The sequence below is a fragment of the Hevea brasiliensis genome, chromosome 18 (assembly GCF_030052815.1).
Source record: "Hevea brasiliensis isolate MT/VB/25A 57/8 chromosome 18, ASM3005281v1, whole genome shotgun sequence".
Classification (NCBI taxonomy): Eukaryota; Viridiplantae; Streptophyta; class Magnoliopsida; order Malpighiales; family Euphorbiaceae; genus Hevea; species Hevea brasiliensis.
In genome coordinates, this window is record NC_079510.1 from 20,378,400 (window position 1) to 20,522,578 (window position 144,179).

A 144,179-nucleotide genomic window follows, 5' to 3' on the forward strand; every position below is an offset into this window, starting at 1 on the left:
TTTAATGGACATTTAGGTCAAAAGACAACTCGGGATGTCAAATGACCACAATGCCCCTGTTCGAGTTGCATTCCCGATTTTTCGGTAAAACCGGGTTTTGTCCGTTTTTCGATTTCTCACTTTTCTTTGTACTAATTAATTAATTTTTCTTTTAATATTTCTAATGGTATTTTTATTTCAATAGGTGTCTATTTAAGTCCTAAAAATATTTTTCAGGGTTCTCCGCAGTCCACGGCTAGTCAACGGTCCACGCCATGACTTCCCAGTGCGGTCACCCATCGCTAGGGTTCTCGGCTCGCTTAACTTGGTTACATTTCTTTGCTATTATTTTTCCTTTGTTTTTCTTGTATTTTCTTTTCTTGTATTTCATTATTTTATGTCTCCTCACTCATATCAAAGTGTAGTTCTAGGCATCCTAGTTGTCCGGACAACACTGGTCACCGAAACAGTAGAACGCACTACCGAACATAGGGGTGTTACAGAGTCAAGGCCAGGAGACAGTTATCAGAGGTTTTTGCACAACAGTTATTTCTTTTGAATTTTTCAATTGAAATAAATTATGACTATTTGAATATTACTGTTTTCAATTATGGAAATGTGTTTGAATGGATACTTATTTCTTGAAAAGCATTGTAAATAGTTTGAAATTGTGAAAAATTGTTTGAATGATATTGATGGATACTTATTGCTTGAAAAGCATTGTAAATGGTCTGAAACTGTGAAAAAAATTGATTTAGTGTGATTTGTGAAAATTGAAGTTAATTATGAATTGTGTTGCCATTTTGTGAATGAAATTATGACTTTGGAAATTTATTGGATTCTCACGAATCATTTGAATAAAATATTTGGAATTGATTTTGTGTTCACACTTAGCATGACAGTATCATATCATTCCTTCTCCATTTATGGGGTTGTGATTGTTTATTTTCCTTCTCCATTTATGGAGTCGTGATCGTTTATTTTTTTCCCTCTCTGGTTTACCAGTTGAGGTCATCGGATGACTACTCATTATATAGCTAGCTCCCTTCCTCATTGATTTTGATTAGTGGGGTTGTGATTGCTTTGTCGTGGTGTACAACGCGGCATTGATCGGAAATTTTGTGTCATGGCTTAAGTTGTGAATGAATTGGCAACACTGTATTCTTAACTTATTTGACTAAATTGTGTTATTATACGATTTGATAATTTGTGAAATAGAGTTTAAATTCTTATTGACATTCACTATCGTTTGAATTTAACCATGTTTTGACTATTGAGATTTATTGTGATATTGTGAAATGGAGTTTAAATTCTTATTGACATTCACTATCATTTGAATTTAACTATGTTTTGATTACTGAGATTTAATATGATATTGTGTTAAATTCCTTATGACATTCAATGTCTTGAATTTAACTATGGTTTTACGTATCCATTATTTATAAGATTTATGAATTGTGATTTAAAGTTGTATTTGGTTAATGTTGTGCACCACTGAGACATTGTCTCAGCGATAGCTTTTCATTGCTGTCGCAGGTAGACAGATTGACAGGGCAGCAGACTAGGCTGCTAGTACATCCAGCGAGAGATCATCGGGTATATTGAGTATACCACATTTTGCATTTTGTACTGTAATGTATGTCCACTGTATGAATATATTGTTCTTGGTTTTGAGCAGTTGTAAATTAAAATTGTACATTGAAGTTGTAAAATAAATTATGAGTTATTTTGACTTGTAAAATTTGTACTGTATTTCTTTTATCTCAATCTTTGAAAAATTATTGTGGATACGAGTTAAAAAAAACTTATTGTGTTGAATTATGTTGGAGTTTGAGATTGAGAAAAATATTAAAGTGCTTTTTACAGGTTTTCTGCAGAACTGTTTTATCCAAAATACAGATGGCACTCTGCCAAAATTTTTACAGAAGTCACTAATAGTCCAAATGTGTTAGCTGTTTCACTTCAGTTCAAAAAGGTTTTTAACACCTGTTAATTGTTCTCACCACTGTAAAAAGAAGTATGAAAAGTTTTAAAATCCCTTGTAGTGTATTTAATGGGTTATCAGTAGACGAAGTTGGTAATTCATTAGGTATACTACGGGATCATGTTATGTCTTACAGAGGGGTAGGGTGTAACATACTTCTTCATGAGTAGACAACTCTTGTTCTTCTTCATGAAGGAAACCATATCTCACTAGTGGGTGAGATACCTTGGTTGTTCTACGAGGAACAGCTATAGATGTTTCATCAACGGGTATAGGTTGACTAGATGGATCTATATCCATCTGATCTGTTGGTTGGTCAGAATTCTCTAATTCCAACTCATTTGCCTTCCTTTGCCTCCTTCTTGGACAAACTGTTGTTGAAGAAATGTGGCATCTCTACTCACCACAACCTTTTGTGATGTAGGCAAATAAAAATAATATGCAAAACTATCTTTTGGATATCCAACAAATTGACCTTTTTCTGATCTGGTCTCCAATTTATTAGTGTTCAGCTTTTTGATATAAGCTGGACAACCCCAAATCTTAACATGCTTAAGACTTGGTTTTCTTCCATGCCATATCTCATAAGGTGTGGAAGAAACTGATTTTGATGGAATCCTATTCAGAATATACAAAGCTGATTCTAATGCAAATCCCCAAAAAGAGATTGGCATATCAGTATAGCTCATCATACTACGTACCATATCCAATAGGGTATGATTTCTCCTTTCAAATACACCATTCAACTGTGGTGTTCCTGGAGGAGTTAGCTGGGAAACAATGCCATGCTCTCTTAAGTATTCATCAAATTCAGTACTCAAATATTCACCTCTATGATCTGATCGAAGAGCTTTAATACTCTTTCCTGTTTGATTTTCTACTTCAGATTTAAATTCTTTGAACTTTTCAAAGGATTCATGTTTATATTTCATCAAATACAAATACCCAAATCTTGATTTATCATCAGTAAAGGTAATAAAGTAATGAAAACCGCCTCTAGCCATTTCTTTAAATGGACCACATACATCACTATGTGTTAACTCCAAAATATTTTCAGCTCTTAGTCCTTGTCCAACAAAGGGTGATCTAGTCATTTTGCCCTGAAGGCAAGATTCACAAGTTGGAGTAGGCTCAGAGCCCAATGAGGATAAAATCCCCATTTTCTCCAATTTTGTAATCCTATTTATCCCCATTTTCTCCAATTTTGTAATCCTATCTTCTACAACATGACATAACCTTAAGTGCCAAATATATTTTGAACTTGAGTTGGTTTTCACCATAGCATTGCATTCATTTAGATTGCTATACTCTAGCCAGTGGAAACACTTTCTTACTAGCAATGGAAACACTTTCCTGTTGGCAATGGAAACACTTTCCTGTTGGCAGTGGAAACACTTTCTTTTGCCTTTATCAGCTTTGGTCTTCCCTTTCTGTTTAGCTATTTTCTTGGAAGGACCAGGAATCTGAAGTTTCTTTTTCTTATTACCCTTCTTCTTGTTGGAACTTCCAGCAAAAGAAGATGCAATTAAAGCTACCTCTTTTCCTTTATTACCCGGCATATTCTTTTGAGCAATAGCCAGCATGTTGAGTAAACCAGCTAAGGTGCATTCCTGTTTAGTCATATGAAAATTTGTCACAAAATTCCCAAAAGACTTAGGAAGGGACTGAAGGACCAAATCCTTCTGTAGTTGGAAATCCATGTTGAAGTCAAGATGTTCCAACTGCTCAATCAGCCGAAACATCTTGTGGACTTGATCCCCAACATTCTGTCCCTCAGATATCCTCATGCAGAACAGCTGCCTAGATATCTCATACCTAGCATTCCTACTGTGCTCACCATACAACTCTTATAGGTGAAGGAGGATCTCACTTGCACTCTGCATGTTTTCATGCTGCTTCTGTAACTCATTACTCATGGAAGCAAGCATGTAACACTTAGCTCTCATATCATGCTCCTTCCACTTGTCCAAAGTTTCATGTTCCTCTTGAGTGGCCTCTGGAGGTAAGGGACCTGGAACATTTGAATCTAAAACAAATCCTATATGTTCAAGGTTCAGGACAAGTTTCAAATTTCTTAGCCAATCAGAGAGATTAGGTCCTGTCAACCTATTGCGATCAAGTATGCTTGCAAGGATATTGGATGGTGGTGGTTGTTCTGTGCTCATTTTTATCAGAAAATTAACTGCAGAAAATAACCAAATTAATTAGTAAATGTATCATGTAATTAACCAAAATGATTATGGTCTTTTAATCAAATTGGTCCTCCCACTAACTTACCGAATCCTACACTTCCAAAGTAGAAAACGGAAATCCTAGTTGGATGGATTTCTAGTGGGTGATTGAATTCTTATAATTCTATTGATCATCCTCAGGTACATCCGTTATTGGAATTACAATAAACTATAAGTGAGCAACTCCTTGCCCATCACATCTCATGTGAGGTTCAATCCTTTACCTAGCCCCTAATGCTCAAAATCTCAGGTACATCCATTATTGACTTATCTTGCATTAGTTAAGTTGACCCCATTGAGCCAGTAATTATGCAAATAATTTTAATGTCCTCAGGTACATCCAATATTGGCCACCAAACCATTTACATATTTACAACATCTCATGCTTAACAATTATTCTTAAGAAAATCTCTTAAATTAATTGCATCTTATGCAACTATTTAAAATTTCTTAAAATAATTGCCCCAAAGGAGGGCTTATGTTATAATTACTTTAATTATAGCATTTCTAACTTAATCATTTGTTTGGAAGATTTTATAGTCATCCTAATTACTATTATGGTCTCACTTTGCACATTATCCATTTAGCATGCATATATCATATAATGGCATACATTCCCATACATCTCATGCATTCATGGATAAGCAGTAAAAATATGGTATGATCATGGACTTTCTAAGGGATTCAATTCTGAGCCACCAAGAATTGAATCAGGGCATTCCTAGGTGCATTTCATTCATTCATTTTACAAGAGTTGCTGAAGGAGTACATAATCAACATTTGATCTTGAATTCCTCCCACTGGTCCCACCAATGCTCTTGACCTCCTTGAACTTCTTGCAATCCAATATTACATAGTAATCCTTGGCATACCAAGGCGAATTTACAAGAACTTAAATAAATGAAATTACAACCCAAAAATTATTACAAATTTAATAATACACGCCCAAAATAAATTAAAATAAATTAATTAATTTACAATCCCAAAGAAACATAAAAGAAATAAATTCAATCACATTGGTCTTTTATAGTCCATGATCATCCGTCATGCATATCACTATTTAACAATTAAATAAAACATACATACTTAAATTAAATTGAATATCTCATATTCAACTTAAAAATCCAAATTTGAATATGATTCAAATAAATTTAAAAATTCAGATTTGAATCTCATTCAAACAAATTTAAAAATTCAGATTTGAATCACATTCAAACAACCTTAAAAATTCAGATTTGAATCACATTTAAACATTTTTTAAAAAATCAGATTTGAATCACATTCAAACATTTTTTAAAAAATTAGATCTGAATATTATTCATTCAACTTTAAAAAATCCGATTTAAATATGATTCAAACAACTTTAAAAATTCAGATTTGAATCACATTCAAACAACTTTTAAAATTCAGATTTGAATCACATTCAAACAATTTTTAAAATTCTGATTTGAATCATAATTTAATTGTGTGATTAAAACTACTAATTAAATACTTTAATTAGTCAAAGAATAGGCTTTAGATCACACAACAATTGCAAAATTAAAAGCCAAACCTGAACCACCCATGGAAGCCAAACCATGCGCACCATTGTTGGTGTTTTTTTAAGTATGCCGCCACCTTGCTTTCCAACCAGCAATGAACTTTTGATCTCATGATCAAACACATAATTAAATCATATAATCAACAATCTAAATGGCAAATATAGTGGCTCTGATACCAATTGAAGGAACAAAAAGCGTGAAAAACACAAGTTTATACCATTGAATTCAAAAAGTTTCACCTAGGGTCACATGCATCATGCAAGATTTATTTTTATCTATTTGATTTCAATGATAAACAACATATTAAAACTTTTTTAATATGTTTTTGGATCTGTATTTTCCATTTAAGATTTTAAAATTAATTAGATTAATTTTAGAACCCTAGATTAAATCAAGAACGATTACACTAACCTCTTGATGCAATCGCAAATGTGTCGCGCTTTGAGATTTGTCTTCAGGACACCAGATGTTGTCCCTCTAGCTTGTCCACACCAAGAACACCTATGGCAGCCCTTGAACAGCTTCTAAAGCTTTTTCTATTAATTAGAAATTCAAGTTCTGCCTTTTAAGAGATTAAAGATGTAAACAAGACACCAAAAATAATTTCTAGTGTTCTTAATTCAAGAGATTGATGGCTAATCTCTTTGAATTGATGAGAGATGAAAAGGAAGAGAGGGAGAGCTTCAAAATGGCGTGACAAAGGAGTGTGGCTGCTGGTTGTATTTTATTTTCTCATAACAATACTTATATAGCTAGGTTAACACATTAAACCCTTGCCACATATCACCCTTTGATTAGCTCTAGGTTTAAGTGACCCAATCACATTGTGCCAAGTGTCAAACCTATATTTAATCTTAATATTAATCATCTTACTTGATTAAAAACATTGGGCAAGCTTATGTGTAATCCCATGTGTCACCATCTCATGGTGCCATGTGTCACACTGTGAAATGACCAAAATGCCCCTGTGTCTTAATTTTGAGTTCTTAACCCAAAATAATTATTTCTCTTCTTCTAATTAATTTATATCAAATATAAATAAATTAATTAATCTCTATTAATTAATTTCTCATTAATTAAATTCATATTTAAACACTTTAAATATAAATTTAACTTATACTACACATCCAATAATCTAGATTTGGTTTCAAGTCATGCTAGGGACTTTGCAATCTAATTGCAAACCAAACCTATTTAATTAATCAATTGAACTCTTTAATTAATTAATTAAATCATATTTAATTAGGTGATAACTTGTGTATGTGTGTGACTTACTAGGCTCATCACTAATTGGCAATGAGACATGATATCAACTCTTAATATCATCAGAACTCTTTCTTATCATAAATGATTTCTCTAAATCATTTTATGCGCCTCATAAACCATGGTTAACACCTAGCATAGCATGCCATGGCCACCCAATTAGTAATAAGGTTGCCTTAAATGAACCTATAATCATATGTTATCATGCACTAGAATCTCTCTGTTACAAAATCCCAACTCAAGCTTGAGTCATGGTTTATGTCAATCTCCATTTGCTATGAATATTATGTTCTCTTTTAATTCCAGTTCTTGATTAAAAAGATTTTCTCATCAGAAACTCTTTTCTGAATAAATCTATCTGTCCTGGCCAGGAACTTGAAACATCAAGAACAATTAAATGAACATAGGATTTTATCTCTATTTACTTAGAGGAACAAATTCCATCTTGATCAACACCTACCTCCGTATATAACTAGTAGGAGCCAACACATGCCCATATACCCATACATAGTATAAGTATGAAAGCAGTATCAAACTCAAACCACCTATATACAAGATAACTGTGCTATCTCAGGTCTAAAGATTATATGTACTAATATGATTTATGACAATACATTGACAAGAGTAAACTCCATGTGCTTGTCATAAGTGTCACTGGTTCGGCCTACTTATCATTTATAAGTGCCTATCATGTTTGCTATATGGCATGAGACTCACCATTCCATCTTATTTATATCTCATATAAATAACTTGGTAACAAACATGAATACAATCTTTCTGGATAAGTCATGTCCTTATTATGAAGTATCCTCGATTATGAACCTATTTATGATACTTTGTGCTAGAAATACTGTCACTCATATTCTTAACAACTTAAGAATAATATTTCTAACAAAATATCAATGGACCTTTTCTATTACACATAATTATATTATGTAAACGGAAAAGTGGAAATGCCTTTTATTAATAAAAATATGTACAAGATACATACTAAATGATATGCTCTAGGGCATACTATTAACAACTAATACTCCAGCTGCTTTTATGGGCCTGATGAACACTATCTTCAGGCCATATTTGGACCAGTTTGTTATGGTGTTCATTAATGATATTTTGGTGTACTCAAAGATTGTAGAGGAACACGACAAGCACTTGAGGATAGTATTGCAGACTTTAAGGGAGAAGCAGTTGTATGCCAAACTATCTAAATGTGAGTTTTGGCTAAAGGAGATTACATTTTTGGGGCATATTTTATCTGTAGAGGGCATCCAGGTGGATCCTAGCAAAGTAAAAGCCATTCTTAATTGGAAGCCACCTAGAAATGTCACGAAAGTTCAGAGTTTCCTTGGTTTAGCTAGGTATTACCGAAGATTTGTGAAGGGATTCTCCATGCTAGCATCTCCACTGACCAAGCTACTTAGGAAGGATGTAAAATTTTAGTGGACTGATCGGTGCCAGGAAAGTTTTGATGAGTTAAAGAGGCGTTTAACTGAAGCTCCAGTCTTAACCTTGCCCACTTTGGGTAAGGAGTATACCATATATAGTGATGCTTCTCATAACGGATTAAGCTATGTTTTGATGCAAGATAGAAACGTCATTGCCTATGCTTCACGCCAGCTTAAACCGCATGAGAGGAATTATCCCATGCATAAGTTGGAGCTGGCAGCCATTGTCTTTGCCTTGAAGATCTGGAGACATTACTTGTATAGAGAGAGATGTTATATATACACAGATCATAAAAGTTTGAAGTACTTGGGCACACAAAAGGAGTTAAATTTGAGGCAGAGGAGATGGTTAGAGCTTATAAAAGATTATGATTGTTTGATAGACTATCAGCCTGGAAAAGCTAATGTTATAGCTGATGCTTTAAGTCGCAAGACTATGGCTGGTTTGAGGGTTTCTCCATTGTCCATGGTGCATGAGTTAAGGGCATTGCATGCTAATTTGGAGATTAAAGAAGATGGGTAGATGGTAGCTACTTGGCAAGTGAAGCTAATGCTGGCAGAACAAATTAAAGTAGTTGCATAGAAGGATGACAAATATGTCAAGTTAATGGAAGAGGCTCGAGATGGCAAGAAACCAGAATTATCAGTAAATAATGAGGGCTTATTGTTATATAAGGGTAGAATGTGCATTCCTGATAATGTTGAACTGAGGCAGACCATTTTAAAGGAAGTACATGATTCATCTTTTGCAATGCACCTTGATGGAACTGAAATGTACAGAAGTGTGAAAGAGCACTATTGGTGGAGAGGAATGAAGAAAGACATTGCAGAATATGTTGCCAAATGCCTAACTTGTCAGCAAGTAAAGGCAAAACACCAAGTGCCTGCAGGGTTGCTATAGCCATTGCTAATTCCTGAGTGGAAATGGGAAAGAATCACTATGGATTTCGTGATAGGACTTCCACGTACACAAAAGAATCATGATGCAGTTTGAGTTATTGTTGATAGATTGACCAAGTCTACACACTTTTTGAAGGAACGGAAGCGTGAAAAACACAAGATTATACCATTGAATTCAAAAATTTTCACCTAGGGTCACATGCACCATGCAAGATTTATTTTTATCTATTTGATTTCAATGATAAACAACATATTAAAACTCTTTTAATATGTTTTTGGATCTGTATTTGCCATTTAAGATTTTAAAATTAATCAGATTAATTTTAGAACCCTAGATTAAATCAAGAACGATTACACTAACCTCTTGATGTGCCGCAATGTCTGCGCCTTTGAGATTCGTCTTCAGGACACCAGATGTTGTCCCTCTAGCTTGTCCACACCAAGAACACCTATGGCAGCCCTTGAACAGCTTCTAAAGCCTTTTCTATTAATTAGAAATTCAAGTTCTGTCTTTTAAGAGATTAGAGATGCAAACAGGACACTAGAAACAATTTCTAGTGTTCTTAATTCAAGAGATTGATGGCTAATCTCTTTGAATTGATGAGAGATGAAGAGAAATAGATCTAGAGGCTCAAAGTGGCGTCACATATGAGAGGAGAGACTGCTTGTTATGTTATCTTATCATAACCCCACAAAAATAGCAAGCTAAACACAGTAAACCCTAGCCACATGTCACCTTTTGATTAGCTCTAGGTTTAAGTGACCCAATCACATTGTGCCAAGTGTCAAACCTATATTTAATCTTGATTTTAATCATCTTACATGATTAAAAATATTTGGCAAGCTTATGTGCTATGCCATGTGTCACCATCTCATGGTGCCACGTGTCACACTGCAAAATGACCAAAATGCCCCTGTGTCTTAATTTTGAGTTCTTAACCCAAAATAATTATTTTCTTCTTCTAATTAATTTATATCAAATATAAATTAATTAATTAATCTCTATTAATTAATTTCTCATCAATTAAATTCATATTTAAACACTTTATATATAAATTTAATTTATACTACACATCCAATAATCTAGATTTGGTTTCAAGTCATGCTAGGGACTTTGCAATTTTATTGCAAACCAAATCTATTTAATTAATCAATTAAACTCTTTAATTAATTAATTAAATCATATTTAAATAGGTGATAACTTGTGTATGTGTGTGACTTACTAGGCTCATCACTAATTGGCAATGAGACATGATATCAACTCTTAATATCATCAGAACTCTTTCTTACCATAAATGATTTCTCTAAATCATTTTATGAACCTCATAGACCATGGTTAACACCTAGCATAGCATGCCATGGCCACCCAATTAGTAATAAGATTTACCTTAAATGAACCTATAATCATATGTTACCATGCACTAGAATCTCTCATTACAAAATCCCAACTCAAGCCGGAGTCATGGTTTATGTCAAACTCCATTTGCTATGAATATTATGTTCTCTTTTAATTCCAGTTCTTGATTAAAAGATTTTTCTCATCGAAACTCTTTTACGAATAAATATATCTGTCTGGCAGAACTTGAAACATCAAGAACAATTAAATGAACATAGGATTTTATCTCTATTTACTTAGAGAACAGATTCCATCTTGATCAACACCTACCTCCATATGTAACTAGCAGAGCCAACACATGCCCATATACCCATACATAGTACAAGTATGAAAGCAGATCAAACTCAAACTACCTATATACAAGATAACTGTGCTATCTCAGTCTAAAGATTATATGCAGATATGATTTATGACAAAACATTGACAAGAGTAAACTCCATGTGCTTGTCATAAGTGTCACTGGTTCGGCCTACTTATCATTTATAAGTGCCTATCATGTTTGTTATATGGCATGAGACTCACCATTCCATCTTATTTATATCTCATATAAATAACTTGGGAACAAACATGAATACAATCTTTCTGGATAAGTCATGTCCTTATTATGAAGTATCCTCGATTGTGAACCTATTTATGATACTTTGTGCTAGAAATATTGTCACTCATATTCTTAACAACTTAAGAATAATATTTCTAACAAAATATCAATGGACCTTTTCTATTACACATAAATATATTATGTAAACGGAAAAGTGGAAATGCCTTTTATTATTAAAAATATGTACAAGATACATACTAAATGATATGCTCTAGGGCATACTACTAACAATCTCCCACTAGCACTAGAGCCATTCATTACAATACCTTAGACCCATCTTCTCAAGATGTCAGTCTAACTGAGCTTGTGACAAAGGCTTAGTGAATGAATCAGCTGGATTTTCAGCTGATGCTATTTTCTGCATGGCTATATTGCCTTGCCCAACTATATCTTTGATAATGTGGTAGCGCCTTTCTATGTGTTTGGATTTCTGGTGAGACCTTGGTTCCTTAGCTTTGGATCGCTCCATTGTTGTCACGATGTAATGGAACCGCGACTCAATGGAAGGAACTCGTAAGTTCTGTCATGAACTTCTTTATCCAAATAGCTTCTTTTGCGACATCGATGCGGAATATACTCGACCTCGATGAGTGGAATCTGCAATCGTGCTCTGCTTGGAACTCTTCCAACCATCGCACCTCCATTACAAATGAACACATATCCAGAGGTAGACTTTCTATCATCGATATCGATTGGAAATCGAATCGGTATAACCATCCAATTGCAAGTCTCACCTCCATAAAACAAGAATAAATACTTAGTTTTTCTTAAGTAATAAAGAATATTCTTGTGACTATCCGAGGTTCCAAACTGGATTGGATTGATACCGCTAGTCAAACTAACGAGATATGCGATATCCGCCTAGTACACAACATTGCATACATTAAACTTCCAATAGCGAAGCATATGGAATCCTGGCCATTTTATCTCTTTCTTCTAGTGTCTTTAGAGACATCTCTTTAGAAAGGTGGATACCATGTCTTACTGGTAACAATCCTCTCTTTGAATCAAGCATGTTAAACTTCTTTACCACCTTTTCCAAGTTAGATTTTGGGATAAACCATTTATTCTTTTTGTTCTATCTCTATAGATGCGAATTCCAAGAATATAGGTTACCTCCCCTAAGTCTTTCATGGAGAATGTATTTGACAACCTTACATTGACAGTTGTCAATATACCTATATCATTGCCTATCAATAAAATGTCATCTACATATAAAACAAGAAAAGTAATAGCACTCTTACTAACCTTCTTATATACACATGGCTCATCCTCATTTTTGATAAAACCAAAGGATTTAATGGCTTCATCAAAACGGATGTTCCAACTCCTCAAGCTTGTTTCAACCCATAAATGGATTGCTTTAGCTTGCATACTTTGGAACCATCTTGGGATTCAAATCCCTAGGTTGTTCCATGAAAATGTTTTCTTCAATGTATCCATTGAGAAAAGTTGACATCCATCCGCCAAATCTCATAATCATAGTATGCACTATTGCTAATAAAATCCTAATTGATTTAAGCATGGCAACAAAGTAGAAAGTCTCCTCATAGTCTATTCCTTGCCTTTGGCGAAACCCTTTCGCCACTAGCCTTGCCTTATAGGTCTCTACCTTTCCATCGTAACCAATTTTCTTCTTGAAAACCCATTTGTTCCCTATAGGTACAATACCTTCTGTGGGTCAACAAGATCCCAAACTTGATTCTTATACATGGAATCAATCTGATTTCATAGCTTCAATCCATTTTGAAGAGTCTATATCCGATATAGCTTCTTCATAGGTAAGTGGATCATCTCCATGATCTACTTCTTCATGAGTAGACAACTCTTGTTCTTCTTCATGAAGAAAACCATATCTCACCTGGGTGAGATACCCCGGTTGTTCTACGAGGAACAGTGTAGATGTTTCATCAACGGGTATAGGTTGACTAGATGGATCTATATCCATCCGATCATTGGTTGGTCGAATTCTCCAATTCTAACTCTATTTGCCTTCTTTGCCTCCTTCTTGAACAAACCGTTGTTCAAGAAATGTGGCATCTCTACTTATCACAACCTTTGTGAAGTAGGCAATAAAAATAATATCCAAAACAATCATTTTGATATCCAACAAATCGACATCTTTCTTATATCGTCTCCAATTTATAATTGTTCAGCTTTTTAATATAAGATGGACAACCCCAAATCTTAACATGATGAAGACTAGGTTTTCTTCCATGCCATATCTCATAAGGTGTGGAAGAAACGATTTTGATGGAATCCTATTCAATATACAAAGCTGATTCTAATGCAAATCCCCAAAAGGAGATTGGCATATCAGTATAGCTCATCATACTACGTACCATATCCAATAGGGTACGATTTCTCCTTTCAGATACACCATTTAACTGTGGCGTTCCTGGAGGAGTCAGATGAGAAACAATGCCATGCTCTCTCAAGTATTCATCAAATTCAGTACTCAAATATTCACCTCCACGATCTGATCGAAGAGCTTTAATACTCTTTCCTGTTTGATTTTCTACTTCAGATTTAAATTCCTTAAACTTTTCAAAGGATTCATGTTTGTATTTCATCAAATACAAATACCCAAACCTTGATTTATCATCAGTAAAGGTAATAAAATAATGAAAACCCCCTCTAGCCATTTCTTTAAATGGACCGCATACATCACTATGTATTAGTTCCAAAATATTTTCAGCTCTTAGCCCTTGTCCAACAAAGGGTGATCTAGTCATTTTGCCTTGAAGGCAAGATTCACAAGTTGGAGTAGGCTTAGAGCCCAATGAGGATAGAATCCCCATTTTCTCCAATTTTGCAATCCTATCTTCTGCAACATGACATAACCTTAAGTGCCAAATATATTTTGAACTTGAGTTGGTTTTCACCATGGCATTGCATTCATTTAGATTGCTATACTCTGGCCAATGGAAACACTTTCCTATTGGCAATGGAAACACTTTCCTGTTGGCAGTGGAAACACTTTCCTTTGCCTTCATCAGCTTTAGTCTTCCTTTTCTGTTTAGCTATTTTCTTAGAAGGACCAGAAATCTGAGGTTTCTTTTTCTTATTGCCCTTCTTCTTGTTGGACTTTCCAGTAGAAAAAGATGCAACCAAAGCTACCTCTTTTCCTTTATTGCCTGGCATATTCTTTTGGGCAATAACCAGCATGTTGAGTAAACCAGCTAAGGTGCATTCCTGTTGAGTCATATGGAAATTTGTCACAAATTTTCCCAAAAGACCTGTGAAGGGATCAAGGATCAAATCCGTCTGTAGTTGGAAATCCATGTTGAAGTCAAGATGTTCCAACTGCTCAATCAGCCGAATAATCTTGTGGACATGATCCCCAACATTCTATCCCTCAAACATCCTCATACGGAATAGCTGTCTAGATATCTCATACCTAGCATTCCTGCTGTGCTCACCATACAACTCTTGTAGGTGAAGGAGGATCTCACTTGCACTCTGCAAGTTTTCATGTCGCTCAGAACTCATTACTCATGAAACCAAACATGTAACACTTAGCTCGTATCATGCTCCTTCCACTTGTCCAAAGTTTCATGTTCCTCTTAAGTGGCCTCTGGAGGTAAGGGACCAGAACATTTGAATCTAGAACATATCCTATATGTTCAAGGTTCAAGACAAGTTTCAAATTTCTTAGCCAATCGCATGATTAGGTCCTGTCAACCTATTGCGATCAAGTATGCTTGCAAGGATATTGGATGGTGGTGGTTGTTCGTGCTCATTATTATCGTAAAATTAATTGCGAAATAACCAGATTAATTAGTAAATGTATCATGTAATTAACCAAATATGATTATGGTCTTTTAATCAAATTGGTCCTCCCACTAACTTAGCGAATCCTACACTTCCAAAGTAGAAAACGGAAATCCTAGTTGGATGGATTTCTAGTGGGTGATTGAATTCTTATAATTCTATTGATCATCCTCGTGTACATCCATTATTGGAATTACAATAAACTATAAGTGAGCAACTCCTTGCCCATCACATCTCATGTGAGGTTCAATCCTTTACCTAGCCCCTAATGCTCAAAATCTCGTGTACATCCAATATTGACTTATCTTGCATTAGTTAAGTTGATCCCATTGAGCCAGTAATTATGCAAATAATTTTAATGTCCTCAGGTACATCCAATATTGGCCACCAAACCATTTACATATTTACAACATCTCATGCTTAACAATTATTCTTAAGAAAATCTCTTAAATTAATTGCATCTCATGCAACTATTTAAAATTTCTTAAAATAATTGCCCCAATGGAGGGCTTATGTTATAATTACTTTAATTATAGCATTTCCAACTTAATCATTTGTTTGGAAGATTTTATAGCCATCCTAATTACTATTAAGGTCTCACTTTGCACATTATCCATTTAGCATGCATATATCATATAATTGCATACATTCCCATACATCTCATGCATTCATGGATAAGCAGTAAATATGGTATGATCATGGACTTTCTAAGGGATTCAATTGAGCCACCAAGAATTGAATCGGCATTCCTAGTTGCATTTCATTCATTCATTTTACAAGAGTTTCTGAATGAGTACATAATCAACACTTGATATTGAATTCCTCCCACTTGTCCCACCAATGCTCTTGACCTCCTTGAACTTCTTGCAATCCAATATTACATAGTAATCCTTGGCATACCAAGGCGAATTTACAAGAACTTAAATAAATGAAATTACAACCCAAAAATTATTACAAACTTAATAATACATGCCCAAAATAAATTAAAATAAATTAATTAATTTACAAGCCCAAAGAAACATAAAAGAAATAAATCCAATCACATTGGTCTTTTATAGTCCATGATCATCCATCATGCATATCACTATTTAACAATTAAATAAAACATACATACTTAAATTAAATTGAATATCTCATATTCAACTTAAATTTACAGATTTGAATATGATTCAAATAAATTTAAAAATTCAGATTTGAATCTCATTCAAACAAATTTAAAAATTCAGATTTAAATCACATTCAAACAACTTCAAAAATTCAGATTTGAATCACATTCAAACATTTTTTAAAAAATCAGATTTGAATCACATTCAAATATTTTTAAAAATCAGATCTGAATTTTATTGAATCAATTTTAAAAATCAGATTTAAATATGATTCAAACAACTTTAAAAATTCAGATTTGAATCTCATTCAAACAACTTTTAAAATTCAGATTTGAATCACATTCAAACATTTTTTAAAATTCTGATTTGAATCATAATTTAATTGTGTGATTAAAACAACTAATTAAACACTTTAATTAGTCAAAGAATAGGCCTTAGATCATACAACAATTGCAGAATTAAAAGCCAAACCTTGAATCACCCATGGAACCATTGTTGCCGCCACCAATGGTGGCTTCTCCATGTGTGACGCCACATCTCATGATCCAACCAGCAATGAATCTCTTGATCTCATGATCAAACACACAATTAAATTATATAATCAACAATCTAAATGACAAATATAGTGGCTCGATACCAATTGAAGGAACAGGCGTGAAAAACACAAGATTATACCATTGAATTCAAAAATTTTCACCTAGGGTCACATGCACCATGCAAGATTTATTTTTATCTATTTGATTTCAATGATAAACAACATATTAAAACTCTTTTAATATGTTTTTGGATCTGTATTTGCCATTTAAGATTTTAAAATTAATCAGATTAATTTTAGAACCCTAGATTAAATCAAGAACGATTACACTAACCTCTTGATGTGCCGCAGTGTCTCGCGCTTTGAGATTCGTCTTCGTGACACCGGATGTTGTCCCTCTAGCTTGTCCACACCAAGAACACCTATGGCAGCCCTTGAACAGCTTCTAAAGCCTTTTCTATTAATTAGAAATTCAAGTTCTGCCTTTTAAGAGATTAGAGATGCAAACAGGACACTAGAAACAATTTCTAGTGTTCTTAATTCAAGAGATTGATGGCTAATCTCTTTGAATTGATGAGAGATGAAGAGAAATAGCTGGAGAGGCTCAAAGTGGCGTGACATATGAGAGGAGAGGCTGCTGGTTATGTTTTCTTTTCATAACCCCACTTAAATAGCTAGGTTAACACATTAAACCCTAGCCACATGTCACCTTTTGATTAGCTCTAGGTTTAAGTGACCCAATCACATTGTGCCAAGTGTCAAACCTATATTTAATCTTGATTTTAATCATCTTACATGATTAAAAATATTTGGCAAGCTTATGTGCTATGCCATGTGTCACCATCTCATGGTGCCACGTGTCACACTGCAAAATGACCAAAATGCCCCTGTGTCTTAATTTTGAGTTCTTAACCCAAAATAATTATTTTCTTCTTCTAATTAATTTATATCAAATATAAATTAATTAATTAATCTCTATTAATTAATTTCTCATCAATTAAATTCATATTTAAACACTTTATATATAAATTTAATTTATACTACACATCCAATAATCTAGATTTGGTTTCAAGTCATGCTAGGGACTTTGCAATTTTATTGCAAACCAAATCTATTTAATTAATCAATTAAACTCTTTAATTAATTAATTAAATCATATTTAAATAGGTGATAACTTGTGTATGTGTGTGACTTACTAGGCTCATCACTAATTGGCAATGAGACATGATATCAACTCTTAATATCATCGAACTCTTTCTTACCATAACTGATTTCTCTAAATCATTTTATGAACCTCATAGACCATGGTTAACACCTAGCATAGCATGCCATGGCCACCCAATTAGTAATAAGATTTACCTTAAATGAACCTATAATCATATGTTACCATGCACTAGAATCTCTCTGTTACAAAATCCCAACTCAAGGAGTCATGGTTTATGTCAAACTCCATTTGCTATGAATATTATGTTCTCTTTTAATTCCAGTTCTTGATTAAAAGATTTTTCTCATCGTAAACTCTTTTCTCGAATAAATATATCTGTCTGGCCAGAACTTGAAACATCAAGAACAATTAAATGAACATAGGATTTTATCTCTATTTACTTAGAGGAACAGATTCCATCTTGATCAACACCTACCTCCATATGTAACTAGCAGAGCCAACACATGCCCATATACCCATACATAGTACAAGTATGAAAGCAAGTTATCAAACTCAAACTACCTATATACAAGATAACTGTATATCTCGTGTCTAAAGATTATATGCATCGATATGATTTATGACAAAACATTGACAAGAGTAAACTCCATGTGCTTGTCATAAGTGTCACTGGTTCGGCCTACTTATCATTTATAAGTGCCTATCATGTTTGTTATATGGCATGAGACTCACCATTCCATCTTATTTATATCTCATATAAATAACTTGGGAACAAACATGAATACAATCTTTCTGGATAAGTCATGTCCTTATTATGAAGTATCCTCGATTGTGAACCTATTTATGATACTTTGTGCTAGAAATATTGTCACTCATATTCTTAACAACTTAAGAATAATATTTCTAACAAAATATCAATGGACCTTTTCTATTACACATAAATATATTATGTAAACGGAAAAGTGGAAATGCCTTTTATTATTAAAAATATGTACAAGATACATACTAAATGATATGCTCTAGGGCATACTACTAACACTTTTTGCCAATGAGGATGGATTACAGCTTGGAAAGATTGGTCAAACTATACATTGATGATGTGGTGAGGTTACATGGAGTGCCAGTGTCTATTATGTCAGACAGAGACCCAAGGTTCACTTCTAGATTCTGGGGTAGTCTCTAAAAAGCCCTAGGAACTAGATTGAACTTCAGTACAGCATTCCATGCACAGACAGGCAGCCAATCTGAAAGGATCATTGAGATTTTGGAGGATATGCTTCGGGCTTATATGATTGAATTTGAAAGGAGTTGGGACACACACTTGCCTTTAATTGAATTTGCCTATAACAACAGTTATCAGTCAAGCATCGGGATGCCTCCATACAAAGCACTTTATGGCAGAAAGTGTAGAACTCCCTTGTGTTGGGATGAAGTGGGTGAGAGGAAGTTGATTGGCCCAGAATTAGTGTAGTAAACGGAAGAAAAGGTTAAGCTCATTAGAGACAGACTCAAAGTTACAACGAATAGACAGAAGTCCTACATTGACCTAAAGAGAAGAGATATTCGGTACAGTGTGGGTGACAAGGTGTTCCTAAAAGTTTCCCCATGGAAGAGGATTATGAGGTTTGGTAGAAAGGGGAAACTAAGTCCTCGCTTCATTGGGCCGTATGAGGTTCTGGAAAGAGTGGGTCCATTGGCATATATGTAACACCCTCACTGTAGCAACTCCGTACATTCTACTGTTTCGGTGACCGGTGTCGGTCCGGACAGCTAGAACGTCCGGAAAAATATTTAAACTAAAGTCAGGAACCATAATTAACTCAAATATTAATGAGAAAAATTTAGTAAAAATTTTAGAAATAAAATACAACCAAGTCAAATGAGCCGGTGCCCAAGCGACGGGTAACCAGAGAGAAGTTGCAGTTCTCGCAACTAGGAGCCCTAGACCCGGAGAAAAATTCATAAAATTATTTTTGGGACTCCAGAGAAGGGTCATTGAGGTTTCTATGGCATTAGAATGCCAAGAAAATATTTAGAAAAATTTTTCAATCGGTACAGACAATTTTGACCCGTTAAGCCAAACGGAGGGCATTTTGGTCATTTCGCCTTCAGAGACGATTTTTGGCCGACTTGTCCAGTTGAGTAAATAATTATTATGATCTAAAATATGAATAAATATTACTAAAAATTAAATTAAAAATGAATAGAAAAGAAAGAAAAAGAAAATGACTTAAATCCTTAATTATGACATCACCATGATGTCATTTAAATGCTCTCCACTAATCACCATACAACAACACCACAAAAATTCTTTAAAAAGGAAAAAATGACAAATTAAGAAACAAAATTCTGGTTCTTCTTCTTCCCCAAGACGTGACCCCCCTCTTCCATAACCCTCCATGAAAATTTCCTTTAATTACTTCCATTTCCCATGAAATTCCACTACTAAACCCTAAGTCACCTTCACTAAAATTCATCCTTGCACCTTGCATAACCTTTTGGCAGCCAAGAAAAGGGAAGGAAGTGAAGTTTAAGCTTAGAAAATTTTGCCCTACAAGAGGTTAGTGCACATATATATCTAAAACTCTTAATTTCCATGTTAGAGACTTAAAAAGGAGTAAGAATTTGTAAGCCAAATGAATACAATTTATGTGTATGTTTACCATGAATTTCGGCAGCCCTAAGGAAGGGATAGGGTTGATTGTTTTGATAGACTTAAAGTGGACTAGAGATCATGTTTAAAGCATATATATATATATGTGGATAGTGAATTAGCTAGCTAATTAAGGCATATTGTGTGAATCATAATGGGAAATTAGGGTTTTGGGAGTGAAAATTGGACTTGGCCCATGAAATGATTAGTGAACATTCTAATGGTCAATTAGTGACCATTTGAGGTAAGTTAATCATAATTTGAAGTGAACTAGAGTGTTACAAACCAAATTGGTAGGCTGCCTAGTGACAGCAGCAGGGAGGCTGTGAGTCCAGTCCACTTGGACTGCCATATCTTTGGCTGTGTAGGTTCAATTGGTGTTTGGCCAATTGGACATGAAACTAGACTTATAATGGCACAATTTTGCTGAAGAAACCCTACCCAAAAGACTAAAGCAAGTGGACCAAAAGTTGGCCCCAATCCGGATACCCTGCAATCAGCTTCTGCAGAATGACCAAATGAACAGGCCATAACTCACTGTAGAATGGTCCATTTCACCTGAAATTTTTACAGCAACAAGATAAGACATAGACAAACAACTTTCATGAAGAAACCTACCCCAAAATATGACCAGAACCCATCCAACAAGGCAGTGGCAGTCACTGTTCATTGTACTGTAGATTTGGTAAATTCTGCAGTTTCCCAATCCGGAAAGCTGTGGTTTTTGGACCATATTTGGAGCTACAAAACTCCAAATGAAGTGATTCAAAAAAGGAAATTTAACTAGACAAAATAAGGAACAACTTTCATGTTTACCATTTCCCCAAATTCTCAATGTAACAGTCCCTAATGGAACAGTAAAGTTAGGGCACAAAAACTGAAAATTCTGCCCCCTTAGTGCTAAGCTTGGAAATGGTATTGGCAACCAATACCAACAAATTTTGAATGCAAAATGTGGTATCCTTGAGAACTTAGGTTCAATAAATTTATTATGTATGAAAAAGTCAACATTTTGGTTGACTAGTAAGGTGAATAGTAATCAAAATGATTAGCAAATTAAGATGAAGACCTAGAACCAATTCTAAGCTTAAATGTTTAGAATTGTATGATAAATGTGGACTATGCATCTTAATCAAAATTGTTAAAAGGGAATTAAGAGCATAAATTTGAAATCCATGAAATTTTCATGGATTACTTGAAACATGAAAAATAAGTCACCTGATTGATGTAAATAGATAGTTAAGGCTTATATGCCCATTACAAATGGAATTCACAAAATATTAGTAACTCAACTTGAAATATAAAATTTGTAATTACATAAGTAGATTTTTGAATGTATAAATGAGAAAGGAATGTATGAATTATAATTGAAATTTATCATGAAATAATGAAGTCATAAAACACAACATATTAATATTTAATGATATTATGTGCCCTTGTATTGCCTAGACATGTGTGTTAGATTGGATAGTTTGGCAAGCCAATAGGGTATTGTTTTAGCAGTACTGCGAAAGGCTTTATGCCTGTATTCATGGCTTTATACCTGCATTCATGGCTTTATGCCAACATTTATGGCTTTTATGCCTGATTATGTGTTATCATGGCTTTTTACCCATACTGACTGTATACGTGGTTGACGTTCTGCGTCCCATGGTATGACGGCCCGAGGCACCGCAGTGTCCAGTTCCAACGACCCGTTATCCAGTTTAGTCAGCCTGTCGTAGGTTACTTGGGCAGTGTAATTTATTGAAATAAATTAAGACTATTAGTAATTAAAAATATTAAAAATTAAATAAATGAGTTAATAAGACTTCAAAAGAATTAGTTACAATTATGAAATGATCTAAACCACATAAAAATTATTAAGTAAAATGATAAAAGAGTTGCAAAAGTAGGTATAACTTAACTAAATACTTTAAATGTACCTTCTATTGCCATATGAATATAAATTGAGTATTTTTATTAATTATGTATATTGTATATTATCACTGTGAATTTCGGAATTAAACGCTTCCAAAGCGAAACAAATGAGAACAAAAGATAATTAATATTAGACACATTGTATTAAATTAAATTGATTCTTAAATATTCAAATTATGCTTCGTTCTTTCTTTATTTGTATATTTTATTTTCTTGTTCTATTATTGCACCACTAAGCAGCAATGCTTAGCGCGATGGATTTGTTTCCTCGTGCAGGTACTTTGACTAAGATTTTTGGAGTCCAGATCTGCAGAAGTGTCTGAAGTATTCAAGGTTGTCACCTCCTCAGCAATGCATGTAGATAGGGCCCATATAGATCATATTTTATATTTTGTATAAAATGCTTAGAAATTGTATTGCAATGTATATTATGAATAAGTAATTAATAGCAATGTGATGTAAATTAATTAATTAGCTTTTTCATATGTAATTAATTTATATATCATGTAAATTATGAAATTTTGTAATTATTTTGTAAATTATGTAAATTAAGGAAATTTGAAAATTTTGCTTATGTAATTTGAGAATGTCTACATATGAATTGAGTGTGAATGGAAATGTATGGAAATGATTATGAAATTGAAATGTATGGATGAGATTTGAAATATGAGAAAATTATGAGAATGATTGATGAGATCATTATGATTAGCAAGGATAAGACTTTATTTTGAAAATATTATTGAATTTCAAACAGGTGAATAATGAAATACGCTAAACGATAATAAAATAGGGGAAACTCCGTTGGTTTCTCCATCGAAAAATAATTGATATTAAAAATATAACAAGATCAAATTATTAAAATAATAAAGTAAGACATGATAGGGTGCTTCGGCACCGAGTGTGACACACTTCGCTCGGCTACATTATAGTCGGGTGAGGGGTGTTACAATATAGACTTGCATTTCCTCTAGAGTTGGAAAAGATTCACAATGTCTTCCATGTCTCCATGTTGAGGAGGTACAGATCAGACCCCTCTCACATTTTGCCAGTAGAGGAGATCGAAGTGAATCCAGACCTGACATATGATGAAAAGCCCACAAAGATCTTGGCATATAAGGTAAAACAGCTGAGGAACAAGCAAATCCCTCATGTGAAAGTGCTGTGGAACCATCATTTAGGCCAGGAGGCTGCATGGGAGTGTGAGGAGGACATGAGAAGGCAGCACCCACAGCTATTCAGAGAATGAAACCAGGTAAATTTCGAGGACGAAATTTATTTTTAAGGAGGGGAGAATTATAACACCCCGAACCTCTGAGTTATGAATAGTACCATTTTTGATAAGTGACTAGTACTATTTAAAGACACCTTAAGGACCAAAAATAAATAGAAAATTAATTGAGATAGACACAATAAAAATTCAAGTGACCCAAAAATATAAAGATTCACCGGGTATATTGAAAAAGAGGGATTATGACACGATAAGGGGCATTTTGGTCGATTCATCTCAAAAGTTGACTTTTGACCGAAATATCAATTAAATTAAATGAAATTAATGAGTTGAATTATGGGGTAAAAATTGAAGAAAAATTCAAGTAAAAATATGTAAGGGAAAATTTAAGAAATGAAAACTTAAACTTTCATTTCTATTATGACAAAATTAAAATGAAGGACTTGTGGGCTTTTGATAATTAAAATTAATTATTTAATTAAAAAGAAAAATTAAGTGTAAATGTAAAAAAAAAGAGAATAAAAATTTAAGTTTAATTATCCTTATGACATAATTAAAATTTATAATTTTAATAAACTAATTTTGGGGTTAAATATATATATATATATATATATAAGAAGATAAATGTCTTCTTCATTTTTATTTTTTCATAAGGTGCCACCACCCACTCCTCTCTCTTCCTCTCTCTCTCTCTCTCTCTTTTTCTCTTCTTCTTCCACTTCTTCCCTTCATTGATTTCCCCTCCCAAGTTTTAATTCCCTTAAATTCCCTTCATAAATCCCATAACCCACTAAAAGAAAAGATCAAAGAGATTTTTGATTGAGGCATTGGAGTAAGTAGAGCAAAAGAAATTGGAAGAAAAATTGAAGTTGGAAAGAAATCACTTGAGGTGAGTTTCTTTTCATGTTAGATTAGTTGTATAAGCCTTCAATGAAGTTAACTTATTATGAAATTTCATGAGAAATTGAAAGGAAACATGCATGGAACCTAAACTAGGGTTTTGGCCAACTTAGGGAAAATTAGGGTTTTGATGTATTTTAGTTAAATTGATGATAAATCAAAGTTAAATTGAGGTAGTATGCATAATTGGGAGTAGTAAGATTTCATGAAATTGTATAAATTGAATTATGGAAGATTAGGAATCATGGGAAAATTGAGTTTTGGTGCTAGAGAGTGAAATTGGTGTGTGTAGTGTTAAATTATGATCATTTGAGGTTTATTTAGTTTGAATTGACATTGGGTTGATGAATGGAAGTAACGAAATGGTAGGATTAGGGAAAATTGCAAACTTTGGTATTTGAAAATTGTGGGTTTTGTGTTTGGAAGTGCCATTAATGTGTTAATGCTAAATTATAGTCATTTTGGGTGAATTAAATGTGAATTGAGGTTGGTTAGAGGGAACAATTGAAAAAATGAAAAATTGAACTTAGGGCAGAATTTTGCACACTTAATTCAGTGTGTTTGGAAGCTCATAACTTGAGCTACACAACTCCAATTGGTGTGAAACCAATTGGAAACGAAACTTAAGACATAGGGCTAGAATTTTCATGAAGATACCCTGCCCCGAAAATGACCTTAAGCTACCCGAAATGAGCCTTGAAATGGGAAATAAAATTGTGGAGCTTGCAGAATTTGACAATATGAACAGTAAACTTTGCATGGCCATAACTCTCTCTTAAAAACTCCGATTGAGGCGATTCTTGAACCGATGGAAACCTAAGACATAGTAGAACATTTTATATGAAGAACTCGATGCCAAATTATGGACTTAACCCAATCAAATTGCTGAGCAAAATTAAATCACCAAATCTATAGAAATCTGGAAATCTGTAGATTTACCATATGAATAGTAAAATTTGCATGGCCACAACTCTCTCTAGAAAACTCCAATTTAGGCGATTCTTAAACCAATGGAAACCTAAGACATAGTAGAACATTTCGTATGAAGAACATTAGACCAAATTATGGACTTAACTTGATCAAACTATTGAACGAAGTTAGATAGATAAATATGCTAGAACTGAATCTGCTGGATGAACAGTAACGTAAACAGTAACTGTGTTTTAGTCATAACTTGAGCTACACAGCTCCGAATTAGGTGATTCAAAAAGGAAAATAAAGTTAAGACCTAAATGAACAATTTTCATGAAGAACACCTCACCAAATTATGATCGAAACTAGGTAGAAATTGGGTTCAAAGATTGAGGCACTAAGCTGTCCCAAAACCAAAATATTCTAAAATTTTCAAAGCTAACTTGGGATGCATTAGACATGCATGTAATGAGTTCTTGGCAACAATTGAGATTGGTATTGAGGTATTCTATTTGTGTATTTTCAGTAGAAAAAGAAGTTGGAACAGACAAGGAGAAGTAGGTAACAAGGAAGGAGAATTATTGAAGGTTTATGCACAACTAACATTTTTTTCGTTTTTAAACTTGTAAATTACTTGGAATGTGTTAAATTGAATGAGTTTGCTTTGAACAAGTTTACTTTGACTGAAATATGGTTTTTCTCTTGCATTAAAGAAATTTGGGTGTTGCCACCTTTATATGGATATTATGATGAATTTAAATGTGTTTATTGGTTTATAAATGTGATTGTTGAGTGGGAAATTTTTGGAAACTTTTTTGAAACCACAGTTAGCATAATAGTCCCTTTCGAAACTCCCCAGTAGTAACGGCTACTTGGGGTTGATAATTGATATTGATTATGTCTCCCATTAATAACGGCTAGTGGGGTAAGGCTACATGAGTACTCATTAGCTAGCTAGCCCTTCCCTCATCAATAACGGTTAGTGAAGTTGAGATTTCTTTGTCGTGGTGTACAACACGGCACTGATCGTGAAATTTTGTGTCATGGCCTAAGCTGTGTGCTAATGCTTTGTGAATTGTGATTTATGAATTGTGATTTCTCATTCGAAATGTTATTCCAATAAATGGCCTTTATGGACTTAGAACTATTGTAAAGTTTCCATGCTTAAGAAAAATGTGATTTATTATACTTTGACAAATTGTGTTTTACCTTAAGTTTTAAAGTTATTAGTTGTGCACCACTGAGTGATATACTCAGCGATAGCTTCTTTATGCTGTCGTAGGTAAGGAAAAGGAGAAGGCTGCTGAGTGAGAGACTTGAAAGCAGCATTTTGGTATTGTTTGTGGGTATTTACGTTAGGTATGCTCTTGTGATTCCTTCGGATGTATTTTGTATCTATATGTATGGATGTACGGACATTGAGCAGTTTGTATTAAAAAGTACTACATTACTAAAGTATTTTGAGTTTGTAACTACTTGTATTTTATTTTCAGACTTATGGAAATGTAACCTTTGCAATATTTAGTTTATCATTATTTCCAATGAATGTTCATATTGAATTTTAACTATTCCCATGTAGTTTTTTGCAAAGGAAATGATAAGATAAAAAGTTATGATTTGTTTAAAATCCCTTGTAGCATAACTAATGTGTTATTGGTAGGTGTAGTTCGGTAATTCATTAGGTATGCTATGGGAACATGTCGTGCCTTACAAGGTATAAGGTGTGGCATTGACTTTGATTATCTTACATGATTAAAAGACAAATGACAAGCTTATGTGTAGTGCCATGTGTCACCATCTCATGGTGTCACATTTCACCCTGTGAAATGACCAAAATACCCTTGTGTCTTAATTTTGAGTTCTCAATCAAAAATAATTATTTCTCTTCTTCTAATCAATTTATATCAAATATAAATTAATTAATTAATCTCTATTTATTAATTTCTCATAATTAAATTCATATTTAAATACTTTAAATATAAATTTAACTTATACTATACATCCAATAGCCTAGATTTGGTTTCAAGCCATGCTAGGGACTTTGCAATCTAATTGCAAACCAAACCTATTTAATTAATCAATTAAACTCTTTAACTAATTAATTAAATCATATTTAACTTATAGATTACTTGTTTGTGTGTGTGTGTGACTCACTAGGCTCATCACCAATTGGCAATGAGAATAGATATTAACTCTTAATATCATCAGAACTCTTTCTTACTATAAATGATTTTTCTAAATCATTTTAGGTACCTGATAGACCATGGTTAACACCTAGCATAGCATGCCATAGCCACCCAACTAGTAATAAGGTTTACCTTAAATGAACCTATAATCATATGTTACCATGCACTAGAATCTCTCTGTTACAAAATCCCAATTCAAGCTAGAGTCATGGTTTATGTCAAACCACATTTGCTATGAATATTATGTTCTCTTTTAATTCCAGTTCTTGATTAAAATGATTTTCTCATCAAAAACTCTTTTCTGATTAAATCTACCTGTCCTGGCCAGGGACTTGAAACATAAAAAACAATTAAATGAACATAGGATTTTATCCCTATTTACTTAGGATAACAGATTCCATCTTGATCAACACCTACCTCCATATAAAACTAGTAAGAGCCAACACATGCCCATATACCCATACACAGTACAAGTATGAAAGTAGTATCAAACTCAAACCACCTATATATAAGATAACTGTGCTCTCTCAAGTCTAAAGATTATATACACTGATATGATTTATGATAATACATTGACAAGAGTAAACTCCATGTGCTTGTCATAAGTGTCACTGGTTCAGCCTACTTATCAAGTACAAGTGCCTATCATGTTTGTTATATGGCATGAGACTCACCATTACATCTTATTTACATCTCATATAAATAACTTGGGAATAAACATGATTATAATCTTTCTGGATAAGTCATGTCCTGTGTGAAGTATCCTCGATTGTGAACCAATTTATGATACTTTGTGCTAGAAATACTGTCACTCATATTCTTAACAACTTAAGAATAGAATTTTTAACAAAATATAAATGGACTTTTTCTATTACACATAAATATATTATGTAAATGGAAAAGTGAAAATGCCTTTTATTTATAAAAAATGTATAAGATACATACTAAATGATATGCTCTAGGGCATACTACTAACAATCTCCCACTAGCACTCGAGCCATTCATTACAATATCTTAGACCCATCTTCTCAACATATCGGTTTAGCTGAGTTTGTGACATAGGCTTAGTAAATGGATTAGCTAGATTTTCAGCTGATGTTATTTTCTGCATGGCTACATCGCCTATCACACCTTACCCCTCTGTAAGGCATAACATGATCCCGTAGAATACCTAATGAACTACTAAACTTCACCTACCGATAACTCATTAGGTACACTACAAGGGATTTTAAAACCATTTTCTTACATTTTGGAAGTGGTGAGCATTATGGTAGGAAATAGAAAAAAATTTAATTGAAGTTTCAAAACTAGTAAAAATTTTTGTCCATTTTTATTTTTTCAAAATTTCATAAAATTTCGGCAGAGTGCCGTCTGTATTTTGAGAAAACAGTTCTTCAAAAACCTGTAAAAAACACTTCCAATATTTGTTTTCACAACTTCCAACCACCAAAATAACTTAGTCCATCATAATGCAATTTAAGTCCACAATTCAATCAAAATTTGTCATTTCAAGATATCTCATCAATTCATTCACATTGTATTTAATATTTAATTTACAAATACATATCTTAATTTACATAAGGAAAATCCAAAATACTATATTACAATTTACTGTACAACTGCTCAACTTTACATAAATACATATGACATTGCAATATTTACATCAAAATAACTACAATGGTATAAATAAATACCCGTACCAAAAAGGTCAATGTAGTCCTCTATCTCAATAGCTGCTCACTCTACTGCTTTCTCCTTGCCCTTATCTGCGACAGCAAAATAAGCTATCACTGAGTATAAAAATACTCAGTGGTGCACAATAAAAATTGAAAATGCAGTACATAAAACATTCATTGATAAATCACAATTTAAATATTTCACAAATTATCAAAACTCATTATAGAACAATTTTGGTCAAATAATTTAATAAACACAGTGTTGCCAATTCATACACAACTTAAGCCCATGACACAAAATTTCTAATCAATGCCGCGTTGTACACCATGACAAAGCAATCTACAACCCCACTAATCGAAATCAATGAGGGAGGTGGCTAGCTAGCTAATGAGTACTCATCCGATGTACAACCTCAACTAGTAAGCTAGAGAGAGAGGAAAATAAATGATCTCAATCCCATAGATGGAGGAGGAATAATGTGATACTGTCATGCTAAGTGTGAATCCAAAATCAATTTAAAATAATTATTTTCAATAATTTATGAGAGATCCCAAACAATTTCTAAAGTCATTTTTGCAGTCACAAAGTGTCAACACAATTAATAAATAACACAGCGATTTCATAAAGCATAGCAATTCAAATTTTCAATTGGAAAACAATTACATAGATTTATTGTACACAAACCTGACGTGAGTCGCCTCTAAGCCTTGACTCAAACCCTTAGACTTTCTGGGTCTTTTTAGCTTAAACACACAATTAACAGTATTTCAGTATCTTGTCTCACAATAAATCCAATAATTAAATTCATATATGCTCAATTATCTCCCCAATATGCTTAAACTTACGTTCTTGGAAATTTTCATATCAGGGTTACTATTCATTATACTATTTAAGTCAAAATATTGACTTTCTTATGCTTAAAAGGTACGGAAAATCCAATTATACCCACATACTACATTTTGGGTATAAGGTATTGACTAGTTACTAGCACATCATAGTCCATTTGTACACACTGGATAGCAGTAGAACACATCACACTAGCACTGACATATGAATGTGTGGAGCCAGGATCAAACAACACATATGCATCTTGGTCAAGGATAGAGAAAATACCAGCTACTACATCTGATGTTTTAGCCTCCTCCCTCCGATGCATTGTATACACTTTGGCTGGTACGCTACTGGGTTTTGGCTATTTAACAGTGCTCTGACTTCCAGGAGTGCTACCCCTACCTCTGCTTTGACCTCGACCAGCTGGTTGTGACCCTCTGGGTGTAGAGACTTAGGTTGATCCCTCAAATGTGGCAAGAGGTCCAGATCGGCGCAAACTAATACAATCCTTAGCAAAATGTCCACTCCCTCCACAGTTGAAACATACACCGGTGGCCTTGAAACACACCCCACCATGTGTTCTACCACAAGTCTCACACTGTCAAACTAATAAAGCTCCTCGAGATGCCTGCTAGGTTTGCTGACCAAACCGAGGTGGTCTTTGGCCAGAGAATCTGCCTCTGCCAGATCTGCGAGAGCTGGATCCCCCAAACTATTTCCTCTTCCCAGAACCACTCTCAGTAGCCTGGCCCATAACCTTTTCAGTCTTTCTTTCTTTTAAGTGCCCTTCTTCACCGCCCCTTATGATTCTATCCTTTCCAGTTCCAGGGCTTGTGAAATCAGCTCAGAAAAATTTTGGTGTCTGAATCCCACAACTTGCATTCTTAAGCTAGGCCTCAACCCGGCCTCAAACCTCTTACATCTGTCTCTGGGGGTGGAGACTAAGTTTCCAGCATAGTGACTTAGCCTTGAAAAATCTCACTCATATTCTGCTATAGTCTTGTCCCCTTGCTTCAGGCTCAAGAATTCTTGCAATTTCATATCTACATAAGCATCGGGAACCCATTTCTGCTTGAATTCCCTCAGGAAGTCTGTCCATGTGAGCACAGGTGGCTCAACCAAGCTATGGGGGATGGTCTTCCACCATTCATATGCATCCCCTTACATAAGAGATACTGAATATTCAAATTTTAATTCTTCGGCACACTGTAGTTTTCTGAATACCCTTTTCATTCGTTCTAGCCACTGTTCTGCCTCCAGTGGATCCACAGTGCCTTTAAACTCGATAGCCCCAAATTTCATTAGTTTTTCATATTGTCGAGCTGGGGCCTATGTTTGTACTGTAGGTGCTTGCATCTGAACTTGGGTTGGCACATTTCCCGTCATTTTTTGAAAAAATGCAGCCATCTATTGTGCAAACTGAGCAGGAAACTGCGGTGCTGGAGTAGGAGCTGGAGTGGCTGATCCACTCACATTCTAAAGTGCTAGGGCTTCTCCTTGGACCTCAGCCTTGACAGATTGCTCCATGGAATGAACTCCCTCTTCCATTCTGTTTTCAAAAATTTCTTACTTCCTGAGATCAAATACAAGGAGGTTGACCTTCGTTAGAGCATATTCATGATGTAAATATGTCATATGTATCAATTAAAGACACTTGAGCAGTTGTTCTTATCAAAGAAATATTCACATACATAGTCAAAATTTATGTAAAACCATGCTCTGATACCACTAAAACATGTCACACCTTACCCCTCTGTAAGGCATAACATGATCCCGTAGAATACCTAATGAACTACCGAACTTCACCTACTGATAACTCATTAGGTACACTATAAGGGATTTTAAAACCATTTTCTTATATTTTGGAAGTGGTGAGCATTATGGTAGGAATTAGAAAAAAATTTAATTGATGTTTCAAAACTAGTAAAAATTTTTATCCATTTTTATTTTTCCATAATTTAGTAAAAATTTCGATAGAGTGCCTTCTGTATTTTGAGAAAACAGTTCTTCAAAAACCTGTAAAAAGCACTTCCAATATTTGTTTTCACAACTTCCAACCACCAAAATAACTTAGTTCATCATAATGCAATTCAAGTCCATAATTCAATCAAAATTTGTCATTTCAAGATATCTCATCAATTCATTCACATTGCATTTAATATTTAATTTACAAATACATATCTTAATTTACATAAGGAAAATCCAAAATACTATATTACAATTTACTGTACAACTGCTCAACTTTACATTAATACATATGACATTACAATATTTACATCAAAATAACTACAATGGTATAAATAAATACCCATATCAAAAAGGTCAATGTAGTCCTCTATCTTAATAGTAGCTCACTCTGCTGCTTTCTCCTTGCCCTTATCTACGATAGCAAAATAAGCTATCATTGAGTATAAAAATACTCAGTGGTGGACAATAAAAATTGAAATTGCAGTACATAAAACATTCATTAATAAATCACAATTTAAATATTTCACAAATTATCAAAACTCATTATAGCACAATTTTGGTCAAATAATTTAATAAACACAGTGTTGCCAATTCATACACAGCTTAAGCCTTGACACAAAATTTTCGATCAATGCCACGTTGTACACCACGACAAAGCAATCTACAACCCCACTAATCGAAATCAATGAGGGAGGTAGCTAGCTAGCTAATGAGTACTCATTCTATCTACAACCTCAACTGGTAAGCCAGAGAGGGAGGAAAATAAAAGATCTCAACCCCATAGATGGAGGAGGAATAATGTGATACTGTCATGCTAAGAGTGAATCCAAAATCAATTTAAAATAATTATTTTGAAAAATTTATGAGAGATCCCAAACAATTTCCAAAGTCATTTTTGCAGTCACAAAGTGGCAACACAATTCATAAATAACACAACGATTTCATAAAGCATAGCAATTCAAAATTTTAATTGGAAAACAATTACATAGATTTATTGTGCACAAACCTGACGTGAGTCTCCTCTAAGCCTTGACTCAGTCTCCTAGACTTTCCGAGTCTTTTTCAGCTGAAACACATAATTGACAGTGTTTCAATATGTAACACCGTCCCGATAACCACTCCGTACATCCTACTGTTCCGGTGACCGGTGTCGGCCCGGACAGCTAGAATGTCCGGAAAAATATTTAAACTAAAGTCAGGAACCATAATTAACTCAAATATTAATAAGAAAAATTTAGTAAAAATTTTAGGAATAAAATACAACCGAGTTAAACGAGCCGGTGCCCAAGCGATGGGTAACCAGAGGGAAGTTGCGGTTCTCGCAACGAGGAGCCCTAGACCCGGGAGAAAAATTATAAAATAATTTTTGGGACTCCAGAGAAGGGTTACTGAGGTTCCCATGGCATTAGAATGCCAAGAAAATACCTAGAAAATTTTTTCAATCGGTATAGACAATTTTGACCCGTTAAGCCAAACGGAGGGCATTTTGGTCATTTCACCTTCAGAGGCGATTTTTGGCCGACTTGTCCAGTTGAGTAAATAATTAATATAACATAAAATAGGAATAAACATTACTAGAAATCAAATTGAAAATGAGTAGTGGAGGAAAGGAAAGAAAATGAGGAAAAAGGTTAATTATGACATCATGGTGATGTCATTAAGAAAATGTGCACCAATTATAATTAAGCCATCCTTTGACTAACAAATAAAAAGACTAAATGAAGACTAAATCACTAAAAATTTCAGCAGCCCCTCCTCATTCCCTTACCAGCCGAAACCCTAGTGTACCCAAACCACCATTGACAACCTAATCAAAGCTCAATTCCCTCCTTTATTTCACTCTAAAACCCATAAGTCCCTTCATCAAAAATTAATCCCACACCTAGACAAAGCTTTTGGCAGCCAAGGAAAAGAAATAAAGTGAAGTTGGGGCTTTGGAAATTCTACCCATTCAAGGTTAGTGCTACACTTTCATTCTCCTTCTTTTAAATCTTAGTTAGAACATCATTTTGAGCTAAGAAATTTTAAGAAATTGAAGTAAATTATATGTGTCATGGTACCTTCAATTTTTAGCAGCCCTATGAAAGTATGAGGCTGATTGTTTTAATAAATTTAGAGTGGCTAGAAATAATGGTTAAGGTATTAATATACATGGACATTAAACTAAGTATGCTAATTAAGGTTATGAGTAAATTGATTTGGATATTAGGGTTTGGAAAGGTAAAAATGTGACTTGGTTTATTAAACTGTTAAAGAACAATCTAATGGTCAATAAGTGACCATTTGAGGTATGTTGAACACAATTTGGACTGAAAAATGGTATGGCAAAGTCAAGGTATAAACTGCCCTAGGACAGCAGTATAGGGACTGAAAATTCAGTCCCTTTGCACTGCCATAACTTGGGCTGTGTTAGTCCAATTGAAGTTTGGCCAATTGGACATGAAACTAGGCTTATAATGGCACATTTTTGCTGAAGAAACCATGCCCAAAAGACCAAAGCAAGAGGACCAAAACTTGGCCCCAATCCGGATACTCTGCAGCTGGTTCTGCAGAATTGACCAAATGAACAGTAACTGTTCATTTGGCCATAACGCACTGTATATTTGGTCAATTGACCTGAAATTTTTACAGCAACAAGTTAAGACATAGACAAACAACTTTCATGAAGGAACCTACCCCAAATTATGGCCAGAACCTAACCCAAATGGCTATGGCAGTCACTGTTCATGCTACTGTAGATATGGTATTTTCAGCAGAATGCAAATCCGGCCAGCCTGGGTTTTTGGGTCATATCTGGAGCTACAAAACTCCAAATGGAGTGATTCAAAACAGGAAATTCAACTAGACAAAATAAGGAACAACTTTTATGTTTTACATTTCTTCAAATTCCCACAGTAACAGTGTCCAATGGAACAGTGAAGTTGACTCACCAAAACTGAAAATTCTGCTTGTGTTGAGTTACACTTTGAAATGGTATTAACACTTAATGCCAACAAGTTTTAAACACCAAATGTGGTATGTTGGGAGTGCCAAAGTCAATGTACACATTTTTGTTCTAAAAGTCAACATTTTTGTTGACCAATGATGAATAGTGACACCAAAAATTTGAAATTCACAAATTGAAGAATTTAAAAGTTTCAAATGCCCTAGTATACCTAACAAGATTGGTTTGGATAGTTTGGCATGCCAATAGGGTTCAGTTAGCAGTACTGCACATGGCAATATGCCATTCCGTGATTTCATGGCTTTTAGCCATTCTGACTTTATATTGAGACTTGGCCTTGTGCCTGATATTATTTACGACTTGTTAGCCGCTCATTGCACACCGAGATGCATATGTGACCGATGGTGTGACGGCCCGAGGTACTAGGTACCCAAAGGCGGTTACCCGTTATCCAGTCCAGTCGTCTAGTGTAGGTTATTTGGGGCAACCAAATGAATAAAAGTGAACAACGTTAACGAAATAATGGATATACCAATACCAAACGAAGAAAGCATACACATTCTATACACATTCATTTTCTTGCTATTTTCTTCTATTATATTATTGCACCACTAAGCATTATTGCTTAGCGCGTTGCTTTTACCACGCGTAGGTACTGGAGATCCCGATCGTGAGCCCAGTAGACCGCAGACTGGGTGAGTTCATCCTGTAGATCTGCACAGTGTCCGTGTCACCTCACTACCTGCAGTGCATTGGTAGGGCACTAGATGTCATTTTGTCATTTTGATATTTTGTAGCAGATTTTTACTTTCTTATATGTATTTGAACTCATGTAATATATTTTGATGTTCATGTAAATAATGAAAGTTATGACTATGAATGCAAAAATTTGAGCATGTATTTATCGCTTGTATATGAGAAATGGATGTTTGAGAAATGAAAAGATTATTGAGAATTGAAATTGAGAAATATTGTTGAGATTTTGGATATTGGAGTTTGAGATGATGAAATACAAATATTGGAAGTGTTTTTAACAGGTTCCGAAGAACTGTTTTCTCCATTTTTAGCCAGATCACTGCGGATTTTCTTTAAAATCTTCGAAACCTCAAATGAATAATGCTTTTGATAAATGGTTAAAATAAATCATATTTCATAAATTAACTTCAAAAGCATGATATAAATGAATTGAGGAATATTAGAGTGTGCCAGTACACCGTGTGGCATTACTTACTCGGGTATACTGTACACGGGTAAGGGGTGTCACATTTAGTGGTATCAGAGCATGGTTTAGGCGTTTCTGGTCCTAGATTGAGTCCATACCATGCATTGCATTTGTAAGAGTCGAGGTGACACTAACGCAGATCTGTTTATCTTTCTTATTTTGAATAGGATATGGATCCTTCATCTCAGAGAGCCGTTGAGGAAGAAGTGGAGAGTCATGCTCCACCTGCAGAATGAGACCGGGGCATGAGAGAATCTGCTCCGCACTCAAGCAGAGCTCGCCACCTCCACAGGCCATGTTCCAACAAATGGCCAACTTCTTTAGACAAATGGCCGGGGTAATGCCAGCACCACCACCACCACCACCAGCTCCACAGCAGAAATCACACCTGGAAAGGCTAAGGAAGTTTGGAGCTGTGGACTTCTATGGCAAGAGAGAAGATGACTCTGTTGCAGCCGAGAATTGGTTGAACAGAACAGGCAGAGTACTAAAACAACTCCACTGCACTCCAGAGCAAAACCTGGAAGCTGCCATCTCTTTACTGCAAGATGATGCATATGAGTGGTGGGACACCGTGTCCAGTGAAGTACAGCCAAAAGTTGTAACTTGGGACTTCTTTCTCTCTGAATTCAAGAAGAAGTATGTGGGTACTGTATACCTGGAAGAGAGAAGGAGAGAGTTCATTAACCTAAGGCAGAGACAGCTGTCAGTGGCTGAGTATGAGAAGGAATTTGTAAGATTGAGCCGCTATGGAAGGGAGATAGTCCCAAATGAAGCTGAAAGATGCAAGAGATTTGAAGATGGACTGAATGACAACATCAAGATCCAGCTCACTGCCTTGGGAATCACAGAATTTACCAAGTTAGTGGAAGCGTCAATAAAGGTTGAAAAGGTTAGAATCAGTGAGCAGACCAGAAGGGATAGACAGCAGAAGAGGGGACCAGGTCAGTCTAGTTCAGCTCCTACATTCAGGAAGAAGTTCAAGGGTCCTCCTGCACAGAGTTCGGGTCAACCACGTGGTCGTGGTCGGTCTCGGGGCCTGTGCCATAGTTCACCCCTAGGAGAGGTCAGTCCACACCATCAGTGGGCAGCTCTCCAGGGATGGGGTTCAGGGGACCAGCCCCAGAATCTTCTGCGTGTCCACACTATCAGAAATGGCATAAGGGGGAGTGTTGGAGAGTGACTGGTGCTTGCTTGAGGTGTGGGTCGTGAGCATCGGTTGAGAAACCGCCCACGCAGAACTACTACACCGCTCCAACACAAGCGACAGACACGCTCTGCACCACCAAGGGGTAGAAGGTCCGTAAATCCGGCCGTGGGACCATCTCGCAGGCCCGCATCGAGCAGCGAAGAGGCGGATAATGCACCACCTGCCAGAAATTATGCCTTGAGAGCTCAGGAGGAGCAAGATGCCCCGGACGTCATCAGGGGTACGTTCTCCCTCTACACTACACCTGTGCATGCATTGGTGGATCCAGGATCCACTCATTCATACATCTGCATCAATCTACCCGTAGAAAGGGGGATACTGGTAGGGGAGAGTGACCAAGACATTCTGGTCACTAATCCATTGGGTCACAGTGTGGTAGTGAACAAGGTATACAAGGGTTGATCGGAACCTCAAATGAATAATGCTTTTGATAAATGGTTAAAATAAATCATATTTCATAAATTAACTTCAAAAGCATGATATAAATGAATTGAGGAATATTAGAGTGTGCCAGTACACCGTGTGGCATTACTTACTCGGGTATACTGTACACGAGTAAGGGGTGTCACATTTAGTGGTATCAGAGCACGGTTTAGGCGTTTCTGGTCCTAGATTGAGTCCATACCATGCATTGCATTTGTAAGAGTCGAGGTGACACTAATGCAGATCTGTTTATCTTTCTTATTTTGAATAGGATATGGATCCTTCATCTCAGAGAGCCGTTGAGGAGGAAGTGGAGAGTCATGCTCCACCTGCAGCAGTTGAGACTGGGGGCATGAGAGAATCTGCTCCGCCAGCTCAAGCAGAGCCTGCTCAGCCTCCACCGGCCATGTTCCAACAAATGGCCAACTTCTTTAGACAAATGGCCGGGGTAATGCCAGCACCACCACCACCACCACCAGCTCCACAGCAGAAATCACACCTGGAAAGGCTAAGGAAGTTTGGAGCTGTGGACTTCTATGGCAAGAGAGAAGATGACTCATTGCGGTAGAATTGGTTGAGCAGAATAGGCGAGTACTAAAATAACTCCACCGCACTCCAGAGCAAAACACGGAAGTCGCCATCTCTTTCTTGCAAGATGATGCATATGAGTGGTGGGACACCGTGTCAGATGAAGTACTGACCGGAAGTCAGTAACTTGGGACTTCTTTCTCTCTGAATTCAAGAAGAAGTATGTGGGTACTGTATACCTGGAAGAGAGAAGGAGAGAGTTCATTAACCTGAGGCAGAGACAGCTGTCAGTGGCTGAGTATGAGAAGGAATTTGTAAGATTGAGCCGCTATGGAAGGGAGATAGTCCCAAATGAAGCTGAAAGATGCAAGAGATTTGAAGAGGGACTAAATGACAACATCAAGATCCAGCTCACTGCCTTGGGAATCACAGAATTTACCAAGTTAGTGGAAGCGGCAATAAAGGTTGAAAAGGTTAGAATCAGTGAGCAGACCAGAAGGGATAGACAGCAGAAGAGGGGACCAGGTCAGTCTAGTTCAGCTCCTACATTCGGGAAGAAGTTCAAGGGTCCTCCTGCACAGAGTTCGGGTCAACCACAGGGTCAGGGTTAGTCTCAGGGGCCCAGGCCACAGTTCACCCCTAGGAGAGGTCAGTCCACACCATCAGTGGGCAGCTCTCCAGGGATGGGGTTCAGGGGACCAGCCCCAGCATCTTCTGCGTGTCCACACTGTCAGAAATGGCATAAGGGGGAGTGTTGGAGAGTGACTAGTGCTTGCTTGAGGTGTGGGTCAGCAGAGCATCAGTTGAGAAACTGTCCACGCAGAACTACTACACCGCTCCAACACAAGCGCATGCACCGCTCCGCACCACTAAGGGGTAGAAGGTCCGTAAACTGGCCGTGGGAGCATCTCGAGGCCTCGCATCCGAGCCACAGAGAGGCGATAATGCACCACCTGCCAGAAATTATGCCTTGAGAGCTCAGGAGGAGCAAGATGCCCCAGACGTCATCAGGGGTACATTCTCCCTCTACACTACACCTGTGCATGCATTGGTGGATCCAGGATCCACTCATTCATACATCTGCATCAATCTACCCGTAGAAAGGGGGATACTGGTAGGGGAGAGTGACCAAGACATTCTGGTCACTAATCCATTGGGTCACAGTGTGGTAGTGAACAAGGTATACAAGGGTTGCCCTTTAAGGATTCAGGGGTATGAATTCTTGGCAGACTTGATTGAGTTGCCTTTCCATGAGTTTGACGTGATTTTGGGAATGGACTGGTTGTCACGTCATCAGGCAATAGTTGATTGCAAATTGAAGAGAATTTCTTTGAAAACCCCTGAGGGTAATGAAATTACAGTTGTGGGTGAGAGGACAGAATTTCTGTCTAATGTCATCTCAGCCACAGTTGCAAGAAGAATGATGAGAAAAGGTTGTGAAGCCTACCTAGCACATGTGGTGGATACTAGGCAGGCTAAGCCAAACTTGAGTGACATACCCACAGTAAGAGACTTCCCAGAGGTATTTCCTGAAGAGTTGCCTGGTTTGCCACCAAAAAGGGAAGTCGAATTTGCTATTGAGACACTGCCGGGTACAGCACCCATTTCCATTGCTCCTTATAGGATGGCACCCACTGAATTGAGAGAGTTGAAAACTCAGTTGAAAGAGTTGTTAGATAAGGGGTTCATACGCCCCAGTGTGTCACCATGGGGAGCTCCAGTGCTGTTTGTGAAAAAGAAGGATGGGACTTTGAGGTTATGCATTGATTACCGGCAGTTGAATAAAGTGACTGTGAAGAATAAATATCCGTTGCCTAGAATTGATGATCTGTTTGATCAGTTGAAGGGAGCAGGAGTATTTTCTAAGATTGATCTCAGATCAGGGTATCATCAGTTGAGAGTGAAGGATGTAGATGTGCCCAAGACTGCATTCAGGACCCGGTATGGGCATTATGAGTTCCTGGTGATGCCCTTTGGCCTAACAAATGCACCAGCGGCATTCATGGACCTTATGAACCGTATCTTCCATCCATACCTGGATCGGTTCGTAGTGGTTGTTATTGATGATATTCTGGTGTACTCCAAGACCAGGGAAGAACATGATGAACATTTGAGGATTGTTCTGCAAACCCTGCGGGAAAAGAAGTCAGATGCTAAGTTGTCCAAGTGTGACTTTTGGTGAATGAGATTTCATTCATTGGTCACATATTGTCAGCTTATGTGATTATGTTGGATCCCAAGAAAATAGAAGCGGTGATGGAATGGAAGCCTCCCAGGAATACAACCGAGGTCAGAAGCTTCTTGGGGCTAGCTGGGTATTACAGAAGATTTGTGAAGGGATTTTCCCTAATAGCTGCTCCAATGACCAAGTTGTTACACAAGAATGTCAGATTTGACTGGAATGACAAGTGTAAGACCAGTTTTGAGTAATTGAAGGCTATGTTGACAGAGGCACCAGTGTTAACACAGCCAGTGTCCGGAAAGGACTTTGTGGTCTATAGTGATGCCTCACATAATGGGTTAGGGTGTGTATTGATGCAAGAGGGGAAAGTGATCGCCTATGCTTCCAGACAGCTAAGGCCACATGAACAGAACTACCCTACCCATGATCTAGAGCTTGCAACAATTATCTTCGCACTGAAGATATGGAGGCATTACTTGTATGGTGAAAAGTGCTACATTTACACAGACCACAAGAGCCTGAAATATTTGCCAACCCAGAAGGAGCTCAACCTTAGACAGAGGCGATGGATTGAGTTCCTAAAGGATTATGACTGTGTAATTGACTACCATCCTGGGAAGGCAAATGTAGTTGCTGATGCTTTGAGCAGAAAATCCATGACAGCTTTGAGATCATTGAATGCCCGTCTATCTTTGGTTCGAGATGGAGCTATTTTGGCTGAGTTGCAAGTGAGGCCAAACCTGCTACAGAAGATTTTAGATGGGCAGAAGGTAGATGAAAAGTTAATGGCTATTATGAGCAAGGTCTCAGAGGGAAAAGCAACTGACTATGAGGTGAAAGCAGATGGGTGTTTGTATTACAAAGGAAGACTGTGTGTACCAGATAATGGGGAATTGAAGGCCAATATTCTAAAAGAGGCACACACCAGTGTATATGCTATGCACCCAGGAAGTACAAAGATTTATCATGATCTGAAGCTTCAGTATTGGTGGCCTGGTATGAAGAAAGACATAGCTGACTATGTGACTAAATGCTTGACATGTCAGCAAGTCAAGGCAGAACATCAAGTTCCATCAGGTTTGCTACAGCCTATACGCATACCTGAATGGAAATGGGATCGGGTCACCATGGATTTTGTAAGTGGTCTACCTCTCACCCGGAAGAAACATGATGCAGCATGGGTGATAGTTGATAGATTGACGGTCAAGACACTTTCTCGCCGATTAGGACCGACTACTCACCGGAGAAGTTAGCGTAATTGTATATCGCTGAGATAGTTAGATCGCATGGAATTCCACTTTCCATCATATATGATCGAGACCCAAGGTTTTCATCGAGATTCTGTAAGAAGTTTCATGAATCCTTGTGTTCGCAACTCCATTTCAAAGATGACTTTCCATCCTCGACGGATGGGCAATCGAAAGAGTAATCCAGTCCTTGAGGATATCTTTGAGGAGTTGTGTCATTGAGTTTGAGGGAAGTTGGGATAGATACCTCCCACCGGCGAGTTTGCATACAACAATAGCTACCAAGCTAGCATTCAAATGGCCCCATATGAAGTAATCGTATGGGAGAAAATGTAGAACTCTAGTGTCTGGACTGAATTGGGCGAAGACAATCGGTAGGGCTGCACTGGTGAAACAGCCGAGGAGAAGGTAAAATCAATCAAAGCCGCCTTAAAGGTTGCCTCGCATGCATGTAAATCTTATGCCGACCTGAAGAGAAAAGAAATAGAATATGTGGTTGGCGACAAAGTGTTCCTCAAGGTGTCACCATGGAAGAAAGTGTTGAGGTTTGGAAGAAAAGGTAAGTTGAGCCCTAGGTTCATTGGCCCATATGAAGTCATTGAACGTGTGGGTCCAGTGGCCTATAGGCTAGCTTTACCACCAGAGCTGGACAAGATCCACAATGTGTTCCATGTATCCATGCTCAGAAGATACCGCTCAGATCCTTCACATGTCATCTCCAGAGAAGAAATTGAAATACAGCCGGATTTGACATACGAAGAAGAACCTCTACGGATCTTGGCTCGGGAAGTGAAAGAGTTGAGAAACAAGCAAATTCCATTGGTGAAAGTGCTATGGAGGCACCACAACACCGAGGAGGCAACTTGGGAAAGTGAAGAGACGATGAGGCAACAGTTCCCTCAACTGTTTGCATCAGGTAAATTTCGAGGACGAAATTTAAATTAGAGGGGAAGAGTTGTAACACCCTCCCGATAACCACTCCGTACATCCTACTGTTCCGGTGACCGGTGTCGGCCCGGACAGCTAGAATGTCCGGAAAAATATTTAAACTAAAGTCAGGAACCATAATTAACTCAAATATTAATAAGAAAAATTTAGTAAAAATTTTAGGAATAAAATACAACCGAGTTAAACGAGCCGGTGCCCAAGCGATGGGTAACCAGAGGGAAGTTGCGGTTCTCGCAACGAGGAGCCCTAGACCCGGGAGAAAAATTATAAAATAATTTTTGGGACTCCAAAGAAGGGTTACTGAGGTTCCCATGGCATTAGAATGCCAAGAAAATACCTAGAAATTTTTTTCAATCGGTACAGACAATTTTGACCCGTTAAGCCAAACGGAGGGCATTTTGGTCATTTTGCCTTCAGAGGTGATTTTTGGCCGACTTGTCCAGTTGAGTAAATAATTAATATAACATAAAATATGAATAAACATTACTAGAAGTCAAATTGAAAATGAGTAGTGGAGGAAAGGAAAGAAAATGAGGAAAAAGGTTAATTATGACATCATGGTGATGTCATTAAGAAAATGTGGACCAATTATAATTAAGCCATCCTTTGACTAACAAATAAAAAGACTAAATGAAGACTAAATCACTAAAAATTTCAGCAGCCCCTCCTCATTCCCTTACCAGCCGAAACCCTAGTGTACCCAAACCACCATTGACAACCTAATCAAAGCTCAATTCCCTCCTTTATTTCACTCTAAAACCCATAAGTCCCTTCATCAAAAATTAATCCCACACCTAGACAAAGCTTTTGGCAGCCAACGAAAAGAAAGAAAGTGAAGTTGGGGCTTTGGAAATTCTACACATTCAAGGTTAGTGCTACACTTTCATTCTCCTTCTTTTAAATCTTAGTTAGAACATCATTTTGAGCTAAGAAATTTTAAGAAATTGAAGTAAATTATATGTGTTATGGTACCTTCAATTTTCAGCAGCCCTATGAAAGTATGAGGTTGATTGTTTTAATAAATTTAGAGTAGCTAGAAATAATGGTTAAGGTATTAATATACATGGACATTAAACTAAGTATGCTAATTAAGGTTATGAGTAAATTGATTTGGATATTAGGGTTTGGAAAGGTGAAAATGTGACTTGGTTTATTAAACTGTTAAAGAACAATCTAATGGTCAATAAGTGACCATTTGAGATATGTTGAACACAATTTGGACTGAATAATGGTATGGCAAAGTCAAGGTATAAACTGCCCTAGGACAGTAGCATAAGGACTGAAAATTCAGTCCCTTTGAACTGCCATAACTTGGGCTGTGTTAGTCCAATTGAAGTTTGGCCAATTGGACATCAAACTAGGCTTATAATGGCACATTTTTGCTGAAGAAACCATGCCCAAAAGACCAAAGCAAGAGGACCAAAACTTGGCCCCAATCCGGATACCCTGCAGCTGGTTCTGCAGAATTGACCAAATGAACAGTAACTGTTCATTTGGCCATAACTCACTGTATATTTGGTCAATTGACCTGAAATTTTTACAGCAATAAGTTAAGACATAGAAAAACAACTTTCGTGAACGAACCTACCCCAAATTATGGCCAGAACCTAACCCAAATGGCTATGGCAGTCACTGTTCATGCTACTGTAGATATGGTATTTTCTGCAGAATGCAAATCCGGCCAACCTGGGTTTTTGGGTCATATCTGGAGCTACAAAACTCCAAATGGAGTGATTCAAAAAAGGAAATTCAACTAGACAAAATAAGGAACAACTTTTATGTTTTACATTTCTTCAAATTCCCACAGTAACAGTGTCCAATGGAACAGTAAATTTGACTCACCAAAACTGAAAATTCTGCTTGTGTTGAGTTACACTTTGAAATGGTATTAACACTTAATGCCAACAAGTTTTAAACACCAAATGTAGTATGTTGGGAGTGCCAAAGTCAATGTACACATTTTTATTCTAAAAGTCAACATTTTTATTGACCAATGATGAATAGTGACACCAAAAATTTGAAATTCACAAATTGAAGAATTTAAAAGTTTCAAATGCCCTAGTATACCTAACAAGATTGGTTTGGATAGTTTGGCATGCCAATAGGGTTCAGTTAGCGATCGCACATGGCAATATGCCATTCCGTGATTTCATGGCTTTTAGCCATTCGACTTTATATTGAGACTTGGCCTTGTGCTCGATATTATTTACGACTTGTTAGCCGCTCACACACCGGAGATGCATATGTGACCGATGGTGTGACGGCCCGAGGTACTAGGTATCCAGTGCCAGTTTACCCGTTATCCAGTCCAGTTGTCTAGTGTAGGTTACTTGGGGCAACCAAATGAATAAAAGTGAACAACGTTAACGAAATAATGGATATACCAATACCAAACAAAGAAAGCATACACATTCTATACACATTCATTTTCTTGCTATTTTCTTCTATTATATTATTGCACCACTAAGCATTATTGCTTAGCGCGTTGCTTTGCCACGCCAGGTACCGGAGATCCCGATCGTGAGCCCAGAGACCGCAGATCGGGTGAGTTCATCCTGTAGATCTCGCACGTTGTCCGTGTCACCTCACTACCGCAGCATTGGTAGGGCACTAGATGTCATTTTGTCATTTTGATATTTTGTAGCAGATTTTTACTTTCTCATATGTATTTGAACTCATGTAATATATTTTGATGTTCATGTAAATAATGAAAGTTATGACTATGAATGCAAAAATTTGAGCATGTATTTATCGCTTGTATATGAGAAATGGATGTTTGAGAAATGAAAAGATTATTGAGAATTGAAATTGAGAAATATTGTTGAGATTTTGGATATTGGAGTTTGAGATGATGAAATACAAATATTGGAAGTGTTTTTAACAGGTTCCGAAGAACTGTTTTCTCCATTTTTAGCCGATACTCCGCCGGATTTTCTTTAAAATCTTCGGAACCTCAAATGAATAATGCTTTTGATAAATGGTTAAAATAAATCATATTTCATAAATTAACTTCAGAAGCATGATATAAATGAATTGAGGAATATTAGAGTGTGCCAGTACACCGTGTGGCATTACTTACTCGAGTATACTGTACACGGGTAAGGGGTGTCACACAATATCTTATCTCACAATAAATCCAATAATTAAATTCATATATGCTCAATTATCGCCCCAATATGCTTAAACTTACATTCTTGGAAATTTTCATGTCGGGGTTACTATTCATGATACTATTCAAGTCAAAATATTGACTTTCTTATGCTTAAAAGATATGGGAAATCCAATTATACCCACATACCACATTTTGGTCACCAATTTTGTTAGTTTTAGTTGTTCCTTCAAATTTTAGGTCTCCTAAGTACAAATTTCAATTTTCCAGATTTGATGTCCTATTTTGTACTATTCCATTGGTCATGTTGCTGTGGAAATTTGGCTAAGTTTTCTTCATAGAAGTTGTTCCTTATTGTCTTAAATTTATTTCCCTTTTGGAATCACTTCATTTGGAGTTTTTTAGCCTAAGTTATAGCCATTTGAACATGGCTGGCCGGATAATGGCAGTTTTTGTAGGTTGACTGCAGGTAGCTTTTCAAACAGGTTATGGTCAAAATTTGGGTTTGTTTTCCTCATGAAAATTGTAGGGCTATGTCTTAGATTTCTACAGGTAACATTTCAGGTCATTTGGACCTTCCTAGACTAAGTGATGGTCATTTACGTAACTGCTATTCATTTGGTCATTTTTGTACAGGTCGGTTTGCCAATTTTGGATTTGGCCTAATTGTTCACTAAGTTATGGTCACTTTCTGGGCATGATTCCTAAATGAAAAATGTGCCATTTTGTGTCTAGTTTCATTCCTCATTGGCCTCACACCAATTGGGTTGGTAAATTTTCAGTTTTGGTCCCTGAAAGGGACCTAGGTCAAGCTACCTGCAGATTGACCCTCAACAATCCGAATTTAAACTTGTTTCCAACAATTCATACACACCACAAATGGTCACAATTGACCATTTCTCAACTCAAATAAGGTCAATAACACCATTTGGCCAATTCTCAAAATTTTCTTCAAATTTTCACAATCTCCAAACCCTAGTTACATGCATTTCAACTCTAATGCAAATTTAAAGTGTATATTCACGATTTATACACTTAATTCACTTCAATTAACCATTCAAAACCATCAAACTCATTCATATCAAACCTAACCCTAGCTGGATGAATTTCATGTTTGGTCCCTCAACAATTATTTTCTTTTGATTTTAAGTTAATATCTAAGTTGCTTGAGCTAAACACAAAAATAAGAAACCAAAATTTTCAAAGTAAATTGCTTACCTCCACTTTGCACTTCAATCTTCAATTCTTCTCCTTTTTTCCTCTTTCTTTCTTGCTCAATCACCTTCCCAAGTGAAGTTAACAAGCTTTAATGGAATAATTTGGGGGCAAAGTAGGGTTAAGTGAGGGAACAAAAGCTTAAGATCAAGCTTTAATGGAGGTTTTGCAATGGAGAGGGAGAGAGCTTGGCCAGCCAAAGAAGAAGAAATGAAATGATTTTTTTCTTTTCTTTGTTTTATGTTTAATTATCTTAAGTTTTACTTAGTCAAAATTTGCAATAAATTAAAATCATTTATGATGTCATGGTGGGGTCACTTGGATGATGTAAAAAACTCTTCTCTTTTTTTTTTTTTTTTTTTCATTTCTCCATTCTTCTTTAATTTAATTCTATATTTCAAAATTTTCTTTTCACCAATTTTATTGGACAGTTAGGTAAGGAGTCCGCTCTAGGGGTGAATTGACCAAATTGCCCCTCGCTGGTTCAATCCGGTTTGTAAGTTATTTGATATTTCTTCCGGATCCCTGATCTAATTATTTGACCTGCTTAACAATTCTTTTTCATGATTTTCTCTTTTCCACCATTTACGTAATAGTCCTAAGGACCGCAGGGTCACATTTTAAGGTTCGAAATTTGAGTTTAGACTGACCTTGCAGTCATTCGTGAAAAGGTCACCCATCGCTGTGACTCCCGGCTCATTTAACTTCTTGTATTCTATTTTTCTTATTTATACTTAACTATTTAGTTTGAATCATATTCAAATCTGGATATTTAAGTAGAATATGAGATATTCAATTTAATTTAAGTATGTATGTTTTATTTAATTGTTAAATAGTGATATGCATGATGGATGATCATGGATAATAAAAGACCAATGTGATTGGATTTATTTCTTTTATGTTTCTTTGGGTTGTAAATTAATTTATTTATTTTAATTTATTTTGGTGGCATATATTATAAAGGTTGTAATAGTTTGGTTGTAATTTCATTTATTTGGTTCTTATAAATTCGCCTTGGCATGCCAAGGATTATTATGTAATTGGATTGCAAGAATATCAAGGAGGTCAAGAGCATTATTGGGACCAGTGGGAGGAATTCAAGATCAAGTGTTAATTATGTACTCCTTCAGCAACTCTTGTAATATGAATAAATGAAATGCACCAAGGAATGCTCTGATTCAATTCTTGGTGGCTCAGAATTGAATCCCTTAGAAAGTCCATGATCATACCATATTTATTGTTTATCCATGAATGCATGAGACGTATGGGAATGTATGCAAGTATATGATATACGCATGCTAAATGGATAATATGCAAAGTGAGACCTTAATAGTAATTAGAACGACCACAAAATCTTCCAAAAAAATGATTAAGTTGGAAACAAATTTAAAAATTCAGATTTGAACCAAAATTTAATTATGTGATTAAAACTGCTAATTAAACACTCTAATTAGTCATGGGCATAATTATGGGCCTTGAAACCAAGACCACATTCAAGCCCAAAAGCCATGCGCATGGTTGGATGCACCAAACCATGCGCACTAATGGTGTTCATCTTCATGCCGCCACCTTTTCATTGCAACCAGCAATGAATCAATCATCTCATAATCAAATCACACAATTAAATCATATAATCAACAATCTAAATGGCAAATATAGTGGCTCTGATACCAATTGAAGGAGCGGAAGCATGAAAAACATAAGTTTAGATCATTGAATTCAAAATTTTTTCTTCTAGGGTCTCATGTATCATGCAAGATTCATTATTTATCTATTTGATTTCAATGTTAAACAGCATATTAAAACTATTTTAATATGTTTTTGGATCTACATTTGCCATTTAACATTTTAGAATTAACAGATTAATTCATTAGAACCCTAGATTAAATCAATAACAAGTGCACTAATCTTTTGATGCACTGTAGTTGTGTTTGGTACCTTTGGGATGCACTTAGGACACCAGATGTTGTCTCTCTAGCTTGTCCGCACCAAGATCACCAATGGCAGCCCCTTGAACAGCTTCTCAAGCCTTTCCAATCAATTAGAATTTTAGGTTTTGCCTTTAGAGAGATTACAGATGTATATAGTACACTAGAAACGATTTCTAGCAATTTTAATTCAAGAGAATATTGGCAATTCTCTTTGAATTGATGAGAGATGAAGAAGAGGAGAGGGGAGAGGCTCAAGGGTGGCGGCACAAAATGAGAGAATAGCATATTGCCTTTTGTTCTTTCATCCTTTCCCTTATATAGCTAGGTCATCACTTAAAACCCTTGCCACATGTCATCTTATGATTGCCTCTTAATTTAATTGACCCAATCACATTGTGCCAAGTGTCAAACTTAGATTTAATCTTGACTTTGATCATCTTACATGATTAAAAGACAAATGGCAAGCTTATGTGTAGTGCCATGTATCACCATCTCATGGTGCCACATGTCACCCTGCGAAATAACCAAAATACCCTTATGTCTTAATTTTGAGTTCTCAACCAAAAATAATTATTTTTCTTCTTCTAATTAATCTCCATTAATTAATTTCTCATAATTGAATTCATATTTAAACACTTTAAATATAAATTTAACTTATACCATACATCTAATAACCTAGATTTGGTTTCAAGCTATGCTAGGGACTTTGCAATCTAATTGCAAACCAAACCTATTTAATTAATCAATTAAACTCTTTAACTAATTAATTAAATCACATTTAACTTGGTGATTACTTGTGTATGTGTGTGACTCACTAGGCTCATCACTAATTGGCAATGAGATATGATACTAACTCTTAATATCATAAGAACTCTTTTTTACCATAAATGATTTCTCTAAATCATTTTAGGCACCTCATAGACCATGGTTAACACCTAGCATAGCATGCCATAGCCACCCAACTAGTAATAAGGTTTACCTTAAATGAACCTATAATCATATGTTACCATGCACTAGAATCTCTCTGTTACTAAATCCCAATTTGAGCTGGAGTCATGGTTTATGTCAAACCCCATTTGCTATGAATATTATGTTCTCTTTTAATTTCAGTTCTTAATTAAAAAGATTTTCTCATCAAAAACACTTTTTTGATTAAATCTATCTGTCCTGGCCAGGAACTTGAAACATCAAGAACAATTAAATGAACATAGGATTTTATCCCTATTTACTTAAGGTAATAGATTCCATCTTGATCAACACTTACCTCCATATGTAACTAGTAAGAGCCAACACATGCCCATATACCTATACACAGTACAAGTATGAAAGCAGTATCAAACTCAAACCACCTATATACAAGATAACTGTGCTATCTCAGGTCTAAAGATTATATGCACTGATATGATTTATGACAATACATTGACAAGAGTAAACTCCATGTACTTGCCATAAGTGTCACTGGTTCGACCTACTTATCATGTATAAGTGCCTATCATGTTTGTTATATGGCATGAGACTCACCATTCCATCTTATTTACATCTCATATAAATAACTTGGGAACAAACATGATTACAATCTTTCTGGATAAGTCATGTCCTGTGTGAAGTATCCTCGATTGTGAACCAATTTATGATACTTTGTGCTAGAAATACTGTCACTCATATTCTTAACAACTTAAGAATAGAATTTCTAACAAAATATCAATGGACCTTTTCTATTACACATAAATATATTATGTAAACGGAAAAGTGAAAATGCCTTTTATTAATAAAAAATGTATAAGATATATACTAAATGATATGCTCTAGGGCATACTACCAACAATCCATTTGCTGTTGGAAATCCATGTTAAAGTCAAGATGTTCCAGCTGCTCAATCCACCGAATCATCTTGTGGACATGATCCCCAACATTCTGTCCCTCAGACATCCTATTGCAGAATAGCTGTCTAGATATCTCATACCTAGCATTCCTGTTGTGCTCACCATACAACTCTTGTAAGTGAAGGAGGATGTCACTTGCACTCTGTATGTTCTCATGCTGTTTTTGTAACTCATTACTCATAGAAGCAAGCATGTAACACTTGGCTCTCATATCATGCTCCTTCCACTTGTTCAAAGTTTCATGTTCCTCTTGAGTGGCCTCTGGAGGTAAGGGACTAGGAACATTTGAGTCTAGAACATATTTTATATGTTCAAGGTTCAGGACAAGTTTCAAATTTCTTAGCTAATCAGAGAGAATAGGTCCTGTCAACCTATTGCGATCAAGTATGCTTGCAAGGATATTGGATGGTGGTTGTGTTATGCTCATTATTATCAAAAAATTAATTGCAGAAAATAACTAGATTAATTAGTAAATGTATCATGTATTTAACCAAAATGATTATGGTCTTTTAATCAAATTGGTCCTTCCACTAACTTAGCGAATCCTACACTTTCAAAGTAGAAAATGAAAATCCTAATTGGATGGATTTCTAGGGGGGATTGAATTCTTATAATCCTATTGATCATCCTCAGGCACATCTATTACAATAAACTATAAGTGAGCAACTCCTTGCCCATCACATCTCATGTGAGGTTCAATCCTTTTACCTAGCCCCTAATACTCAAAATCTCAGGCACATCCATTATTGACTTATCTTGCATTAGTTAAGTTGATCTCATTGAGCTAGAAAATATGCAAATAATTTTAATGTCCTCAGGCACATCCATTATTGGGCACCAAACCATTTACATATTTACAACATCTCATGCTTAATAATTATTCTTAAGAAGATCTCTTAAATTAATTGCATTATATGTAAGTATTTAAAATTTTTTAAAATAATTGCCTCAATGGAGGGCTTATGTAATAATTACTTTAATTATACCATTTCCTACTTAATCATTTGTTTGGAAGATTTTATGGTCAGCCTAATTACTATTATGGTCTAACTTTGCACATTATCCAATTAGCATGCACATTATCTAATAAGAAAAATAGAACACAAAAAGTAAAATGAGCCGGGAGTCACAGCGATGGGTGACCTTCTCGAGAAATGACTGCGAAGTCAGTCTAAACTCAAATTTCAAACCAGAAAATGTGACACCGCGATCCTTAGGACTATTACAAACACAGTGGAAAAGAGAAAATCACAGAAAAGAATTGTTAAGCAGGTCAAATAATTAGGTCAGGGATCCAGAAGAAATATGGAATTACTTGCAAATCGGATTGAACCGACGAGGGGTAATTTGGTCAATTCACCCCTAGAGCTGACTCCTTGTAACATCCTCACTATAGCAATTCCATATATTCTACTGTTCTGGTGACCGGTGTCGATCCGGATAGCTAGAACATCTGGAAAAAAATTTAGACTAAAGTGAGAAGCCATAAATAACTCAAATATTAATAAGAAAAATTTACGAAAAATTTTAGAAATAAAATGCAACCAAGTTAAATGAGCCGGTGCCCTAGCGATGGGTAACCCAGTGGAAAGTTACGGTCCTCACAGCTAGGAGCCCTAAACCCGAGAGAAAATTCATAAAATAATTTTTGGGACTCCAGAGAAGAGTCATTGAGGTTTCGATGGCATTCGAATGCCAAGAAAATGCTTAGAAAAATTTTTAAATCAGTATAGACAATTTTAGTTCGTTAAGCAAAACAAAGGGCATTTTGGTCATTTTGCCTTCAGAGATGATTTTTGGACAACTTGTCCAATTAAGTAAATAAATTATAGGAAATAAAATATAAATAAATATTGCTAAAAATTTAATAAAAAAATGAGTAGAAAGAAGAAAGGAAAAGAAGAAAAGAAAATGGAATTTAATTAGATTTATGACATGGGATGATGTCATTAAAACCTCTCCCACCAATCACAATTAAACAAATCCATTATAAGAGATAAAACCAAATCAAATAAAGGAAGAAAAAGTGGTCTTCTTCCTCATTCCCACTAGTTGGCCGAACCTCCAACCAAGAAGCTCTCCTCCATTTTTGGTTTTCAAGAGCTTGATTTCCATGCTTTCTTCACCCCAAGACCCTAATTGTCCTTCACAAAAATTCATCCCCACATCAAGAGGAAACTTTTGATTATCATAAAGTGAAAAAATTCTAAGGTTTATACAAGTCCAAGAAGTGCCACTTAAAGGTTAGTGCCTAATCTCATTAACTATTTTGTTTCACGCTTGACTTAAGAAGAGTTGAAATTACTTGAAATAAAAAGAAAATGACAACTTTGTGAGGGATTAAATTTTCAGCAGCCATAAGAATTGATGGGATTTTGATGAAATGAAGGTTATACTTGTGGTTACAAGTGTTGATTAACAAGCAAATGTGATTAGCATGGCAATTTACATGTGGTGTGCATAAATTGAAATTTTGATTTAGGGTTTGTGATCATGAATTAAGGCTTTGTGTAATTGTTGGAAATTGACCTAATTGTGCTTGTGTTTTGATCATTTGAAGTGCCATATATGTCAATTGAAGTAAGGGAGTTGGTAGATTGAATATTGGGAGTGCTTCTCTTATGCACGAAATTTGGACCTATGAGTCCAGGGTCTTATTTGACCTATAACTGAAGTTGTGTGATTCCAATTGGTATGAGACCAATTGGAGGTGAAGCTAGACTCAAAATACCCCATTTTTAATGAAGAAACCCTACCCAAATTCTGTCCATAAGTTGACCAATTTGCTGGTCCAATCCGGATATCCAAATATTGAACCCAGAAAAATGAGCAAATGAACAGATGTTCATTTGGCCATAACTCTCTTTAGACAGATCCAAATGACCTGAATTTTATACCATTGGAAAGCTTAGACATAGTACTACAACTTTCATTTTGAACACCAAGCCCAGAAATGCCTTTAACCTAATGAAATTGTTGACTCAAATTAGGACGCCAAATTGACCTGAACCATTATGTCCAGAATTTTCTAGACATAGACTACTCGACCAGTTTTGGCAAAATGGCCATAACTTGCTCTATAAAAATTTAAATGCTATGAAACCAATGGCAAAAGTTTTATAAGACATAGGTCTGCAATATTGGTCTTTTGACCAAAACCCAAAATCCAAAGGAACTAGGTCAAATGGTTAGAAGAAATTAACACATTAAAACTTGGAGTTTGACCAAATCACAATTGACCCCAGAATAGTGTTTATAGCATATCCCCCACTAGGAAACTCTAATTAGGTTGAGCCATACTGATCTGGAACCCTAAGAAACAGGGCTCCAACTTTGTTTTAGACCTTGTCCTCAAATTATGAACATAAGAACCCTAAAATGGAGGTCAAATTTACTGATCTGAACCTGGACCCTGAAGACACAGGATACTAGAGTCTAGGCCAATTAAATTGGTATAATTAATTCTACAAAACTTAGAAAATTTTAATTAAAATTTTTGAGTGACTATAAGACATAGGGTAATAAATTATATGAAGAATGCTAAGCCTAAATGTAACATCCCCACTGTACGTGTTTTGTACGTTCTGTTGCTCTGGTGACCTAATGTCAGTCCGGGCAAGTCAGGATGTCTGGAACTACACTTCGGTGATAGTGAACAGACATAAATTAAAGAAATAAATAAAAAGAAAATACAAGAAAAATTAAAGAAAAATAAAAGAGAGAAAATGAAACTAGGTTAAACGAGCCGGCACCATAGCGATGGGTAACCGCACCAGGAAGTTACGGTGAAGGCAATTGTCGACCCCAGGACTGCGGGGAACCCTCAAAATTAAATTTTGGGACATAATTAAAGGTTTATTAAAATATAATTGACACTACAAGTATCAAAGAAAAATTAATAAATTAATACAAAGAAAAATGAAAAATCGAGAAACAGATAAAAATTGGTGTTACCGAAAAATCGGGAATACAACCCGAAGAGGGGCATTTTGGTGATTTGACACCTAGAGTTGCCTTTTGACCTCAATTTCCATTAAAAATAAATAGTATTACACTTTGAAAATGTCATGAAAAATAAAAATGTGGTACATAATATAAATTGTAAAAGATTAGTAGCAAATGAGCAAATTAAGGAAATTAAGATTAATGAATTATTTAATTCAAGTTAGTGCTCCACTAGTGACATCTTAAGGGACCTATATTAAGCTTTGGTGGACAGAAACTACCATCTTCAACCTCAAAAATAAGAACCAGCCAAATGAAAAACACCATTGAAGCTCCCATAGCAGAATTTGTCCAAGCTCCATGCACTCCCATTCCAAGCCTCCTTTCCACTAGGTTTCTTCATTAAACCTTGCATACTCAACTTGGGAAAGCCATAGGCAACAAGAAAAAGAAGATTTGGTAAAGTTTAAAGGAAGCTCTCAAGAGGTAAGTGTCTAAATCCTCTCCCTTGCTTTAGTAAAATTTGTGTTTAGGTTAAGGTGAGTAAATTGGTGAAGAGAATGGAAGAAAATATTGAGTTATGAACTTATTCATTTTCGGTAGCCATGAAAGCTTGATGTATTTGAGTTTTTCTTACCTCTAATAGATGGGAATTAAGGTTGATTAACTCAAATCGAAGTTGTAGTAATTTAATGTCCAAGTATGTGTATGATAGTGCTTGAATTAAGGGTTTAAAAATGGGACTTTGATGCTTTAGTAAGTTGCCATGTTTGGCAGCCTTAAATCTCATGAATTTGTGTGTGTGTTTATGAAATTTATTGATGAAATATGTTGGTGTTGAATTGTGGGCAGCATGTGTAGTTGCCATGGAAGTGTATGTGTAATATAGGTGTTGAGGTATATTGAATTTCGGTGGGAGTAAATATTGAACTTTAATGGTGTATTGTGTGCATTGAGCACTTAAGTGTTCTACCCAAAATGCTTTGCTAGAATTGTGTTCAATATATGTAGAAGTGCCATGATTGAATATTTAAGTGTTGGGAGGAGGAGGATTATCAAATTGGAAGTGAAATTTCCATGTGCAGGTTGAATGTTATTGGCAGTACCTAAATTAGGTTATAAGTGTAAAATTGTGAATCCAATTGGTATGAGATCAATGAGAGGTGAAACTAGACACAAAATAGGCCAATTTTCATGTAGAAGTGTTGTCAAGATTCTGCCTAGAAACTGACCTTAAAAATGACTAAATCCGGAATTGGTAAGTGTAAGCCCTGATTTTTGACCATATGAACAGTAGCTTCTAAGATGACCATAGCTCACCTAAAACAGGTCCAAATGACCTGAAATTTTTACCATGGATAGCTTAGACATAGAGCTACAATTCTTATGAAGACGCCAAAGCCCAGAAATGGCCAGAACCAAGTCAAATTGCTTGCACAAGTTCGGGTACCAAAACTGCAAGAACTAAATGTGACCTAAAATTGATCAAACTTTGCACTAAAGGTGCAATCTGTCCAACTTTAGTAAATTGACCATATCTTGGTCTATACAACTCATAATGACCTAAAATTTATGTCAAAAGTTCAATAAGACATAGAGCTACAATTTTGCTTCTTTGACCAGAAGCTAAAAACCAAGAGAAATAGGACATTAAGCTAGACCAATCTAGCACACTAAAACTGAAAATTTGACATTTACATACGATGATGCTTGAAGTAATTTAGCAATGAATGCCAACTTGTAAAAATGGTAAATTGCACTATATTGGCAGCATATTGAATTACAAATTGTGACATGTTGATGCTAGAATCAACTTATCCATAGTACCTAAAAAGGTCAACATTGACTTGTGAATTACATGATAACTAGTAAACTCAAAAAAATGAAGAATTAAACAATTAATTTGTAATGTGCCCTAGTTTGCCTAGTTGACTAGTTCGGATAGGTTGACATGCCAATAGGATTCTGACAGCTGTTCTGTAAATGGCTTTACGCCATACTGTGTTTTTATGGCATATTATGCCGCACTGTAAGTTTAATAGCCTACGGCTATACATATTGTGTTATTATACTTGGCTTATCGTCAGATTGATTATATGGCTTTTTAGCCACACTGTTTGCACACCGGGAGACACTTTGTGACCGATGGTGTGACGGCCCGAGGTACTAGGTACCCAGTGCCAGTATATCCGTTTATCTAGTCTGGTCAGTGTATAGGCTACATGGGCAGTTAATTTAAGCACTGCTAAATTCAAATAGCTGAATCCAATCTACTAACATACAACACTACCAAAATTAGCAAAAATTGAAATGTTAGCAAATAAAAGTAGAAACAGCAACTGCAAAGAATGTCGATGTCATAAATTCATAAACAATTCATTAATTTTATTTTAGTGCATATTTCTTTATAATTGGCACCACTAAGCAGAATTGCTTAGCACGTTGCTTTTACTACACGTAGGCATTGGAGACACAACTGGGGAGCCCAGCAAACTACGGCCGGGTGAGATATCAGATCTGCACAGGAGTCCAGAGTTATCTGCACGACACTGCATACATGGTAGGACTTAGGATCTTGTGTAATGATTATCAGTTATATTTTGACATTTTGTTATGTAATTTTGTATATTCTAAAACTTTAAGGTTTGCAATAATTTGTACATATTAAACTCTTATGGAGAGTCTTTGGATAAATGTAAATTATGATGGATTGTATTTTAAAATTATGAAATTTTGATACTGAAATAGAATTTGGAAGGTTGATATTACCATATTGAACTGTTTTTAACAGGTTTAGAAGGACAGTTTATCCGAAATACAAACGACGCCTTATCGGATTTTTATTACCATTTTTGAAATACTGATTTTATTAAAGTATGAAAATAAACCTGCGTAATATGAATTTTACTTAAAGGACTTCTTAAAATCAAATTGAGTTTAGGAAATGAGATAATCATAGACTAGGTGCTCCGGCACGCCGTGTAGCACGCCTTGCTCAGCTATACTGTAGACGGGTAAGGGGTGTTACATTTAGTGGTATCAGAGCACGGTTTAGGCCTTTCTGGACCTAGATAGATTGCATATCATGCATTGCATTGTAAGTGTTATGATGACTCTAATGCAGATCTTTTGATTTGTTATTTTGATCAGAATATGGACTCCACATCACAGAGAGCGATCGATGAGGAGGTGGAGAGTCATGCTCCATCTATGACTGAACCAAGAGACAAGAGGGAACCTGCTCCATCAGTACTAGATGCACTAGCCACATTTCAGCAAATGGCTGAGTTCTTTAGACAGATGGCAGGAGTTATGCCACCACCACCACCTCCACATCAAAAATCTCATATGGAGAGACTCAGGAAGTTTGGAGCAGTAAATTTTCTGGGCAAAAGGGAAGATGATTATGTCATAGCTGAAAACTGGTTGGACAGAACTGGAAGAGTTTTGAAACAACTTCATTGTACTCCAGAGCAGAATTTGGAAGCTGCTGTATCACTACTGCAAAATGATGCATACCAATGGTGGGATACAGTGACTAGTGAGGTGCCACCAGAACAAATAACTTGGGATTTCTTTCTCATTGAGTTCAGAAAGAAGTATGTGGGTAGTGTATACCTAGAAGAGAAAAGAAGGGAATTTATTACTCTATGCCAGAGACAGCTGACAGTGGCTAAATATGAAAGAGAATTTATCAAACTGAGCCGTTATGGGCGGGAAGTAGTCCCTAATGAGGCAGAGAGATGCAAGAGATTTGAGGAAGGACTCAATGATAATATTAAAGTAATGATTACAGCCTTAGGGATTACAGAGTTTGCCATGTTAGTGGAAGCCACACTGAAGGTTGAAAAAGTTAGAATAAATGAGCAGAACAGAAGGGACGCATGAGAAAAGACGTCGAGTCGCACTCAGTACATCTTACGCCCTAGTAAGAAATTCAGAGGTTCGCCTACTCAAAGTTTCAGTAGAGCACTAAGTCAGGGTCAGTCACAGAGGCCCAAATCTCAGTTTGCAGCAAGGAGAGGCCAGTCCACACCTTCAGTGGCTAGCTCTCTAGGGACAAGATTTAAAGGACCAACCCCAACAGTATCTATTGCTTGCCCACATTGCCAAAAGTGGCATAAGGGTGAATATTGGAGGATGATAGGTGCTTGTTTATGGTGTGGGTCTACAGACCACCTAATCCGAGATTGTCCTCGCAGAGATGCTACATCTATTCCAGTATCAACTATTAGGCCTGCCCCTCCAGCTCCAAGGGGTAGAAAGCAGGGTAAAGTGGCGTGGTACTTCACGTAAACCCGACGTGTCAGTGGAGAGAGCAGAAGGTAGAAAACCAGCCAAAGCTTATGCTATAAGGGCACAGGAGGAACAGGATGCTCCAGATGTCATCAAGGGTACGTTCCTCCTCTATAATACTTTTGTGTATGCATTAGTGGATCCTGGATCTACTCATTCATATATTTGTATCAAGCTGCCCATAGAAAAGGGAACACCAGTAGAGGAAAGTGACCAAGACATCCTGGTCACAAATCCACTAGGCCACAGTGTGGTAGTAAATAAGGTATATAAGGGCTGTCCATTGAAGATTCAAGGGAAAGAGTTCTCGGCAGACTTAATCGAACTACCTTTCCATGAGTTTGATGTGATTTTGGGAATGGATTAGTTATCCCATCATCAGGCAATATTAGATTGTAAATTGAAGAGAATCTCTTTGAAAACTGTTGAGAATGAAGAAATAACAGTTGTGGGTGAAAGGACAGATTTCTTAACCAATGTCATCTCAGCTACAGTTGCAAGGAGATGGTTAAGAAAAGGGTAAAAAGCCTATCTGGCACACGTGGTTGACACTAGGCAGGGTAAACTTAGCTTGTCTGACATACCCATAGTAAGGGATTTCTCTGAGGTATTTCCTAAGGAATTGCCTAGTTTGCCACTAGAAAGGGAAGTTGAATTTGCTATTGAGATTATGCAGGGCACTCGATTTCAATTGCTCAGATACGATGGCTTTCTTTGAATTGAAAGAGTTAAAAATCCAGCTGCAAGAATTACTAGACAAGGGGTTCATACGTCCCAGTGTGTCACCGTGGGGAGCTCCGATACTGTTTGTAAAGAAGAAAGATGGGACACTGACGTTATGTGTTGACTACCGGTAGTTAAACAAAGTAACAGTGAAGAACAAGTATCCATTGCCTAGAATTGATGATCTGTTTGATCAGTTGAAGGGAGCCGGTGTGTTTTCTAAGATTGATCTCAGATCGGGGTATCATCAGCTAAGGGTTAAGGATGCAGATATGCCTAAGACTGCATTCAGAACCCGGTATGGGCATTATGAATTCCTGGTGATGCCATTTGGGTTAACAAACGCTCCAGCAGCATTCATGGACCTTATGAACCGTATCTTCCATCCATACTTAGATCTGTTTGTAGTGGTCTTCATTGATGACATCCTGGTGTATTCCAAGGATAAAGCAGAACGTGACGAGCATTTGAGAATTGTTCTGTAGACTCTAAAAGAGAAGAAACTGTACGCCAAATTGTCCAAGTATGAGTTCTAGTTGAATAAGATTGCATTCCTTAGACATGTAGTGTCAGCTGAAGGGATTAGAGTGGATCCCAAGAAGATTGAAGCACTGATGGAATGGAAGCCTCCTAGAAATACAACTGAGATCAGAAGTTTCTTAGGGTTAGCTGGATATTATAAAATATTTGTAAAGGGATTTTCCCTGATAACTGCTCCAATGACCAAATTACTACACAAGAATATGAAATTTGACTGGAATGACAAGTGTCAAGCTAGTTTTGAGAGGCTAAAGGCTATGTTGACAGAGGCACCAGTGTTAACACGGCCAGTATCGGGAAAAGACTTTATAGTCTATAGTGATGCCTCACATAATGGGTTAGGGTGTGTACTCATGCAAGAAGGGAAAGTGGTCGCATATGCTTCTAGGCAGTTAAGGCCACATGAAAAGAATTATCCTACTCATGATTTGGAGTTAGCAGCAATTATCTTTGCATTGAAGATATGGAGGCATTACTTGTATGGAGAAAAAATGCTATATATACACAGACCATAAGAGTTTGAAGTATCTGCCAACCCAGAAGGAACTTAATTTGAGACAGAGGCGATGGGTTGAATTCCTGAAAGATTATGATTGTGTGATTGACTACCACCCTGGGAAGGCAAACGTAGTCGCTGATGCCTTAAGCAGAAAATCTATTGTAGCATTAAGATCTCTGAATGCCCAACTTTCCTTAACTCATGACGGAGTTATTTTGGCTGAGTTGCAAGTGAAGCCGAATCTGTTACAACAGATACAGGATGGGCAGAAGACAGATGAGAAATTAATGGCTATTATGGGCAAAATCACTGAGGGGAAGGAAACTGAATATGAAGTGAAAGAAAATGGGTGCTTGTACTATCAAGAAAGAGTGTGTGTACCAAATGATAAAGAGTTGAAAACTAGTATTCTGAGAGAAGCATATAATAGTGTGTATGCTATGCACCCAGGAAGCACAAAAATGTACCATGCCTGAAACTTCGATACTGGTGGCCAGGTATGAAGAAGGACATAGCTGACTATGTAACTAGATGCTTGTCATGTCAGCAAGTCAAAGCAGAACATCAAGTTCCATCAGGTTTGTTACAACCTATAAACATACCTGAATGGAAATGGGACCGAGTCACTATAGACTTTGTCAGTGGTCTACCTCTCACTCAGAAGAAGTATGATGCAGTATGGGTGATTGTGGATAGGTTGACCAAATCAGCACATTTTCTGTCAGTCAGAACTAACTACTCACTAGAAAAGCTAGCAGAATTGTACATCAGTGAGATAGTTAGACTACATGGAATTCTGCTTTCTAGATTTTGGAAGAAATTACAAGAATCCTTGGGCACATAACTCCATTTTAGCACAGCTTTTCATCCTTAGATGGATGGACAGTTAGAAAGAATAATCCAGGTCCTCGAGGATATGTTGAGGAGTTGTGTTATTGAGTTTGAGGGAAGCTAGGACAAATACCTTCCACTGGCAGAATTTGCATACAACAATAGCTATCAAGCTAGCATACAAATGACACCCTATGAAGCACTATATGGGAGAAAGTGCAGAACACCTGTATGTTGGACTGAATTGGGTGAAGATAAGCTAGTGGGGCCAAACCTAGTAAAACTGACAGAGGAAAAGGTGAAACTGATAAAGGCCAATTTGAAAGTTGCCTCAGACAGACAGAAATCTTATACTGATTTGAAAAGAAAGGACATTGAGTATGAAGTTGGCGAGAAGGTATTTCTCAAAGTATCACCATGGAAGAAAGTGTTGAGATTCAGGAAAAAGGGAAAATTAAGCCCTAGATTTATTGGCCCATATGAAATTATTGAACGTGTGGGACCAGTAGCCTACAGATTAGCCTTACCACCTGAGCTGGACAAGATACATAATGTGTTCCATGTCTCGATACTCAAAAGATACAGATCAGATCCTTAACATGTCATCTCAGCAGAAGAAATTGTTGTACAACCTGACCTGACATATGAAGAAGAGCCAATTAAAATCCTGGCACGAGAGGTAAAAGAGCTCAGAAACAAGACAATTCCACTAGTGAAAATCCTATGGAGGAACCACAACACGGAAGAGGCAACATGGGAGAGCGAGGAGACAATGAGGCAATAGTTCCCTCAGCTCTTCACATCAGGTAAATTTCGAGGACGAAATTTTTATTTAGAGGGGTAGAGTTGTAACATCCCCACTGTACGTGTTCTGTACGTTCTGTTGCTTCGGTGACCTAATGTCAGTCCGGGCAAGTCAAGATGTCTGGAACTACACTTCGGTGATAGTGAACAGACATAAATTGATGAAATAAATAAAAAAAAACAAGAAAATTTAAAGAAAAATGAAAGAGAGAAAATGAAACTAGGTTAAATGAACCGGCACCATAGCGATGGGTAACCGCATAGGGAAGTTACGGCAAAGGCAATTGCCGACCCTAGGACTGCGGGGAACCCTCGGAATTAAATTTTGGGACATAGTTTAAGGTTTATTGATATATAATTGACACTAGAAATATCAAAGAAAAATTAATAAATTAATACAAAGAAAAATAAAAAATCGAGAAACAGACAAAAATCGGTATTACTGAAAAATCAGGAATACAACCCGAAGAAAGGCATTTTGGTCATTTGACACCTAGAGTTGCCTTTTCACCTCAATGTCCATTAAAAATAAATGGTATTACACTTTGAAAATATCATGAAAAATAAAAATGTGGTACATAATATAAATAGTAAAAGATTAGTGGCAAATGAGCAAATTAAGGAAATTAAGATTAATGAATTATTTATTTCAAGTTAGTGCTCCACTAGTGACATCTTAAGGGACCTATATTAAGCTTTGGTGGACAGAAACTACCATCTTCAACCTCAAAAATAAGAACCAGCAGAATGGAAAACACCATTAAAGCTCCCATAGTCGAATTTGTCTAAGTCCATGCACTCCCATTCCAAGCCTCCTTTCCACTTGGTTTCTTCACTAAACCTTGCATACTCAACTTGGGAAAGCCATAGGCAACAAGAAAAAGAAGATTTGGTGAAGTTTAAAGGAAGCTCTCAAGAGGTAAGTGTCCAAATCCTCTCCCTTGCTTTAGTAAACTTTGTGTTTAAGTTGAGGTGAGTAAATTGGTGAAGAGAATGGAAGAAAATATTGAGTTATGAACTTATTCATTTTCGGCAGCCATGAAAGCTTGATGTGTTTGAGTTTTTCTTACCTCTAATGGATGGGAATTAAGGTTGATTAACTCCAATGGAAGTTGTAGTAAGTTAATGTCCAAGAATGTGTATGATAGTGCTTGAATTAAGGGTTTAAAAATGGGACTTTGATGCTTTAGTAAACTGCTATGTTTGGTAGCCTTAAATCTCATGAATTTGTGTGTGTGTTTATGAAATTTATTGATGAAATATGATGGTTGAATTGTGGGTAGCATGTGTAGAAGCCATGGAAGTGTATGTGTAATATAGGTGTTGAGGTATATTGAATTTCGGTGGGAGTAAATGTTGAACTTTAATGGTGTATTGTGTGCATTGAGCACTTGAGTGTTCTACCCAAAATGCTTTGCTAGAATTATGTTCAATATATGTAGAAGTGCCATGATTGAATATTGAAGTGTTGGGAGGAGAAGGATTATCAAATTGGAAGTGAAATTTCCATGTGCAGGTTAAGTGTTATTGGCAGTACCTAAATTAGGTTATAAGAGCAAAATTGTGAACCCAATTGGTATGAGACCAATGGGAGGTGAAACTAGACACAAAATAGGCCAATTTTCCAATTGGTATAAGACCAATGGGAGGTGAAACTAGACACAAAATAGGCCAATTTTCATGTAGAAGTGTTGCTAAGATTTTGCCTAGAAACTGACCTTAAAAATGACCAAATCCAGAATTGGTAAGTGCAAGCCTTGATTTTTGACCATATGAACAGTAGTTTCTAAGATGACCATAGCTCACCCAAAACAGGTCCAAATGGCCTCAAATGTTTAGCATGGATAGCTTAGACATAGAGCTACAATTCTTATGAAGACATCAAAGCCCAAAAATGGCCAGAACTAAGTCAAATTGCTTGCACAAGTTCGGGTACCAAAACTGCCAGAACTAAATGTGACCTAAAATTGACCAAACTTTGCACTAAAGGTGCAATCTGTCCAACTTCAGTAAATTGACCATATCTTGGTCTATAATACTCAGAATGACCTAAAATTTGTGTCAAAAGTTCAATAAGACATAGAGCTATAATTTTGCTTGTTTGACTAGAAGCTAAAAACTAAGAGAAATAGGACATTAAGCTAGACCAATCTAGCATACTAAAACTGAAAATTTGACATTTACATACGATGATGCTTGAAGTAATTTTGCAATGAATGCCAACTTGTAAAAATGGTAAATTGCACTATATTGGTAGCATATTGAATTACAAATTGTGACATGTTGATGCTAGAATCAACTTATCCATAGTAATTAAAAAGGTCAATATTTACATTGACTTGTGAATTACATGATAACTAGTAAACTCAAAAAAATGAAGAATTAAACAATTAATTTGTAATGTGCCTTAGTTTGCCTAGTTGACTAATTTGGATAGGTTGGCATGCCAATAGGATTCTGACAGCTGTTCTCTAAATGGCTTTACGCCATACTGTGTTTTTATGGCATATTATGCAGCACTGTGACTTTAATAGCCTACGGCTATACATATTGTGTTATTATACTTGGCTTATCGTCGGATTGATTATATGGCTTTTTAGCCACACTGTTTGCACACTGGGAGACACTTTGTGACCGATGGTGTGATGGCCCGAGATAATAGGTACCCAGTGCCAGTATATCCGTTTATCCAGTCTAGTCAGTGTATAGGCTACATGGGCAGTTAATTTAAGCACTACTAAATTCGAATAGCTAAATCCAATCTACTAACATACAGCACTACCAAAATTAGCAAAAATTGAAAGGTTAGCAAATAAAAGTAGAAACAGCAACTGCAAAGAATGTCGATGTCATAAATTCATAAACAATTTATTTATTTTATTTTAGTATATATTTCTTTATATTTGGCACCACTAAGCAGAATTACTTAACGCGTTGCTTTTGCTACGCGTAGGTATTGAGACACAGCTAGGGAGCCCAACAGACCTACGACCGGGTGAGACATCAAATTTGCACAGGAGTCTAGAGTCATCTGCACTACACTACATACATGGTAGGACTTAGGATCTTGTGTAATGATTATCAGTTGTATTTTAACATTTTGTTATGTAATTTTGTATATTTTAAAACTTTAAGGTTTGTAATAATTTGTACATATTAAACTCTTATGGAGAGTGTTTGGATAAATGTAAATTATGATGGATTGTATTTTGAAACTATGAAATTTTCATACTGAAATAGAATTTGGAAGGTTGATATTATCATATTGAACTATTTTTAACAGGTTTAGAAGGACAGTTTGTCCGAAATACAGACGGCACCTTGCCGGATTTTTATTACCATATTTGAAACACTAATTTTATTAAAGTATGAAAATGGAACCAGCGTAATATGAATTTTACATAAAGGACTTCTTAAAATCAAATTGATTTCAGGAAATGAGATAATCACAGACTAGGTGCTCCGGCACGCCGTGTAGCACGCCTTGCTCGGCTATACTGTAGACGGGTGAGGAGTGTTACACTAAAAATGACTACAATATGTCCAATTGAATTGGAAAAAGGTAATGCCAAAATCTGCCTAATTAAAGAGACAGAATTAGGAAATAAACCAGTTATGGTTATTTGACCATAACTTGAGTTACAAAACTCCAAATGGAGTGATTCAAAAAGTGAAATGTAACTAGACACAATAAAGAACAACTTTGATTAAGAACACTTGGCCAAATTCTTACTGTAGAATGGCCTAATGGAATAGTGAACTCTAGCTTCCAAAAACTAAAATTTTGATTTATTCTCCATTGGTTAGAAGTATGGATTGGCAACTAATGCCAACACTTTTGGGAACCAAAATATGGTAAATTTATGTGATTAGGACTCATGTAACTATTATACATTGAAAAGTCAATAATTTGACCTAAATAGTAAAATGAATAGTAACCTTATATGTAAAACACGAAAATTCAATCAATAACTTTGTAATGTGCCCTAATACACCTAGTAAGATTGGTTTGGATAGGTTGGCATGCCTGTAACACCCCTATGTTCAGTAGTGCATTCTACTGTTCTGATGACCAGTGTCTGTTCGGACAGCTAGGATGCCTAGAACTACATTTAAATGTTAGTGGGGAGACATAAAATAATGAAATACAAGAAAGGAAAATAAAAAAAAAACAAAAGAAAAATAATAGCAATGAAATGTAACCAAGTTAAATGAGCCGAAAACCAAGCGATGGGTGACCGCACTAGGAAGTTGCGGCGTGGACTGTTGACTAGCCTTAGATTGCAGGAAACCCTGGAAAATATTTTAAGACTTAAATAAACATCTATTGAAGTATAAATTTCATTAGAAATATCAAAGAAAAATTAATTAATTAGTACAAAAAAAAGAGAAATTGAGAAAACGACAAAACTCGGTGTTACCGAAAAATCGAGAATGCAACCCGAATAGGGGCATTGTGGTCAATTGACATCCCAAGTTGCCTTTTGACCTAAATGTCCATTAAAAATAAATGATATTAAACTTTGAAAATATCATGAAAATTAAAATGATGGTACATAATGTAAATAGTAAAAGATATGAGGAAAATGTGGTAAATTGGAAACTTGGACTAATTTAATACTTTAATCCAAGTTAGTGCTCCACTAACTCATAAATTGGGACACCTTTATCAGCCATTTGGGACAGAAAATGCCATCATCTTCAACTTCCTCTCATCCAGCCGAATTGATCCACCATGAAAACTCCATTGCTGCACCATTTTCCAAGCTTCATGCACCTCCATTTATGTAACACCCCTAAGTTCGGTAGTGCGTTCTACTGTTCCGGTGACCAGTGTTGTCCGGACAGCTAGGATGCCTAGAACTACACTTCGTTATGAGTGAGGAGACATAAAATAATGAAATACAAGAAAAGAAAATACAAGAAAAACAAAGGAAAAATAATAGCAAAGAAATGTAACTAAGTTAAGCGAGCCGGGAACCCTAGCGATGGGTGACCGCACCGGGAGGTCACGGCATGGACCGTTGACTAGCCCTGGACTGCGGGGAACCCTGGAAAATATTTTTAGGACTTAAAGAGACAATAATTGAAGTATAAATATCATTAGAAATATCAAAAAAAAATTAAACAATTAGTACAAAGAAAAGTGAGAAATCGAAAAACGGACAAAACCCGGTGTTACCGAAAAATCGGGAATGCAACCCGAACAGGGGCATTATGGTCATTTGACATCCTGAATTATCTTTTGACCTAAATGTCCATTAAAAATAAATAATATTACTCATAGAAAATAAAATGAAAAATTAATTTGGTGGTACCTAAAGTAAATAGCCAAAAGTGGAGTGAAAATGGTGTAAATAACATATTTAACATATTATATGAATTAATTAGTGTAAGTGGACCACTAAAGGAATAAACTAAGAATAATGGGGCAGGTGTACATCTATTATCCAACCTGAAACTTCATCTTCTCCAAATGCTCTCAACCATGCCGAAATGGAGAAAAGGAAACCTCCATTGCCGTTTCACTTAAAGCTTTATCCTTTCCTTCATTTTACCTCCAATCACCTAGATTGCTTCATAAAAAATTGTCCCCACATCACAAGGAAGAGCTTGATACCAAAATCAAGAAGTTTAGTGAAGGTTTAACAAGTCCGAACCAAAGGTAAGTTTATATTTTTGAACATTGCTTTGTTAAACTTTGTATACTTGTTATGGGTGTTTGAATTGTGAAGAAAATTTTCAAGTTTGAGGAGTTATTGATATGTCCATTTTGGACAGCCATGGAGTTATATGTTTAATGAAATGTTTATACATATATTTGATGAGAAATTATATTGATTAGGGTGATTTAATGTCCAAGTAAATTAATTCCACATGTATATGGTAATTGTGCACTTGGAATGGAAATTGATGAATTGTAGGACACTTTGGCATTGTGGAACAATTCGGCAGCCTTGGAACTCTTTGATAAATGTATGAGTTCATGAAGATATTGGCAGAATTATGACATTGAGGATTGATAGATATGTATATAAATTAGTTGTGTAAAGTGTATGTAAAAACTAGAAGTGTTTATGTGTATTTATGGTTGTATTTGGACTTTATGAATTAGAGTTTTATTTGGTGTGTTAAGGATGTTTGTAATCTGCCCAAAGTGACTCTAAAGTGAAGTGGTATGTGGTTTTGGTAATGTACCAAATCAGAATTGGTAAGGGAAGTGAACTTAGAGTAAGGTAAATGTGTAATTGATGTATGTTTAAGCAAGGTAATTAAGGGCAGTATGCATTTTAGCCTATAACTTTAAATGTGTAACTTCAATTGGTATGAGACCAATTGGAGGTGAAACTAGGCACAAAATGTGCCAACTTTCATTAAGAAAGCATACCAAAATTCTGCTTGCAAGGTGACATGAAAAAATGACCAATTCGGATTAAGTGCAATAGGGCCTGAAAATTTACAAATTGGGCAGCAGTTAGTTTTTAGGCCATAACTCACTCAAAACAGGTCCAATTGACCTGAAATTTTAACCATGAATAGCTAAGACCCATACCTACAAGTCTTATGAAGACACCAAAGCGCAAAAATGACCATAAGCAAGTCAAACAGCTTGCACAAATTCGGGTCCAAAAACTGGCCGAACCAAAGTTGACCAAATTGACCTAAAATTGACCTAATTTGATGCCATTTTACCAGCAATAGTATAATGACTATAACTTGGTCTACTTAACTCAGAATGAGCTAAAATTTTGCCCCGCGTTCCATAAGACATAGATCTACAAGTTTGTAGTTTTGACCAAAACCTAAAAACCGAGGGAACTAGGTCGTCCGGCTAGGTTAAACTAGTATTCCGGAATCCAGCAAAATGCAAGAAAACGCAGTATACATAGAAATGAGTTTGGTAAAACGTACCAACCCTAAAATACTATTGAATATGACATATTAATAATGTTAAGACCTAATTTACCTAAAACGCATCGAGGGTCGATATATGGGTTGATTAAGCAAATAAAGGTATTCAGTGAATTAATTATCGAACATTATCGTTAGAGACAATTTAATTAAATACTGAAACACTTCAAATTGTGTTTCTCAGTTAGCAAGGACTCAGGAAAAGGGAAGGAAACACTGAGTCCAGACCAAGAGACAGTTATCAGAGGTTTGTGCACAACAACTATTTCTTTTGAATTTTTCAATTGAAATGAATTATGACTATTTGTACATTATTGTGTTAAATTGTGGAAATGTGTTTGAATGGATATTTATTGCTTGAAAAGCATTGTAAATGATTTGAAACTGTGAGAAATTGTTTGAATGATATTGATGGATACTTATTGATTGAAAAGCATTAGAAATGGTTTGAAACCACAGCTATCATGTATATTGATTGTATTTCTCACTAGCTTGTCTAGTGGGACGAATTGAATTCCATCTCTGGCTGAAGTGTTGAGGTGTGTGCCTGTTGGGGACGAATTGAATGAGTACTCATATTTTTGCTAGCTAGCTATGCTATTCCTCATTAGTCATCGACGTTTGGGACGAATTGAATACCTCATTAGCCATCGGCTTTTGGGACGAATTGAACTTTGGAACATGATTAAGCTGTGTGTGATTTATTGATTTGTATTGTGAGATTGTGAAATGAATTTAAACTCTTATTGAGATATACTGTCTTTTGAATTCAACCATGATCTGACTTACTGAAATTTATTGTGATATTGAGAAATGGAGTTTAAATTCTTATTAACAATTACTGTCTTGAAATTAACTATGGTTTTAAGTATCCACTATCTAAATGATTTATGAATTGTGATTTAAGTTGTATTTGGTTAATGTTGTGCACCACTGAGACATTGTCTCAGTGATAGCTTTTTATTGCTGTCACAGGTAGACAAACAGACAGGGCAGCAGACTAGGCTGCTAGTACCTCTAGCGAGAGATTACCGGATATAATGAGTATACCTGAAGGAACGAAAGCGTGAAAACACAAGTTTATACCATTGAAATTCAAAATTTTTCACCCAGGGTCACATGCATCATGCAAGATTTATTTTTATCTATTTGATTTCAATGATAAACAACATATTAAAACTCTTTTAATATGTTTTTGGATCTGTATTTGCCATTTAAGATTTTAAAATTAATCAGATTAATTTTAGAACCCTAGATTAAATCAAGAACGATTACACTAACCTCTTGATGCACTACAGCGTGTCTGCGCCTTTGAGATTCGTCTTCAGGACACCAGATGTTGTCCCTCTAGCTTGTCCACACCAAGAACACCTATGGCAGCCCTTGAATAGCTTCTAAAGCTTTTTCTATTAATTAGAAAATCAAGTTCTGCCTTTTAAGAGATTAAAGATGTAAACAGGACACTAGAAACAATTTCTAGTGTTCTTAATTCAAGAGATTGATGGCTAATCTCTTTGAATTGATAAGAGATGAAGAAGAAGAGATAAAAACCCTCAAAGTGGCGTGACAAAGGAGTGTGGCTGCTGGTTGTGTTTTATTTTCTCATAACAACACTTAAATAGCTAGGTTAACACATTAAACCCTTGCCACATGTCACCCTTTGATTAGCTCTAGGTTTAAGTGACCCAATCACATTGTGCCAAGTGTCAAACCTATATTTAATCTTGATTTTAATCATCTTACATGATTAAAAAACATTTGGCAAGCTTATGTGTAATCCCATGTGTCACCATCTCATGGTGCCACGTGTCACATTGCAAAATGACCAAAATGCCCCTGTGTCTTAATTTTGAGTTCTCAACCCAAAATAATTATTTTTCTTCTTCTAATTAATTTATATCAAATATAAATTAATTAATTAATCTCTATTAATTAATTTCTCATTAGTTAAATTCATATTTAAACACTTTAAATATAAATTTAATTTATACTACACATCCAATAATCTAGATTTGGTTTCAAGTCATGCTAGGGACTTTGCAATTTAATTGCAAACCAAACCTATTTAATTAATCAATTAAACTCTTTAATTAATTAATTAAATCATATTTAAATAGGTGATAACTTGTGTATGTGTGTGACTTACTAGGCTCATCACTAATTGGCAATGAGACATGATATCAACTCTTAATATAATCAGAACTCTTTCTTACCATAAATGATTTCTCTAAATCATTTTATGAACCTCATAGACCATGGTTAACACCTAGCATAGTATGCCATGGCCACCCAATTAGTAAGAAGATTTACCTTAAATGAACCTATAATCATATGTTACCATGCACTAGAATCTCTCTGTTACAAAATCCCAACTCAAGCTGGAGTCATGGTTTATGTCAAACTCCATTTGCTATGAATATTATGTTCTCTTTTAATTCCAGTTCTTGATTAAAAAGATTTTCTCATCAGAAACTCTTTTCTGAATAAATCTATCTGTCCTGGCCAGGAACTTGAAACATCAAGAACAACTAAATGAACATAGGATTTTAACTCTATTTACTTAGAGGAACAGATTCCATCTTGATCAACACCTACCTCCATATATAACTAATAGGAGCCAACAGTTGCCCATATACCCATACACAGTACAAGTATGAAAGCCGTATCAAACTCAAACTACCTATATACAAGATAACTGTGCTATCTCAGGTCTAAAGATTATATGCACTGATATGATTTATGACAAAACATTGACAAGAGTAAACTCCATGTGCTTGTCATAAGTGTCACTGGTTCGGCCTATTTATCATTTATAAGTGCCTATCATGTTTGTTATATGGCATGAGACTCACCATTCCATCTTATTTATATCTCATATAAATAACTTGGGAACAAACATGAATACAATCTTTCTGGATAAGTCATGTCCTTATTATGAAGTATCCTTGATTGTGAACCTATTTATGATACTTTGTGCTAGAAATATTGTCACTCATATTCTTAACAACTTAAGAATAATATTTCTAACAAAATATCAATGGACCTTTTCTATTACACATAAATATATTATATAAATAGAAAAGTGGAAATGCCTTTTATTAATAAAAATATGTACAAGATACATACTAAATGATATGCTCTAGGACATACTACTAACAATACCAACATTTTGCATTTTGTACTGTAATGTATAACCAATGTATGTACATATTGTTTTTTGTTTTGAGCAGTTGTAAATTCAAATTGTACCTTGAAGTTGTAAAATAATTATGAGTTATTTTGACTTGTAAAAATTGTATTATATTTCCTTTATCTCAGTCTTTGAAAAATCATTGTGGATTTGAGTTGAGAAAAATGTTGTGTTGAGAAAAATGTTGGAGTTGGGATTTGGAAATATATTGAAGTGCTTTTTACAGGTCTTCTGAAAAACTGTTTTATCCAAAATACAGATGGCACCTTGCCAAAATTTTTACAGAAATTCCAAATAATTCAAATATGTTAGTTCTATCACTTCAGTTCAAAAAGGCTTTTAACACCTGTAAATAGTGTTCACCACTGTAAAAGAAGTAAGAAAAGTTTTTAAAATCCCTTGTAGTGTATTTAATGGGTTATCAGTAGACGGAGTTGGTAATTCATTAGGTATACCACGGGATCATGTCATGCCTTACAGAGGGGTAGGGTGTGACAATTTAAGCCCTCCTTTCCATTAGTTTCCTTCATTAATCTTTGCCTACACACCTTGGGCAGCGGTTTGGGAGCAAGAAGGGAGAGATTTGAAGGAGTTTTAACAAGCTCCACTTGAGGTACATGTTCATTTCTTCATCCTTTCTCCACTAAAGCTTGTGTGGGTGTTGTGGTGAATGGATTTATGGAAGGAAAGTTGAAGTTTGATGTTTTAATGGTGGTACACCATTTCGGCAACCATGGGAACTCACCATGTGTTGCTTGTTTTCACTTGTAAATGGTTGTTTAAGATGTTGATGTAAGTGTTTATGTGTATAGAAATGATTTAGACAATGTATATTAAGAGTATGTGTAATGGTGCACTTGGTTTTGGAAGCTTGGAAGCTATTTGAAGGAGATGATATTCGGTAACTTTTAAAGTGTAATTGAAATGTGTTGTTTCAGGGTTTGGTTTATTGAATTATGTTGGTTATGGTGGCAGCATGTATATGTGTAAAATAGTTTGGAATTGGATATGTAAATGGGGTATGTTCATGTGGTTAAATTGTGTAAATGGACTTTGGAAAATTCTGAGTTATAATGTGTATATTGAGAATGGTTACAAGCTATCCAAAATGACCAAAATGTGATGTAATGTGTGCTAATTGTATGGTACAAACCAGAATTGGCATGAAAGGGTTAGCTTGGTAAGTATAGAATGTGTAATTGGTATGTGATGAAAATGTGTAGCAGGGCAGTGTATGTTTTAGCTTAGAACCTTAAGTGTTTGACTTCAATTGGCATGAGACTAATTGGAGGTGAAACTAGGCACAAAATGTGCCAACTTTCATGAAGGAAGCTTACCTAAATTCTGCCTAGAAGGTGACTTGAAAAATGACCAAATCTGGATTAGTGACTTGAAAGCCTGAAAATTGACCAAATGGGGCAGCAGTTAGTGTTTTGACCATAACTTACTAAAACAGGTCCAATTGACCTGAAATTTTTACCATGAATAGTTTAGACATAGATCTACAATTCTTATGAAGACACCAAAGCCCAAAAATAGCCAGAACCAAGCCAAATAGCTTGCACAAGTTTAGGTACCAAAACTGGCCGAACCAAAAGTGACCTAAAAATGACCTAAGCCTACCATTTTAGTGCATTCTGTCCAGCATTGGTAAATTGACCATATCTTCGTCTACATAACTCAGAATGACCTGAAATTTTGTCCCGCGTGCAATAAGATATAGACCTACAAGTTTGTAGTTTGAACCAAAACCCGAAAATAGAGGGAACTAGGTCGTCGGCTAGGTCAAAATAGTACACCGAAATCCGATAAATTGCAATAAAATGCAATACACTTGAAAATAAATTTGGTAACATATACCAACACTAGGCTATAAATGTGACATATTGGTAATATTAGAATTGACTCACTTATAGTGCATTAAAGGTCAATATTATAAGTTGACTAATGAAATGAATTGAAGGGAATAGTACTAAGAAAATTTAGATATTGGATTTTATGGTTGGAAACAAATTCATTGAGTACTGAAACACTTTAAATTGTGTGTTTCAGTTGATAAGGATATTGAGAAGCATAAAGAACATTGAGTTAAGGCTTAGGAGTGACTCAAATCAGGTTTGTGCACAACTAGTTTTTAACTGATTTTGTTCTGAATATTTTATATGATTAAATGACATATTTTTCTTATGTATTATGTTTAACAAGCATTGGATTTAATTCAATGATTATTGAAATTATTATAGTATGTATGAATTTAGCTTTGTGAAAAGGTATTTCCACAAGTATTAAGCATTGTTGTGAATTGAATAAATTATGTTTTTTGAAAATTGTGATAGAACATGTTTTGAATTGTGATAGGCAATTTGCATGGAAAAATGCAATTTTATGATTTGAATTGTGATGAGCATAAAAATTATTGGATATTGGAATTGACTTTGAATCAAATTGTATTGTGATTTATGCTCACTAAAAGGATTGTGATATCGTTTTATATCTCAATATAGATGCTTGACTTGGTTATTACCCGTCTCTCTCATTTGTTGCGGAGACAATGGAGTTAGCTTTGTTTTGATTACCATGGTGCGTGCACAGGCTTAGATTCTCCTCTGATTAGAGGTTAGATCTAAGTTTTTATTTGTTATGGCCCTTTAGGAAGTTTCATTATTGTGGTATGTACTGTGCACGATGATTCGACCTCCCCGACCATAGGGAGTTAGAATCCGATTCAACCTCCCCGACCATAGGGAGTTAGAATCACCCCGAAGATGACCCTTTCGGATTAGTCTTGTATAGTTAGTGAGATAAAGAATGGTTTTGAATAGTAAAGAATTGTGATTTCAATTATGATTTATGTATAATTGATTTTGTTAGAATTACCTTAAATGTTTGGTTGTGATTTGATAAATTGAATTTCATGATCAAAGTCATTTCATACAAATGATTATGTTATTGGCAATGAATAATTTGATTTTTGGAATTTGATGAGTATCCTGATTTCCAAATTATTTGCTGTAATTTTGCTAAGGTATATTGAACTATGTTTTAAGTTATAGTTGTACACCAGTGAGTTCACTACTCAGCGATAGCTTTGTATGCTATCGCAGGTGAAAAGTGCATAGAGCAATTGAGTAAGCTTCTTCGAAGACACATTCAGATCAGCTCCAGGTATATCATAAGTATACCCATGTACATAGGTTTTGATGTATGCATGTAATAATATGTATGTAAATTATTTAAGCAGTTGTATAAAAACTCTTGTAAATATTTTGGTATGTAATTAAATGTAAATTTGAGATTTTACTTACCTGTATAATTTTGTAATATTAATTTTTGAGTATTGTAATCATTGAAATGTTTCTTTTATGATGAGGTTGGTTTGAAAATGAAATGATTTGATTGTTGAGATTGAATTGTGAGATGAAATGAAGTTTATTGGAGTTGTATTTGAGAAAACATATTAGGAGTGTTTTCCTTTTTAAGTTTGAAGAACTATTTTCTCAAAATACAGCTGGCACTCTGCCGAAATTTTGAAAAATTTTTATAACACTAGATTTTAATTTATGATTTAAATTTCACAAAAATTGATTTAAAATCCCTTGTAGTATATTTAATGGGTTACCGGTAGGCGAAGTACGATAATTCATTAGGTGTACTACGGGTTCATGTTATATCTTACGAAGGAGTAGGGTGTGACATGTTTAGTGGTATCAAAGCAATGGTTTTAAAGTAAATTTCGAACTGTGAATTTGAAATCTTTTTATCGGTAACTACAACTGCTCAAATGTTTGATACATATAGTACATTTACATCATAAATATGAACTAATGGAGAGGAATCTCCTTGTGTTAGTTGTATAGGAATAGAAAATCCTGTGAAAAGATATGGAAAAGAAGAATGAGACAATAGAACAGTCTGTGATGGCAGAAGTACAAGTTGAGGCCCTAGCTCCACAAAGTGTCAAAGGCCCGTCTGTACCAGTTTTACCGGTACAAATTACTGCACAAATGGCTACTTTCTTTCAACAAATGGCTGATACTCTGTCAGCTCAAGCTCAAGCACAAACCCAACCCCCAAAAAGGCAGTGTGAAATAGAGAAGAGGGAGAAACCTATGGATCAGAGCTCGAACAGTAATTTGGGGAAGAAAAAAGAATTTGAGGAACCCCGAGCTCAGGGATATGACAGAGGCGGATCATCAGGGCAGAGAACACCAAGATCTAGTCGTCGAACAACCAGAAGTTCCTATTCTGCCCGTTTCTGCCATGTTTGTGGTAAGCTACATGGAGGTATTTGTCGTAAGGCCTCTAGTGCCTGCTACAATTGTGGAAAGCTTGGACACCTTCTTAGAAATTGTACTAGAGTACCTCGATATGCTCTCGAAAGTTCACAGACAGTTAGTAAAGGTCAACATAAAAATAGAGTTGATACTCTTCATAACCATAACACCGTGAATAAACCCGAATATAGTAGTGCATCAGTTAAAGCGTCCACTATGTGCCAAGGGCAAAGAACGGAAACTTTGGATGTCGCTACTGGTAAGTTCTTAATTTTTAAAAGAAACAATTAATTATTTTTGTTTGATCCCAGCACTACTTAGTTGTATGTTAGTGTTAGAACTATATGTTATGTTGTTATTCCTTTACATGGGAATAAATTTTAATGCAGTAGTGATTAGTCCTTTAAGATAAGGAATGTGATAATAAGTGCAATTAGTTCTGGAAGAGTTTATCAGCGAAAAGTATTTACTAACACACCATAAATTATAAAGTTAAACGGTAAGCCTACTTAATGTAAGGCAAGAGGACCTAAAAGTAAGTTACAGTAATAGAATTGCTCTAGATAAGGGCAAAGATGTTACTGTTAGTAATTGTCAAGGGATATTGTAATCAGAATCGGTTTAGGATATTAGTGGATTCGAGAAAGATAAGATGTTAGAAAACCTAGTCCATGAGGTTATAACGTAGTGACTATGTAATGTTCTCGATGTTTGTATTGTAAGCTGCAGATTACAGCACCGACATGGGATTATTAGGTAGAGCTACGTGCTTCCTCGTGGTATAATAAAATAAGAATATTTGTAAGTCATCTATAAATTGATACAGTTATGCCCGAATAGAGTACTATTACGAGAAATAAATGTGAAAATTTTAGTCAGAAATTTAAAACTTCAGAACTAGCCTGTCGAAAGACTACACTTGCAAGGTACCTGGAGTCAGTAACTCGATTACAATAATGTCAACCACCTGTACCACAATAATTGCTATAAGTTTAGAGATATCAGTACGACTTATCATCCTCAAACGGATGGACAGTCGAAACAAGTAATTCAGGTAAATTCTGAAACTCATCAAGTTTCTGTAAATAATGAAATGAAATGATAATAATAACTTGTAAAATGTAATAAGCCCTCGAAAATATACTGAGAACTTGTGTCCTTGAATCCGAGGGGAGATGGGACAGATACCTCCCACTAACAGAATTTGTATACAATAATAAGTGTCAAGCTAGCATACAAACGGCACCCTATGAAACACTGTAAGGGAACGGATAACCATGGATTTTGTGATGAGACTTCCGAGGACACAGAATAGTCATGATGCAGTATGGGTCATAGTTGATAGACTAACCAAGTCTGCTCACTTTTTTCCAGTCCGGATGGACTGTAGTTGGAGAGTTTGGCCAGATTGTACATAAATGAGATTGTAAAACTGCATGGAGTGCCAGTATCGATTGTATCAGATAGAGATCCTAGGTTCACTTCTAGATTTTGGGGTAGTCTTCAGAGAGCCCTAGGAACCAGATTGAACTTCAGCACGGCATTCCACCCACAGACAGATGGCCAGTTTGAAAGTGTAATTCAGATATTGGAGGATATGCTACGAGCTTGTGTGTTTGAGTTTGAAGGTTGTTGGGATATACACTTGCTGTTGATTGAGTTTGCTTATAATAACAGCTACCAATCAAGCATTGGGATGCCTCCATATGAAGCTTTATATGGCAGAAAGTGCAGAACTCTTGTAACACCCCAATGTTCGTTAGTGCATTCTACTGTTTCGGTGACCAGTGTCTGTCCAGATAACTAGGATGCCTAAAACTACATTTAAATGTTTGTGGGGAGACATAAAATAATGAAATATAAGAAAGGAAAATACAAGAAAAACAAAAGAAAAATAATAGCAATGAAATGTAACCAAGTTAAACGAGCCGAAAACCATAGCGATGGGTGACTGCACTGGGAAGTTGCGGCGTGGACCGTTGACTAGCCCTGGACTGCGGGGAACCCTGAAAAATATTTTTAAGACTTAAATAAACATCTATTGAAGTATAATGTCATTAGAAATATCAAAGAAAAATTAATTAATTAGTACAAAGAAAAACAAGAAATCGAAAAAATGACAAAACTCGGTGTTACCGAAAAATCGGGAATACAAACCGAATAGGGGCATTTTGGTCAATTGACACCCGAGTTGACTTTTGACCTAAATGTCCATTAAAAATAAGTAATATTAAACTTTAAAAATGTCAAAGAAAAATAAGAATTTGATACATAATGTAAATAGTGGAAGTTGATGGTAAATTTGCAAATTATAGAATTTGAAAATTAATAGATCATAAACTAAGCTTAGTGGAGCACTAACTACACATTATGGGACATAAATAAATCTACTTGAAGACAAAAATATGCCATTCAGCATCTTCTTCCTCATTTCATCTTAAAGTTGCCGACACCATTTCATTCCAAAGAAAAGAAAAAAACTCCATTGCCGTCCCATGTGTGGAGCTTCATCCACTCAAGATCAACCCATGGAATCATCAAGTCTTCTTCACTAAAGTTGATCTACACGTCATGGGCAGCATGTAGGAAGCAAGAAAAAGGAGTTTTGGTGAAGTTTGATCAAGCACAAAAAAAAAGGTTAGTGCTTAATCTTTCCATTTTCCTTCAATAATCCTTGTGTTGAGCTTTGAGTAAGTTGAATTGCTAAGAAAAATTGAGGAAATGATGAGTATTGGTGAACCTTAGTTTTGGCAGCCATGGAAATGCAGGGTTAATGACTTATTCTTATATGTATTTGATGGAAATTAAGGTTGATTAACTCAAATGGAAGTTATAGTTGGTTAATGTTCAAGTATGTGCATGTTAATGCTTGAATTAAGGGTTTGAAATGGGACCTTGATGCTTTGGCAAACTGCCATGTTTGGCAGCCTATAATATCATGGAATTGTATGTGAGTATATGTAATTTATTGATGAGATGTCAAAATGTTAAATTGTGGGCAGCATGTGTAGTTGATATTGAGGTATGAGTATATGGAAGTGTATGTGTAATATTGATATTGAAGTATGTTGAATTTTGGTGGAAGTGAAAGTTGAACTTGAATGGTGTATTGCGTGCATTGAACACTTGAGTGTTCTGCCCAATGTGCTTGCTGGAATTGTGTTTAGGATTTGTAGAAGTGCTATGAATGAATAATGAAGTCATGAGAAGGAGAAGGAATGTCAATTGGAAGTGTAATTATCTTGTGCAGGTTGTGTGTTGTTGGCAGTACCTAAATTAGGTTATAAGTGTAAAATTGTGAACCCAATTGGTATGAGGCTAATGGGGGGTGAAACTAGACACCAAATAGGCCAACTTTCATGTAGAAATATTGCCAAAATTCTGCCTAGAAACTGACCTTAAAAATGACCAAATCCGGATTAGTGACTTGAAAGCCTGAAAATTGACCATTTAGGCAGCAATTAGTGTTTTGACCATAACTTATCCAAAACAGGTCCAAATGACCTGAAATTTTTACCATGAATATTTTAGCCATAGATATACAATTCTTATGAAGACACTAAAGCTCAGAAATGGCCAAAACCAAGCCAAATAGCTTGCACAAGTTTAGGTACCAAAACTGGCCGAACCAAAAGTGACCTAAAAATGACCTAAGCCTACCATTTTAGTGCATTCTGTCTAGCATTGGTAAATTGACCATATCTTGGTCTACAAAACTCAGAATGATCTGAAATTTTGTCCCGCATGCAATAAGACATAGACCTACAAGTTTGTAGTTTGGACCAAAACCCAAAAACTAAGGGAACTAGGTCGTCCAGCTAGGTCAAAATAGTATACCGAAATTTGGTAAATTACAATAAAATGCAATACACTTGAAAATGAATTTGGTAACATATACTAACACTAAAGGGCTATAAAATGTGATATATTGGTAATATTGGAATTGACTCACTTAGAGTGCATTAAAGGTCAACATTATAAGTTGACTAATGAAATTAATTGAAGGGAATAGTACCAAGAAAATTTAGATATTGGATTTTATGGTTGGAAACAAATTCATTGAGTACTGAAACACTTTAAATTGTGTATTTCAGTTGATAAGGATATTGAGAAGCATAAAGAACATTGAGTTAAGGCCTATGAGCGACTCAAATCAGGTTTGTGCACAACTAGTTTTTAATTGATTTTGTTCTAAATTTTTCATATGATTAAATAACATATTTTTCTTATGTATTATGTTTAACAAGCATTGGATTTAATTCAATGATTATTGAAATTGTTATAGTATGTATGAATTTAGCTTTGTGAAATGGTATTTCCACAAGTATTAAGCATTGTTGTGAATTGAATAAATTATATTTTGGAAAATTATGATAGAACATGTTTTGAATTGTGATGGGCAATTTGCATGGAAAAATGCAAATTTATGATTTGAATTGTGATGAGCATAAAAATTATTGGATATTGGAATTGACTTTGAATCGAATTGTATTGTGATTTATGCTCACTAAAAGGATTGTGATATTGTTTTATATCTCACTATAGATGCTTGACTAGGTTATTACCCGTCTCTCTCATTTGTTGAGAAGACAATGGAGTTAGTTGTGTTTTGATTACCATGGTATGTGCACAGGCTTAGATTCTTCTCTTATTAAAGGTTAGATCTAAGTTTATATGTTATGGCCCTTTTGAAAGTTTCATTATTGTGGTGTGTACTGTGCACGATGATTCAACCTCTCTGACCATAGGGAGTTAGAATCTAATTCGACCTCCCCGACTATAGGGAGTTAGAATCACCCCGAAGATGGCCCTTTCGTATTAGTCTTGCATAGTTAGTGAGATAAAGAATGGTTTTTGAGATAAAGAATGGCTTTTGAGATAAAGAATGGCTTTCGAGATAAATAATGGCTTTTGAGATAAAGAATGGTTTTTGAATAGTAAAGAATTGTGATTTCAAGTATGATTTATGTATAATTGATTTTGTTGGAATTACCTTAAATGTTTGGTTGGGATTTGATAAATTGAATTTCGTGATCAAAGTCATTTCATACAAATGATTTATGTTATTGGGAATGAATAATTTGATTTTTGGAATTTGATGAGTATCCTGATTTTCAAATTATTTGCTGTAATTTTTCTAAGGTATATTGAATGTTTTAAGCTATAGTTGTGCACCACTGAGTTCACTACTCAGCGATAGCTTTGTGTGCTGTCGCAGGTGAAAAGAGCATAGAGCAATTGAGTAAGCTTCTTTGAAGAGACATTTAGATCAACTGTAGGTATACCCATGTACACAGGTTTTGATGTATGCATCTAATAATATGTATGTGAATTATTTGAGCAGTTGTATAAAAACTCTTGTAAAATATTTTGGTACACAATTAAATGTAAATTATTATAATGTAAATTTGAGATTTCATTTACCTGTACAGTTTCGTAATATTAATTTTTGAGTCTTGTAATCAATGAAATGTTTCTTTTATGATGAGGTTGGTTTGAAAATGAATTGATTTGATTATTGAGATTGAATTAGGAGATGAAATGAAGTTTATTGGAGTTGTATTTGAGAAAACATATTGGGAGTGTTTTCCTTTTCAGGTTTGAAGAACTATTTTCTCAAAATACAGCTGGCACTTTGCCGAAAATTTGAAAAATTTTTATAACACCAGATTTTAAGCGATGATTTAAATTTCATGAAAATTTTTTTAAAATCCCTTATAGTATATCTAATGTGTTATTAGTAGGCGAAGTACGGTAATTCATTAGGTGTACTACGAGATCAGGTTACATCTTACGGAGGAGTAGGGTGTGACATGTTTTGTGGTATCAGAGCAATGGTTTTAAAGTAAATTTCGAACTGTGAATTTGAAATCTTTTTGTCGGTAACTACAACTGCTCAAATGTTTAATACATATAGTACATTTACATCATAAATATGAACTAATGGAGAGGAATCTCCTTGTGTTGGTTGTACAGGAATAGAAAATCCTGTGAAAAGATATGGAAGAGAAGAATGAGACAATAAAACAGTCTGTGATGGCAGAAGTACAAGTTGATGCCCCAGCTCCACAAAGTGTCGACAGCCCGACTGTACTAGTTTTACCGGTGCAAATTACTGCACAAATAGCCACTTTCTTTCAACAAATGGTTGATACTCTGTCAGCTCAAGCTCAAGCACAAACCCAACCCCCACAAGGGCAGTGTGAAATACAGAAGAGGGAGAAACCTATGGGTCAGAGCTCGAACAGTAATTTGGGGAAGAGAAAAGAATTTGAGGAATCCCAAGCTCAGGGATATGACAGAGGTGGATCATCAGGGCAGAGAACACCAAGATTTAGTCGTCGAACAACCAGAAGTTCCTATTCTGCCTGCTTCTGCCATGTTTGTGGTAAGCTACATGGAGGTATTTGTCGTAAAGCCACTGGAGCCTGCTACAATTGTGGAAAGCTTGGACACTTTGTTAGAGATTGTACTAGAGGACCTCGATCTACTTTCCGGAGTTCACAGACAATCAATCAGAGTCAAGATAGAAATAGAGTTGGTACTCACCACCATAGCACAGTGAATCAACCCGAATATAGTAGCGCACCAGTCAGAGCGTCCACTATGCGCCAAGGAAAAAGAACAGAAACTTCAGATGTAACTGCTGGTAAGTTCTTAATTTTTGAAAGAAACAATTAGTTATTATTTTATCCCAGCACTACTTAGTTGTGTGCTAGTGTTAGATCTATATGTTCTGCTGCTATTCCTTTACATGGGAATGAATTTCGATGTATTAGTGACTAGTCCTTTAGGATAAAAACTATAATAACAAGTATGATTGACATTAATTTTGGAAGAATTATTAGCTAAAAGTATTTTCTAACACACCATAAATTATAAAGCTAATTGGCGAGCCTCCTTAATGTAAGGCAAGAGGACCTAAAAGTAAGTTATAGTAATAGAATTGCTCTAGATGAAGGCAAAGATGTTACTGTCAGTAATTGTCAAGGTATATTGTAATCAGAATAGATTTAGGATATTAGTGGATTCGAGAAAGATAAAATGTTAGAAAACCTAGTCCTTGAGGTTTTAATGTAGTGACTATGTAATGTTCTCGATGTTTGTATTGTAAGTTGTAGATTACAGTACCGATACGGGATTATTGTGTAGAGCTACGTGCTTCCTCGTGGTACAATAAAATAAGAATATTTGTAAGTAATCTATAAATTAATACAGTTACGCCCGAATACAGTACTATTACGAGAAATAAATGTGAAAATTTTAGTCAGAAATTTAAAACTTCAGAACTAACCTGTCGAAAGACTACACTTGTAAGGTACCTAGAGTCAGTAACTCGGTTACAATAATGTGAACTACCTGTACCATAGTAATTGCTATAAGTTTAGAGATATTAGTACGACTTATCATCCTCAGACGGATAGACAGTCGAAACAAGTAATTCAGGTAAATTCTGAAACTCATTAGTTTTTGTAAATAATGAAATGAAATGATAATAATAACCTGTAAAATGTAATAAGCCCTCGAAAATATACTGAGAACTTGTGTCCTTGAATCCGAGGGGAGATGGGACAGATACCTCCCACTAATAGAATTCGCATACAATAATAAGTGTCAAGCTAGCATACAAACGGCACCCTATGAAACACTGTAAGGGAACGGATAACTATGGATTTTGTGATGAGACTTCCGAGGACACAGAATAGTAATGATGCAGTATGGGTCATAATTGATAGACTAACCAAGTCTGCTCACTTTTTGCCAATCCGGATGGACTATAGTTAGAGAGATTGGCCAAATTGTACATAAATGAGATTGTAAAACTGCATGGAGTGCCTGTTAGTAGTATGCCCTAGAGCATATCATTTAGTATGTATCTTGTACATATTTTTATTAATAAAAGGCATTTCCACTTTTCCGTTTACATAATATATTCATGTGTAATAGAAGAGGTCCATTGATATTTTGTTAGAAATATTATTCTTAAGTTGTTAAGAATATGAGTGACAATATTTCTACCATGAAGTATCATAAATAGGTTCACAATCGAGGATACTTCATAATAAGGACATGACTTATCCAGAAAGATTGTATTCATGTTTGTTCCTAAGTTATTTATATGAGATATAAATAAGATGGAATGGTGAGTCTCATGCCATATAACAAACATGGTAGGCACTTATAAATGATAAGTAGGCCGAACCAGTGACACTTATGACAAGCACATGGAGTTTACTCTTGTCAATGTTTTGTCATAAATCATATCAGTGTTAGTAGTATGCCCTAGAGCATATCATTTAGTATGTATCTTGTACATATTTTTATTAATAAAAGGCATTTCCACTTTTCCGTTTACATAATATATTTATGTGTAATAGAAAAGGTGCATTGATATTTTGTTAGAAATATTATTCTTAAGTTGTTAAGAATATGAGTGACAATATTTCTAGCATGAAGTATCATAAATAGGTTCACAATCGAGGATACTTCATAATAAGGACATGACTTATCCAGAAAGATTGTATTCATGTTTGTTCCCAAGTTATTTATATGAGATATAAATAAGATGGAATGGTGAGTCTCATGCCATAAAACAAACATGATACGCACTTATAAATGATAAGTAGGCCGAACCAGTGACACTTATGACAAGCACATGGAGTTTATTCTTGTCAATATTTTGTCATAAATCATATCAGTGCATATAATCTTTAGACCTGAGATAGCACAGTTATCTTGTATATAGGTAGTTTGAGTTTGATACTGCTTTCATACTTGTATTGTGTATGGGTATATGGGCATGTGTTGGCTCCTACTAGTTATATATGGAGGTAGGTGTTGATCAAGATGGAATATGTTCCTCTAAGTAAATAGAGATAAAATCCTATGTTCATTTAATTGTTCTTGATGTTTCAAGTTCCTGGCCAGGACATATAGATTTATTCAGAAAAGTGTTTCTGATGAGAAAATCTTTTTAATCAAGAACTGGAATTAAAAGAGAACATAATATTCATAGCAAATGGAGTTTGACATAAACCATGACTCTAGCTTGAGTTGGGATTTTGTAACAGAGAGATTCTAGTGCATGGTAACATATGATTATGGGTTCACTTAAGGTAAACCTTATTACTAATTGGGTGGCTATGGCATGCTATGCTAGGTGTTAACCATGGTCTATGAGGTTCATAAAATGATTTAGAGAAATCATTTATGGTAAGAAAGAGTTCTGATGATATTAAGAGTTGATATCATGTCTCATTGCCAATTATTGATGAGCCTAGTAAGTCACTGAAGGAGCGGAAGCGTGAAAAACACAAGATTATACCATTGAATTCAAAAATTTTCACCTAGGGTCACATGCACCATGCAAGATTTATTTTTATCTATTTGATTTCAATGATAAACAACATATTAAAACTCTTTTAATATGTTTTTGGATCTGTATTTGCCATTTAAGATTTTAAAATTAATCAGATTAATTTTAGAACCCTAGATTAAATCAAGAACGATTACACTAACCTCTTGATGTGCTGCAGCGTGTCTGCGCCTTTGAGATTCGTCTTCAGGACACCAGATGTTGTCCCTCTAGCTTGTCCACACTAAGAACACCTATGGCAGCCCTTGAACAGCTTCTAAAGCCTTTTCTATTAATTAGAAATTCAAGTTCTGCCTTTTAAGAGATTAGAGATGTAAACAGGACACTATAAAAAATTTCTAGTGTTCTTAATTCAAGAGATTGATGGCTAATCTCTTTGAATTGATGAGAGATGAAGAGAAATAGCTGGAGAGGCTCAAAGTGGCTGACTATTGAGAGGAGAGGCTGCTGGTTATGTTTTCTTTTCATAACCACACTTAAATAGCTAGGTTAACACATTAAACCCTAGCCACATGTCACCTTTTGATTAGCTCTAGGTTTAAGTGACCCAATCACATTGTGCCAAGTGTCAAACCTATATTTAATCTTGATTTTAATCATCTTACATGATTAAAAAACATTTGGCAAGCTTATGTGTTATGCCATGTGTCACCATCTCATGGTGCCACGTGTCACACTGTGAAATGACCAAAATGCCCCTGTGTCTTAATTTTGAGTTCTTAACCCAAAATAATTATTTTCTTCTTCTAATTAATTTATATCAAATATAAATTAATTAATTAATCTCTATTAATTAATTTCTCATCAATTAAATTCATATTTAAACACTTTAAATATAAATTTAATTTATACTACACATCCAATAATCTAGATTTGGTTTCAAGTCATGCTAGGGACTTTGCAATTTAATTGCAAACCAAATCTATTTAATTAATCAATTAAACTCTTTAATTAATTAATTAAATCATATTTAAATAGGTGATAACTTGTGTATGTGTGTGACTTACTAGGCTCATCACTAATTGGCAATGAGACATGATATCAACTCTTAATATCATCAGAACTCTTTCTTACCATAAATGATTTCTCTAAATCATTTTATGAACCTTTTAACACCTAGCATAGCATGCCATGGCCACCCAATTAGTAATAAGATTTACCTTAAATGAACCTATAATCATATGTTACCATGCACTAGAATTTCTCTGTTACAAAATCCCAACTCAAGCTGGAGTCATGGTTTATGTCAAACTCCATTTGCTATGAATATTATGTTCTCTTTTAATTCTAGTTCTTGATTAAAAGATTTTTCTCATCGAAACTCTTTTACGAATAAATCTATCTGTCTGGCAGGAACTTGAAACATCAAGAACAATTAAATGAACATAGGATTTTATCTCTATTTACTTAGAGGAACAGATTCCTTCTTGATCAACACCTACCTCCATATATAACTAGCAGGAGCCAACACATGCCCATATACCCATACATAGTACAAGTATGAAAGCAGTATCAAACTCAAACTACCTATATACAAGATAACTGTGCTATCTCAGGTCTAAAGATTATATGCACTGATATGATTTATGACAAAACATTGACAAGAGTAAACTCCATGTGCTTGTCATAAGTGTCACTGGTTCGACCTACTTATCATTTATAAGTGCCTATCAAGTTTGTTATATGGCATGAGACTCACCATTCCATCTTATTTATATCTCATATAAATAACTTGGGAACAAACATGAATACAATCTTTCTGGATAAGTCATGTCCTTATTATGAAGTGTCACACCTTACCCCTCTGTAATGCATCACATGATCCCGTAGAATACCTAATGAACTACCGCACTTCACCTACCGATAACTCATTAAGTACCCTACAAGGGATTTTAAAACTATTTTCCTATTTTTGATAAGTGGTGAGCATTTCTAATAAGTGTTTAAAACATTTAGTTGAAATTAAAACTAATTAATATTTTTGGCCATTTTAGTTTTCCGCAAATTTTATAAAAATTTTGACAGAGTTTCCTCTGTATTTTGAGAAAACCGTTCTTCGAATACCTGTAAAAAGCACTTCTAAAAGTTTTTCTCAACCACTACTTCAGTTTCACAATCAAACTCAATCAATTTCTCAAGATTCACAAGTTCAATAATTCTCAAAATACTGTCAATCAATATCATTCATATTTCATTAAAAACAAAACAATTTGTACACAACCTTACAAATTTATATCAAAAGAAACACAAACTAAACTTTATTACAAACTTCATACAAATTTGTGTACAAGCTGCTCAAGACCCATTTTTACATGTCCATACATTTATGTGCAATATATACATCAAAAGAAGTATTTACAGTTAGGGTATAAATTATACCCGAAGGCTTCAAGCTGATGACTTCACACACCTCAAGACTCGATCTGCTGCTCCTCTAGTCTCTGATTCTGCAAAGAATAAAGCTATCACGAGTACTAGGACTCAGTGGTGCACAATATACTAAAATAATCTTTATGCAAAACTTAAAGCACATTCATTCAAAAATTTGGCTAAACATGAAAATTAAATACAATCATGCATTGTGAGATTTTACATGTAAACCAAGTTCATTTCAAAGTATCAAAACACATTTCATAAAACCCACAGTTAGATCACGCCATTCGAAACAAATAGAATCTCAATAGCCAGAGGCTAAAGAGAAATCACATGAATCTCAAAAGCCAGAGGCTAAAGAGAAATCATATCACAAGGCTAGCTAGCTCAAATATATGGATATCCATTCACATCCTCTTCTACTGGCACACCTCAACACTTCTCCAGAGAAGGAATCAAAATTCGAAACTAATTACCCCCACTAGTCGTGCTAGTGAGGTGTTCAAATATATGGTCATGACACTGTGGTTTCAAAACTTATCTTAACAATTTGCTAAACATTGTCATTTCAAATATACACAATAACTTTCACAATTTAAATCAAACATCATAAAAATGCTATAATCCAATATTTCACATTATTCAAAACATTATGCAAAAGATGATTATAAAAGTATATGTTGTGCACAAACCTCAAACGAGTCGCCTGTTGGCCTTGACTCGACTCCTCGGGTTCTGTCCCGGTATTCTTTTCCACTGAAACACGAAATTTTCCAATGTTTCAGTACTAAAACTTAAAATAAATCCAAAATAAACTTAACTTCACATTTACCTAGCTCTAACGTGTTAAATTCGACATTCTCGAAATTTTGTGTTTTGGGTTACTATTCACTGCACTATTCAAGTCAAATTATTGACTTTCTAAGGCTTAATGGGTATGGGAACTCCAACTTCACCCACATACCACATTTTGGTCACCAAACTTGTTGGTTTTGGTCATTTGTTTAAAGCTTAGGTCATTTTGGCAAAATTGCCAATTTTCGGTTTTTATTCTCCGAAGTTGCACTGTTTCATTGGTCGGTCTACTGTTGGAATTTGACAAAACTTACTTCATAGAAAATGTTCCTTATTGTCTTAAGTGTATTCTCATTTTTGGATCACCTCTATCGGAGTTTTGTAGCTCAAGTTATGGCCAAAATAATTTTACTGTTCACGTGTACTGTTCATACTGAGATTTTGGTGCTGGCAGATTTTTTGTCCAACTTTGGTTAATAATTTGATCAAGTTAAGTTCATAATTTGGTCTCACTTTCTTCATATGAAATGTTTTACTATATCTTAGGTTTCCATCGGTTCAAGAATCGCCTAAATCCGAGTTTTCTAGAGAGTGTTATAGCCATCCAAACATTGCTGCTCAATGAAAATTCTGCAGAATCTCAGTACAGTAATTTAATTTTGCTCAATGATTTTGAAAGGGTTAATGGCCTAATTTGAGTTGGTGTTCTTCATGAAAGTTTTAGGTCTATATCATATCTAATTGCTGGTAAAATTTCAGGTCAATTTGACCTACCTAGCTCGAGTTATGACCAAATGAACAGTTACTGTTCATTTGGTCAGTTTAGTGCAGTGGCAGCCTGCTATCAACTCACTTTGGTCAATTGTTTCACCAAGTTTTGGTCAGTTTTTGGCCATGGTTCCTTAATGAAAATTGTGCTCTTTTATGTCTATTTTCATCTCCAATTGGTGGCATATCAATTGGACTTGTAAAATTTGAGTTTTGGTCCTTCAAAGTGGGTTTGGTCATGCTGCCAGCAGCATGACCATTGACCTACGAATTTGATTTTTATTCCAACAATTCCCACACAACTTATTTGGTCATAATTGACCATTATTTCACTTCACAATAAGTCCAACATGCCATTTATGCATTTTTCCCAAAATTTGGTTCACAACCCTAGCATTTAAAACCCTAACTCATCAATTTCACTACTTTGTTGCAATTAATCACACTTAATGGTTTTAATACTAATCATTCAACCAAGAAAGGTTTCTAAACTCATTCAAATGTATCATATCCATGCAAATCATATTCCTCTCAAGCTGTCCAAAATTTTAGTTTAATTCTTCCCCCATATTTGTTTCATTTAAATCAAGTTCTAAGCTCACTTTCAACCATCACATGTGCATTTGAATGGATAAATGAAGAGTTTAGCATACTAACCTTAGGTGAACCTTAAATCTTCATTTTTGTTCTTCTTCTTCCTTCTTCTTCTTGCTTTCTTATGCTTCTTCTATACTCTTCAAGATGCAATAATGAAATTCATGTGGAGAATTTTAGGGAAAGCATGTTTAATTTAGGGTTTCAAAAGCTTGGTTAGACTTATCCATGGTGGAAGATGAAATAAGTGAGAGGGAAGAGTGAGTCACGTTTTCCTTTTGAAGATGATGAATTTAATTTTTTTCTTTTGTTTCTTTTATTTATTTTGCTATGGAAGACCATAAATATCAAATTTAATAAATATTTAATAAATTTGTTTATGACATCATTAATGATGTCATCAACTTTGACTTTTCAACCTCTTTCCTTTTCTTTTTTTTTTCTATTTATTTCTCTATTAGTTCTTTAATTTTATTCTCGATTCCAAATTTTCTTTTCTCGATTTTATTTGTGATTAGGTCGAGTCGACTCTCGGGTCAATTGACCAAATTGCCCCTCACGGTTCATCGGTTTGCAAATAATCCAATATTTCTTCGGCTCACGACCTAATTATTTGGTAGCTTAACAGTTCTTTTTCGTGATTTTCTCTTTTCCACTGTGTTCATAAGGGTCCTAAGGACCATGGCGTCACTTTTACGGTTCGAAATTTGAGTTTAGAATGACTTCGCAGTCATTCCCGAGGAGGTCACTCATCGTTGTGACTCTCGGCTCGTTTAACCTCTTATGTTCTGTTTTTCTTATTTATAGTTAACTAATTAAACATTACTAATTATTTGTGTTTATGGCTTCTCAAATTGTCTTAAGTGTGGCCCTAATCCCATTAATTGTCCGGACCGACACCGGTCACCGGAACAGTGAAATATACCAGGCTATACAACGGGGGTGTTACATGAAGTATCCTCGATTGTGAACCTATTTATGATACTTTGTGCTAGAAATATTGTCACTCATATTCTTAACAACTTAAGAATAATATTTCTAACAAAATATCAATGGACCTTTTCTATTACACATAAATATATTATGTAAACGGAAAAGTGGAAATGCCTTTTATTATTAAAAATATGTACAAGATACATACTAAATGATATGCTCTAGGGCATACTACTAACAGTCACACACATACACAAGTTATCACCTAATTAAATATGATTTAATTAATTAATTAAAGAGTTTAAATTGATTAATTAAATAGGTTTGGTTTGCAATTAGATTGCAAAGTCCCTAGCATGACTTGAAACCAAATCTAGATTATTGGATGTATAATATAAGTTAAATTTATATTTAAAGTGTTTAAATATGAATTTAATTAATGAGAAATTAATTAATAGAGATTAATTAATTAATTTATATTTGATATAAATTAATTAGAAGAATAAAATAATTATTTTGGGTTAAGAACTCAAAATTAAGACACAGGGGCATTTTGGTCATTTTGCAGTGTGACACGTGGCACCATGAGATGGTGACACATGGCATAACACATAAGCTTGCCAAATGTTTTTTAATCATGTAAGATGATTAAAATCAAGATTAAATATAGGTTTGACACTTGGCACAATGTGATTAGGTCACTTAAACCTAGAGCTAATCAAAGGGTGACATGTGGCAAGGGTTTAATGTGTTAACCTAGCTATATAAGTGTTGTTATGAGAAAAATAAAACACAACCAGCAGCCATACTCCTTTGTCACGCCACTTTGAGGGTTTTTATCTCTTCTTCTTCATCTCTTATCAATTCAAAGAGATTAGCCATCAATCTCTTGAATTAAGAACACTAGGAATTGTTTCTAGTGTCCTGTTTACATCTCTAATCTCTTAAAAGGCAGAACTTGAATTTCTAATTAATAGAAAAGGCTTTAGAAGCTGTTCAAGGGCTGCCATAGGTGTTCTTGGTGTGGACATGCTAGAGGGACAACATCTGGTGTCCTAAAGACGAATCTCAAAGGCGCAGACACGCTGCAGTGCATCAAGAGGTTAGTGTAATCGTTCTTGATTTAATTTAGGGTTCTAAAATTAATCTAATTAATTTTAAAATCTTAAATGGCAAATACAGATCCAAAAACATATTAAAAGAGTTTTAATATGTTGTTTATCATTGAAATCAAATAGATAAAAATAAATCTTGCATGATGCATGTGACCCTAGGTGAAAATTTTTTAATTCAATGGTATAAACTTGTGTTTTTCACGCTTCCGTTCCTTCAATTGGTATCAGAGCCACTATATTTGCCATTTAGATTGTTGATTATATGATTTAATTGTGTGTTTGATCATGAGATCAAAAGTTCATTGCTGGTTGCAAAGCAAGTTGGCGGCATACTTTGACTAATTAAAAACACCATCAATGGTGCGCATGGTTTGGCTTCCATGGGTGGTTTAAGGTTTGGCTATTAATTCTGCAATTGTTGTATGATCTAAGGCCTATTCTTTGACTAATTAAAGTGTTTAATTAGTAGTTTTTATCACACAATTAAATTATGATTCAAATCAGAATTTTAAAAATTGTTTGAATGTGATTCAAATCTGAATTTTAAAAGTTGTTTGAATGTGATTCAAATCTAAATTTTTAAAGTTGTTTGAATCATATTTAAATCTGATTTTTTAAAATTGATTGAATAAAATTCAGATCTGATTTTTTAAAAAATGTTTGAATGTGATTCAAATCTGAATTTTTGAAGTTGTTTGAATGTGATTCAAATCTGAATTTTTAAATTTGTTTGAATGAGATTCAAATTTGAATTTTTAAATTTATTTGAATCATATTCAAATCTGGATTTTAAGTTGAATATGAGATATTCAATTTAATTTAAGTATGTATGTTTTATTTAATTGTTAAATAGTGATATGCATGATGGATGATCATGGACTATAAAAGACCAATGTAATTGGATTTATTTCTTTTCTGTTTCTTTGGAATTGTAAATTAATTAATTTATTTTAATTTATTTTGGGCATGTATTATTAAGTTTGTAATAATTTTTGGGTTGTAATTTCATTTATTTAAGTTCTTGTAAATTCGCCTTGGTATGCCAAGGATTACTATGTAATATTGGATTGCAAGAAGTTTAAGGAGGTCAAGAGCATTGGTGGGACCAGTGGGAGGAATTCAAGATCAAGTGTTGATTATGTACTCCTTCAGCAACTCTTGTAAAATGAATGAATGAAATGCACCTAGGAATGCCCTGATTCAATTCTTGGTGGCTCATAATTGAATCCCTTAGAAAGTCCATGATCATACCATATTTACTGCTTATCCATGAATGCATGAGATGTATGGGAATGTATGCAATTATATGATATATGCATGCTAAATGGATAATGTGCAAAGTGAGACCTTAATAGTAAATAGAATGACCATAAAATCTTCCAAACAAATGATTAAGTTGGAAATGCTATAATTAAAGTAATTATAACATAGGCCCTCCATTGGGGCAATTATTTTAAGAAATTTTAAATAGTTGCATAAGATGCAATTTATTTAAGAGATTTTCTTAAGAATAATTGTTAAGCATTAGATGTTGTAAATATGTAAATAGTTTAGTGGCCAATATTGGATGTACCTGAGGACATTAAAATTATTTGCATAATTACTGGCTCAATGGGATCAACTTAACTAATGCAAGATAAGTCAATAATGGATGTACCTGAGATTTTGAGCATTAGGGGCTAGGTAAAGGATTGAACCTCACATGAGATGTGATGGGCAAGGAGTTGCTCACTTATAGTTTATTATAATTCCAATAATGGATGTACATGAGGATGATCAATAGAATTATAAGAATTCAATCACCCACTAGAAATCCATCCAACTAGGATTTCCGTTTTCTACTTTGGAAGTGTAGGATTCGCTAAGTTAGTGGGAGGACCAATTTGATTAAAAGACCATAATCATTTTGGTTAATTACATGATACATTTACTAATTAATCTGGTTATTTTCTGCAGTTAATTTTCTGATAAAAATGAGCACAAAACAACCACTACCATCCAATATCCTTGCAAGCATACTTGATCACAATAGGTTGACAAGACCTAATCATGCGATTGGCTAAGAAATTTGAAACTTGTCTGAACCTTGAACATATAGGATATGTTCTAGATTCAAATGTTCCTGGTCCCTTACCTCCAGAGGCCACACAAGAGGAACATGAAACTTTGGACAAGTGGAAGGAGCATGATATGAGAGCTAAGTGTTACATGCTTGCTTCCATGAGTAATGAGTTACAGAAGCAACATGAGAACATGCAGAGTGCGAGTGAGATCCTCCTTCACCTACAAGAGTTGTATGGTGAGCACAGCAAGAATGCTAGGTATGAGATATCTAGACAGCCTATTCCGTATGAGGATGTCCGAGGGACAGAATGTTGGGGATCATGTCCACAAGATGATTCGGTGATTGAGCGGTTGGAACATCTTAACTTCAACATGGATTTCCAACTACGCACGGATTTGATCCTTGATCCCTTCTTGAGTTTTTGGGAATTTTGTAACAAATTTTCATATGACTAAACAGGAATGCACCTTAGCTGGTTTACTCAACATGCTGGTTATTGCCCAAAAGAATATGCCGAGCAATAAAGGAAAAGAGGTAGCTTTGGTTGCATCTTCTTCTGCTGGAAAGTCCAACAAGAAGAAGGGCAATCAGAAAATGAAACCTCAGATTCTGGTCCTTCCAAGAAAATAGCTAAGCAGAAAGGAAGACTAAAGTGATGGTGGCAAAGGAAAGTGTTTCCACTTGCCAAAAGGATGGGCCTTTGGAAAAGGAACCGCCTGCACTATCTTGCTTCTCTGAAGGACAAGAAGGATACACCTTCGGAAGGTATGTCCATATCTTGTTATTTAGATTCGATGATACTCATAGTTCATCTACGACTTGGGTTTTAGATCTTTGGTGCCGTTCTCACATTTCTAATGATATGCAGGAACTAGCAAATAGTAGCAGCTTGCGTTCTCAAGATGTTAGAGTCCGGATTGGCAATGGCTCAACTGTTGAAGCTTTAGCCATAGGATCTAAATCTTTTTACATGTTTGGGCATGTTTTGTGTTTGGATAATATTTTATATGTACCTGATGCTTTTAAGAACATCATTTCTATATCTAGTTTGACTAGAAATGGCTATGAATTTCAGTTCACTGATGATGTTTGCAATATTTATTTTAGAAATAAATATATTGGTTCGGGTTATATGAATGATGGTCTTTATTATTTGGATAATAATGACAAACACAAATTGAATGCAAGTGATCTAAAAGAATGCAATGCCATGGTGAAAACCAACTCAAGTTCAAAATATATTTGGCACTTAAGGTTATGTAATGTTGCAGAAGATAGGATTGCAAAACTGGAGAAAATGGGGATTTTTATCCTCATTGGGCTCTGAGCCTACTCCAACTTGTGAATCTTGCCTTCAGGGCAAAATGACTAGATCACCCTTTGTTGGACAGGGGCTAAGAGCTGAAAATATTTTGGAGCTAATACATAGTGATGTATGTGGTCCATTTAAAGAAATGGCTAGAGGGGGTTTTCATTATTTTATTACCTTTAATGATGATAAATCAAGGTTTGGGTATTTGTATTCGATGAAATACAAACATGAATCTTTTGAAAAGTTCAAAGAATTTAAATCTGAACTAGAAAATCAAACAGGAAAGAATATTAAAGCTCTTCGATCAGATCGTGGAGATGAATATTTGAGTACTGAATTTGATGAATACTTGAGAGAGCATGGCATTGTTTCTCAGCTGACTCCTCCAGGAACGCCACAGCTGAATGGTGTATCTGAAAGGAGAAATCGTACCCTATTGGATATGGTACGTATTATGATGAGCTATACTGATATGCCAATCTCCTTTTGGGGATTTGCATTAGAATCAGCTTTGTATATTCTGAATAGGATTCCATCAAAATCAGTTTCTTCCACACCTTATGAGATATGGCATGGAAGAAAACCAAGTCTTAAGCATGTTAAGATTTGGGGTTGTCCAGCTTATATCAAGAAGCTGAATACTGATAAATTGGAGACCAGATCAGAAAAAGGTCGATTTGTTGGATATCCAAAAGATAGTTTTGGATATTATTTTTATTTGCCTACTTCACAAAAGGTTGTGATAAGTAGAGATGCCACATTTCTTGAACAACAATTTGTTCAAGAAGGAGGCAAAGGAAGGCAAATAGAGTTAGAATTGGAGAATTTCGACCAACCAACAGATTAGATGGATATAGATCCATCTAGTCAACCAATACCCGTTGATGAAACATCTACAGCTGTTCCTCGTAGAACAACCAGGGTATCTCACCCACCAGTGAGATATGGTTTTCTTCATGAAGAAGAACAAGAGTTGTCTACTCATGAAGAAGTAGATCATGGGGATGATCCACTTACCTATGAAGAAGCTATATCAGATATAGACTCTTCAAAATGGATTGAAGCTATGAAATCCGAGATTGATTCCATGTATAAGAATCAAGTTTGGGATCTTGTTGACCCACACAAGGTATTGTACCTATAGGGAACAAATGGGTTTTCAAGAAGAAAATTGGTTACGATGGAAAGGTAGAGACCTATAAGGCAAGGCTAGTAGCGAAGGGTTTCGCCAAAGGCAAGAAATCGACTATGAGGAGACTTTCTACTTTGTTGCCATGCTTAAATCAATTAGGATTTTATTAGCAATAGCTGCGTACTATGATTATGAGATTTGGCGGATGGATGTCAAAAGCGACTTTTCTCAATGGATACATTGAAGAAAACATTTTCATGGAACAACCTAGGGGATTTGAATCCCAAGATGGTTCCAAGGTATGCAAGCTAAAGCGATCCATTTATGTGTTGAAACAAGCTTCGAGGAGTTGGAACATCCGTTTTGATGAAGCCATTAAATCCTTTGGTTTTATCAAAAAATGAGGATGAGCCATGTGTATATAAGAAGGTTAGTGACAGTGCTATCACTTTCCTTGTCTTATATGTGGATGACATACTGTTGATGGGTAATGACATAGGTATGTTGACGACTATAAAGGTATGGTTGCCAAATACATTCTCCATGAAAGACTTAGGGGAGGCAACCTATATTCTTGGGATTCGCATCTATAGAGATAGAGCGAAAAGAATAATTGGTTTATCCCAAAGTCTATACTTGGAAAAGGTATTAAAGAGGTTTAACATGCTTGATTCCAAGAGAGGATTGTTACCAGTGAGACATGGTATCCATCTTTCTAAATAGATGTCTCCAAAGACACCTGAAGAAAGAGATAAGATGGCCAGGATTCCATATGCTTCGGCTATTGGAAGTTTAATGTATGCAATGTTGTGTACTAGGCCGGATATCGCATATCTTTGTTAGTTTGACTAGCGGTATCAATCCAATCGAGTTTGGAACATGGATAGTCACAAGAATATCCTTAAGTACTTGAGAAGAACTAAGGATTTATTCTTGATATATGGAGGTGGAGACTTGCAATTGGATGGTTATACTGATTCTGATTTCAAATCAGATATCGATGATAGAAAGTCTACCTCTGGATATGTGTTCATTTGTAATGGAGGTGCAGTCAGTTGGAAGAGTTCCAAACAGAGCACGACTGCAGATTCCACTACAGAAGCTGAGTATATTGCTTGCATCGAATCTTTGCAAAGAAGTCGCTTGGATAAAGAAGTTCGTGATGAGAACTTACAAGAGTTCCATCCATTGAGTCGCGGTTCCACTACCTTTGTGACAATAATGGAGCGATCATCTGAGCTAAGGAACCAAGGTCTCACCAGAAATCCAAACACATAGAAAGGCGCTACCACATTATCAGAGAAATAGTTGGGCGAGGCGATGTAGCCATGCAGAAAATAGCATCAGCTGAAAATCCAGCTGATTCATTCACTAAGCCTATGTCACAGACTCAGTTAGACCGACATCTTGAGAAGATAGGTCTAAGATATTGTAATGAATGGCTCTAGTGCTAGTGGGAGATTGTTAGTAGTATGCCCTAGAGCATATCATTTAGTATGTATCTTGTACATATTTTTATTAATAAAAGGCATTTCCACTTTTCCGTTTACATAATATATTTATGTGTAATAGAAAAGGTCCATGGATATTTTGTTAGAAATATTATTCTTAAGTTGTTAAGAATATGAGTGACAATATTTCTAGCACGAAGTATCATAAATAGGTTCACAATCGAGGATACTTCATAATAAGGACATGACTTATCCAGAAAGATTGTATTCATGTTTGTTCCCAAGTTATTTATATGAGATATAAATAAGATGGAATGGTGAGTCTCATGCCATATAACAAACATGATAGGCACTTATAAATGATAAGTAGGCTGAACCAGTGACACTTATGACAAGCACATGGAGTTTATTCTTGTCAATGTTTTGTTATAAATCATATCAGTGCATATAATCTTTAGACCTGAGATAGCACAGTTATCTTGTATATAGGTAGTTTGAGTTTGATACTGCTTTCATACTTGTACTGTGTATGGGTATATGGGCATGTGTTGGCTCCTACTAGTTATATATGGAGGTAGGTGTTGATCAAGATGGAATCTGTTCCTCTAAGTAAATAGAGATAAAATCCTATGTTCATTTAATTGTTCTTGATGTTTCAAGTTCTGGCAGACAGATAGATTTATTCAGAAAAGAGTTTCTGATGAGAAAATCTTTTTAATCAAGAACTGGAATTAAAAGAGAACATAATATTCATAGCAAATGGAGTTTGACATAAACCATGACTTTAGCTTGAGTTGGGATTTTGTAACAGAGAGATTCTAGTGCATGGTAACATATGATTATGGGTTTACTTAAGGTAAACCTTATTACTAATTGGGTGGCTATGGCATGCTATGCTAGGTGTTAACCATGGTCTATGAGGTTCATAAAATGATTTAGAGAAATCATTTATGGTAAGAAAGAGTTCTGATGATATTAAGAGTTGATATCATGTCTCATTGCCAATTATTGATAGCCTAGTAAGTCACACACATACACAAGTTATCACCTAATTAAATATGATTTAATTAATTAATTAAAGAGTTTAAATTGATTAATTAAATAGGTTTGGTTTGCAATTAGATTGCAAAGTCCCTAGCATGACTTGAAACCAAATCTAGATTATTGGATGTATAATATAAGTTAAATTTATATTTAAAGTGTTTAAATATGAATTTAATTAATGAGAAATTAATTAATAGAGATTAATTAATTAATTTATATTTGATATAAATTAATTAGAAGAATAAAATAATTATTTTGTGTTAAGAACTCAAAATTAAGACACAGGGGCATTTTGGTCATTTTGCAGTGTGACACGTGGCACCATGAGATGGTGACACATGGCATAACACATAAGCTTGCCAAATATTTTTTAATCATGTAAGATGATTAAAATCAAGATTAAATATAGGTTTGACACTTGGCATAATGTGATTGGGTCACTTAAACCTAGAGCTAATCAAAGGGTGACATGTGGCAAGGGTTTAATGTGTTAACCTAGCTATATAAGTGTTGTTATGAGAAAAATAAAACACAACCATCAGCCATACTCCTTTGTCACGCCACTTTGAGGGTTTTTATCTCTTCTTCTTCATCTCTTATCAATTCAAAGAGATTAGCCATCAATCTCTTGAATTAAGAACGCTATAAATTGTTTCTAGTGTCCTGTTTACATCTCTAATCTCTTAAAAGGCAGAACTTGAATTTCTAATTAATAGAAAAGGCTTTAGAAGCTGTTCAAGGGCTGCCATAGGTGTTCTTGGTGTGGACATGCTAGAGGGACAACATCCGTGTCACAAGACGAATCTCAAAGGCGCAGACACGCTGCAGTGCATCAAGAGGTTAGTGTAATCGTTCTTGATTTAATCTAGGGTTCTAAAATTAATCTGATTAATTTTAAAATCTTAAATGGCAAATACAGATCCAAAAACATATTAAAAGAGTTTTAATATGTTGTTTATCATTGAAATCAAATAGATAAAAATAAATCTTGCATGATGCATGTGACCCTAGGTGAAAATTTTTGAATTCAATGGTATAAACTTGTGTTTTTCACGCTTCCGTTCCTTCAATCATATCAGTGCATATAATCTTTAGACCTGAGATAGCACAATTATCTTGTATATAGGTGGTTTGAGTTTGATACTGCTTTCATACTTGTATTATGTATGGGTATATGGGCATGTGTTGGCTCCTACTAGTTATATATGGAGGTAGGTGTTGATCAAGATGGAATCTGTTCCTCTAAGTAAATAGAGATAAAATCCTATGTTCATTTAATTGTTCTTGATGTTTAAAGTTCTGGCCAGACAGATACATTTATTCGAGAAAGAGTTTCTGATGAGAAAATCTTTTTAATCAAGAACTAGAATTAAAAGAGAACATAATATTCATAGCAAATGGAGTTTGACATAAACCATGACTCCAGCTTGAGTTGGGATTTTGTAACAGAGAGATTTTAGTGCATGGTAACATATGATTATAGGTTCATTTAAGGTAAACCTTATTACTAATTGGGTGGCCATGGTATGCTATGCTAGGTGTTAACCATGGTCTATGAGGTTCATAAAATGATTTAGAGAAATCATTTATAGTAAGAAAGAGTTCTGATGATATTAAGGGTTGATATCATGTCTCATTGCCAATTAGTGATGAGCCTAGTAAGTCACACATATACACAAGTTATCACCTAATTAAATATGATTTAATTAATTAATTAAAGAGTTTAAATTGATTAATTAAATAGGTTTGGTTTGCAATTAGATTGCAAAGTCCCTAGCATGACTTGAAACCAAATATAGATTATTGGATGTATAATAGAAGTTAAATTTATATTTAAAGTGTTTAAATATGAATTTAATTAATGAGAAATTAATTAATAGAGATTAATTAATTAATTTATATTTGATATAAATTAATTAGAAGAAGAAAATAATTATTTTGGGTTAAGAACTCAAAATTAAGACACGGGCATTTTGGTCATTTTGCAGTGTGACACATGGCAACATGAGATGGTGACACATGGCATAACACATAAGCTTGCCAAATGTTTTTTTTTTAATCATGTAAGATGATTAAAATCAAGATTAAATATAGGTTTGACACTTGGCACAATATGATTGGGTCACTTAAACCTAGAGCTAATCAAAGGGTGACATGTGGCAAGGGTTTAATGTGTTAACCTAGGTATTTAAGTGTTGTTATGAGAAAATAAAATACAACCAGCAACCACACTCCTTTGTCATGCCATTTTGCAGCCCTCCCTCTATTCTTCTTCATCTCTCATCAATTCAAAGAGATTAGCTATCAATCTCTTGAATTAAGAACGCTAGAAATTGTTTCTAGTGTCCTGTTTACATCTCTAATCTCTTAAAAGGCAGAACTTGAATTTCTAATATATAGAAAAAGCTTTAGAAGCTGTTCAAGGGCTGCCATAGGTGTTCTTGGTGTGGACAAGCTAGAGGGACAACATCTGGTGTCCTGAAGACGAATCTCAAAGGTGCAGACACGCTGTAGTACATCAAGAGGTTAGTGTAATCGTTCTTGATTTAATCTAGGGTTCTAAAATTAATCTGATTAATTTTAAAATCTGAAATGGAAAATACAGATCCAAAAACATATTAAAAGAGTTTTAATATGTTGTTTATCATTGAAATCAAATAGATAAAAATAAATCTTGCATGATGCATGTGACCCTAGGTGAAAATTTTTTAATTTCAATGGTATAAACTTGTGTTTTCACGCTTCCGTTCCTTCAATTGGTATCAGAGCCACTATATTTGCCATTTAGATTATTTATTATATGATTTAATTGTGTGATTTGATCATGAGATGATTGATCCATTGCTGGTTGGATCAAGAGGTGTGGCGGCATGCTTAATGAACTCCAACATGGTGCGCATGGCTTTGGAAGATCATGGTGCGCATGGTTGTTATTAAATTCTGCAATTGTTGCATGATGAAAGGTTCATCATATGACTAATTAAAATTTTTAATTAGGATTTTTAATCACACAATTAAATTATGATTCAAATCAGAATTTTAAAAATCGTTTGAATGTGATTCAAATCTGAATTTTAAAAGTTGTTTGAATGTGATTCAAATCTGAATTTTTAAAGTTGTTTGAATCATATTTAAATCTGATGTTTTAAAATTGATTGCATAAAATTCAGATCTGATTTTTTAAAAAATGTTTGAATGTGATTCAAATCTGATTTTTTAAAAAATGTTTGAATGTGATTCAAATCTGAATTTTTGAAGTTGTTTGAATATGATTCAAATCTGAATTTTTAAATTTGTTTAATTGAGATTCAAATCTGAATTTTTAAATTTATTTGAATCAAATTCAAATCTGGATTTTTAAGTTGAATATGAGATATTCAATTTAATTTAAGTATGTATGTTTTATTTAATTGTTAAATAGTGATATGCATGATGGATGATCATGGACTATAAAAGACCAATATGATTGGATTTATTTCTTTTATGTTTCTTTAGGATTGTAAATTAATTAATTTATTTTAATTTATTTTGGGCATGTATTATTAAGTTTGTAATAATTTTTGAGTTATAATTTCATTTATTTAAGTTCTTGTAAATTTGCCTTGGTATGCCAAGGATTACTATATAATATTGGATTGCAAGAAGTTCAAGGAGGTCAAGAGCATTGGTGGGACCAGTGGGAGGAATTCAAGATCAAGTGTTGATTATGTACTCCTTCAGCAACTCTTGTAAAATGAATGAATGAAATGCACCTAGGAATGCCCTGATTCAATTCTTGGTGGCTCAGAATTGAATCCCTTAGAAAGTCCATGATCATACCATATTTACTGCTTATCCATGAATGCATGAGATGTATGGGAATGTATGCAATTATATGATATATACATGCTAAATGCATAATGTGCAAAGTGAGACCTTAATAGTAATTAGAATGACCATAAAATCTTCCAAAGAAATGATTAAGTTGGAAATGCTATAATTAAAGTAATTATAACATAGGCCCTCCATTGGGGCAATTATTTTAAGAAATTTTAAGTAGTTGCATGAGATGCAATTAATTTAAGAGATTTTCTTAAGAATAATTGTTAAGCATGAGATGTTGTAAATATGTAAATGGTTTGGTGGCCAATATTGGATGTACCTGAGGACATTAAAATTATTTACATAATTACTGGCTCAATGGGATCAACTTAACTAATGCAAGATAAGTCAATAATGGATGTACCTGAGATTTTGAGCATTAGGGGCTAGGTAAAGGATTGAACCTCACATGAGATGTGATGGGCAAGGAGTTGCTCACTTATAGTTTATTGTAATTCCAATAATGGATGTACCTGAGGATGATCAATAGAATTATAAGAATTCAATCACCTACTAGAAATCCATCCAACTAGGATTTCCGTTTCCTACTTTGGAAGTGTAGGATTCGCTAAGTTAGTGGGAGGACCAATTTGATTAAAAGACCATAATCATTTTGGTTAATTACATGATACATTTACTAATTAATCTGGTTATTTTCTGTAAATAATTTTCTGATAAAAATGAGCACAAAAAAACCACAACCATCCAATATCCTTGCAAGCATACTTGATCACAATAGGTTGTGAGGACCTAATCATCGATTGGCTAAGAAATTTGAAACTTGTCCTGAACCTTGAACATATAGGATATGTTCTAGATTCAAATGTTCCTGGTCCCTTACCTCCAAAGGCCACACAAGAGGAACATGATACTTTGGACAAGTGGAAGGAGCACGATATGAGAGCTAAGTGTTACATGCTTGCTTCCATGAGTAATGAGTTACAGAAGCAACATGAGAACATGCAGAGTGCGAGTGAGATCCTCCTTCACCTGCAAGAGTTGTATGGTGAGCACAGCTGGAATGCTAGGTATGAGATATCTAGACAGCTATTCTGTATGAGGATGTCTGAGGGACAGAATGTTGGGGATCATGTCCACAAGTTGATTCGGCTAATTGAGCAGTTAGAACATCTTGACTTCAACATGGATTTCCAACTACAGACGGATTTGATCCTTCTGTCCCTTCCTGAGTCTTTTGGGAAATTTGTGACAAATTTCCATATGACTAAACAGGAATGCACCTTAGCTGGTTTACTCAACATGCTGGTTATTGCCCAAAAGAATATGCCAGGCAATAAAGGAAAAGAGGTAGCTTTGGTTGCATCTTCTTGAAGGAACGGAAGCGTGAAAAACACAAGATTATACCATTGAATTCAAAAATTTTCACCTAGGGTCACAAGCACCATGCAAGATTTATTTTTATCTATTTGATTTCAATGATAAACAACATATTAAAACTCTTTTAATATGTTTTTGGATCTGTATTTGCCATTTAAGATTTTAAAATTAATCAGATTAATTTTAGAACCCTAGATTAAATCAAGAACGATTACACTAACATCTTGATGTCTTTGCGTATGCGCCTTTGAGATTCGTCTTGAGGACACGGATGTTGTCCCTCTAGCTTGTCCACACCAAGAACACCTATGGCAGCCCTTGAACAGCTTCTAAAGCCTTTTCTATTAATTAGAAATTCAAGTTACGCCTTTTAAGAGATTAGAGATGCAAGCAGGACACTAGAAATAATTTCTAGTGTTCTTAATTCAAGAGATTGATGGCTAATCTCTTTGAATTGATGAGAGATGAAGAGAAATAGCTGGAGACTCAAAGTGGCGTGACAATTGAGAGGAGAGGCTGCTGGTTGTGTTTTCTTTTCATAACCCCACTTAAATAGCTAGGTTAACACATTAAACCCTAGCCACATGTCACCTTTTGATTAGCTCTAGGTTTAAGTGACCCAATCACATTGTGCCAAGTGTCAAACCTATATTTAATCTTGATTTTAATCATCTTACATGATTAAAATTATTTGGCAAGCTTATGTGTTATGCCATGTGTCACCATCTCATGGTGCCACGTGTCACACTGCAAAATGACCAAAATGCCCCTGTGTCTTAATTTTGAGTTCTTAACCCAAAATAATTATTTTCTTCTTCTAATTAATTTATATCAAATATAAATTAATTAATTAATCTCTATTAATTAATTTCTCATCAATTAAATTCATATTTAAACACTTTAAATATAAATTTAATTTATACTACACATCCAATAATCTAGATTTGGTTTCAAGTCATGCTAGGGACTTTGCAATTTTATTGCAAACCAAATCTATTTAATTAATCAATTAAACTCTTTAATTAATTAATTAAATCATATTTAAATAGGTGATAACTTGTGTATGTGTGTGACTTACTAGGCTCATCACTAATTGGCAATGAGACATGATATCAACTCTTAATATCATCAGAACTCTTTCTTACCATAAATGATTTCTCTAAATCATTTTATGAACCTCATAGACCATGGTTAACACCTAGCATAGCATGCCATGGCCACCCAATTAGTAATAAGATTTACCTTAAATGAACCTATAATCATATGTTACCATGCACTAGAATCTCTCTGTTACAAAATCCCAACTCAAAGCTAGAGTCATGGTTTATGTCAAACTCCATTTGCTATGAATATTATGTTCTCTTTTAATTCCAGTTCTTGATTAAAAGATTTTCTCATCGAAACTCTTTTAAATAAATCTATCTGTCTGGCAGAGCTTGAAACATCAAGAACAATTAAATGAACATAGGATTTTAACTCTATTTACTTAGAGGAACAGATTCCATCTTGATCAACACCTACCTCCATATATAACTAGTAGGAGCCAACACATGCCCATATACCCATACATAGTACAAGTATGAAAGCATTATCAAACTCAAACTACCTATATACAAGATAATCTGTGCTATCTCGTGTCTAAAGATTATATGCATCGATATGATTTATGACAAAACATTGACAAGAGTAAACTCCATGTGCTTGTCATAAGCGTCACTGGTTCGGCCTACTTATCATTTATAAGTGCCTATCATGTTTGTTATATGGCATGAGACTCACCATTCCATCTTATTTATATCTCATATAAATAACTTGGGAACAAACATGAATACAATCTTTCTGGATAAGTCATGTCCTTATTATGAAGTATCCTCGATTGTGAACCTATTTATGATACTTCGTGCTAGAAATATTGTCACTCATATTCTTAACAACTTAAGAATAATATTTCTAACAAAATATCAATGGACCTTTTCTATTACACATAAATATATTATGTAAACGGAAAAGTGGAAATGCCTTTATTAATAAAAATATGTACAAGATACATACTAAATGATATGCTCTAGGGCATATTACTAACACTTCTTCTACTGGAAAGTCCAACAAGAAGAAGGGCAATAGGAAAAAGAAACCTCAAATTCCTGGTCCTTCCAAGAAAATAGCTAAACAGAAAAGGAAGACTAAAGCTGATGGAGGCAAAGGAAAGTGTTTCCACTGCCAAAAGGATGGGCACTGGAAAAGGAACTGCCCAGAGTATCTTGCTTCTCTGGAGGACAAGAAGGATACACCTTCGGAAGGTATGTCAATATCTTGTTATTTAGATTCTGATGATACTCATAGTTCATCTACAGCTTGGGTTTTAGATACTGGTGCCAGTTCTCACATTTCTAATGATATGCAGGAACTAGCAAGCGATGGCGACTTGTGTTCTCAAGATATTAGAGTCCGGATTAGTAATGGCTCAACTGTTGAAGCTTTAGCCATAGGATCTAAATCTTTTTACATGTTTGGACATGTTTTGTGTTTGGATAATGTTTTATATGTACCTGATGCTTTTAAGAACATCATTTCTATATCTAGTTTGACTAGAAATGGCTATGAATTTCAGTTCACTGATGATGTTTGCAATATTTATTTTGGAAATAAATATGTTGGTTCGGGTTATATGAATGATGGACTATATTATTTGGATAATAATGACAAACACAAATTGAATGCAAGTGATCTAAAAGAATGCAATGCCATGGTGAAAACCAACTCAAGTTCAAAATATATTTGGCACTTAAGGTTATGTCATGTTGCAAAAGATAGGATTGTAAAATTGGAGAAAATGGGGATTCTATCCTCATTGGGCTCTGAGCCTACTCCAACTTGTGAATCTTGCCTTCAGGGTAAAATGACTAGATCACCCTTTGTTGGACAAGGGCTAAGAGCTGAAAATATTTTGGAGCTAATACATAGTGATGTATGTGGTCCATTTAAAGAAATGGCTAGAGGGGGTTTTCATTATTTTATTACCTTTACTGATGATAAATCAAGGTTTGGGTATTTGTATTTGATGAAATACAAACATGAATCTTTTGAAAAGTTCAAAGAATTTAAATCTGAAGTAGAAAATCAAATAGGAAAGAATATTAAAGCTCTTCGATCAGATCGTGGAGGTGAATATTTGGGTACTGAATTTGATGAATACTTGAGAGAGCATGGCATTGTTTCTCAGCTGACTCCTCCAGGAATGCCACAGCTAAATGGTGTATCTGAAAGGAGAAATTGTACCCTATTGGATATGGTACGTAGTATGATGAGCTATACTGATATGCCAATCTTCTTTTGGGGATTTGCATTAGAATCAGCTTTGTATATTTTGAATAGGATTCCATCAAAATCAGTTTCTTCCACACCTTATGAGATATGGCATGGAAGAAAACCAAGTCTTAAGCATGTTAAGATTTGGGGTTGTCCAGCTTATAACAAAAAGCTAAACACTGATAGATTGGAGACCATATCAGAAAAAGGTTGATTTGTTGGATATCCAAAAGATAGTTTTGGATATTATTTTTATTTGCCCACTTCACAAAAGGTTGTGATAAGTAGAGATGCCATATTTCTTGAACAACAGTTTATTCAAGAAGGAGGCAAAGGAAGGCAAATAGAGTTAGAATTGGAGAATTCTGACCAACCAACAGATCAGATGGATATAGATCCATCTAGTCAACCAATACCCATTGATGAAACATCTACAGCTATTCCTCGTAGAACAACCAGGGTATCTCACCCACCAGTGAGATATGGTTTTCTTCATGAAGAAGAACAAGAGTTGTCTACTCAAGAAGAAGTAGATCATGGAGATGATCCACTTACCTATGAAGAAGCTATATCAGATATAGACTCTTCAAAATGGATTGAAGCTATGAAATCCGAGATTGATTCCATGTATAAGAATCAAGTTTGGGATCTTGTTGACCCACCTGAAGGTATTATACCTATAGGGAACAAATGGGTTTTCAAGAAGAAAATTGGTTCTGATGGAAAGGTAGAGACCTATAAGGCAAAGCTAGTAGCGAAAGGGTTTCGCCAAAGGCAAGGAATCGACTACGAGGAGACTTTCTCGCCTGTTGCCATGCCTAAATCAATTAGGATTTTATTAGCAATAGCTGCATACTATGATTATGAGATTTGGCAGATGGATGTCAAAACAGCTTTTCTCAATGGATACATTGAAGAAAACATTTTCATGGAACAACCTAGGGGATTTGAATCCCAAGATGGTTCCAAAGTATGCAAGCTAAAGCGATCCATTTATGGGTTGAAACAAGCTTCGAGGAGTTGGAACATCCGTTTTGATGAAGCCATTACATCCTTTGGTTTAATCAAAAATGAGGATGAGCCGTGTGTATATAAGAAGGTTAGTGACAGTGCTATCACTTTCCTTGTCTTATATGTGGATGACATACTGTTGATGGGTAATGACATAGGTATGTTGACGACTATAAAGGTATGGTTGTCAAATACATTCTCCATGAAAGACTTAGGGGAGGCAACCTATATTCTTGGGTTTCGCATCTATAAAGATAGAGCGAAAAGAATAATTGGTTTATCCCAAAGTCTATACTTGGAAAAGGTGTTAAAGAGCTTTAACATGCTTGATTCCAAGAGAGGATTGTTACCAGTGAGACATGGTATCCATCTTTCTAAAGAGATGTTTCCAAAGACACCTGAAGAAAGAGATAAGATGGCCAGGATTCCATATGCTTCGGCTATTGGAAGTTTAATGTATGCAATGTTGTGTACTAGGCCGGATATCGCATATGCTGTTAGTTTGACTAGCAGGTATCAATCCAATCCAGGTTTGGAATGCTGGATAGCTGTCAAGAATATTCTTAAGTACTTGAGAAGAAATAAGGATTTATTCTTGATTTATAGAGGTGGAGACTTGCAATTGGATGGTTATACTGATTCTGATTTCCAATCAGATATCGATGATAGAAAGTTTACCTCTGGATATGTGTTTATTTGTAATGGCGGTGCAGTCAGTTGGAAGAGTTCCAAGCGAGCACATTTGCAGATTCCACTACGTAGGTCGAGTATATTCTTTGCATCGATGATCGCAAAGGAAGTCGTTTGGATAAAGAAGTTCGTGAGAACTTACGGAGTTCCTTCCATTGAGTCGGTTCCACTACTGTGACAATAATGGAGAGCGATCATACAGCTAAGGAACCAAGGTCTCACCGTAAATCCAAACACATAGAAAGCGCTACCACATTATCGGAGAAATAGTTGGGCGGCGATGTAGCCATGCGAAAATAGCATCGGTGAAAATCCAGGTGATCCATTCACTAAGCCTATGTCACGCACTCGATTATCCGACATCCGAGAAGATAGGTCTAAGATATTGTAATGAATGGCTCTAGTGCTAGTGGGAGATTGTTAGTAGTATGCCCTAGAGCATATCATTTAGTATGTATCTTGTACATATTTTTATTAATAAAAGGCATTTCCACTTTTCCGTTTACATAATATATTTATTTGTAATAGAAAAGGTCCATTGATATTTTGTTAGAAATATTATTCTTAAGTTGTTAAGAATATGGGTGACAATATTTCTAGCACGAAGTATCATAAATAGGTTCACAATCGAGGATACTTCATAATAAGGATATGACTTATCCAGAAAGATTGTATTCATGTTTGTTCCCAAGTTATTTATATGAGATATAAATAAGATGGAATGGTGAGTCTCATGCCATATAACAAACATGATAGGCACTTATAAATGATAAGTAGGCCGAACCAGTGACACTTATGACAAGCACATGGAGTTTACTCTTGTCAATGTTTTGTCATAAATCATATCAGTGCATATAATCTTTAGACTTGAGATAGCATAGTTATCTTGTATATAGGTAGTTTGAGTTTGATACTGCTTTCATACTTGTACTGTGTATGGGTATATGGGCATGTGTTGGCTCCTACTAGTTATATATGGAGGTAGGTGTTGATCAAGATGGAATCTGTTCCTCTAAGTAAATAGAGATAAAATCCTATGTTCATTTAATTGTTCTTGATGTTTCAAGTTCCTGGCCAGGACAGATACATTTATTCAGAAAAGAGTTTCTAATGAGAAAATCTTTTTAATCAAGAACTGGAATTAAAAGAGAACATAATATTCATAGCAAATGGAGTTTGACATAAACCATAACTCCAGCTTGAGTTGGGATTTTGTAACAGAAAGATTCTAATGCATGGTAACATATGATTATAGGTTCATTTAAGGTAAACCTTATTACTAATTGGGTGGCCATGGCATACTATGCTAGGTGTTAACCATGGTCTATGAGGTTCATAAAATGATTCAGAGAAATCATTTATAGTAAGAAAGAGTTCTGATGATATTAAGAGTTGATATCATGTATGATTGCCAATTAGTGACGAGCCTAGTAAGTCACACACATACACAAGTTATCACCTAATTAAATATGATTTAATTAATTAATTAAAGAGTTTAATTAATTAATTAAATAGGTTTGGTTTGCAATTAGATTACAAAGTCCCTAGCATTACTTGAAACCAAATATAGATTATTGGATGTATAATATAAGTTAAATTTATATTTAAAGTGTTTAAATATGAATTTAATTAATGAGAAACTAATTAATAGAGATTAATTAATTAATTTATATTTGATATAAATTAATTAGAAGAAGAAAATAATTATTTTGGGTTAAGAACTCAAAATTAAGACACAGGGGCATTTTAGTCATTTTGCAGTGTGACACGTGGCACCATGAGATGGTGACACATGGCATAACACATAAGCTTGCCAAATGTTTTTTTTAATCATGTAAGATGATTAAAATCAAGATTAAATATAGGTTTGACACTTGGCACAATGTGATTGGGTCACTTAAACCTAGAGCTAATCAAAGGGTGACATGTGGCAAGGGTTTAATGTGTAAACCTAGCTATTTAAGTGTTGTTATGAGAAAATAAAATACAACCAGAGCCACACTCCTTTGTCACGCCATTTTGCAGCCCTTCCTCTATTCTTCTTCATCTATCATCAATTCAAAGAGATTAGCCATCAATCTCTTGAATTAAGAACGCTAGAAATTGTTTCTAGTGCCCTGTTTACATCTCTAATCTCTTAAAAGGCAGAACTTGAATTTCTAATTAATAGAAAAAGCTTTAGAAGCTGTTCAAGGGCTGCCATAGGTGTTCTTGGTGTGGACAAGCTAAAGGGACAACATCTGGTGTTCTGAAGACGAATCTCAAAGGCGCAGACATGCTGCAGTACATCAAGAGGTTAGTGTAATCGTTCTTGATTTAATCTAGGGTTCTAAAATTAATCTGATTAATTTTAAAATCTTAAATGGAAAATACAGATCCAAAAACATATTAAAAGAGTTTTAATATGTTGTTTATCATTGAAATCAAATAGATAAAAATAAATCTTGCATGATGCATGTGACCCTAGGTGAAAATTTTTGAATTTCAATGGTATAAACTTGTGTTTTCACGCTTCCGTTCCTTCAGTGCTAGTGTCGATTATATCAGACAGAGATCCTAGGTTCACTTCTAGATTCTGGGGCAGTCTTTAGAGAGCCCTAGGAACTAGATTGAACTTCAGCACGGCATTCCACCCACAGACAGATGGCCAGTCTGAGAGGGTAATTTAGATATTGGAGGATATGCTACGGGCTTGTGTGATTGAGTTTGAAGGTAGTTGGGATATACACTTGCCTTTGATTGAGTTTGCTTATAACAACAGTTACCAATCAAGCATTGGGATGCCTCCATATGAATCTTGATATGGTGGAAAGTGCAGAACTCCCCTATGTTGGGATGAAGTTGGTGAAAGGAAGTTGACTGGGCTAGAAATTGTTCAACAGACGAAGGAGAAAATCAGATTGATCAGAGATCGACTCAGGGCTGCATCAGACCGTCAGAAGTCCTATGTTGATCTGAAGAGAAGAGATATTGAATATGTAGTGGGTAATAAGGTATTCCTTGAAGCTTCTCCTTGGAAGAGGATTATGAGTTTGGCAAAAAGGGGAAACTGAGTCCTCGTTTTATCAGACCACACGAGGTTCTGGGGAGAGTGGGTCCTTTGGCATATCGGTTGGCATTACCTCCAGAGCTAGAAAGGATACACAATGTCTTCCATGTGTCCATGTTAAGGAGGTATAGATCTGACGCATCTCATGTTCTATCAGTTGAAGAGATTGAGGTAAATCCAGACCTTTCATATGAGGAAGAACCCATAGAAATTCTGGCATATGAGGTGAAGCAGTTGAGGAATAAACAGATACACCAGGTTAAAGTGCTGTGGAACTATCATTCAGGCCAGGAAGCTACTTGGGAACGTGAAGAGGACATGAGGAGACAGCTCCCACAGCTGTTCAGAGACTGATGCCAGGTAAAATTTCGAGATGAAATTTATTTAAGGGGGGGAGAATTGTAGCACCCCTATGTTCGGTAGTGCATTCTGCTGTTCCGGTGACCAGTGTTTGTCCGGACAGCTAGGATGCCTAGAACTACATTTAAATGTTAGTGGGGAGACATAAAATAATGAAATATAAGAAAGGAAAATACAAGAAAAACAAAGGAAAAATAATAGCAATGAAATGTAACCAAGTTAAACGAGCCGAAAACCATAGCGATGGGTGACCGCACTAGGAAGTTACGGCGTGGACCGTTGACTAGCCCTGGACCTCGGGGAACCCTGGAAAATATTTTTAAGAATTAAATAAACATCTATTGAAGTATAAATGTCATTAGAAATATCAAAGAAAAATTAATTAATTAGTACAAAGAAAAACGAGAAATCGAGAAAACGACAAAACTCGGTGTTACCGAAAAATCGGGAATACAAATCGAATAGGGGCATTTTGGTCAATTGACACCTGAGTTGACCTTTGGCCTAAATTTCCATTAAAAATAAGTAATATTAAACTTTAAAAACGTCAAAGAAAAATAAGAATTTGATACATAATGTAAATAGTGGAAGTTGATGGTAAATTTGCAAATTATGGAATTTGAAAATTAATAAATCATAAACTAAGCTTAGTGGAGCACTAACTACACATTATAGGACATAAATAAATCTACTTGAAGACAAAAATATTCCATTCAGCATCTTCTTCCTCATTTCATCTTAAAGTTGCCGAAACCATTTCATTCCAAAGAAAAGAAAAAAAACTCCATTGTCGTCCCATGTGTGGTGCTTCATCCACTCAAGATCAAGCCATGGAATCATCAAGTCTTCTTCACTAAATTTGATCTACAAATCATGGGCAGCATGTAGGAAGCAAGAAAAAGGAGTTTTAGTGAAGTTTGATCAAGCACAAAAAAAAGGTTAGTGCTTAATCTTTCCATTTTCCTTCAATAATCCTTGTGTTGAGCTTTGGGTAAGTTGAATTGCAAAGAAAAATTGAGGAAATGATGAGTATTGATGAACCTTAGTTTTGGTAGCCATGGAAATGCATGGTTAGTGACTTATTCTTATATGTATTTGATGGAAATTTAGGTTGATTAACTCAAATGGAAGTTGTAGTAAGTTAATGTTCAAGTATGTGCTTGTTAATGCTTGAATTAAGGGTTTGAAATGGGACCTTGATGCTTTGGCAAACTATCATGTTTGGCAGCCTATAATATCATGGAATTGTATGTGAGTATATGTAATTTATTGATGAGATGTCACAATGTTAAATTGTGGGAAGCATGTGTAGTTGATATTGAGGTATGAGTATATGGAAGTGTATGTATAATATTGATATTGATGTATGTTGAATTTTGGTGGAAGTGAATGTTGAACTTGAATGGTGTATTGTGTGCATTGAATACTTGAGTGTTCTGCCCAATATGCTTGCTGGAATTGTGTTTAGTATTTGAAGAAGTGCTGTGAATGAATAATGAAGTTATGAGGAGGAGAAGGAATGTCAAATTGGAAGTGTAATTGTCTTGTGCAGGTTGTGTGTTGTTGGCAATACCTAAATTAGGTTATAAGTACAAAATTATGAACCCAATTGGTATGAGGACAATGGGGGTTGAAACTAGACACCAAATAGGCCAACTTTCATGTAGAAATGTTGCTAAAATTCTGCCTAGAAACTGACCTTAAAAATGACCAAATCCGGATTAGTGACTTGAAAGCCTGAAAATTGACCATTTGGGCAGCAGTTAGTGTTTTGACCATAACTTACTCAAAACAGGTCCAAATGACCTGAAATTTTTACCATGAATATTATAGCCATAGATCTACAATTCTTATGAAGACACCAAAGCCGAGAAATGGCCAGAACCAAGCCAAATAGCTTGTACAAGTTCAGGTACCAAAACTGGCCGAACCAAAAGTGACCCAAAAATGACCTAAGCCTACCATTTTAGTGCATTCTGTCTAGCATTGGTAAATTGACCATATCTTGGTCTACACAACTCAAAATGACCTGAAATTTTGCCCCGCATGCAATAAGATATAGACCTACAAGTTTGTAGTTTGGACCAAAACCCGAAAACCGAGGGAACTAGGTCGTCCGGCTAGGTGAAAATAGTACACCGAAATCCGATAAATTGCAATAAAATGCAATACACTTGAAAATGAATTTGGTAACATATACCAACACTAAAGGGCTATAAAATGTGACATATTGGTAACATTGGAATTGACTCACTTAGAGTGCATTAAAGGTCAACATTATAAGTTGACTAATGAAATGAATTGAAGGGAATAATATCAAGAAAATTTAGATATTGGATTTTATGGTTGGAAACAAATTCATTGAGTACTGAAACACTTTAAATTGTGTGTTTCAGTTGATAAGGATATTGAGAAGCATAACGAACATTGAGTCAAGGCCTAGGAGCGACTCAAATCAAGTTTGTGCACAACTAGTTTTTAATTGATTTTGTTCTGAATATTTCATATGATTAAATGACATATTTTTCTTATGTATTATGTTTAACAAGCATTGGATTTAATTCAATGATTATTGAAATTGTTATAGTATGTATGAATTTAGCTTTGTGAAATGGTATTTCCACAAGTATTAAGCATTGTTGTGAATTGAATAAATTATGTTTTAGAAAATTATGATAGAACATGTTTTGAATTGTGATGGGCAATTTGCATGGAAAAATGCAAATTTATGATTTGAATTGTGATGAGCATAAAAATTATTGGATATTGGAATTGACTTTGAATCGAATTGTATTGTGATTTATGCTCACTAAAAGAATTGTGATATTATTTTATATCTCACTATAGATGCTTGACTAGGTTATTACCCGTCTCTCTCATTTGTTGAGAAGACAATGGAGTTAGTTGTGTTTTGATTACAATGGTACGTGCACAGGCTTAGATTCTCCTCTTATTAGAGGTTAGATATAAGTTTATATGTTATGGCCCTTTCGAAAGTTTCATAATTGTGATGTGTACTGTGCACGATGATTCTACCTCCCCAACCATAGGGAGTTAGAATCTGATTCGACCTCCTCGACCATAGGGAGTTAGAATCACCCCGAAGATGGCCCTTTCGTATTAGTCTTGTGACACCCCTTACCCATGTACAGTATACCTGAATAAGTAATGCCACACGGTGTATCGGCACACTCTAATATACCTTAATTAATTTATATCATGCTTTTGAATATAATTTGTGAAATATAATTTATTTAAGCCATTTACCGAAATTATTATTTATTTGAGGTTCCGAAAATTTTAAAGAAAATCCGGCAGAGTACCGGCTAAAAATGGAGAAAACAGTTCTTCGGAACCTGTGAAAAACACTTCCAATATTCATGTTCAATCATCTCAACTCCATTTATCAAAATCTCAACATTTTTCAACCATTCATTTCTCAATCATTCATCTCATTTGATAGTCATGTAACAGTCACAGATAAACATTCACTTTTCCATTTACAAACACAATTCTCATTATTTACATGAACATCAAATTACATTTCATAAGTTCTTTTACACATGAGAAAATAAAATCAATTACAAAATACCAAAATGACACCTAGTGTCCTACCAATGCACTGCAGAAGTTGAGGTGACACGGACACTGTGCAGAACTGCAGGATGGACTCACCTAGTCTGCGGTCTACTGGGCTCACGATCTGTATCTCCAGAACCTACGCGTGGCAAAAGCAACGCGCTAAGCAATAATGCTTAGTGGTGCAATAATAAAATAAAAGAAATAGCAAGAAAATAAATATGTAGTGAATGTATATATTTCATTTGTTTTGAATTTGTATATCATTAACTTTGTCCACTTTCATTCATTTGGTTGCCCAAGTAATCTACACTAGACGACTGGACTGGATAACGAGTAAACTGGCACTGGGTATCAAGTACCTCGGGCCGTCACACCATCGGTCACATATGCATCTCCGGCAGGCAAATGTAATGCCTAACAAGTCAGAATACATCGAGCACAAGGCCAAATCTCAATACAAGGTCAGAATGGCTAAAAGCCATGAAATCACAGAATGGCATATTGCCATGTGCAGTACTGCTAACTGAACCCTATTGGCATGCCAAACTATCCAAACCAATCTTGTTAGGTATACTAGGGCATTTGATAGTTTAAAATTCTTCAAATTGTGAGTTTCAAGTTTTGGTGTCACTATTCACCTCATTGGTCAACAAAAATGTTGACTTTTGGATAGAAATTAGGTACATTAGTTTTGGCATTCCCAACATACCACATTTTGCATTTAAAACTTGTTGGAATTGGTCACTATTACCATTTCTAACTTAAAACCAAGAGGGCAGATTTTTCAGTGTTTGTGACCCAACTTTACTGTTCCATTGGGCCCTGTTGCAGTGGGAATTTGAAGAAATGGCAAACATGAAAGTTGTTCCTTATTTTGTCTAGTTGAATTTCATTTTTTGAATCACTCCATTTGGAGTTTTGTAGCTCCAGTTATGGTCCAAAAACCACAGCTGGCCGGGTTTCCATTCTGCAGAAATTACCATATCTACAGTAACATCAATAGTGACTAGAATCACTTTGTTGTATGGGTTCTGGCCATAATTTGGGGTAGGTTTCTTCATAAAAGTTGTTTGTATATGTCTTAAATTGTTGCTGTAAAAATTTCAGGTCAATTGACCATATCTACAGTGAGTTATGGCTAAATGAACAGTTACTGTTCATTTGGTCATTTCTGCAGATGCTGTTGCAGGGTATCCGGATTGGGGCCAACTTTTGGTCCTCTTGATTTGGTCTTTTGGGCATGGTTTCTTCAGCAAAAATGTGCCATTATAAGCCTAGTTTCATGTCCAATTGGCCAAACACCAATTGGACCTACACAGCCAAAGTTATGGCTGTCTAAGTGGACTGAAATTTTAGTCACCCTGCTGCTGTCCCTAGGCAGCATACTCATTCACTTTGCCATGCATTAAATCACTTCAAATTATGATTAACTTGCCTTAAATGGTCACTAATTGACCACTAGAATGTCCATTAATCAATTCAAATGCTAAGTCTAATTTTCACCCTTAAAACCCTAGTTCCCATTATAGGTTTTCACAACACACCTTAATTACTAACCCATTCACTAACCACATGCATAGATGGTTTAAACATAACCTCTAATCCATCTCAAGTCCATCAGAACACTCCATTTCTATTCCTTCAATAGGGCAGCCAAAATTTATGGTGGCCATACACACAACTTTTATTCATTTAAACTACAATTTCTCACTAAATTCAAGTCCTTAATCATGAAAGTAAGGAGTTTTAGGTGTATAGATGCACTAACCTTTAAGTGGCAGATTTTTCCCAAGTTTAATCTTCACTTCCTTTCCTTTTCTTGGCTGCCAAAATGTTATGCAAGGTGCAAGGATAAATTTTTGTAAAGGAAGTAGGAAAATTTATGGTGAAATGAGGGGAAATTTGAAGCTTTGATTGAAATCAATGGAGGGAGATGGGGAGAGGGTTTCGGCTGGTTTGTTTCTAGGAGGAAGATGACTTTTTTTTTATTATTTTTGGCCTCTTTTATTTGCTTTATATGTATTTGTTATATGGTTATTGGTGGACAATTTTAAATGACATCTTAATGATGTCATTATTGGCATTATTTTGATTTTTCTTTTCTTTTCTTTTCTACTAACTTCAAATTAATTTTTCATCAACATTAATTCATATTTTGTGTCATAATAATTATTTACTTAACTGGACAAGTCGGCCAAAAATCGTCTCTGAAGGCGAAATGACCAAAATGCCCTCCGTTTGGCTTAACGGGTCAAAATTGTCTGTACCGATTGAAAAATTTTTCTAGGTATTTTCTTGGCATTCTAATGCCATAGGAACCTCAGTAACCCTTCTCTGGAGTCCCAAAAATTATTTTATAATTTTTCCCCCGGGTCTAGGGCTCCTAGTTGCGAGAACCGCAACTTCCCTCCGGTTACCCATCGCTTGGGCACCGGCTCATTTGACTTGGTTGTATTTTATTTCTAAAATTTTTACTAAATTTTTCTTACTAATATTTGAGTTAATTATGGTTCCTAACTTTAGTTTAAATATTTTTCCGGACGTTCTAGCTATCCGAACCGACACCGATCACCGGAACAGTAGAATGTACGGAGTTGCTATCGGGAGGGTGTTACAAGTCTTGTATAGTTAGTGAGATAAAGAATGGTTTTTGAGATAAAGAATGGCTTTTGAGATAAAGAATGGCTTTCGAGATAAAGAATGGCTTTTGAGATAAAGAATGGTTTTTAAATAGTAAAGAATTGTGATTTCAAGTATGATTTATGTATAATTGATTTTGTTGGAATTACCTTAAATGTTTGGTTGTGATTTGATAAATTGAATTTCGTGATCAAAGACATTTCATACAAATGATTTATGTTATTGGCAATGAATAATTTGATTTTTGGAATTTGATGAGTATCCTAATTTCCAAATTATTTGCTGTAATTTTTCTAAGGTATATTGAACTATGTTTTATGTTATAGTTGTGCACCACTGAGTTCACCACTCAGCGATAACTTTGTATGCTGTCGCAGGTGAAAAAAGCATAGAGCAATTGAGTAAGCTTCTTTGAAGAGACATTCAGATCAGCTCCAGGTATACCCATGTACACAGGTTTTGATGTATGCATGTAATAATATGTATGTAAATTATTTGAGCAGTTGTAAAAAAACTCTTGTAAAATATTTTGGTACGTAATTAAATGTAAATTATTATAATGTAAATTTTAGATTTCATTTACCTGTATAGTTTTGTAATATTAATTTTTGAGTCTTGTAATCAATGAAATGTTTCTTTTATGATGAGGTTGGTTTGAAAATGAATTGATTTGATTATTGAGGTTGAATTGGGAGATGAAATGAAGTTTATTGGAGTTGTATTTGAGAAAACATATTGGGAGTGTTTTCCTTTTCAGGTTTGAAGAACTGTTTTCTCAAAATACAGCTGGCACTTTGCCGAAATTTTGAAAAATTTTTATAACACCAGATTTTAAGCGATGATTTAAATTTCACAAAAATTATTTTAAAATCCCTTGTAGTATATCTAATGTGTTATCAATAGGCGAAGTATGATAATTCATTAGGTGTACTACAGGATTATGTTACATCTGACGGAGGAGTAGGTGTGACATGTTTTGTGGTATCAGAGCAATAGTTTTAAAGTAAATTTTGAACTATGAATTTGAAATCTTTTTATCAGTAACTACAACTGCTCAAATGTTTGATACATATAGTACATTTACATCATAAATATGAACTAATGGAGAGGAACCTCCTTGTGTTGGTTATACAGGAATAGAAAATCCTGTGAAAAGATATGGAAGAGAAGAATGAGATAATAAAACAGTCTGTGATGGCAGAAGTACAAGTTGACGCCCCAGCTCCACAAAGTGTCAAAGGCCCGACTGTACCAGTTTTACCGGTACAAATTACTGCACAAATGGCCCAGCAAATGGCCACTTTCTTTCAACAAATGGCTGATACTCTGTCAGCTCAAGCTCAAGCACAAACCCAACTCCCACAAGGGCAGTGTGAAATAGAGAAGAGGGAGAAGCCTATGGGTCAAAGCTCGAACAGTAATTTGGGGAAGAGAAAAAAATTTGAGGAACCCCGAGCTCAGGGATATGACAGAGGCGGATCATCAGGGCAGAGAACACCAAGATCTAGTCGTCGAACAACCAGAAGTTTCTATTCTACCCGTTTCTGTAATGTTTGTGGTAAGTTACATGGAGGTATTTGTCGTAAGGCCACTGGAGCCTGCTACAATTGTGGAAAGCTTAGAACTTTGTTAGAGATTATACTATAGCACCTCGATCTACTCTCTGGAGTTCACAGACAGTCAGTCAGAGTTAAGATAGAAATAGAGTTGGTATTCCTCACCACCATAACACAGTGAATCAACCCGAATATAGTAGCGCACCAGTCAGAGCGTCCACTCTATGCCAAGGAGAACGAACAGAAACTTCAGATGTAGCTGCTGGTAAGTTCTTAATTTTTGAAAGAAACAATTAGTTATTATTTGATCCCAACACTACTTAGTTGTATGCTAGTGTTAGATCTATATGTTCTATTGCTATACCTTTACATGGGAATGAATTTTGATGTATTAGTGACTAGTCCTTTAGGATAAAAACTATAATAACAAGTATGATTGACATTAATTTTGGAAGAATTGTTAGCTAAAAGTATTTTCTAACACACCATAAATTATAAAGCTAATTGGCGAGCCTACTTAATGTAAGGCAAGAGGACCTAAAAGTAAGTTACAGTAATAGAATTGCTCTAGATGAGGGCAAAGATGTTACTGTTAGTAATTGTCAAGGGATATTGTAATTAGAATAGGTTTAGGATGTTAGTGGATTCGAGAAAGATAAAATGTTAGAAAACCTAGTCCTTGAGGTTATAACGTAGTGACTATGTAATGTTCTCGATGTTTGTATTGTAAGCTGCAGATTACAGTACCAATACGGGATTATTGTGTAGAGCTACGTGCTTCCTCGTGGTATAATAAAATAAGAATATTTGTAAGTAACCTATAAATTGATACAGTTACGCTCGAATAGAGTACTATTACGAGAAATAAATGTGAAAATTTTAGTCAGAAATTTAAAACTTCAGAACTAGCCTGTCGAAAGACTACACTTGTAAGGTACCTGGGGTCAGTAACTCAGTTATAATAATGTGAACTACCTGTACCACAGTAATTGCTATAAGTTTAGAGATATTAGTACGATTTGTCATCCTTAGACGGATGCACAGTCGAAACAAGTAATTCAGGTAAATTCTGAAACTCATTGAGTTTCTGTAAATAATGAAATGAAATGATAATAATAATCTGTAAAATGTAATAAGCCCTCGAAAATATACTGAGAACTTGTGTCCTTGAATCTGAGGGGAGATGGGATAGATACCTCCCACTAACAGAATTTGTATACAATAATAAGTGTCAAGCTAGCATACAAATAGCACCCTATAAAACACTGTAAGGGAACGGATAACTATGGATTTTGTGATGAGACTTTCGAGGACACAGAATAGTCATGATGCAGTATGGGTCATAGTTGATAGACTAACCAAGTCTGCTCACTTTTTGCCAGTCCGGATGGACTATAGTTGGAGAGATTGGCCAGATTGTACATAAATGAGATTGTAAAACTGCATGGAGTGCCAGTATCGATTGTATAAGACAGAGATCCTAGGTTCACTTCTAGATTCTAGGGTAGTCTTCAGAGAGCCCTAGGAACTAGATTGAACTTCAGCCCGGCATTCCACCCATAGACAAATGGCTAGTCTGAGAGGGTAATTCAGATATTAAAGGATATGCTACGGGCTTGTGTGAATGAGTTTGAAGGTAGTTGGGATATACACTTGCCTTTGATTGAGTTTGCTTATAACAACAGCTACCAATCAAGCATTGGGATGCCTCCATATGAAGCTTTATATGGGTGCAGAACTCCCCTATGTTGGGATGAAGTAGGTGAAAGGAAGATGATTGGGCTAGAAATTGTTCAGCAGACAGAGGAAAAAATTAGATTGATCAGAGATCGACTCAAGGCTGCATCAGACCGTCAGAAGTCCTATGTTGATCTGAAGAGAAGAGATATTGAATATGCAGTGGGTAATAAGGTGTTCCTTAAAGTTTCTCTGTAACATCCTCATTTTCGTAGTCCATATGTTCCACTGTTCCGATGACTAATGTTTGCCCTGGAAAGTCGGAATATCTGGAACAATACTTAATTGACAGTGAGGAAGTATAAAATAATGAAATATGTGATGAGAAAAATTAAGGAAAAATAAAAGAGATAAAATGTGACTAAGTTAAACGAGCCAAACCCATAGCGATGGGTGACCGTATTGGAAAGTTACGGCGAGGACCGTTGACTAGCCCTGGACTGTGGGAAACTCAGAAAAATATTTTCAGGACATAATTAAAGGTCTACTAAGGTGTAATTGACATTGGAAGTGTCAAAGAAAAATTAATAAGTTAGTATAAATGAAAAATAAAAATTAAAGAAATCGGCGGTACAAGGAGTAAATCGGTGTTACCGAAAAAGTCCAAATTTGACCTGAAGAGGGGCATTTTGGTCAATTAAAACCTAGAGTTGACTTTTGACCTCAATGTTTATTAAAAATAAATGGTATTACACTTTGAAAATGTCATGAAAAATTAAATTATGATACATTATATAAATAGTGAAAGAAATGAGGCAAATGTGCAAATAATGAAACTTTAATTAATTAAACATTAAATTACTCCCAAGTGCTCCACTAACTCTCATCTTGAGCCACCTATATAAGTAATTGGGACAGATTTTTCCACTAAACCATTTCATTTTCTTCAAGCTTTCATCCATGGCCGAAATGAAATCCTCCCAAATTCACCATGGCTGTTTCATGCATGAGCTCAAGTCCTCCATGATTAAGCCATTATTTCTTCAAGCTCCCTTGATGAAAAATGATCCTTACACCATGGGCAACCTATAGGCAGCAAAAAGGAGAGGAAATTTCAAGGATTTGTCAGGCTCAAGTTGAGGTTGGTGCTTAATCTTTCCAATTTCCTTCACTAATCCTTGTGTTGAGCTTTGGGTAAGTTGAATTGTTAAGAAAATTTAAGGAAAGGATTGAGTATTGGTGAACCTTAGTTTTGGCAGCCATGAAAATGCATGGTTAGTGACTTATTCTTATATTTAATAGATGGGAATTAAGGTTGATTAACTCAAATGGAAGTTGTAGTAAGTTAATATCCAAGTATATGTATGTTAGTGCTTAAATTAAGGGTTTAATAGTGAGACTTTGATGCTTTAGTAAACTGCCATGTTGGGCAGCCTTAAATATCATGAATTTGTGTATCAGTTTATGAAATTTACCAATGAAATATGATGGTGTTGAATGGTGGGCAGTTTGTGTAATTGCCATGGAAGTGTATGTGTAGGATTAATATTGAGGTATGTTGAATTTTGGTGGAAGTAAATGTTGAACTTGAATGGTGTATTGTGTGCATTGAACACTTGAGTGTTATGTTCAAAATACCTTGTTGGAATTGTGTACAATATATATAGAAGTGCCATGATTAAATGTTGAAGTATTGGGAGGAGGAGAACTTTCAAAATTGAAAGTGTAATGTTCAAATACAGGTTGTGTATGTTGGCAGCACCTAAATTAGGTCATAAGTGCAAAACTATGAACCCAATTGGTATGAGGCCAATGGGGGGTGAAACTAGACACCAAATAGGCCAACTTTCATGTAGAAATGTTGCCAAAATTCTGCCTAGAAACTGACCTTAAAAATGACCAAATCCGGAATGGCAACCTTGCAAACCTAGATTTTTTTATATATGAACAGTAATTATTAGGACGACCATAACTCACTCAAACCAGGTCCAATTGACCTGAAATTTTTACCATGGATAGCTTAGACATAGAGCTACAATTCTTATGAAAACACCAAAGCCCAGAAATGGCCAGAACTAAGACAAATAGCTTACACAAATTCGAGTACCAAAACTGCCAGAACTAAAAGTGACCTAAAATTGACCAAATTTTGCACTAAAGGTGCAATCTGTCCAGCTTTAGTAAATTGATCATATCTTGGTCTATACAACTCAGAATGACCTGAAATTTTGCCCAGAGTGCAATAAGACATAGAGCTACAATTCTTATGAAGACAACAAAGCCCAGAAATGGCCAGAACTAAGTCAAATAGCTTGCACAAGTTCGGGTACCAAAACTGCCAGAACTAAAAGTGACCTAAAATTGACCAAATTTTGCACTAAAGGTGCAATCTGTACAGCTTTAGTAAATTGATCATATCTTGGTCTATACAACTCAGAATGACCTGAAATTTTGCCCAAAGTGCAATAAGACATAGAGCTACAATTCTTATGAAGACACCAAAGCCCAGAAATTATCAGAACCAAGTCAAATAGCTTGCACAAATTTGGGTACTAAAACTGCCAGAACTAGAAGTGACCTAAAATTGACCAAATTTTGCACTAAAGGTGCAATCTGTCCAGCTTTAGTAAATTGATCATATCTTGGTCCATACAACTCAGAATGACCTAAAATTTTGCCCAGAGTGCAATAAGACATAGAGCTACAATTCTTATGAAGACACCAAAGCCCAGAAATGACCAGAACCAAGTCAAATAGCCTGCACAAGTTTGGGTACCAAAACTGCCAGAACTAAAAGTGACCTAAAATTGACCAAATTTTGCACTAAAGGTGCAATCTGTTCAACTTTAGTAAATTGATTATATCTTGGTCTATACAACTCAGAATGTCCTAAAATTTTGCCCTGAGTGCAATAAGACATAGAGCTACAATTCTTATGAGGACACCAAAGCCCAGAAATGACCAGAACCAAGTCAAATAGCTTGCACAACTTTGGGTACCAAAACTGACAGGACTAAAAGTGACCTAAATTTGACCAAATTTTGCACTAAAGGTGCAATCTGTCCAGCTTTAGTAAATTGACCATATCTTGGTCTATACAACTTAGAATGACCTAAAATTTTTCCTAGAGTGCAATAAGGCATAGAACTACAATTCTAATGAAGACACCAAAGCTCAGAAATGACCAGAACCAAGTCAAATAGCTTGCACAATTTTGGTTACCAAAACTGTCAGAACTAATAGTGACCTAAAATTGATCAAATTTTGCACTAAAGGTGCAATATGTCCAGCTTTACTAAATTAACCATATCTTGGTCTATACAACTCAGAATGACCTAAAATTTTGCCCAGAGTGCAATAAGACATAGAGCTACAATTCTTATGAAGACACCAAAGCCCAGAAATGACCAGAACCAAGTCAAATAGCTTGCATAATTTCGGGTACCAAAACTGCCAGGACTAAAAGTGACCTAAAATTGACCAAATTTTGCACTAAAGGTACAATCTGTCCAACTTTAGTAAATTGACCATATCTTGGTCTATACAACTCAGAATGACCTGAAATTTTACCCAGAGTGCAATAAGACATAGAGCTACAATTCTTATGAAGACACCAAAGCCCAGAAATGGACAAAACCAAGTCAAATAGCTTGCATAATTTCAGGTACCAAAACTACCAGAACTAAAAGTGACCTAAAATTGACCAAATTTTGCACTAAAGGTGCAATCTGTTTAGCTTTAGTAAATTGACCATATCTTAGGCTATACAACTCAGAATGACCTGAAATTTTGCCCAGAGTGCAATAAGACATAGAGCTACAATTTTGCTTCTTTGACTGGAAGCTAAAAACCAAGAGACATAGGACTTTAAGCTAGACCAATCTAGCACACAAAAATTGAGAATTTGACATTTACATACAATGATGCTTGAAGCAATTTGGTAATGAATGCCAACTTGTAAAAATGGTAAATTGTACTATATTGGCAGCATATTGAATTACGAATTGTGACATGTTGATACTAGAATCAACTTATGCATGATGTATGAAAAGGTCAACATTTTCATTGACCAGTGAATTGTATAATGACCAGTAAACCCTGAAAATAAATATTTAATCTTGTACTATGCCCTAAATTGCCTAGTTGACTAGTTTAGATAGGTTGGCATACCAATAGGATTCTAACAGCTGTTCTGCAAATGGCTTCATGCCATATCGTGTTTTTACGGCTTATTATGCTGCACTGTGACGTTAATAGCCTACGGCTATACATATTGTGTTATTATACTTGGCTTATCGCCAGATTTATTATATGGCTTTTTAGCCACACTATTTGCACACCGGGATACACTTTGTGACCAATGGTGTGACGGCCCGAGGTACTAGATACCCAATGCTAGTATATTCGTTAATCCAGTCTGGTCAGTGTATAGGCTACACAGGTAGTCAATTAAAACATTATTCAATTCAGGCAGCTAAGTTAAGTTAAGTATAATGAAATTTCAGTACAATTAAATTAAGTATTGAATGAATGAGTAAAAGAGATTAGCAAAAGAAATATAACAAAAATATAAATTGCAGAACCGTAGAGACTTGAAATACAATACAGTTAGAATAATTTGTATGCTGAGTAGTATTACTGAAAAGTTATAAACTAAGTACTTTCAAAGAGGAACAAACTAGTATATAAGATCGTTGATACTAGAAATACCATACCAAATTAAATTGATTCCTGAGTATCCGAATTATAATTTATTTCTTTCTTTATTTGTATATATTATTTCTTGTTATACTGTTACACCACTAAGCAGAAATGCTTAGCACAATGGAATTGCTTCCTCGCGCAGGTACTGAAGGTAAAACCAGTAGACTGTCGACTGAGATTTTTGGAGTCCAGATCTACAGAAGTGTCAGAAGAGTTTAAGATTGTCACCTCCTCAGCAATGCATGTAGATAGGGCTCATTTTAAGCACGTTTTATAATCTGTACATTATAATTACTGCTATTATTGTAATGTGAATTAGTAATTGTAATTTCATTTGTCTATCCTATACTTGAAAAATTTATGTACTTAATTGGCAAATTTGTATAAGTTAATGAAATATACGAATTCTATTATTTGAATTAATTATCTAATCATAATGATTCTGAATGAGATTGAGTTTGAGAAACTGAATCTGAATTTGAGAAACTGATGAGAATGCTTTGAGATAATCTAAGTTATGAATTTGAGCACATATTGAAATTGTTTTTGGTAGGTTCAAAAGAACTGTTAGTCCAAATTACAGCCGGCACTCTGCTGGATTATCATTAAAATTTTTGAAATTTCCAAATTAGTTAGATTTTGATAAAAGTAAAAATAGCCTAAACGTTAAATAAAGTTTTTGAACAAGTAAATCAAGAACTGTAATGAAATCAGATAAGATCAGGTGCTCCGACACGTCGTGTAGCACGCCTTGCTCGACTACACTGTAGACGGGTGTTACATTCTCCTTGGAAGAGGATTAAGAGATTTGGCAGAAACGGGAAACTGAGTCCTCATTTTATCGGACCACACGAGGTTCTAGGGAGAGTGGGTCCTTTGGCCTATCGGTTGGCATTACCTCCAGAGCTAGAAAGGATACACAGTGCCTTCCATGTGTCCATGTTAAGGAGGTACAGATCTGACCCATCTCATATTCTATCAGTTGAAGAGATTGAGGTAAATCCAGACCTTTCATATGAGGAAGAACCCATAGAAATTCTGGCATATGAGGTGAAGCAGTTGAGGAATAAACAGATACACCTAGCTAAAGTGCTATGGAACCATCATTCAGGCCAGGAAGCTACTTGGGAACGTGAAGAGGACATGAGGAGACAACACCCACAGCTGTTCAGAGACTGATGCCAGGCAAAATTTCGAGATGAAATTTATTTAAGGGGGGGAGAATTGTAACACCCCTATGTTCGGTAGTGCGTTCTACTATTCCGGTGACCAGTGTCTGTCCAGACAGCTAGGATGCCTAGAACTACATTTAAATTTTAGTGGGGAGACATAAAATAATGAAATATAAGAAAGGAAAATACAAGAAAAATAAAGGAAAAATAATAGCAATGAAATGTAACCAAATTAAACGAGCCGAAAACCATAGCAATGGGTGACTGCACTGGGAAGTTGTGGCGTGGACCGTTGACTAGCCCGGAATTGCGGGGAACCCTGGAAAATATTTTTAAGACTTAAGTAAATATCTATTGAAGTATAAATGTCATTAGAAATATCAAAGAAAAATTAATTAATTAATACAAAGAAAAACGAGAAAACGACAAAACTCGGTGTTATCAAAAAATCGGGAATACAAATCGAATAGGGGCATTTTGGTCAATTGACACCCGAGTTGACTTTTGACCTAAATGTCCATTAAAAATAAGTAATATTAAACTTTAAAAATGTCAAAGGAAAATAAGAATTTGATACATAATGTAAATAGTGGAAGTTGATGGTAAATTTGCAAATTATGGAATTTGAAAATTAATAAATCATAAACTAAGCTTAGTGGAGCACTAACTACACATTATGGGACATAAATAAATCTACTTGAAGACAAAAATATGCCATTCAACATCTTCTTCCTCATTTCATCTTAAAGTTGCCGAAACCATTTCATTCCAAAGAAAAGAAAAAAACTCCATTGCCGTCCCATGTGTGGTGCTTCATCCACTCAAGATCAAGCCATGGAATCATCAAGTCTTCTTCACTAAAGTTGATCTACACATCATGGGCAGCATGTAGGAAGCAAGAAAAAGGAGTTTTAGTGAAGTTTGATCAAGCACAAAAAAAAGGTTAGTGCTTAATCTTTCCATTTTCCTTCAATAATCCTTGTGTTGAGCTTTGGGTAAGTTGAATTACTAAGAAGAATTGAGGAAATGATGAGTATTGGTGAATCTTAGTTTTGGCAGCCATGGAAATGCAGGGTTAGTGACTTATTCTTATATGTATTTGATGGAAATTAAGGTTGATTAACTCAAATGGAAGTTGTAGTAGGTTAATGTTCAAGTATGTGCATGTTAATGCTTGAATTAAGGGTTTGAAATGGGACCTTGATGCTTTGGCAAACTGCCATGTTTGGTAGCCTATAATATCATGGAATTGTATGTGAGTATATGTAATTTATTGATTAGATATCATAATGTTAAATTGTGGGCAGCATGTGTAGTTGATATTGAGGTATGAGTATATGAAAGTGTATGTGTAATATTGATATTGAAGTATGTTGAATTTTGGTGGAAGTGAATGTTGAACTTGAATGGTGTATTGTGTGCATTGAACACTTGAGTGTTTTGCCCAATATGCTTGCTGGAATTGTGTTTAGTATTTGTAGAAGTGCTATGAATGAATAATGAAGTCATGAGGAGGAGAAGGAATGTCAAATTGAAAGTGTAATTGTCTTGTGCAGGTTATTTATTGTTTGCAGTACCTAAATTAGGTTATAAGTATAAAATTGTGAACCCAATTGGTATGAGGCCAATGGGGGTTAAAACTAGACACCAAATAGGCCAACTTTCATGTAGAAATGTTGCCAAAATTCTGCCTAGAAACTGACCTTAAAAATGACCAAATCCGGATTAGTGACTTGAAAGCCTGAAAATTGACCATTTGGGTAGCAGTTAGTGTTTTCATGATAACTTACTCAAAACATGTCCAAATGATCTGAAATTTTTACTATGAATAGCTTAGAGATAGATCTACAATTCTTAGGAAGACACCAAAGCCCAGAAATGGCCAAAACCAAGCCAAATAGCTTGCACAATTTCAGGTACCAAAACTGGCCGAACCAAAAGTGACCTAAAAATGACCTATGCCTACCATTTTAGTGCATTCTGTCCAGCATTGGTAAATTGACCATATCTTGGTCTACACAACTCAGAATTACATGAAATTTTGTCCTGCGTGCAATAAGACATAGACCTACAAGTTTGTAGTTTGGACCGAAACCCGAAAACTGAGGGAACTAGGTTGTCCGGCTAGGTTAAAATAGTATACCGAAATTCGATAAATTGCAATAAAATGCAATACACTTGAAAATGAATTTGGTAACATATACCAACACTAAAGGGCTATAAAATGTGACATATTGGTAACATTGGAATTGACTCACTTAGAGTGCATTAAAGGTCAACATTATAAGTTGACTAATGAAATGAATTGAAGGGAATAGTACCAAGAAAATTTAGATATTGGATTTTATGGTTGGAAACAAATTCATTGAGTACTGAAACACTTTAAATTGTGTGTTTCAGTTGATAAGGATATTGAGAAGAATAAAGAACATTGAGTCAAGGCCTAGGAGTGACTCAAATCAGGTTTGTGCACAACTAGTTTTTAACTGATTTTGTTTTGTATATTTCATATGATTAAATGACATATTTTTCTTATGTATTATGTTTAACAAGCATTGGATTTAATTCAATGATTATTGAAATTGTTATAGTATGTATGAATTTATCTTTGTGAAAAAGTATTTCCACAAGTATTAAGCATTGTTGTAAATTGAATAAATTATGTTTTGGAAAATTGTGATAGAACATGTTTTGAATTGTGATGGGTAATTTGCATGGAAAAATACAAATTTATGATTTGAATTATGATGAGCATAAAAATTATTGGATATTGGAATTGACTTTGAATTGAATTGTATTGTGATTTATGGTCACTAAAAGGATTTATGATATCGTTTTATATCTCACTATAGATGCTTGACTAGGTTATTACCCGTCTCTCCCATTTGTTGAGAAGACAATGGAGTTACTTATGTTTTGATTACCATGGTACGTACACAAACTTAGATTCTCCTCTTATTAGAGGTTAGATCTAAGTTTATATGTTATGGCCCTTTCGAAAGTTTCATTATTGTGATGTGTACTGTGCACGATGATTCGACCTCCCCAACCATAGGGAGTTAGAATCTGATTCGACCTCGCCGACCATAGGGAGTTAGAATTGAAGGAACGGAAGCGTGAAAAACACAAGTTTATACCATTGAATTCAAAAATTTTCACCTACGGTCACATGCATCATGCAAGATTTATTTTTATCTATTTGATTTCAATGATAAACAACATATTAAAACTCTTTTAATATGTTTTTGAATTTGTATTTGCCATTTAAGATTTTAAAATTAATTAGATTAATTTTAGAACCCTAGATTAAATCAAGAACGATTACACTAACCTCTTGATGTACTGCAGCGTGTCTGCGCCTTTGAGATTCATCTTCAGGACACCAGATGTTATCCCTCTAGCTTGTCCACACCAAGAACACCTATGGCAGCCCTTGAACAGCTTCTAAAGCTTTTTCTATTAATTAGAAATTCAAGTTCTGCCTTTTAAAAGATTAGAGATGTAAACAGGACACTAGAAACAATTTCTAGTGTTCTTAATTCAAGAGATTGATGGCCAATCTCTTTGAATTGATGAGAGATGAAGAAGAATAGATGAAAAGCCTCAAAGTGGCGTGACAAAGGAGAGGAGTGGCTGTTGGTTGTATTTTATTTTCTCATAAAAACACTTAAATAGCTAGGTTAACACATTAAACCCTTGCCACATGTCACCCTTTGATTAGCTCTAGGTTTAAGTGATCCAATCACATTGTGCCAAGTGTCAAACCTATATTTAATCTTGATTTTAATCATCTTACATGATTAAAAAACATTTGGCAAGCTTATGTGTTATGCCATGTGTCACCATCTCATGGTGCCACGTGTCACACTGCTAAATGACCAAAATGCCCCTGTGTTTTAATTTTGAGTTCTTAACCCAAAATAATTATTTTCTTCTTCTAATTAATTTATATCAAATATAAATTAATTAATTAATCTCTATTAATTAATTTCTCATTAATTAAATTCATATTTAAACACTTTAAATATAAATTTAACTTATATTATACATCCAATAATCTAGATTTGGTTTCAAGTCATGCTAGGGACTTTGCAATCTAATTGCAAACCAAACCTATTTAATTAATCAATTAAACTCTTTAATTAATTAATTAAATCATATTTAATTAGGTGATAACTTGTGTATGTGTGTGACTTACTAGGCTCATCACTAATTGGCAATGAGACATGATATCAACTTTTAATATCATCAGAACTCTTTCTTACCATAAATGATTTCTCTAAATCATTTTATGAACCTCATAGACCATGGTTAAGACCTAGCATAGCATGCCATGGCCACCCAATTAGTAATAAGGTTTACCTTAAATGAACCTATAATCATATGTTACCATGCACTAGAATCTCTCTGTTACAAAATCCCAACTCAAGCTGGAGTCATGGTTTATGTCAAACTCCATTTGCTATGAATATCATTAGAAACTCTTTTCTAAATAAATCTATCTGTCCTGGCCAGGAACTTGAAACATCAAGAACAATTAAATAAACATAGGATTTTAACTCTATTTACTTAGAGGAACAGATTTCATCTTGATCAACACCTACCTCCATATATAACTAGTAGGAGCCAACAGATGCCCATATACCCATACACAGTACAAGTATGAAAGCAGTATCAAACTCAAACTACCTATATACAGGATAACTGTGCTATCTCAGGTCTAAAGATTATATGCACTGACATGATTTATGACAAAACATTGACAAGAGTAAACTCCATGTGCTTGTCGTAAGTGTCACTGGTTCGGCCTACTTATCATTTATAAGTGCCTATCATGTTTGTTATATGGCATGAGACTCACCATTCCATCTTCTTTATATCTCATATAAATAACTTGGGAACAAATATGAATACAATCTTTCTGGATAAGTCATGTCCTTATTATGAAGTATCTTCGATTGTGAACCTATTTATGATACTTCGTGCTAGAAATATTGTCACTCATATTCTTAACAACTTAAGAATAATATTTCTAGCAAAATATCAATGGACCTTTTCTATTACACATAAATATATTATGTAAACGAAAAAGTGAAAATGCCTTTTATTAATAAAAATATGTACAAGATACATACTAAATGATATGCTCTAGGGCATACTACTAACAATCTCCCATTAGCACTAGAGCCATTCATTACAATATCTTAGACCTATCTTCTCAAGATGTCGATCTAACTGAGTCTGTGACATAGGCTTAGTGAATGGATCAGCTGGATTTTCAGCTGATGCTATTTTCTGCATGGCTACATTGCCTCGCCCAACTATTTCTCTGATAATGTGGTAGCGCCTTTCTATGTGTTTGGATTTCTGGTGAGACCTTGGTTCCTTAGCCTGTATGACTGCTCCATTATTGTCACAGTGTAGTGGAACTGCTGACTCAATGGAAGGAACTACTGTAAGTTCTGTCATGAACTTCTTTATCCAAACAGCTTCCTTTGCGACATCGATGCGAGAATATACTCAGCCTCTGTAGTGGAATCTGCAGTCGTGCTCTGTTTGGAACTCTTCCAACTGACTCAACCTCCATTACAAATGAAACATTTCCAGAGGTAGACTTTCTATCATCGATATCTGATTAGAAATCAAAATCAGTATCACCATCCAATTGCAAGTCTCCACCTCCATAAATCAAGAATAAATCCTTAGTTCTTCTCAAGTACTTAAGGATATTCTTGACAGCTATCTAGTGTTCCAAACCTGGATTGGATTGATACCTGCTAGTCAAACTAACAGCATATGCGATATCCGGCCTAGTACACAACATTGCATACATTAAACTTCCAATAGCCGAAGCATATGGAATCCTGGCCATTTTATCTCTTTCTTCAGGTGTCTTTGGAGACATCTCTTTAGAAAGATGGATACCATGTCTCACTGGTAACAATCCTCTCTTGGAATCAAGCATGTTAAACCTCTTTAACACCTTTTCCAAGTATAGACTTTGGGATAAACCAATTATTCTTTTCGCTCTATCTCTATAGATGCGAATCCTAAGAATATAGGTTGCCTCCCCTAAGTCTTTCATGGAGAATGTATTTGACAACCATACCTTTATAGTCATCAACATACCTGTGTCATTACCCATCAACAGTATGTCATCCACATATAAGACAAGGAAAGTGATAGCACTGTCACTAACCTTCTTATATACACATGGCTCATCCTCATTTTTGATAAAACCAAAGGATTTAATGGCTTCATCAAAACGGATGTTCCAACTCCTCGAAGCTTGTTTCAACCCATAAATGGATCGCTTTAGCTTGCATACTTTGGAACCATCTTGGGATTCAAATCCCCTAGGTTGTTCCATGAAAATGTTTTCTTCAATGTATCCATTGAGAAAAGCTGTTTTGACATCAATCTGCCAAATCTCATAATCATAGTATGCAGCTATTGCTAATAAAATCCTATTTGGTTTAAGCATTGCAACAGGCGAGAAAGTCTCCTCATAGTCGATTCCTTGCCTTTGGCGAAACCCTTTCGCTACTAGCCTTGCCTTATAGGTCTCTACCTTTCCATCAGAACCAATTTTCTTCTTGAAAACCCATTTGTTCCCTATAGGTATAATACCTTCAGGTGGGTCAACAAGATCCCAAACTTGATTCTTATACATGGAATCAATCTCGGATTTCATAGCTTCAATCCATTTTGAAGAGTCTATATCTGATATAGCTTCTTCATAGGTAAGTGGATCATCTCCATGATCTACTTCTTCATGAGTAGACAACTCTTGTTCTTCTTCATGAAGAAAACCATATCTCACTGGTGGGTGAGATACCCTGGTTGTTCTACGAGGAACAGCTATAGATGTTTCATCAACGGGTATTGGTTGACTAGATGGATCTATATCCATCTGATCTGTTGGTTGGTCAGAATTCTCCAATTCTAACTCTATTTGCCTTCCTTTGCCTCCTTCTTGAACAAACTATTGTTCAAGAAATGTGGAATCTCTACTTATCACAACCTTTTGTGAAGTAGGCAAATAAAAATAATATCCAAAACTATCTTTTGGATATCCAACAAATCGACCTTTTTCTGATCTGGTCTCTAATTTATCAGTGTTCAGCTTTTTGATATAAGCTGGACAACCCCAAATCTTAACATGCTTAAGACTTGGTTTTCTTCCATGCCATATCTCATAAGGTGTGGAAGAAACTGATTTTGATGGAATCCTATTCAGAATATACAAAGCTGATTCTAATGCAAATCCCCAAAAGAAGATTGGCATATCAGTATAGCTCATCATACTACGTACCATATCCAATAGGGTACGATTTCTCCTTTCAGATACACCATTCAGCTGTGGCGTTCCTAGAGGAGTCAGCTGAGAAATAATGCCATGCTCTCTCAAGTATTCATCAAATTCAGTACTCAAATATTCACCTCCACGATCTTATCGAAGAGCTTTAATATTCTTTCCTGTTTGATTTTCTACTTCAGATTTAAATTCTTTGAACTTTTCAAAAGATTCATGTTTGTATTTCATCAAATACAAATACCCAAACCTTGATTTATCATCAGTAAAGGTAATAAAATAATGAAAACCCCCTCTAGCCATTTCTTTAAATGGACCACATACTGTATTAGCTCCAAAATATTTTCAGCTCTTAGCCCTTCTCCAAGAAAGGGCGATCTAGTCATTTTACCCTGAAGGCAAGATTCACAAGTTGGAGTAGGCTCAGAACCCAATGAGGATAGAATCCCCATTTTCTCCAATTTTGCAATCCTATCTTCTGCAACATGACATAACCTTAAGTGCCAAATATATTTTGAACTTGAGTTGGTTTTCACCATGGCATTGCATTCTTTTAGATCACTTGCATTCAATTTGTGTTTGTCATTATTATCCAAATAATAAAGACCATCATTCATATAACCCGAACCAACATATTTATTTCCAAAATAAATATTGCAAACATCATCAGTGAACTGAAATTCATAGCCATTTCTAGTCAAACTAGATATAGAAATGATGTTCTTAAAAGCATCAGGTACATATAAAATATTATCCAAACACAAAACATGTCCAAACATGTAAAAAGATTTAGATCCTATGGCTAAAGCTTCAACAGTTGAGCCATTGCCAATCCGGACTCTAATATCTTGAGAACACATGCTGCTACTGTTTGCTAGTTCCTACATATCATTAGAAATGTGAGAACTGGCACCAATATCTAAAACCCAAGCTGTAGATGAACTATGAGTATCATCAGAATCTAAATAACAAGATATGGACATACCTTCCGAAGGTGTATCCTTCTTGTCCTTCAGAGAAGCAAAATACCTTGGGCAGTTCCTTTTCCAGTGCCCATCCTTTTGGCAGTGGAAACACTTTCCTTTGCCTCCATCAGCTTTAGTCTTCCTTTTCTGTTTAGCTATTTTCTTGGAAGGACCAGGAATCTGAGGTTTCTTTTTCCTATTGCCCTTCTTCTTGTTGGACTTTCCAGCAGAAGAAGATGCAACCAAAGCTACCTCTTTTCCTTTATTGCCTGGCATATTCTTTTGGGCAATAACCAGCATGTTGAGTAAACCAGCTAAGGTGCATTCCTGTTTAGTCATATGGAAATTTGTCACAAAATTCCCAAACTTCTTGTCCTTCAGAGAAGCAAAATACCTTGGGCAGTTCCTTTTCCAGTGCCCATCCTTTTGGCAGTGGAAACACTTTCCTTTGCCTCCATCAGCTTTAGTCTTCCTTTTTTGTTTAGCTATTTTCTTGGAAGGACCAGGAATCTGAGGTTTCTTTTTCCTATTGCCCTTCTTCTTGTTGGACTTTCCAGCAGAAGAAGATGCAACCAAAGCTACCTCTTTTCCTTTATTGCACAGCATATTCTTTTGGGCAATAACCAGCATGTTGAGTAAACCATAAGGTGCATTCTGTTTAGTCATATGGAAATTTGTCACAAAATTCCCAAAAGACTCAGGAAGGGACTGAAGGATCAAATCCGTCTGTAGTTGGAAATCCATGTTGAAGTCAAGATGTTCCAACTGCTCAATTAGCCGAATCATCTTGTGAACATGATCCCCAACATTCTATCCCTTAGACGTCCTCATACGGAATAGCTGTCTAGATATCTCATACCTAGCATTCCTGCTGTGCTCACCATAAAACTCTTGCAGGTGAAGGAGGATCTCACTCGCACTCTGCATGTTCTCATGTTGCTTCTGTAACTCATTACTCATGGAAGCAAGCATGTAACACTTAGCTCTCATATCATGCTCCTTCCACTTGTCCAAAGTATCATGTTCCTCTTGTGTGGCCTCTGGAGGTAAGGGACCAGGAACATTTGAATCTAGAACATATCCTATATGTTCAAGGTTCAGGACAAGTTTCAAATTTCTTAGCCAATCAGACAGATTAGGTCCTGTCAACCTATTGTGATCAAGTATGCTTGCAAGGATATTGGATGGTGGTGGTTGTTTTGTGCTCATTTTTATCAGAAAATTAACTACAGAAAATAACCAGATTAATTAGTAAATGTATCATGTAATTAACCAAAATGATTATGGTCTTTTAATCAAATTGGTCCTCCCACTAACTTAGCGAATCCTACACTTCCAAAGTAGGAAACGGAAATCCTAGTTGGATGGATTTCTAGTGGGTGATTGAATTCTTATAATTCTATTGATCATCCTCAGTTACATCCATTATTGGAATTACAATAAACTATAAGTGAGCAACTCTTTGCCCATCACATCTCATGTGAGGTTCAATCCTTTACCTAGCCCCTAATGCTCAAAATCTCAGGTACATCCATTATTGACTTATCTTGCATTAGTTAAGTTGATCCCATTGAGCCAGTAATTATGCAAATAATTTTAATGTCCTCAGGTACAACCAATATTGGCCACCAAACCATTTACATATTTACAACATCTCATGCTTAACAATTATTCTTAAGAAAATCTCTTAAATTAATTGCATCTCATGCAACTATTTAAAATTTCTTAAAATAAATGCCCCAATGGAGGGCCTATGTTATAATTACTTTAATTATAGCATTTCCAACTTAATCATTTTTTTGGAAGATTTTATGGTCATTCTAATTACTATTAAGGTCTCACTTTGCACATTATCCAATTAGCATGCATATATCATATAATAGCATACATTCCCATACATTTCATGCATTCATGGATAAGCAATAAATATGGTATAATCATGGACTTTCTAAGGGATTCAATTCTGAGCCACCAAGAATTGAATCAGGGCATTCCTAGGTGCATTTCATTCATTCATTCATTTTACAAGAGTTGCTGAAGGAGTACATAATCAACACTTGATCTTGAATTCCTCCACTGGTCCCACCAATGCTCTTGACCTCCTTGAACTTCTTGCAATCCAAAAATTATTACAAACTTAATAATACATGCCCAAAATAAATTAATTAATCTACAATCCCAAAGAAACATAAAAGAAATAAATCCAATCACATTGGTCTTTTATAGTCCATGATCATCCATCATGCATATCACTATTTAACAATTAAATAAAACATACATACTTAAATTAAATTGAATATCTCATATTCAACTTAAAAATCTAGATTTGAATATGATTCAAATAAATTTAAAAATTCATATTTGAATCTCATTCAAACAAATTTAAAAATTCAGATTTGAATCACATTCAAACAACTTCAAAAATTCAGATTTGAATCACATTCAAACATTTTTAAAAAAATCAGATTTGAATCACATTCAAACATTTTTTAAAAAATAAGATCTGAATTTTATTCAATCAATTTTAAAAAATCAGATTTAAATATGATTCAAACAACTTTAAAAATTCAGATTTGAATCACATTCAAACAACTTTTAAAATTCATATTTGAATCACATTCAAACAATTTTTAAAATTCCGATTTGAATCATAATTTAATTGTGTGATTAAAAATCCTAATTAAATATTTTAATTAGTCATATGATGAACCTTTCATCATGCAACAATTGCAGAATTTAATAACAACCATGCGCACCATGATCTTCCAAAGCCATGCGCACCATGTTGGAGTTCATCAAGCATGCCGCCACACCTCTTGATCCAACCAGCAATGGATCAATCATCTCATGATCAAATCACACAATTAAATCATATAACAAACAATCTAAATGGCAAATATAGTGGCTCTGATACCAATTGAAGGAACGGAAGCGTGAAAAACACAAGTTTATACCATTGAATTCAAAAATTTTCACCTACGGTCACATGCATCATGCAAGATTTATTTTTATCTATTTGATTTCAATGATAAACAACATATTAAAACTCTTTTAATATGTTTTTGGATCTGTATTTGCCATTTAAGATTTTAAAATTAATCAGATTAATTTTAGAACCCTAGATTAAATCAAGAACGATTACACTAACCTCTTGATGTACTGCAGCGTGTCTGCGCCTTTGAGATTCGTCTTCAGGACACCAGATGTTATCCCTCTAGCTTGTCCACACCAAGAACACCTATGGTAGCCCTTGAACAGCTTCTAAAGCTTTTTCTATTAATTAGAAATTCAAGTTCTGCCTTTTAAAAGATTAGAGATGTAAACAGGACACTAGAAACAATTTCTAGTGTTCTTAATTCAAGAGATTGATGGCCAATCTCTTTGAATTGATGACAGATGAAGAAGAATAGATGAAAAGCCCCAAAGTGGCATGACAAAGGAGAGGAGTGGCTGCTGGTTGTATTTTATTTTCTCATAACAACACTTAAATAGCTAGGTTAACACATTAAACCCTTGCCACATGTCACCCTTTGATTAGCTCTAGGTTTCAGTGACCCAATCACATTGTGCCAAGTGTCAAACCTATATTTAATCTTGATTTTAATCATCTTACATGATTAAAAAACATTTGGCAAGCTTATGTGTTATGCCATGAGTCACCATCTCATGGTGCCACGTGTCACACTGCTAAATGACCAAAATGTCCCTGTGTCTCAATTTTGAGTTCTTAACCCAAAATAATTATTTTCTTCTTCTAATTAATTTATATCAAATATAAATTAATTAATTAATCTCTATTAATTAATTTCTCATTAATTAAATTCATATTTAAACACTTTAAATAAAAATTTAACTTATATTATACATCCAATAATCTAGATTTGGTTTCAAGTCATGCTAGGGACTTTGCAATCTAATTGCAAACCAAACCTATTTAATTAATCAATTAAACTCTTTAATTAATTAATTAAATTATATTTAATTAGGAGATAACTTGTGTATGTGTGTGACTTACTAGGCTCATCACTAATTGGCAATGAGACATGATATCAACTTTTAATATCATCAGAACTCTTTCTTACCATAAATGATTTCTCTAAATCATTTTATGAACCTCATAGACCATGGTTAAGACCTAGCATAGCATGCCATGGCCACCCAATTAGTAATAAGGTTTACCTTTAATGAACCTATAATCATATGTTACCATGCACTAGAATCTCTCTGTTACAAAATCCCAACTCAAGCTGGAGTCATGGTTTATGTCAAACTCTATTTGCTATGAATATTATGTTCTCTTTTAATTCTAGTTCTTGATTAAAAAGATTTTCTCATCAGAAACTCTTTTCTGAAAAAATCTATCTGTCCTGGCCAGGAACTTGAAACATCAAGAACAATTAAATGAACATAGGATTTTAACTCTATTTACTTAGAGGAACAGATTCCATCTTGATCAACACCTACCTCCATATATAACTAGTAGGAGCCAACAGATGCCCATATACCCATACACAGTACAAGTATGAAAGCAGTATCAAACTCAAACTACCTATATACAAGATAACTGTGCTATCTTAGGTCTAAAGATTATATGCACTGACATGATTTATGACAAAACATTGACAAGAGTAAACTCCATGTGCTTGTCATAAGTATCACTGGTTCGGCCTACTTATCATTTATAAGTGCCTATCATGTTTGTTATATGGCATGAGACTCACCATTCCATCTTATTTATATCTCATATAAATAACTTGGGAACAAATATAAATACAATCTTTCTTGATAAGTCATGTCCTTATTATGAAGTATCCTCGATTGTGAACCTATTTATGATACTTCGTGCTAGAAATATTGTCACTCATATTCTTAACAACTTAAGAATAATATTTCTAACAAAATATCAATGGACCTTTTCTATTACACATAAATATATTATGTAAACGGAAAAGTGGAAATGCCTTTTATTAATAAAAATATGTACAAGATACATACTAAATGATATGCTCTAGGGCATACTACTAACAAGAATCACCCCGAAGATGGGCCTTTCGGATTAGTCTTGAATAGTTAGTGAGATAAAGAATGGTTTTTGAGATAAAGAATGGCTTTTGAAATAAAAAATGGCTTTTGAGATAAAGAATGGTTTTTGAATAGTAAAGAATTGTGATTTCAATTATGATTTATGTATAATTGATTTTGTTGGAATTTCCTTAAATGTTTGGTTGTGATTTGATAAATTGAATTTCGTGATCAAAGTCATTTCATACAAATAATTTATGTTATTGGCAATGAATAATTTGATTTTTGGAATTTGATGAGTATCCTGATTTCCAAATTATTTGTTGTAATTTTTCTAAGGTATATTGAACTATGTTTTAAGTTATAGTTCTGCACCACTGAGTTCACCACTCAGCAATAGCTTTGTATGCTGTCGCAGGTGAAAAGTGAATAGAGCAATTGAGTAGGCTTCTTTGAAGAGACATTTAGATCAGCTCCAGGTATACCCATGTACACAGGTTTTGATGTATGCATGTAATAATATGTATGTAAATTATTTGAGCAGTTGTATAAAAACTCTTGTAAAATATTTTGGTACGTAATTATGTAAATATTATAATGTAAACTTGAGATTTCATTTACCTGTATAGTTTTGTAATATTAATTTTTGAGTCTTGTAATCAATGAAATGTTTCTTTTATGATGAGGTTAGTTTGAAAATGAATTGATTTGATTATTGAGATTGAATTGAGAGATGAAATGAATTTTATTGGAGTTGTATTTGAGAAAACATATTGGGAGTGTTTTCCTTTTCAGGTATGAAGAACTGTTTTCTCAAAATACAGCTGGCACTTTGCCGAAATTTTAAAAAAATTTTATAACACCAAATTTTAAGCGATGATTTAAATTTCACGAAAATTGTTTTAAAATCCCTTGTATTATATCTAATGTGTTATCGGTAGGCGAAGTACGGTAATTCATTAGGTATACTACGGGATCATGTTACATCTTACGGAGGAGTAGGGTGTGACAACACCCCTATGTTGGGATGAAGTAGGTGAAAGGAAGATGATTGGGCTAGAAATTATTCAGCAGACAGAGGAAAAGATCAGATTGATCAGAGATCGACTCAAGGCTGCATCAGACCGTCAGAAGTCCTATGTTGATCTGAAGAGAAGGATATTGAATATGCAGTGGGTAATAAGGTATTCTTTAAAGTTTCTCCTTGGAAGAGGATTATGAGATTTGGCAGAAAGGGGAAACCGAGTCCTCGTTTATCGGACCATACGAGGTTCTGAGGAGAGTGGGTCCTTTGGCATATCAGTTGGCATTACCTCCAGAGCTAGAAAGGATACACAGTGTCTTCCATATATCCATGTTAAGGAGGTACAGATCCATCATTCAGGCCAGGAAGCTACTTGGGAACGTGAAGAGGACATGAGGAGACAGCACCCACAGCTGTTCAGAGACTGATGCCAGGTAAAATTTCGAGACGAAATTTATTTAAGAGGGGGAGAATTGTAACACCCCTATGTTCGGTAGTGCGTTCTACTGTACTGGTGACCAGCGTCTGTCCAGACAGCTAGGATGCCTAGAACTACATTTAAATGTTAGTGGGGAGACATAAAATAATGAAATACAAGAAAGGAAAATACAAGAAAAACAAAAGAAAAATAATAGCAATGAAATGTAACCAAGTTAAATGAGCCGAAAACCATAGCGATGGGTGACCGCACAGGGAAGTTGCGTCGTGGACTGTTGACCAGCCCTGGACCGCGGGAAACCCTGAAAAATATTTTTAAGACTTAAATAAACATCTATTGAAGTATAAATTTCATTAGAAATATCAAAGAAAAATTAATTAATTAGTACAAAGAAAAACTAGAAATCGAGAAAATGACAAAACTCGGTGTTATCGAAAAATCGGGAATGCAACCCGAATA